We start from the raw sequence: 144179 nt of genomic DNA, 5'->3' as shown, positions 1-144179 counted from the left end.
TTTGAAGCAAACATCATGTTTTCAAATATGCATTTTCAGAAATTCATAGCACATGCCTGATTCTTTGTGCATTTAGGAAATAGAACATGATTTAGACAAGTTGAGCAAAGTTAAACATACAATTGATCCTTGGTTCAATTACCCCTGGTAAAGGCGCCAAGAACGGTTGAACCTCGTACCGACAGGCGAGTCTCATTCTTCAGAATTATCCCGCATTTTAAAACGGAGGCGAGTTATTTTCAAAAACTTTTTCAAAGGTCAGTTTGACTCGCAAAAAAGTAAAAAATTTTGCGATGATAACAGGTTTGGCGACCGAGATGGGACCTGTCTTCGCCTGATTAATTGTATGCTTAACTTAGTTCAAATTGTCAAAAACGTGTTCCATGGAATGTCAGCCTTTATTTCATGATATCATGTGAACCTTGGAGCCTAGACTTGAACCCAGCTGAGATGGATTGCATGTAGACTAAGTATGGTTTGGTAGGACCATATTGAGGAGGAAATTTGCATGCTCACATAGACTTAGGTCTAATACAACCCTCCTCAATCTAGGCTTGATTGAAAACAATGTTTGTTTCTTCAAATATTTCAAAATCTCTATCTCTTTAGGACTTAGAGCCCTCTGTTTTCTTGCATGTGCTCATGTTTCAAAAATCACCCTACCTATATTGTCCCGGTCTTCATGTTGCTGGGCTCTCTTCCAGAGCCATAGTTCGGGACAGAGCCTGACAATTGGGCCACTTATTTGGGTGAAAACCCCCCTGCCACGTACCAAGGGCCATAGTCCAACGTATATCGGCAGGTGCTCAAGGATGTTGGGAAAACTTGAACCTAGAACCGGAGAAATTGATTTTATGCCACGTACATCGAGCATCGACTTGAGTATATAGGCATAGCATGATTGGACACAGATGATCTGAACCTTAGAGTTAGGATTAAGGTCCTACAACTATTTCAAAACTTGTGCATCTAGAGTCAGCTTTTAGAGAATGTTGTATGTGCATACTTGTTTGTGCAGGATGTAATTAAATATGTTATAGTTATTTCCTTGAAATTTTCCATATTTTCACAATTTTCCAAAATACTGGACGATTTTTCAGAAATCCCCAATCCATTTCCATATACTGTCCATGCTTTAAACCTTGGACAATTTTTCAAATGCTTCATTTTCCATTTTATGAAGTATTCCTTCATATTTTATCAAACCCTGGACGATTTTCCAAATTCTTCTAAATTTCCTTCAAAACTCCAAGTGATTTTTCATCCTTTCTCTCTTCTGGATCTCGAATTTCCTGCTTCATTTTTATCCTGTCTGCATTCTTTTCAAAATTCCTGTATTTTCCCAAGTCTTATTCCAAATTTTCCATGTTTTCCAGTCTACTCTGATGGCATCCAGTCAACTTGATTCAGTCTTTCCTGAGGGTCACATCTCCTACGAGGTGCGACAAGGTCTTCCTGAACATCGAGTCCTCAGCACCGGATCCTCCATTCCCCGGTGGTATTATTCATGGCTCAAAAACTTCTCTCGTATGTTTCCAGACCATTTGGACGATTGTGGATTGGAACTGGCATCCGTAGTGGGAAAACAGACAGTCAACGGCAATTTGATAAACGCACTGGCAGAACGGTGGAATCCGAGCACTAGTACCTTCTGGTTCCCATGGGGAAAAATAACTTTATTGATGGACGAATTCTCGGAGATTATGAGATTACCAGAACCAGTTGGTCAGCCTGGAGATTCATTGGAGAAGCAATTTTTGATTAATGTCAAGGGTTTGGATCCCCGAGACGCTCTAGCCTGCATGACAGGACGCAAGTCTTGGCCATTGATAGGGGAGAATGGAAACGAATATGTGGACCTGCTCGAAATCTACAAACAGTATAGAGCATTTGTGGAAGTCAGTTCCTTATCTCGAACAGCCCGAGAGAGAATCCAGCATGCGATGGTCTTATGCACTGTAGGACTCGCTCTCTTTCCAAATGGACGAAATTATATGGATATCAGGATAGTTCAACTTCTGCGAAGGTGGGGGAGTCGACAGACCAGCCGCCTCTCTATAGCCATGGCCGCACTCGCTTTTCTGTACCGAGGGTTGACCCGTTTGACACTCAGAGACTCAATTCTAGTCGAAGGGTGCACCTATGCATTGCAATTCTGGTTCCTCCGGCATGTGTCAGCTCAAGCCAGTTCATTCAGATACAATGGCGAAAAGCTGCTGCCAGTTGCTCGATACCGGTTCTTGATCGATAACCTTCAGGAAGAAGAAGTTGTGTGGGACTACTTTGATCGTCAGGAGTCACCTCCCAGATATACTTACGCATACGGCAAACGGTTCAGATTACTTGGCTCATTCTTCTATGCATACTACCATCCAGAGCGATGTGTCAGGCAGTTCTCTCAGAGACAAAAGCGTGTAGAGATTCGCCCACTATCAGGGGTCTTGCCAGAGTTTGATCTCACATCAGATCAGTGGTCCGGAGCATACCATTTTGCCAGACATGGCTGGGATTCTTTTGTCACTCTTACTATTTTTCCTGGTCCTCGAGTGTCGTCTGATTATCAGGAGTGGTGGAAAATTATCTCTCCCCCTCCCCTTTATCAAGTGTATTATTAAAATCATAATTCCAATAAAATTCCTTTAATCTTCATTTCACATTGGTTTGACGACCTCGCCTAGGTAACAAGGCATATTTTTCAGTTGTTTATTTTTGCAAAGGAATGACAACGCAATTGTCGTAACTCCAGCGACGACTCAATCCCTAGTAATGGGATATTATTTCAATTGTCTACCAAGATTCGCAACAAATATTTTTCTCCAACCAAATTTCCTTCAAAAGCCTAATCATCAGTTCTACCTTGCAGAGAGCATCAGAGACAAACCACACAGCAGCGATGGTCCAATGGCAAGGACCACATTTCTTTAAGATCGGAGGTCATCTCGATTACAGTACTTTCAAGGACCATCCTCTTTTCCCGCAGTTTGTTAGAACCAAGAAAGGGTTTGACCTGTTACTAAAGCATGGTTATCAGCCTTTCAAAGGATTGGGCAAGAACGGAGATGGCCGACTAGAGCCAGTGGTCCCTGATCATCATCCGCACAGGGCAGGATTGGGATTCATGGGCAAAAGATCTCACAAAAATACTGTCTTCATTAAAGGGATCCATTAAAAAATTTCTACCACCTGTCTTTTCTATTTCATTCATTTGATTTCTGCAGTTTGTGGGAACAATGTCCCATTTCAGTTCATTTTAAATGTCTTCATTTCATTTCAAATCTTCAATAAAGTTATCAATTTTCTCGTCTATCTGGATGTCATCTTTCTCTTATTCCTCTGCAATTTGTCTTCAAAATTCATTGTTCTTATCTTTTTTTTTATTCTCATGCAATTTATGTCATAGTGAATGAACTTTTTCTAAAAGCTATTCCTTATCAAAATTTCAGAATGTCCTCTCAACCGATAAAAAGATTAGTCATCAATCCTTCAATCCTATCGAAACCGACAAAGATACATCTGGTCCGGGCAAGAGCAGAGGACAGTAAGGTCACAAAGTAGTCAGAAGAAATGGCAGAATTTGATTCGTCGCTTCCAGAGTTGCCAGAATTTACAGCGATTCAGAAACAAGATGAACCATCGACCCTAGTCCAGGATCCGACTGAGGACATCAATATTGGTTCAGAAGATAGTCCGAAAATTCTCAAGATCGGCACCAGCCTAAGTACAGATGAGAAGGAAAGGCTCATCGACTTTCTCAAGCAGTACCAAGAAGTATTCGCATGGACTTATGAAGATATGCCAGGTTTACATCCTAAATTGGTGGAACATCGACTCGTTCTGAAGCCTGATGCGAAACCTGTTAAGCAGAAGTTAAGAAAAATGGATCCTTGAATCGAGCAATAGGTTAAGGAAGGACTTGAGGACTTGCTTAAAGCAGGATTCATTCGAGCAATAGATTATCCAGACTGGTTGGCGAATATCGTTGCAGTTCCCAAGAAAAATGGCAAAGTGCGAATTTGTATTAACTTTTGCGATCTCAATAAAGCTACTTCGAAGGATGACTATCTACTCCCAAATATTGACCTCCTAGTTGATAGCACGGCTGGGCATGCCATGTTCTCCTTCTTGGATGGATACTCCGGATATAATCAGATCAAGTTGACCGCTCGTGACCAATCCAAAACATCCTTCACTACGCCATAGGGCACTTTCTGTTATACAGTCATGCCGTTTGGGCTCAAGAATGCTGGGGCAACCTATCAGCGTGCAATGGCTGCCATTTTCCATGATCAGATGCACAAGACTATGGATGCATATGTTGATGACATCCTTGTCAAATCCAAAGAAGAAGAAGATCATATTGATGCTTTAAGTCAAGTCTTCGAGCGACTCATTCTTTACAAAATGAGACTCAATCCTTAGAAATGTGTCTTCGGGGTTGAATCAGGCAAATTGTTAGGTTTCTTGGTCAGCAAAAAGGGGATAGAAATGGATCCTGCTAAAGCAAAGGTCATCATTGACATGCCACCTCCAACTACTCTTAAGGAATTGCGTAGTCTTCAGGGACGTATGCAATCAATTCGGAGATTCATATCCAACCTTGCCATGAGATGTGAGCCTTTCAATCACCTACTCAGAAAAGGAGTGAAATTTGAATGGGGACCAGAGTGTCAGCAATCGTTTGAACGTATCAAGAAATATCTTCTTAATCCGCCCATTCTGAAGCCACCAGAATTGGGAAAGCCTCTTTTGCTATATGTTTCAGTTAACCAAGCCGCTTATGGCAGATTCTTGGCACAGTATGAGGAAGGCAGTTTGATTGAACATGTCATCTATTATGTAAGCAAGACTTTCATTGATTACGAGAAGAAATATTCTCAGATAGAGAAGACATGCCTAGCACTGGTATGGATGTGTCAGAAGTTGAGTCATTACCTGTTAGCATCAGAAGTCAAGATTCTCTCAAAACTTAATCCTCTCAAGTATATTCTCGAACAACCATTTCTCAGTGGGCGGATTGCTAAGTGGCAAGTCCTGTTAATGCAGTATGCTCTGGGGTATGTTTCTCAGCAATCTATCAAAGGCCAAGCAATTGCGGACCAATTGACAGATTTTCCTTTGGCAGAAGATGTTAAAATCGAGGATAGTTTTCCCGATGAACGGATCTGTAATGTCCAACAATCCCTAGTTTGGAATCTATTTTTCGATGGATCCAAGAACATGGCCGGCATAGGGATCGAAATCTTGCTGATCACACCAAAGAAAGAGATGATCCCCTTTTCTCTGAAACTGGATTTTCAATATACCCATAATATGGCTGAGTATGAAGCTTTAATACAAGGTATGAGAATTTTGCAAGACTTCAATGTTAAGAGGGTACACGCTTTCGGCGATTCATTGCTCATAGTCAGCCAAGTCAATGCTGAATGGCAGGTAAAAGATCAGAAGCTACTCCCTTACCAAAAGATCGTTTTAGCCCTCATCAACAATTTCGATGAATTTCAGCTTTTTCATATCAAAAGAGAGTTTAATCAGATAGCCGACGGTTTGGCCAGCTTAGGCTCCATTATGTCTTTCAGAAATGGAGAATCCTGTCGCTCTTTTGAAATTGGTAGACTTGACCAACCTTCCTTCGTTATGGTAATGCAAGTCAACCAGGCGGAACAGAAAAAGAAGCCTTGGTACCAAGATATTAAAAACTTTATTGAAACTGGTGAGCTTCCACCAGAACTATCAAAGAATGAGCAAAAAGCAATTCAACATATGTCCGCCCACTATTTTATCCTTGCCAATGTTCTTTATCGTCATGGGTTCAGTTCTGAGTATTCCAGGTGCTTAGACGAAGAAGAAGCCAAAGAAATCGTGCGAGAAGCGCATGAAGGTATTTGCGGTGGTCATGTCGGCTACCAAACCCTTGTTAAACAAATCATTCGGGCAGGATACTATTGGAGAACCATGCAGTAGGACTATTATCGTTTTGTGAAGAAGTGCGTTCAGTGTCAGATGCACGCACCTTCCATTCATGCGCCAGCCATGTACTTGCAATCAGTCGTGTCTCCATGGCCATTTTCTATGTGGGCCTTCGACGTCGTAGGACCCATCACTCCTTCAGCTTCCAATGGTCATAAATATTTCTTTGCCGCAATAGAGTATTTCACCAAATGGGTTGAAGCCGTCACTCTGCGTACAGTGGAAGGTCAACATGTAGTCTCGTTCATTCATAAGAACATTCTTTGTCATTTCGGTATACCGCACGACATCGTGTCAGATAATGGTACTCATTTCAAGAATGAGAGAATGAAGATCTTTTGTTCAAAATTCAGAATTCATCATTATTTTTTAGCTCCTTATTATCCACAAGGAAATGGTCAGGCAGAAGCAACCAACAAGAGTTTGATTCGCATCTTGGAAAGAACCGTTGAGACGGGTCGTGATTGGCACGAGAAAATCCATGATGCACTTTGGGCATATCGAACTATCATTTGAATCCCAACCAATGCGACTCTTTCAGAACTTGTTTATGGGACTGAGGTGGTGTTACCTCTTCATGTTCAGAAGCCCACCCTTAAGTTCGCATCTCTCTTAGAGCTACCACTTGATCAGTATCAGCAACAGAGATTGGTACAGTTGGATTTACTCGATGAGAAAAGACTCAAAGCAGCATAGCATGCTCAGTCGTATCGTCAGAGGATAGCAAGGCAATATGTCAAGTCAGTCATCGAAAGGAGATTCCAAGTTAATGACTTGGTCCTTAGATCAACGGCTCATCTCAAGCATCGTCCACGTGGCAAATGGTCACCAAACTGGAAAGGTCCCTACGTGGTGAAAGAAGCGTTGCCCCGTAATTCATATCGTCTGATTAAAGCAGACGGGGTAGAACTATCCGACCCCATTAATGCTCAACATTTAAAGAAATTCTATACCTAGAAAATCTCTATTCTATCTTTTGTATTCTTCAAAATTCCCTTCAATAAATGATCAATTATTCTTTTATCAAAATATCACTCTTCCCCAGAATATACTGGGGCATTCTTGTTATAAAGTTGCCTTTTATTCATAACAACCTGTGTGCAGGCAGGATCTAATAAATCTCTCATTTTGCACGCATGTGCACTCAGTTGCATCCTTTGTATTTGCATTCATCTGCATCCATTTTACATTAAGCCTTATCACCCATTCAGAATAAGGGATAAATTCTGAGACCCCGGCAAGTCGTCCAAGTCATCGTCAATTGATGACCCTTCAAAATCCAGTGCTCGTACTGGTAATCTTTTTAAAACCTAGTGCCCGTACTGGTGACTTTTCTGAAAATCCAGTGCTCGTACTGGTAACCTTTTAAAACCCAGTGCTCGTACTGGTAACCTTTTAAAGTCCAGTGCTCGTACTGGCAATCTTTCAAAACCCAGTGCTCGTGCTGGTAACCTTTTAAAATCCAGTGCTCGTGCTGGTAATCTTTTAAAACCCAGTGTCCTTACTGGTGACTTTTTTTTTAAAATCCAGTGCTCGTACTGGTAACCTTTTAAAACTCAATGCTCCTACTGGTAACCTTTTAAAGCCCAGTGTTCGTATTGGCAATCTTTCAAAACCTAGTGCTCGTACTAGTAACCTTTGTAAAATTCAGTGCTCGTACTGATAACCTTTTTAAAAATCCAGTGCTCGTACTAGTAATCTTCCAAAAATCCAGTGCTCGTACTGGTAATCCTTTAAAATCCAGTGCTCGTACTGGTATTTTATTAAAATTTTGTCTTCATACTGGTCGCAACATAAATCGCATATTGGGGTTCAGACTCAATGTTAATCTTCAAACCTGCGAACCAAACAATCTGTATCAGACCCTTGGGTCGGTCCATTCTGTTAATCTGACATTCGGGTTGCCGATTTTGTCAGACCTCTAGTCATTCGTGTTATCAAGCAGTTCTTTGAGTTATCAAAATCAATCGTCAAGTACTTCTCTTGCGAGGAACCCTTTTTCGAGGGAGAGTTCGAGGGAGCTCGTTTCTTTTCGCATGTCTTTATTGTTCGTTCGTTGAACCCCTTTTTCTAGGGAGAGTTTGAAGGGACTCGTGCTTCACTAACAGTTTGCAAAATAATCTTTATTGTCACGTAAGGAACCCTTTTTCCAGGGAGAGTTTCGACGGAAGCTCGTCCTCCTTGTAATCTTAAATGTCTTTTGTTAGGCCACCCCCGTCATCGAGGATCCTTTTTCCAGGGAGAGTGTGATGGACTCGCTCCTTTATGATATCCTTCCAATCTTTGTTAGCGGCCCCCTTTCTATAAGAGAAGCCTAGAAATAGGGAGTTTTGACGAAAGCTTAATTTATCTTCGAAAGTTCATTTTGCAAACGTCTCCTCCTCAAGGAAGAGAGGAGTATCTTTTTATTACCCGTTCAGGTAAGGGTCAAGCCTGAGTCTCTCCTTTGGGGAAAGGAGAGGAGAATCTAGCCACGGATGTGTCCTTTAGATCTCAAGTGATTTCTTTCACCAAGGATTCCAAGAATATTTTGCCAATTTGTCATGAAAAATAGTTGTTGATCTCAAAATCCTTATTGCATAAAATTGTACCTCGAAATACCTTAAGTATTACTTCCGAAAGAACAAAGCTTTCGCGAAAAAGGATTCAAAGTTCAAAATTTTTCTATTGGCCAACCAAGAGGATGAAGAATAAATCCGCGATATGGCCAGCAAAGAAAATTCAATGTTGTTGCAAAGCCAGAAGTGATTGATATTGATCGTAGTCAATGGCATATTTTTAAAGATCATTCTTGGAAAATAAGCAGTCGAAATATCCTGGGTGATACAGAAAAATCCACGCAACCTTCATATCTCCTCAATCACCTAAGCTGCAATTAACTATCTGCAAAAGGGATCTCTCAATTATCGTCAAGATGAAGACGAATTATGCGAGTCGACCCCCGGGGCCAAAGAAGATTTGGATCATCTCCAAGATGACGGAGTTTGTGACGGATCCTTTCAGGGAAAGTCCAGATCACCGTCGAGATGAAGGCGAGTGTGATGGACCTACCGACAAACCCTAAAAGATATTTAATTTCTGCTATCATCAAGAGATTCCCAACCAATGAGCCAATAATCGTCAAGATAATCCCTGAGAGAAAAGAAGGATCGGAACATCTCTGAGATGAAGGAGTTTGTGACGTACCCTTCCCAAAAAGAGAGAAAAGTCAGGACATCTCCAAAATGAAGGATGATGTAATTCCCGAAAAATCCAAGAGAGCTCCAATTCTATCAAAAAGAGTGCAGAAAGATCATTATGAGAAAAGAATCCCAGGATATCAGACTGCCGAATCTATCAAGAATCTTCTTTAATTTTGTGAAATTCTTTTATCAATATCCTTTCACCAATAGCTCTCGCAATATCAAGAATATATTCTTTTCCTCCCGTATCAAGGAAATTGATAGCTTCCTTGAGAGAAAGTAAATGACAATGATATTTGAATTCGAATCTTGATTCTACGGAGTTAAGCCCAGTCGGAGGTAATACTTCAGGTAGACAAGAGGGAATATTTTTCATATATATGCTTATCATTCTTGAATTAACCACAATTTTTATCTTATTGGCAATCTTTTCAAGTTATCCCGACATGAAGTGAGAGCTTGATGTCTATTTTGATGTATCCAGGCGTTGTTGTTATCCCTTTTAGGATCGGATGATGGGAGTCATCCAAGATCCTTCCCTTCTTGTTTTAATTTGAGCGCCTGGGCTCTCAGATTAGCACACTTCCCCGTGTTCCCCACTGTCCCACCATAGACAGTCCCGTTCAGGGTAAGGGTTAAACCTGAATTTTTCTGCAAAAGGTCATCTGTCTTAAAAGCCATACAGTCTCAGCAATGAGACACTTAAGATCAATCCCTTTTCAAGCTTTAGGGAAACCCCCTTTCTTACTTTTGCAAACCACTCTCAGATTTGTTGTGCAAAATTCGAAGGTCTTATCATGGTTTCTTCATTCGAGGACTCCGTTTATCGTTCCCTTTCAGGTTAAGGGTTAAGCCTGAGCCTCGTTTTTTCACGAGGTATCGTCCCCTTTCAGGTTAAGGGTTAAGCCTGAGCCTCGTTTTTCCACGAGGTATCGTCCCCTTTCAAGTTAAGGGTTAAGCCTGAGCCTCATTTTTCCACGAGGTATCGTCCCCTTTCAGGTTAAGGGTTAAGCCTGAGCCTCATTTTTCTACGAGGTATCGTCCCCTTTCAGGTTAAGGGTTAAGCCTGAGCCTCGTTTTTCCACGAGGTATCGTCCCCTTTCAGGTTAAGGGTTAAGCCTGAGCCTCGTTTTTCCACGAGGTATCGTCCCCTTTCAGGTTAAGGGTTAAGCCTGAGCCTCGTTTTTCCACGAGGTATCGTCCCCTTTTAGGTTAAGGGTTAAGCCTGAGCCTCATTTTCCCACGAGGTATCGCCACCTTTCAGGTTAAGGGTTAAGCCTGAGCCTCGTTTTTCTACGAGGTATCGTCCCCTTTCAGGTTAAGGGGTTAAACCTGAGCCTCATTTTGATGAGGTATTTCATTTGTCGTCCCATCCAGGTTAAGGGCTAAGCCTGAGCCTCATTTCAATGAGGTGAATCTTCTTCTTTATTCTTTATGCTATATCTACCACCATCATTTGAACTAATTCTTTCATACCCAGTTAAATTTATCTAACTGGGGCATTTTTATAGTCTGAATTTGGTGTGTTTTTCTTTGCCACTAAGCTCGGCCTCTAACCGGCTTAGCAGCAAAGAGGGGCATCTGTAAACACCCCAAATTTTTCTCCTCATCCAGTGTTCATCCATTTCATGTGCCATTGCATATCATTGCATGCATTTAGCATACCATTTCATTGCATTGTATAGCATTACATCTCATTTTCGAGATCCAGCACTCCTGTTTTCAAAACATTTAATCCATATTTGAGTTTTTAAATTTTTTCTTTCAAAATTAATTTTCAAACCTGGGATTTTAATCAACATTATGTTATTTTGCCAACCCTCAGGACCTTATATTTTAAAGTATTTTCTCAGAAAACAATCTAGATTCGTTTTAAACTCAATTTTCAACTAACTTCAATTCTCAGACGAGACCCATTTAGGTGGTGTCGCTTCTGGATTCCTTCATTTATCAAAAATCTCAAAAAATTTAGAGTCCTAGTTGGATCAGGACTCTGTATTTTCATCTTTTTGAACTATTTCAAAACACCATTCTGATTTTAAACCAGTTATAGTCATATCCCTTGTCCATTTCCTCCATTTTGGCCAAAATCTTAGAGTCCTAGTTGGATCAGGACTCTTTTTCCAGAGTCCTAGTCGGATCAAAACTCTACTTTTCACTACCTTTTTACCTGTTTTTGAAGAAAACCTTTCAAAATCTTCTGTTTTGGCTAGAATTTCAGAGACCTAGTTGGATCAGGACTCTTCTTCAAGAGTCCAGTCGGATCAGGACTCTTCTTTAGAGTTTTAATCGGATCAGGACTCTAATCTTTTACAACTATTTTATCCATTTTCAATCAAATCTTTCAAAATGAGTCAGAAACTTAGAGTTTTAGTCAAAACAGGACTCTGTTCAGAGAGTCCTAGTTGGATCAGGACTCTGATCCTGATTTCAATTTTGAGAGAATCTTTCAGAAATCTTTCAATCTACCAAAACTATTATACACTTTTATCAAAGAATTTCAAAATTCTGAGATTTTATCTCAGAGTCCTAATCAAATCAGGACTCTACCCCAGAGTCCTGATTGAAGTAGGACTCTATCCAAAATTGATTTTCTCACTTCATTTTCACTGGTTTTCAAAAGCTTTGCTTAAAATTCATCATTTGCTTATCAGAAAACCAAATTTTTTTAGAGTTCTGATCGAATCAGGACTCTTTCTCAGAGTCCTAATCAGAACAGGACTCTGAACCAAAACTTTAATTTCATCCTGTTTTTAACTATTTTCCAAAATTCTCTCATTTGTTTTCTCAGAAAATCCAAAAATCTGAGAGTCCTAGTTCAATCAGGACTCTGTTCTCAGAGTCTCAGTTGGATCAGAACTCTGTCTTATTTCAATATTTGTTATTGTTTTCACTGTTTTGACAAGTTCTTTCATTTGTTTTTCAGAAAAATACCAAAAAATCTAGAGTTTCAGTCCGATCAGAACTCTGTTCCGGAGTCCTAGTCCAGTCAGAAGTCTGTTTTTATTCCATTTTCACTTATTTTCATTTATTTTTCAAAAATTAGGTCATTTTACAGAGTCCAGTTAATTCAGGACTCTATTTCAGAGTCCTGATTGAGTTAGGAGTCTAACCCTGACAGTATTTTCTAACTTGTTTCATCATTTTTTATAAAATCTTTTCAGGAACTCCTTCATTTGGCTTTTAAAAACCAAAATCATAGAGTCTTTAAAATCTAGGACTCTAACCCGGAGTTTCAGTTCGCTTGAGACTCTACTTTTAAAACATTGAATTTTCAACTATTGATTTTAACCCCTTTTCATAGCCATTTTCAGTATTTATTTCAAATTTTCAAAACTCTGATGTGGGGTCCACTCAGTTGGAGCCATATCCAAAGGAGTTTTGACCCAGTTGGAACTCTATGCCATTTCAAAACTTTTGATTTCAAGTCTACTTTTGAATCTCTTTTCAAAAACCTCTCATTTTCAAGTTTTAAAATCATTTTTGAAAATTCAAGTGGAGCCCACTCGGGGTGGCGCCACATTTGAATAAGTCAAGGTTAGACTAGGATTAGTCATTGTCCTAGTTAGGTTAGGGGTTTAGAGGAGTCAAAATCAATTTTAAAAATCCATTTTATTTAAGTTTTAAACCATTGGTTTTTAAAGGTTTTAAATTCAAGTTTTAAAAACCAAATGTGGGTCCATACTAAGTGGTGCCACATTTGGACTTTTTAGGGTTTAATTAGGTGTTAATTAAGGTTTAGTTAAAGTTTATTTAGGGTTAGGAAATCATAAAAAATCATCCTCCCTTGGTGGTTTTAGATAGAGTTTGAAAAGGTCAAAGTTAGGTATTAATTAGTCCTAATTACATGGGTTTTGAAAAACTATAAAAAAGGGGTCTTTAGAGGGGCAAAAGGGAACTCTTTTTCTCTCAAATTTTCGTGGCTTCTCTCTCCTCTCCAGCACCTCCACCTTCCTCCATTGCAGATGCAGCCCCAAGGTGAGTTATTTAATATTATGTTTTTAATTTTTTATTAGTTTTTTATGATTTTTCAATAGATTTCACCATGGAAACTCTTGTGTTCATGGATTTAACCATGGATTTCATCCAAGAACAACAAAATCAATTCAAGAAGATGATCTAACCCTATTCCATGCTGTTTTTCATGATTCTAATCCATTAGAATTGTTTATTGCAATATTTTTTATATTCTTAACCATTAAAACATGCGATTTACCCGTTAAATGGGTCAAATCCATGCTTTTTAAGGTAAAATCAAATTTCAGCCATGGATTCCCTGTATTTTATTTATTTCTTTGCTTATTTATGTTTATTACACGTTTTTCAGCATAGAAATCAGTTTTATTTTACTGTTTTGGTATTTCCTTTATTGTTTTCATTGATTAATGCATGCTTTATTAGGTTTTATCAAATTTCTGTGTGTTTTAAGCTTGAATCAGCAAAGAACATGTTATTTCGTATTGAATCACTCATTGTAAATTTCTTATTTTTTTATATGTGATACATGGATGTGTAATTGAACTACTGTAAAAAAGCAGAGGTTTTGGGATTCGGGAACTCTGTCAGAAAAATCAGACATCAAATCGGGTTTTTAAAACTTTAAAATCGTTGTTAAAATCAAAAGGGTAACTGATTTTAAATTTAAAACTCGTTAGGGTTTACCAAAACCCTAATCAGACTTGTGTTATTCATAGATCCCAAACCACAGATCCAATTCATGATCTGTAAAAAGTGAGTATTGTTATTCTTCTGTCTACTGTTCACTGCTAAAATTTCAGAAATTTTTGATTGGGTTTGCTATTTATTTCTATATTTTCAATCTGAAGTAGTTGTTTTAACCCCTGTTAGATTTGTTAGATTTTAGTTCAGATTGCATGAAAGGTTTCTCCCTAACCGAAGATGTTTTATCTGATCTGTAAATTGGGAAATCTCTGTTTGTCTTCCTAGTTTATCTCTGTAAAAATTTAGAAGTTTTTATGGAGGATTGTCCCCTGATTCAGGTCTAACTCTGAAACTGGTTTGTGACCTAGGTTAAAAATAGCTTATTTTAGGTTGTTAATGCAAATTTCGGATTAAAACAATGTCCAAAAAATATTTTTGCAATTCCAATCTGAGTTTAGGGTTATAATAAGTGTCTGTGCCAATTTTCATAAAATTTAAAATTCATTTGATGCTTGAATAGATCAAATTGCAAAACAGGGTACCTGAAAGATCCAAAAACACTGGCAAAATCACATTTTTTGTGATATTTCTTGATTTTCATGCATAAGTGTGTGTTTTTAGGGTTTGTTCATGTTTAGAATCATATTAGGGTATTTCATGTTTGATTTTGTGTTTATTTCCATTATAAATCTCAAGTTTTATCAAAATCTATTTCAGAAAACCCTGATTTCAAGGCCATAGTCTTGCTATCAGGGGTAATTTGGTCATTTGACCTCAATTTCGAAATTCTAAACCCTAATTTTTATATTTTTAATCATGTCATATCTTACTTAGTTCAATTTGTCATTATTTGCATTTCAAAAGTTACATTTTATAAAATATCTTTCTAAAAACCCTGATTTCAAGGTCATAGTCTTGCTATCAGCGGTATTTTGGTCATTTTAACCTCAATTTCGAAATTTCATATCTTATCTTCTTTATTTATTCAATATTATTTCATATCTTATCATTTTGATTTAAGGGAATCATGGAAAAAGGCTTATATCTAGCAAAATCCAGCAATTTCCAGATATTGCTGGATAAACCTAGAAAAGCCAACATATCTTCACTAACAAGTTTTCTAGTTTTGCAGGGACATTGAAGACTTTATTTTTATGCATTTAAATTTGATTAGTGATGTAAATTGTAATTAAATTTGGAATAAGAATTCCAATTTCTGCTTAGATTAGGATTTGCATTGCATATAGTTTTAAACTTTGATATATAACTGCAATGTATGCTAAATTCATGCACATTCTTTATAAATTCACCATGATCTACACGAATGGCACGTGCACTAGCTCTTATGGAGTTGACAAACTTGGTGGAATTTGTATTTATGGCCATAGTCAAAATACGAATGAGACCCAGATTTGTAATCTTCGTATTAGCCACATTCAGCCTACACTATTAGGCTAACTTCAAAATGCACTGCATTTCTCAAAAATACAAAAAGGATTTTTTCAATTTTTCAAAATCAAGCCTTTCAAATCCATATTCATTCAATTCATGCATTTACAAATTTCAATTTCAATTCAGAGAAATCAGTTTTCTCAAATTTTTCTAAGTCTTATTCAAAAATCGATTTTCTCAAAATATTGATTTGCCAATGATATTTCAAGTATTTCCGAAGTTACAAATTCGATTTTCTAAGTTATATTTTCAATTTCAAAGTTTGAATTCAAAGAAATCAAAAATTTCCAAAGTTATTTCACCTTTCTCAAAATCGATTTTCTCAAAACCTCTAAATTCTTCAGAAATCGATTTTCACTTTCTCAGATACAGTATCCCAACCATGATTCATGATTTTCCAAGTGTTATCTTTTCCAAGAATCTCCAAATATTTTCTAATCTTTAAAGCAAACATCATGTTTTCAAATATGCATTTTCAGAAATTCATAGCACATGCCTGATTCTTTGTGCATTTAGGAAATAAAACATGATTTAGACAAGTTGAGCAAAGTTAAACATACAATTGATCCTTGGTTCAATTACCCCTGGTAAAGGCGCCAAGAACGGTTGAACCTCGTACCGACAAGCGAGTCTCATTCTTCGGAATTATCCCGCATTTTAAAACGGAGGCGAGTTATTTTCAAAAACTTTTTCAAATGTCAGTTTGACTCGCAAAAAAGTAAAAAATTTTGCGATGATAACAGGTTTGGCGACCGAGATGGGACCTGTCTTCGCCTGATTAATTGTGTGCTTAACTTAGTTCAAATTGTCAAAATTGTGTTCCATGGAATGTCAGCCTTCATTTCATGATATCATGTGAACCTTGGAGCCTAATCTTGAACCCAGCTGACATGGATTGCATGTAGACTAAGTATGGTTTGGTAGGACCATATTGAGGAGGAAATTTTCATGCTCACATAGACTTAGGTCTAATACAACCCTCCTCAATCTAGGCTTGATTGAAAACAATGTTTGTTTCTTCAAATATTTCAAAATCTCTATTTCTTTAGGACTTAGAGCCCTCTGTTTTCTTGCATGTGCTCATATTTCAAAAATCACTCTACCTATATTGTCCCGGTCTTCACGTTGCTGGGCTCTCTTCCAGAGCCATAGTTCGGGACAGAGCCTCACAACTGGGCCACTTATTTGGGTGAAAACCCCCCTGCCACGTACCAAGGGCCATAGTCCAACGTATATCGGCAGGTGCTCAAGGATGTTGGGAAAACTTGAACCTAGAACCGGAGAAATTGATTTTATGCCACGTACATCGAGCCTCGACTTGAGTATATAGGCATAGCATGATTGGACACAGATGATCTGAACCTTAGAGTTAGGATTAAGGTCCTACAACTATTTCAAAACTTGTGTATCTAGAGTCAGCTTTTAGAGAATGTTGTATGTGCATACTTGTTTGTGCAGGATGTAATTAAATATGTTATAGTTATTTCCTTGTTATTTTCCATATTTTCCCAATTTTCCAAAATACTGGACGATTTTTCAGAAATCCCCAATCCATTTCCATATACTGTCCATGCTTTAAACCTTGGACAATTTTTCAAATGCTTCATTTTCCATTTTATGAAGTATTCCTTCATATTTCATCAAACCCTGGACGATTTTCCAAATTCTTCTAAATTTCCTTCAAAACTCCAGGTGATTTTTCATACTTTCTCTCTTCTGGATCTCGAATTTCCTGCTTCATTTTTATCCTGCCTGCATTCTTTTCAAAATTCCTGTATTTTCCCAAGTCTTATTCCAAATTTTCCATGTTTTCCAGTCTACTCTGATGGCATCCAGTCAACTTGATTCAGTCTTTCCTGAGAGTCACATCTCCTACGAGGTGCGACAAGGGCTTCCTGAACATCAAGTCCTCAGCACCGGATCCTCCATTCCCTGGTGGTATTATTCATGGCTCAAAAACTTCTCTCATATGTTTTCAGACCATTTGGACGATTATGGATTGGAACTGGCATCCGTAGTGGGAAAACAGACAGTCCACGACAATTTGATCCACGCACTGGCAGAACGGTGGAATCCGAGCACTAGTACCTTCTGGTTCCCATGGGGGGAAATAACTTTATTGATGGACGAATTCTCGGAGATTATGGGATTACCTGAACCAGTTGGTCAGCCTGGAGATTCATTGGAGAAGCAATTTTTGATTAATGTCAAGGGTCTGGATCCCCGAGACGCTCTAGCTTGCATGACAGGACGCAAGTCTTGGCCATTGATAGAGGAGAATGGAAACGAATATGTGGACCTGCTCGAAATCTACAAACAGTATGGAGCATTTGTGGAAGTCAGTTCCTTATCTCGAACAGCCCGAGAGAGAATCCAGCATGCGATGGTCTTATGCACTGTAGGACTCGCTCTCTTTCCAGATGGATGAAATTATATGGATATCTGGATAGTTTAACTTCTGCGAAGGTGGGGGAGTCGACAAACCAGCCGCCTCTCTATAGCCATGGCCGCACTCGCTTTTCTGTACCGAGGGTTGACCCGTTTCACACTCAGAGACTCAATTCTAGTCGAAGGGTGCACCTATGCATTGCAATTCTGGTTCCTCCGGCATGTGCCAGCTCAAGCCAGTTCATTTAGATACAATGGCGAAAAGCTGCTGCCAGTTGCTCGATACTGGTTCTTGATCGATAACCTTCAGGAGGAAGAAGTTGTGTGTGACTACTTTGATCATCAGGAGTCACCTCCCAGATATACTTACGCATACGGCAAACGGTTCAGATTACTTGGCTCATTCTTCTGCGCATACTACCATCCAGAGCGATGTGTCAGGCAGTTCTCTCAGAGACAAAAGCGTGTAGAGATTCGCCCACTATCAGGGGTCTTGCCAGAGTTTGATCTCACATCAGATTAGTGGTCCGGAGCATACCATTCTGCCAGACATGGCTGGGATTCTTTTGTCACTCTTACTATTTTTCCTGGTCCACGAGTGTCCTCTGATTATCAGGAGTGGTGGAAAATTATCTCTCCCCCTCCCCTTTGTCAAGTGTATTATTAAAATCATATTTCCAATAAAATTCCTTTAATCTTCATTTCACATTGGTTTGACGACCTCGCCTAGGTAACAAGGCATATTTTTCAGTTGTTTATTTTTGCAAAGGAATGACAACGCAATTGTCGTAACTCCAGCGACGACTCAATCCCTAGTAATGGGATATTATTTCAATTGTCTACCAAGATTCGCAACAAATATTTTTCTCCAACCAAATTTCCTTCAAAAGCCTAATCATCAGTTCTACCTTGCAGAGAGCATCAGAGACAAACCACACAGCAGCGATGGTCCAATGGCAAGGATCACATTTCTTTAAGATCAGAGGTTGTCTCGATTACAGTACTTTCAAGGACCATCCTCTTTTCCCGCAGTTTGTTAGAACCAAGAAAGGGTTTGACCTGTTACTGAAGCATGGTTATCAGCCTTTTAAAGGATTGGGCAAGAACGGAGATGGCCGACTAGAGCCAGTGGTCCCTGATCATCATCCGCGCAGGGCAGGATTGGGATTCATGGGCAAAAGATCTCACAAAAATATTGTCTTCATTAAAGGGATCCATTAAAAATTTTCTACCATCTATCTTTTCTATTTCATTCATTTGAATTCTGCAGTTTGTGGGAACAATGTCCCATTTCAGTTCATTTTAAATGTCTTCATTTCATTTCAAGTCTTCAATAAAGTTATCAATTTTCTCGTCTATCTGGATGTCATCTTTCTCTTATTCCTCTGCAATTTGTCTTCAAAATTCATTGTTCTTATCTTTTTTTTTATTCTCATGCAATTTATGTCATAGTGAATGAACTTTTTCTAAAATCTATTCCTTTTCAAAATTTCAGAATGTCTTCTCAACCGATAAAAAGATTAGTCATCAATCCTTTAATCCTATCGAAACCGGCAAAGATACATCGGGTCCGGGCAAGAGCAGAGGACAGTAAGGTCATAAAGCAGTCAGAAGAAATGGCAGAATTTTATTCGTCGCTTCCAGAGTTGCCAGAATTTACAGCGATTCAGAAACAAGATGAACCATCGACCCTAGTCCAGGATCCGACTGAGGACATCAATATTGGTTCAGAAGATAGTCCGAAAATTCTCAAGATCGGCACCAGCCTAAGTAGAGATGAGAAGGAAAGGCTCATCGACTTTCTCAAGCAGTACCAAGAAGTATTCGCATGGACTTATGAAGATATGCCAGGTTTAGATCTAAAATTGGTGGAACATCGACTCGTTCTGAAGCCTGATGCGAAACCTGTTAAGCAGAAGTTAAGAAAAATGGATCCTCGAATCGAGCAATAGGTCAAGGAAGGACTTGAGGACTTGCTTAAAGCAGGATTCATTCGAGCAATAGATTATCCAGACTGGTTGGCGAATATCGTTGCAGTTCCCAAGAAAAATGGCAAAGTGCGAATTTGTATTAACTTTCGCGATCTCAATAAAGCTACTCCGAAGGATGACTATCTACTCCCAAATATTGACCTCCTAGTTGATAGCACGGCTGGGCATGCCATGTTCTCCTTCATGGATGGATACTCCGAATATAATCAGATCAAGTTGGCCGCTCGTGACCAATCCAAAACTTCCTTCACTGCGCCATAGGGCACTTTCTGTTATACAGTCATGTCGTTTGGGCTCAAGAATGCTGGGGCAACCTATCAGCATGCAATGGCTGCCATTTTCCATGATCAGATGCACAAGACTATGGATGCATACGTTGATGACATCCTTGTCAAATCCAAAGAAGAAGAAGATCATATTGATGCTTTAAGTCAAGTCTTCGAGCGACTCATTCTTTACAAAATGAGACTCAATCCTTAGAAATGTGTCTTCGGGGTTGAATCAGGCAAATTGCTAGGTTTCTTGGTCAGCAAAAAGGGGATAGAAATGGATTCCGCTAAAGCAAAGGCCATCATTGACATGCCACCTCCAACTACTCTTAAGGAATTGTGTAGTCTTCAGGGACGTATGCAATCAATTCGGAGATTCATATCCAACCTTGCCATGAGATGTGAGCCTTTCAATCACCTACTCAGAAAAGGAGTGAAATTTGAATGGGGACCAGAGTGTCAGCAATCGTTTGAACGTATCAAGAAATATCTTCTTAATCCGCCCGTTCTGAAGCCACCAGAATTGGGAAAGCCTCTTTTGCTATATGTTTCAGTTAACCAAGCCGCTTGTGGCGGATTCTTGGCACAGTATGAGGAAGGCAGTTTGATTGGACATGCCATCTATTATGTAAGCAAGACTTTCATTGATTACGAGAAGAAATATTCTCAGATAGAGAAGACATGCCTAGCACTGGTATGGATGTGTCAGAAGTTGAGTCATTACCTGTTAGCATCAGAAGTCAAGATTCTCTCAAAACTTAATCATCTCAAGTGTATTCTCGAACAACCATTTTTCAGTGGACGGATTGCTAAGTGACAAGTCCTGTTAATGCAGTATGATCTGGGGTATGTTTCTCAGCAATCTATCAAAGGCCAAGCAATTGCGGACCAATTGGCAGATTTTCCTTTGGCAGAAGATGTTAAAATCGAGGATAGTTTTCCCTATGAACGGATCTGTAATGTCCAACAATCCTCAGTTTGGAATCTATTTTTCGATGGATCCAAGAACATGGCCGGCATAGGGATCGGAATCTTGCTGATCACACCAGAGAAAGAGATGATCCCCTTTTCTCTGAAACTGGATTTTCAATATACCCATAATATGGCTGAGTATGAAGCTTTAATACAAGGTATGAGAATTTTGCAAGACTTCAATGTTAAGAGGGTACACGCTTTCGGCGATTCATTGCTCATAGTCAGCCAAGTCAAAGCTGAATGGCAGGTAAAAGATCAGAAGCTACTCCCTTACCAAAAGATCGTTTTAGCCCTCATCAACAATTTCGATGAATTTCAGCTTTTTCATATCAAAAGAGAGTTTAATCAGATAGCCGACGGTTTGGCCAGCTTAGGCTCCATTATGTCTTTCAGAAATGGAGAATCCTGTCGCTCTTTTGAAATTGTTATGTTGCTACCATGCACAAGACATCATTAGCTTGTTGTTGGCAGCATGTTTCTCATGTCGAAACATGTAGCCAAAAATAGTGGACAGCAGACAATGTTGCACAGGAATGTGTAGCATTGTTCTGCCCTATAACAGCCCACCAAAAAAACAAACATAAACAGAACATATTTAACAGCATGATTACAGATCATATGGGAGCATTGAGAAAGTAAAAATCCAGCCTACACATGATAACATAAAAAATTATTTTAACAGTGTGCTTACATAAATCGACAAGCACGATTTCAACGCTTGTTCGATGCTAACCCAGGTGGTAGCATCTAACCAACATAATGACAACTATATCATAGCTAAAATTGAACATAAACAAACTAATCAAAATCCACACCAGAATTAGTTTATGTAAAATAGAAAACAAACAACTTATTGAAGATCAACATTATTGGTATAACCATTTTCTTTTTATTATTCTACTTCTTTTCCCTATAAAAGAGCCGGTTGAATACTTGAATGAAATTCTGGACAGGCCTTACACATGTAAGTGTAATAGCCAAGCCAAGCTTGGATCTCACAAACTTGGTTTTATTTTATTTTTTTTTAAACTGATTCATATAATCAATCGGCCCTACAAATCTGAGCCAGATCTGTCCTCAAAGTGTGTTTCAACATATCGATTTAGATCTGCATGTGCATTTAACAGGTTTGAACTGATACTGCATATGTATATAATTCTTAACAGATCTGAACATATTAAAAAAAATTATATGATAAAAATCAAAAACTGCATATGCATTAAATTTACACATGCTTCCTTAATTAGAAACGATACATGATAAACAAAAATTGCATATGCATTTAAATCTGAACATGTTTCTTTAAAGGGAAACAGTACATGATAAAAAAAAACATATTACATGTCGTGAAGTCAAGTCGATACCATAACCAGAAAAAAAAATAAAGTTGTCCAGCCAACAAATATATTTTTTTTATACAGAAATACCTGACAGTCAATATTTTCCTAATCTTAACATCATATACTACACTCATGACTTTTGGTTGGGAATTAGATTGTACATAATCTGATCAGACCTGTTCCTAGCTAATAGTCTGACCAAAAACACATCAAATCGATCATCAGTTGCAGTCAGCATGTCGGTTTACCAAAGAAATAAAATTTTTAATGACAGTTATAATATAGTTTTACAATGAAACATAAATAGTGTTGGACATGTAAGCACTTAGATCAACTGGTCTGCAGAACACAGCATTTACAAGGACAACATGCTAGAACATACATATGCTATTCACTTTAATAGAAAGTTGGAACCCCATTCTGTTAACAGCCAACAATTTTTCAGCATGTAAACAAGTCTAACACAGTCAAATCTGCAGTGACAGCATGTTGAAACCTACGACAAGTTTGGTTTGGATCAGATCTGATCCAAACCAGACCTTGCATACATAGTCCCATGCACACCCAAATATATATATATATATATATATATATATATATATATATATATATATATATATATATATATATATATATATTAGGGCATGTGGCAGGCCTGGTTTGGGGTCACATCCAGAACTACGTTGGCTAGTCCAAACAAGGTTGATTCCAAGGTTCATATATGCTTTATATATATATATATATATATATATATATATATATATATATATATATATATATATATATATATATATACATAGACAACAAGTTGTTGCAAAGAAAAATCAATATTTAAAACATGAAAAACAGAAGAAATAAGCTATGTGTTTGTAAAAAATCGAGTTTCATGCCCATGTACATTAAAGCATGTGATCAAACAAGTGAAAAAAATCAGATTTATTATTTTTCCATCTAGAATCCCCACATAAATCTAATTTAAACTATTTTTCTCTGTTTGAATCAAAAGAGGAGCCCGTGCCTTCGACTAGAGATGGAAAATGACCAAAAATATATGCCGAACGATCGGAATGGAAGGAGATCCCTCTCCTTCTTCTTCCTACTTTTTATTATTTTCTTTCCTTTTCCTCTCTTCTCTTTTTTTTTCTTTTTCTTTCTTTTCCCTTCTTCCTTTTCTCTTTCTCCCCCCCCCTCTCTATCTCTAGAAAATAAAATTTAGCGAGAGAGGCAAGTTAGACCCTTTTATATTTTTTTTGTTTTTTTGGTCTTCTAGAGAGAGGATGACGTCCCTTCTCGAGTTTTTCACCCATTTGGCTATGAGATAGAGTTCTTCTAATGTATAACTCTATCTCTAACCTCCTCTTCCCTTTTTTAACTAGTCTTTTTTATCCATTTGGTATTTTATTTTGTGTTACTATTTTACTCTAACCTCATTTGGGCTCTTCTAGAATCCCTACATATTAGGTAGAGTTCCACAAATATAGAACTCTACCATACCAGAAATACATTTTCAGAATTAATTAAATTTTAATATTTAATTAATTATTTTTTTATTATTTATTAAATAATACATTTTTAAAAAGTTTTAGAGGATATCTCCACCCTCTAGGAGTCTTTTTAACTTGCGAATTCACTCAATGAAACCTTTATATTGAATTTAAAACTTTAAATTAGTTGGACTTAGATTTTGGATCTGGATCCAAGATCTAAATCCATATCCAATATCCATATGGTTATCAAATTGGACCAAATCCTAATTAATATGGGTCTTGGACTGGGTCCAGATCCATATTAACTTGAGTCAAACAGATCGAATCTGATCTGATTTGATCCAATCCAGAACTGGTCACATCGAGGTGGATCATTTTTTTAAAAATATGATTTTTGGGTCAACCATAACCTGAATTCAAGAAAACAAATAACCAATGTTTTCAGAATTTCGAGGTGCATCTAATGATATATTACATGAATTTTACTCAATTTTAAAGGTAAAAAATAAATTTTTTTACCAAATCTTAATTGGCTCATTTAGGTCTTGGCAATGGGTCTTGGGCTAAGCCTAAACTCAATTGACTCCACCTAAAACTTAAGATTTCTACCGAATTTATGAAACACTTAGCCAAATTTTATGAAGTTTTATAATTTAATATTATAGAAAAATACACGATATTACACTCTTTGAGGCGATACGTACCAAAAGTTACCTTATTATCCTCAGGAACCTCCAGTATTTTGAAATTTTCTCCTAACAAACGAATCCACTCCTCAGCGACATCAGGGTCTTCCTTTCCCATGAAGGATGGGGGATCCATGTCCATAAAATGTTTATAGCTCGATCCCCGATTTCCTCCATTTGGACTATTATCGTTGATCATGCATACATTTTAGGGTTTAATTCATATTAAACTATGCATGATTTCATAGAAAAATGTATTAAAAACCCAAGTTTGTTAGTTTCGAGAAAACATGCAAAAAGGATAAAAAGTGGAAAATGCTTGAAAATTTAGTTTTACTTTGCAATTTAGTGCATAGATTATTATTTGTAATTAATGTAGTAGGTTGAGTTTGAAAAATAATATAGTTAGAATAGGTTTAGTTGAAGTTTTACAAAAATAGGGAAATCGAGTTGTTTAGCAAATAGTATTTTTTTCTAATAGGGGAGCAAAGTGAAATATTCAAGAATAGTGGGAGTTGTGGTAATTTTACCACAACTACCACTCAAACCCTTTTAAATAACCCACGTAAGGGAGGAAAAAGGGTATTTCCCCCTTGTAGCCAATGCCTCCTCTTTTCATTTCTTACTTCTCTTCTTTCCCTCTTCTCCTTCTCTTTCTCTCTTCTTTGCCTTCTCTTTCCTTCCTTTTTGGTGTAGAAGTTCAGTCTGGCGGCGGCGCAAGGAGAAGGCCACTTCTCCTCTCAATCCTTCTTCTTGTCTCCTCCTCTACGCATGCCTCCTTCTCCTCTTCCCTCTCCTCTCTTGCTGGAATTTCTCCCTCTTCTTCTTCTTCCCTCTCTTTTTTCTTCCTCTCTTCTTCTCTTTTCTTTCTTCCTTCTTTTCGACAAAGAAGCTACACATCGGCGGCGGCGCAAATGATGGAGTCCACCTCTCCTCTCAACCCAAACTAAATCTATAAGTAGCTTTTATTTTTTCTTATTTCTTCTTATTTCTTCTCATTCTCTCCTTCATTCTTTCTTCTGCTGATTGCATTTCAGATTAGCTCAAGTTGTTTTTAAAAATAAAAATAAAAATAAAAAATATACATAGATCGAATTTTGTATTTGATTGTCAATTTCAGTATCATCTATTCATTTCCTGTTTTCACGATAGCATTTCACGCATCATCATATCTGTTTAGTTTCCTCTAAAAAAATAGATATTCATCTTTTATTTTTCACAATAGCATTTGTGCCTACGGTTCATTTCTGCAAGATAGTTTAGTTCTGCAAGTTAGAATCTAATAGCGTCTGGGAATCATCGTGAAATTCATGGCATATGATCTGAAATCACCGTGAAATTCACAGTTTGTGTTCTATTCACAGCATCTGTTGTGAATCACCATGAAATTCACGGTCTCTGGTGAGATTCACAACATCTGTTATAAATCACCATGAATTCACGATTTCTGTTCTGAAATCCATGGTTTGTTGTTTATCCATTTGTAGTTTGATTCCAGCATCTGTGTATAATGTGCATCTACTATGCATTTTAGCATAATTAACATCTACAACAATGAACAACATTCCCTTTTATATATGTGATTTTAGTTCAACAGATTCATTGTTGATATGCATCATCATGTTCCTCTGATTAGTGCAGCAGTATGAATGTTAACAGCATTTGTGTAGTCCTTTGTTGATCAGCTTCACAATATTGAGCACCAGCATCTTAGATCTGCACCATCAGTTTGCATACATGCCGTCAGTTTCCCTGCATTTGCATGTTCTCTGTTTTACATCAGCTGCATTGTTGTGTTAGTTTGCATATATAGTTGCATTGTTATGTGTTAGTTGAATTATCACTCAACATTTATATAAGTTGCATAGCAAGTTAGTCATCTGCATAGTAGTTAAGTCATTTAGCATATTAGTTAGTCACCTGCACATGCATATCATATTAGTCTTACCTGTGTATCATTTAGTGTATGTTTATCTATTTTAGCACTTTAGTGTGTTTAACATTTTGCTTGATTTCACCGACATCGGTTTGTTTACTTGTTGTTTAGTGTGTAGACGTTTAGCATTTAGTTATATGTTTAGCATTTTGTTGTTAGTATGTGTTTACTTGTATTCATTTTGTTTAACACGTGATGTTAAGTGATACTTGTGTTTACTTGTCATTTAGCATTTAGTTTTCATTTAGTGAATATTGCATTCATATTTGTAATTGCCTTCATTTAGCGGTATCATTTCTTGTTTCAAATTAATTTTTAGCATTCATTTAGTGTATTTCATATAGTATTGTTTTAGTCTTTCTTTTATGTTGCTCGTGTGTTTTGGATTGTGCAAGAAAGCGTGGAGCAGGAGCAAGCAAGCGAGTGATACTTGTTGTGCACGCATTCGACATGCGACATGGAAGCACAAGCATAGAAGACTTTCATTCTTTTTAGATTAGGAGTTTTAATTTCCATTTAATTCTTGGGTTGTAATAAAACCATTTTAAACCCTCTGCATAGGGTATTCATTTGTTGTAATAGTTAATTAGCTTTACTTTCCTCGTACTTTTTCATTTTGGCATTAAAGAGTAGTCAATTGCTTGTTTGAATATAAAGTATTCTCCATTCTTTGAGTTCGACCCGGCCTCTACCACTAGTGAGAACTGGTTTTTATATTTGGTGTTTGGTTTTCACATTGCTTTCATATAAAAATATATTTTCAAAAATCATTTTCTCAAAAATAGACATCAACTGTTACCATTGCCGCTATTTTCTGCAAGGTTTTTGCATGTCTTAGTTAAGGTGTTGAGAGCTCCTATTAGGAAATTCCTCTGTGCAGCCCAACCTTGAGGCTATCGATTGGCCATCTAATAAAGAAAATTTTTGTAAGTTCTAGGCTTTAGTGATGTACCTATCATATCACCTAGGTTCTTAATCGCACACAACAACTATTAACCATATCAAATATTATAAGTAACATAAAAACTTACTTATCGGGAGTTATCGAGTTGTTGAACGTGTCGAAAGCCAAACTTTCCCTTCCTGCTTTGATACCAAGTTATAACACCCCAAGATTTTGAATCCAAAAAATTCAGTAATTTTTTTTTGTCAGCAAAAACATTTTTCAACATATTGGATCCAAAAACATTGGGCGAGTTACGTTAAACAAATACACAAGCATTGGATTTTAATAAATGCGGAACATCTCTTTATAAAATTCTCATTGTCGCATATAAAAGTTCATCAAACAAGATAACAAAGTGATTCAAAATCAAAATTCAGTTTTCAGAAAAGAAAAATGGAGTGGCTCCCAAGCTTCGTCACAGCTCCTCATCATCACCTCGGTGGTTTATTTAGTACCTATAATTGTGTAGGGAGTCAGAACAACACCCCAGTAGAAATACAATGACCAAGCATATGTATACAACAGTAAACATATATGAAGCATAGTCATTTTCAAACAGACATAGTGGAAATCGTAAAAATCATTGGAAACATTTTAGAGGTATGCATGATCAAGAATTTTATGTATAACTAACATTGCAATATAGTATGCATATATGACATGAGTGTCTTATAATTCTTTTATTTAGGTGCACTTTCTTAAATGATGCATGCAATGCTTTTATCAGAATGCACATTAAACTTGTGTTCCTCTTGTTAACAGTCTCTGTGGGTATGACACAAACAGAATCTGAATCAAAGACACAACCAAAGGGTGCATTCAAGCAATTGTTTCTTATTACCTTGGTTATTTACATTCTTTTCGGCCCTGAGTGAGGGACAAAACTTATCGAGAGAGAAATCCCAACACTCTGAACCTGGTATACCAGTTTTTTCTTCAGCTAAAGCCTTATTCACTACTACCCCGCAGCACCGGTGGTAGCTATTCCCTATCTCCATGGCCGGGGAAGCAACCCTTTGTGCTTTACAATACACCAAGGAGCCAGACATACCACTTACTCTCTCATTATAAGCAACATGATAATTAACATTCACATTCTTAATTAATTAATTCTCATGACATACGTACTTAAACAAAATTTTCAGACTTACAATGGCCTCTATATGGCACAAGTATGCATGATTTTCTTTTAACTTTTCAGACAGTCAGTGGCCACCACTTCAGAGCATATAGATTATAACTTTCTTTTCAGAGATTCAGAATAGATATAGTGTTTCTTATTGCCTTTGTGAGTCAGTTTAGACATCACAATAAAGTGTCTCAAAATCATATCTCAACTTTCTTGCATTTGACAAATAATATCATCTAGTTGGATGTCAAACCTTTTGTATTACTTGCATATCTATATTTTCTTCTTTATTAAAAAAAATATATTCTTTCATAAAGCAAAATACGATTTTCATAAATATAAAAATTTTATCAAAAACACAAATTAAGGCTAATAGGCCATTTCAAGATCATTTAGGCCCACTAATGGGATCGTATAACACCAAAACATAATTCAAGACTTTAAAAATCCAATTATAAACTATTACCATTTTCTAAACTTATCAAACTCAAAATATCCCTTTCTAAACCGTCTTCATTTTTTTTATAAAAAATCACAGTTTTTAAATCTTGGCTTATATATACATTTTTTCTAAAACACACAGCGTGTGGTTTCTAAATTGCCAATCTTGTTAAAACACATTTTTTTTTCTTTTTCTTTTTCTTTTTTTGAAAAACACAAACTCAACTTGCTGATTTCGAGTTGGTGTTTGAGATTTAAATTAGTCCTTATCAAACTCAAAATTTTCACAGCTTAACATGAGTTGTATAATGATATGCAGAGGAACTACTGGTGGATTCGCATGAAAAGAGATATCAGAAAGTATGTGTCGAGATACTTAGTATGCCAGAAGGTCAAGATAGAACATCAAAGACCTGGCGGAACACTCCAGATGATCAAGATACCTCAGTGAAAGTGGGAAAACATTACCATGGACTTTATGGTGGAAGTGAGAAAACATTACCATGGACTTTGTGGTACGTCTGTCCAAGACACGACACCAGTATGAAACATAGTGCATCGCCTTACAAAGCCAGCGTACTTTTTGCTGACCAGGGTGAATCAAACTCTTGAGAGTCTAGCGGACTTGTATGTATATGAGATCATCAGGTTACATGGAGTACCTATCTCAATTATTTTTGATAGAGATCTGAGATTTAAGTCCAAGTTCTGGGGACAACTTTAGAAAGTTTTGGCGACAAAGCTTAAGTTTAGCATAGCTTTTCACCTGCAAACAGACGGACAATCGGAGAGGATGATCCAGACACTAGAGGATATGTTGTGTGTTTCTGTGTTGGAATGGAAGGGCGATTAGAGTAAACATTTGAAGTTAGCCAAGTTTGCCTATAATAATAGTTATCATTCAAGCTTCGATATGGCTCCATATGAGGGTTTATATGGGTGATAATGTAGGTCTTCTGTATGTTGGAGTTGTATTGGTGATTGAGTTGATGAGTCTCTAATAGTCCTACAACACTACACTGACCAAGTGCAATTGTTACGAAAGAAACTTTTGACCGCTCAGAGTCATCAAAACAGTTGTGCAGATCCAAAGCATCGTGAAGTCACCTTTGAAGTCAGGGATCATGTATTTGTTAAGGTTTCACCAACCAAGAGTGTATTTTGGTTTGGCAAGAAGGGTAAGCTAAGTTTGAGGTATGTAGGACCTTGCCTCATCCTCGAGAAGATTGGAGGCACAACTTACAGATTGGCACAACCGCTCCAATTCTTGAACATCCACGATGTTTTCCATGTATTGATGTTAAAAAAATATGTGCCAAACCTGACACGTATTATCCAATATGATGAAGAAGAAGTACAGAAGGATCTCACGATCGAGGAGCGTCTGATAGAGATTTTGGACTAATGAGAGCAAGTGTTACAACACAAGACAATTCTTTTAGTGAAGGTATGATGGCAATACCATTGACTCAAAGAATATACATGGGAGCAGGAAGCGGAGATGAAAGTGAAATATCAAATCCTCATCGGTATGTAACCTTAGCCAAATTTTGAGGATAAATTTTTTTTAAGGGGGTTTGGATGTAATGCCTACGTTTTTTCGTAGAATTTTCATAAATTTTCATGAGTATTCCTATAAATGATAATTGGGTATGGATAATAAATGTTATAAAATATAAGTAGATTAGATCCTAGAAAAAAAACTCTCTAAATGACTGTGTCCTGCCGACCTTAGTGAAAATCGCTTTTGAATTTCATTTCTTTTGTGAAGATGGCATTTTTAGAAAAGAATTTAGATAATTGAGATAAATTAGTGTTTAAAAAAATTTCATATGCATTTGAAATAATTTGGGTTATATGTGGAGTCATTTTATTTAATTTGAAATATAGTTTTGAAAATTTTGAAATCTAAAATAGTAAATAAAATCAATTAATCAAATAAGAAATAATAGAATGAAAAAATAGATTTAACTAAAATCTATAAAATAGTAGAGGTCCATAGGTGAGCCATCCCCTATGGGGCCCATCCTATGTGGCACCTTATGGTTCAGTTAAAAACTAAATTTAAAACTTTAAATTCAAGACTTTTTAAAAGTTACCAAAAAACTAATTTTTAAAGAGCAAGTCAAAACTTGCTAAATAACAAGATGGGAGACCTCCCAAGGGGGGAGCCATACCATCTTAGAAGGATCTAAGATAGGCTGGTTGGCTAAGAGAAAAAAAGGAATAAGAAAACAAATGAGGAAGGAAAGAAAACATAAATATTGACAAAGTTTCAATATGGAAAGGGGAAACCCCATAAGGGGGTGACGCCCAATTTATGAGGACTATCCGTCATACTATATACATTATAGTATGTTGTATAATATAATAGCCTAAGCTAAGATGAAAGAATATATATATATATATATATATATATATATATATATATATATATATATAAGGCAATAGGGAAAAATGATTAGGAAATTTAGAAAAAAAAATAAAAGAAAGGAAAGATTAGAGAGTCTTAGATCAAGGGCTAAGAATTTCCCCAACCCATTGATCGACCCCTAGGCTTTAAACAAAGGGAAGAGGGGCTCACGCCCCCCCCCCCCCCCCCCCCCCCGATTTTTTCCTTTTGTTATTTTGGTTCTCTCTCTCCTTATTTTCTTGCCTATTCTTCTTTCTTCTTCTTCTTCTACTTTTTTTTTCTGGTTTTCCTCTTCTACATAACTAAGAGGAGTACCCACACACATTGAAGGGGGGATGAGCAATGAGTTGCAGCCACCACACAAAGCGAAATAGCCTATTCGATTACAAAATTTGATTTTTTCGATTAGAAGAGGTGTTTCTCGAAAAAGGTAGGGGGTTCTATTCTATAAACGTAGATTCGAACTCATATGCAAGAGTTTATTCTGATTTTTAATTAAATGAATCATGTACCAAACCTCCCATGCGAGGATTCGGTGTCAAATTCGTTAAAATTAGAATAGATATGGTTTTTTGAAGAAAAAACCTCTCAAAAATTAGTTTTTGCTAAACCGGGTTTCTTAGATTTTAATTATAATTAGGTTATAACACTAATATGTTTGCATACACTCTGAATCAAAAGTGTGTGCATGCATATATGTGTGAAAAAGGCTTTGGTTTAAGCCTTAACAAAAAAAATATATAAAACATGCATTGGGTTCGAATATGGGCAAATCGGGCCTAGCCGATAAGCCTGGATTTGAAGTATTAAGGGTTTTCGATTGAAAGCCCTTCGAGAACCTTGAAATATATTAATGATGAGGGACTGATCTGATTTCCTAGAGAAAAGTAGATTCAATCCCTAGAAAACATTTTGATTGTATTGAAAGAAAAAACTTAAGATTTGAGGTCAACCGTGTGTTATGGGTTTTTTAGAAATAAAAATCGTTTTTGAAATACCATAGGGTAACATATAATTAGTTTTTTGAAAAAAAATTATTTAGATTTACTTGATTTAATATCTTCATTCATGTTGTATGTTGTTAATTGATATTTTGCTATTTTTCCGTGAAAAAAATCTAACTCTATGCATGAATCCGAGAAAAAGCACCAAAAATGTTTCTAAGGAAATAATTTTCTCTCATTAATAGCTGCGAAAATGGGATTTGTCTATAATGAAATACGTAATATTATGAATTGAGATTTTTTAAATAATATTTGATGCATTGTTGTTGGAAATTTTTGAAACTTTCAATTTGGGTGGCTTATTTTTGCTCACCCGAATGCATATTTTTTGCTATTTCGTATTTCTGGCCTCACACTCGACCGATAAATCGTTTGTATCTCCCTCATCCATAGGGGTTTTTATGAACAATTTATTGTGTTGAAAATATAACAAAATTTCACATAATCTATAAAATTTTGAGCTCTGTTCACAGAATAAGCACTGAACTGTGATAGTCGAAACAGAAAAGTATAGGCGGTACTAAACCAGTCATATCTCTCTCATGCGAAGTAAGTTTTTCAAACGATTTCTGGCATCGAAAAACTAACAAAATTTTCTATAACTTGTCAAAATATCAGATCTGTCTGCAGAATATACACATCTCTAAGATAGTTATATCAGTTAGACAGATTAGGCTTCTGACAGATCCCAAACTGGCTAAAGGCTTGATTAGCAATACGTGCAATATTTTATAAGGCATTCAAATGTGCTTTTATGCCAATTGTATAACGTTGCATGTGTGCTGTTAAAGTAAAAATTTATGCAGTGATTGAGTGTCTAATATGGGGCACAAACTGATTGAAGTGCTTATGCATTAATTTGCTTTTGTCACCATTTGCTATTGAACTGAATAAAATTGGCACGAATTGTGATTTGAATATGGATGCTTTAATTGCTTGTGATCGATGTGTATTCATGAATGAATGTTAAAGTTAAAAATATATTAATGCATAATTATTGTCTCGCATTTGAAACATGTGCATCCATGAGCCCTGAAGATGCCTAAATCTTGTAAATAGATTCAAATTGTAAGTTGTATGGAATCAACGAATTAAAAAGAGTTGAATATATAATACTAAATATTGATGCTTACACAGAGAGGGTAAGTGGTACTTTTGGCTTATGAATTTAAATTCTCAACTTAAAATTTATTCTGAATTTTTGTTAATACTTGAATTATAATCAAATTTATAGCTTAATTTTAAATAATATTTTAGCTTTGAATTACTATTATTTCTCATAAAGTATAAAAAAATTGTGGGTTTTACAACAACCTTCCATGCTCAAATACAATAAATTGTTCATAAAAACCTTAAAGTATAAATATCGATGCTTACAATATAATACTGAATTTAATCTGAATCAGGGTTTTTATTTTTACTTGGATTTAATCTGGATTTAAGTTGAAATTAAATGAAAACTTAATTTTAGTTTCAATATTAGTTAGGATTTGAAGTCTTATTGAATTTTGATTTCAATTTATGGAGTTTTATCAATTTGGATTTTGAATTGGAAATTTGAATTCCGGTCAGACTTGGATTTGAATTCGGATTTAATCACTGTCTCAAACATTACAGTTGGATTTGGGTTTGGTTCAAGTCTAAAATAAGATTTAGTCGAATGTTAATTCAAGTTTGAATGATAAATTAATTTGAAATTGAAACCGAATTTAGAATTTCTAATAATTAATAAATAAATAAATAATTTTTTATATTTGGGTGAAATATAGAATTTTAATTAAGACTGAATCAAGATTTCATTTGCATATTACAAAGAGTAAACAATTTAATCTCAAGTGAATTTGAGTTTAATTGAAGTTAATTTATGAAGTTTGGATTTAATTTATTTTCTATTTCACACAAATTTGAATTCAAATTTTTATTAAACATAAATATGGATTTGGACGTAATACCCAATTTTTTTTGAGGTTTTTCTTTAATCTTGACATTTGAATTATTATGTGATAAATTATAAATTTTGAATTCTAGCTAGAAGTGCTCCAAGAGTTTGTAGGATTTAAAAGGAAAATATTTAGGTATGAAAATAACCCCTACATGCCTAGGGTTTTCTAGAATCTCAAAACTTGATTTTCTAAATAGTTTTGAAATTTTTGAATTTACCCTTAGTAGAATTAATGAAAATAAAAAATTTGAATATTTAAAACTTTGAAAATATATTAATAAAATTTAATTAGGCTTGAATTTAATTAAAATACATGTATTAGCATTTTATGTGAATTTTGAATTAATTTATGAAACATTCCAATTTAATTTGAAATGAATTTGAATTATATTTCATGGAATGGATTTCAAAAATTAACTAGAGTTTATAAAATCGTAAGAGTCCATAGGTGGGCCATCCCATCCTATGTGGCATCCCAATTTAAGGTTTAAATTGATGAAAATAAAAACAAGTTTGAAAATAAGGTGAAAATCAAACTTACTAAAAACAAGGAAAAAGAGTTGAAAAAGTCAAAACTTTCTAATTTTCAAAAGAAACCCCATAAGAAGTGGGGTCAATTTTAGAAGAACCTAGAAGGGGTCCAGCCATGAAGGGAATAGGAAAGAAAGAAGGAAAAGGAATATATATATATATATATATATATATATATATAACATTGAAAATCCACTAGAGGGGGGTGAATAGTGAAATTCGTTGCGGATCGATAATATAAAAAATAAGACAATTAGGCACAACACAATAAACACATGATTTATACTGGTTCGGCCGAGTTACTCACCTATATCCAGTTCACAAGTAAAACACTTAAATTTTTTACTATAAAATCCGTGTTACTGGATAAATAGTACAACACCCTCTTCCTCATAGGTCTACTTCTCTCAACAGAGAAGGGAAACACCCTCTTCCTCATAGGTCTACTTCTCTCAACAGAGAAGGGATACAGCAGAAAACAGAAAGTTACAACACTTTCCTATAGAACCTTCAGAATGATATGCAGAGTATGAATGCACGTATGAAGATTCTCTCAGAATGTTCTCTCTTTTAAAAATAGGCAGAATAATCTTTCAGGAGAACAGAATGTTCTTTTTCTTCAGACACACACTTGATTATTTTGTCAGAGAGCTTTTTTTGTCTTTTTCTCTTTCTTTTTCTTTTTTTTTCTTTTACTTTTTCTAAGCTCTTTTTCATTGTGTCGAGTAGGAATGTTTCTCTTTGAAAGCTCACATGTATTTCTTACTTTGAAATATTATTTTGTCTGTATATATAGATCTTCAAAAATAGTCGTTGCTTTTTGAAATGCTTTGAAATAATTTTCCTTTTGTGATGTGAGATGCCAAGTCATCTCAAAAACAACTTTTTATGAGAAAAGATGTGTAATAGTGCGTGTACTATATTACTTTTTCAAAAATCATTATTCCATAAATTAAATAATTGTTAAGTAATAAATGTTTGGTGTATTTAAATAATGATAGTTTCTTCAAGTAGTCATTTCTATTTTAAATATTTGAGGTACAATATACGTTGGTGTAATTAAAAATGAGATTTAATTTGTAATGGGTCTTTTCTTAAATAAATGTTTTGTAGTACATTGAACATTGAAGTATTTAGAAATGCAATTTATATTGTAATTTGTCATTTCTCAAATAAATGATTTATAGTACATTAAACGTTGAAGTATTTAGAAATGTAATTTATATTGTAATTTGCCATTTCTCAAATAAATGATTTATAGTACATTAATTGTTTTAGTTTATTTCTATTACAAATTGTCACTTCTTTGTTTAAATGCATGTAAGTACAATAAATGCTTGTTTAGTACCTTATTTTATAAATGGTCATTTCTTGAGTAAATGCTTTTGAAGTACCATTTAATGCTTACTAAAAGAATGACGACTTCAAATATAAGTCGTCACTTTTTGAGTGAGTGTTTTTGAACTTGTATTTAATGCTTAAAGAAATAAATGGTCATTTCTTAAATTAATTATTTTGTTCAATAATAAATATTTGTGTATAAAATAATATTTATTTTCTCAAATCGTCATTTCTCAAATGAATGATTTGAAGTACAATAAATGCTTGAGTAATACTTATATTATAAATAGTCATTTCTCAAATAAATGCTTGTGTATTATGAACCAATACATCTTTTCACAATTTGTCTTTTCTTATATAAATGTTTGTGTATTATGAACCAATGCATTTTGTTTTTTCTTACATAAATGCTTTTAAAATCATGATCTTTTATATCTTGTCAAAATGTCTTTTTCATAAATGCTTTTGAAATCATGAGCTTTTATATCTTGTCAAATTGTCTTTTTCATAAATGCTTTTAGAAAGTACAATTAATGCTTTTGAAATCATGAGCTATTATATCTTGTCAATTTATCTTTTTCATAAATGCTTGTAGGAAGTACAATGATTTGTTTCAAAAAGGTGTTTTTGAAATATTATAATATATATAATGTATCTTTTTATGAAAGCTTATCTTTTTTAATAAGAATGACTTGTATGATTTTAAAGCATATAGTCTAATATGAAATATGCATGCTTCTGAAGGTTCTGTTACATATGACTCTAAAGAAGAAAACATCTTCATCTTGAAGTAGTCGATCTTCTTGGATAATCTTTAATGCATCTCTTTGGCTCATCAAGCTTTTTCTTCAGAGTAGTATGATTGCATCAAATTGTTGCACTTGATCAAGTTGTCTTCACTCTTCTTAAGTGAAATAACCTTGCATCAAATACACGATAAATATATAGCACAGCATATCCAGTCATAATATAACATATCCAGTTTAAAATATGAAAGCATGTCATATTTATCATATCTCATGAAAGCAGAGCATTTTTATCATGTATCATATATATGCATCATGAAAGCATATCATATTTATCATGTATCATCAAAACATAGTTTCTCAACATTCTCCCCCTTTTTTATGATGACAATATATGCTCTCCCTGTCAATAAGTCATATATATTATGATGATTTAAATATGATATCAAATATGAAAGATGTATTTGTAAAAAAATAGCAGACATAAATAAAAAAAATACAATAATAAACAAGTGTGTTTTTCTCCTACATAGGAGAGGTGATAGGTTTGTTTTCTCTCCCCCTTTGTCATTGACAAAAAGGAGGGATCAGAGTAGGTGAGTTAAATATTACAGACCAATGAATAATAAAAACTCAGTCTGAAAAGGACGGAGACCATAGTTGCTTGAGGATAACATTATGAGATAGGATTTGTGAGAGAAGTCTCGCATGCGGTTTTAGATTATAGGTGTGCCATGGGAAGTGGGTAGATGTTATTGAGTGAAGGATTTTTTTTAAATACAACACGATCAATGGGTACTATGTTGGGTAGGTCAATGCCATAGGAAAGGAGATTTATAATGCGTCCTAAAGAGTGAGTATCAAAAGAGATGATTTTTCCATGAACCATGGTGGTGATAGTTGTTTGGTCATAATCCACAGACAGATTAGTATAGAATAGTTTAATGAGAGCGAAATAGTATGAAGCATTATTTGAAGATCCTGAAGTATGAACAAAATCTTGGAGAGAGGTTTGAAGATCAAAAGATAAAAAAATCGTCAAAGGAGATTAACCTTCTGGGTTGAATTGGGAGAGAACTTACGAAGTTGTAATGTTGTATGAGATCCGGATATCGTAGTTTGGAAGAATCAAAAATATCGAAATCATTGAGGTAGGGTTTTGATAAAGAGGAGGCCATTTGAAAATTTAAAGAAGTGGATAACGAAGAACAAGCATGATACCAAGAGATAGGGAATGCAAGAGATAAAAATTTGCTAAGGTACTGATCATGCATATATTTCAGGGTTAATTAACATTAATATATGCATGATTTCATGAGAAAACGATTTAAAAACCCAATTTTATGCTGGTTTTGAGTACATGAGCCAAAATGATTTGCAAATAGAAAATGCTTGAAAAAATAACTTGATTTTGCAATTTAGTACATATTTTAATGTTTGTTATTTACGTAGTAGTTTTAGTTTTTAATAAAAATAAAAAATAAAAAAATAGAGAAAATAGTTTTATTTTGCAATTAAGTATATATTTTTATATTGTTAATAAAATTATTTTAGTTGTTTTTTTTAGAAATGAAGAAAAAAATTAAATATACATATAAATAGTTAGAGTAGTTTTATTTTTTTCAAATGAGTTTCTTTGTAAATAAGTTTTGTTTTTAAAGTTTTTTTTATTTTTTGAAAATTTTCTAACAAACCGGTTCGTCTTTTTAAAAACCGACGAAAGGGGAATTTTTTCCCTGTCTCCCCATTTGCGCCAAAACCCTTCTCCTATTTCCCCTCTTTTCCCTCTCTTCTCTCTCTTCTCACCCTTCTCCACCACCGATGGCCATTCTTCCCTCATTTTTCCCCTTCTCCCTCTTTCTCTGTTGATCCTCCAGTCGGTGGTGGCTCTTCAGTTCTGCGATGGCGTGAGCGGTGGAGACCGCCCTCTCTTCTAATCCCTCCTCTTCACGGTAAGTATTTTTTTTTCATCTTCTTCTTTCTCTTCTCATCTCTGCAGATCATTTGATTTTTGTTTACAGAAAAGAAAAAAATGAAAAAAAAAATATATGCATCAGATTCGATTTCCTCTTTCTTTGTGTTTTTCTCATTTTTCGGTTTCATGTTTTGTCTTAATTCAACAAGTTTTTGATTCTGCAACAAATATTTCTATACTTTACATTCTCATTTCTGCAATTATCATTATGCAATCTGTGTGAGTTTTAATTTTTTTTTTACATTCCTATTCTTGTTCTGTTATTCTCCTGTTTCGCATTCGTTGAGTTTCTGTTTTGTTTATTTGATGTATTTGTTGTTTTTCTTAGTATCGTTCATGTTTAATTTCTTTCATTTCATTGATTTTGTTGTTCTATGTTCATTTGATTGTTTTACACTTAATTTTCTGTAGGCATTTGCTTTGGATTCGTCTGCATCTGAATTTTCATCTTCGCATGTCATTTTTGTTGCTTTGTATTTTCGTTTTTTTTATTATTCCATGTCTGTGTTGCTGCTCATTTTGCATCTTGCATTACTTTCTTTCCAGTTCAGTCATTTGATTTTGCACTTTCATGTCATTTTGTATACCTTCCTTTTTGCTCTGCATTTATGCATTTTAGTTTACAAATGTTTTACCAATTTTTGCGTTTTTATATTTCCTGCAATTCCCTGTTTTTTTTTTTACTCTTGCTATTTCATGTTTTCTTCATTTTCCATTTCTGTTTTGATTCACTTCTGTGATTTCTTGTTTTCAAGTGTTTTTTTTTTCTATTTGTTTCATTCCTTGTAATTTTTGTTTTGTAATTTTTTATTTTCTGTTTGTTTTCTGTCGAATTCTTGTTTGATTCATTTCTGTAATAATTTTTTTCTGTAATTTCTTGTTTTGAATTTCTTGTTTTCAGCATGTTCTAGTCCTTGTTTCTTCCTTCAATCTTTCCTGTTTTTCATTTATCACATGTTCTTATTTTCTGAAATCTGTAATTTCTTGTTCTTTTGTTCATTTTCTGCTCTGTTCATTCATGCTTTATTTTATGTTTACTACTTTAATGCAATCCTGTTTTCAATTAAGCATTTCCATTCATTGCATTCTTTCATCTCTCTACATATTATGTTCTGTTAAATTTTTTACTGAATTTTCTCATTTTGTTCATTAATCTTCTGCATTTGTTTTTACAGTTTTTCCATCTAATGTTTTGTATTAATTTCTGTTGTTCATTAGTCATTCCTTGATTTTTACATTCCTTGATTTTTACTGCTTTTAATTCCTAAATCGTGTGTTTTCACTAGCTCATTTTCTGTTTTGTTAATTAGGTTAGTTGTTAATTGAATTTTCTGTTTTGTGAAATTTGCTTAGTTATCTTTTATATTACTCTTAGTTTTAAAATTACTTAGTTAATTAACATTAGTTAATATAGTTTTAATGGTCATTAGATTCTTTTGATGATATCTTTCAGTGTTTTTAGCATTTAGCTAGTTTAATATAGGTTCCTATTTCTATCTCTGGTACTGCTCGTGTTCATTTGATTTGTGCAGGATAGCACAGGATTGGAGCGGAAGCGATTGAGTGACACGAAAGCGCAAGAGTAGAAGATTTTTTTGACTTTTCAGTTTAGAATTAGGATTTTAATTCTGGGTTTGTAAATATTGCATTTTACGCCCTCTGCGAAGGGTATTCATTTGTTGTAATAGTTAGTTGTTTTTACTTTTCTCGTACATTTTACATTTAATAATATGGCAATAAAGAATAGTTTAGATTTGTATGCTTGAATACGAAATATTCCCATTCCCTGAGTTCGACCCGGTCTCATCCACTAGTGAGAACCGGTTTTTATTATTTGATGTTTGGTTTTCACATGTTTTACATATAAAAATCTTTTCAAAATTACAACGATTTCAAAATAGACATCAGGTATGAAGGATTTTTCAAGTGATAGAGGTACGAATGCAAGAGTTATTAAATAGAGAAGGTTGGGTTATTTCTTTAATGAAAAGAAATAAAGGTAGTGAATGTATGGTCATATCAAATTTTGGAAGGTAGTTTAATGTGATATTGAGTATATGTCGGGTGATCCACAAGTTAGAGGCAAACAAGAAGATACAAAAGTGGTTTGAATTCTCATGTGAGAATATAATGTAAAAAAAATAATTTCAAACATAACGAAAATTCGATATGGGAGAGTCCATTGTTTTAGAGATAAAGTGACAACAATACATTTTACGTGTGAGAATAAGGACATAAGGTCCAATTTAGGACAAGCTCTTTATGAATGATTGATAAGCAGAGACAAGACATAAAGGTAGGATGAATAGTGACAAAAAAATGGTATAGCAAGATGTTAAAAAAAATAACCACAGATTTTTAAAGAATCCGGTCATAGGAGTGATGAGACATTGAGTATGTGTCATAATAATTTTTGAGAAGAGGAAGGGCAAAAAAAATGGCGTGAAAAGGTGTTATAAAATAAAATATTATTTGAATGTACGAATGATATAGAGTGAGTGACATGGGTGATATGATAGTGTGAATAAAAAACATGTTCAATAATGGCCTAATAAAACAAATAACAAGTTGGTATTTTAAAATACAAGACATGGGTCAATGTAGTTGATATAAAGGAGATAGGCTTAATTCACGTAAGGGAGGTTTTGAGAAAAAGACAAAAGTATTTAAAGAAAGTTATGAGATGAATGACATGAAGGAATGTCATGATAGCTTATTTAATGTAAATAGTTTTTATGGATAAGCATGATAGGAAATAGGTCATAAGGTAATCATGTGATGTGTACTTGAAAGATATGACATATTTGAAAGAAATGAATGACATAAAGAACTTGTCATGATTAATGTGTTTTAATATTTATATCTTTTATACTCATACGTGAATATGAAGACATATTTTGACTTTGAATAGTGTTAAGAGAGAGATATCAAAAATGGCGTGTAAAGATGATGAGACATGAAGAGAAAGAGTAGAAAAAAATGTATTTGAGAGATTATAATAAAAAAGTAAAAAAAAAAAGCTAAAGTAAACTTTGATAAGTAGCTTTGAAAAACTATAATATGCATGAATGATAAACTATACAATAGTACAAACTAGTGATGAAAAAAAAAGTCATATGATATTACAAAGTTTTATCTGAGTAAAAATACAATTAAGTGTGATAAGTTAATTATATGTCACTTAGTTTACAGATTCCTAATTCTCTTCTAATTCTTATAAAGTCTTCATGTTTTAAAGGTTTAGTGAAAATGTCTGATAATTGTTTATTAGTGGGTATAAATTCAAGTTTAATAATGTTGTTTAAAACTTGTTCTCTTAAAAAGTGGTGTCAAATTTGTATGTGCTTTGTACGTGAGTGAAGAATATGATTTTTAGATAAATTAATTGTATTTGTATTATCACATAAAATAGTTGTATTTTTGAATTTTAAACCAAAATCATTTAAGGTTTGTTTCATCCAGATGATTTGTGTACATGTCAGGCTTGCAGCAATATATTCAGCTTCAGTAGTTGATAATGATATACAATTTTGTTTCTTACTGAACCATGAAACTAGTGAGTGCCCTAGCATATGACATGTTCCACTTGTGCTTTTTCTATCGGATTTACTACCAGCAAAATCAACATCACTGTATAAGATTAAATCAAATATAGATGATTTTGAATAAAATAACCCAAAATCAACAATTCATTTTAGATATCTCATTATTCTTTTTACAGCTTTAAGATATGATTCTTTTGGATTTGATTGAAATCTAGCACACAAGCAAACACTGAACATAATATCCGGACGGCTAGCAATTAAATATAGTAGTGATCCTATCATACCTCTGAATAATTTTGTATCAACAGTCTTACCATCTTCATCTTTGTCCAATGCAGTGGTTGTGCTCATAGGTGTGTTCTTTGAAGCAGTTGAGTTCATGTTGAACCTCTTTAGAAGTTCATGAGCATATTTTGACTGATTGATGAAGGCTCCATCCTTGGTTTGCTTAATATGCAGTCCAAGAAAGTAGGTGAGTTCTCCCATCATACTCATTTCAAATTCTTTCTGCATAGACTTAGAAAAATCTTGACAAAGACCATTGTTAGTAGATCCAAAGATGATATCATCTACATATATTTGAATGATTAAGGTATAAGCATCCACTATTTTTATAAATAAAGTTGAGTCTACTTTGCCTATAGAAAATCTGGTTTTTAATAAAAAAAGTTTTAAGTCTATCATACCAAGCACGAGGTGCTTGTTTTAATCCATATAAAGCACGTTTTAGTTTAAAGACATGAACAGTAAATTGTTCATTTTCAAAACCTCCAGGAGGTTGTTTTACATATACTTCTTCATTTATAAAATCATTTACAAAAGCACTTTTAACATCTATTTGATATAGTTTAAAATTCATATAGCTTGCATATGCCAAAAACATTCTTATAGATTCAAGTCTAGCAACAAAAGCAAATGTTTCATCAAAGTCAATACCTTCCTCCTGATTGTATCATTGAGCCACTATCCTTGCCTTGTTTCTTATAACATTACCTGATTCATCCAGCTTGTTTTTGAAGATCCATCTTGTCCCAATGATTTGATGGTCTTTTGGTTTTGGAACAAGATCTCACACATCATTTTTTTGGAACTGGTTAAGTTCTTCAATCATTGCCAGCATCCAGAACTCATCTATGATGGCTTCATCAATCTTTTTAGGTTCAAGTTGAGAAATTAAAGTCATATTTGCAATATGTTCCAACTGAGCTCTTGTTTGAACCCCCTTGGTCAAGTCTCCTAAAATCTGCTTTTAAGGATGATCTCTGATTTCAGCAAATGTTCTTTAATGATCATCTTCATTAGATTCAGTTGTGTTATCTAAAAGAAAATTTGTACTTTCAAGATCATCATCATTAGTCTTATTATGAACAGATTGCCCAATAGATTCATTAAAACTGACATGCATAGATTCTTCAATAGTATTAGTACTCTTATTGAAAACTTGGTATACTTTACTATGACTTGAATATCCTAGGAATATGCCTTCAACAGATTTAACATCAAATTTATCAAGGCTATCTTTTGTGTTCAGGATAAAGCATTTACACCCAAAGACTTTAAGGTAGTCTATTCTTGGAGTTCTGTCATAGAATAATTCATAGGGAGTTTTATTCAATAAAGATCTAATAAGTACTCTATTTGAAATATAACATGCAGTATTAACAGCTTCAGCCCAAAAATATTTAGCAAGAGTGTTATGTTGAAGCATAGTTCTGGCAGATTCTTGAAGGGTTCTATTCTTTCTTTCTACTACACAATTTTGAGGTGCAACTCTAGGAAATGCAAAGTTATGTGAAATACCATGCAAGTTACAAAAATTTACAAAAAGATCATTATCAAATTATCCTCCATGGTCACTACGAATTTTAACAATCGTAGAGGATTTTTCATTTTGTAATTTTTTTACATAAAATCTCAAATTCACAAAACGTATCACTTTTATTTTTCAAAAATATTACCCAAGTGAATCTTAAGTAATCATCAATAATGACAAAAGCATAATTATTATGATTAAGACTAGCTACCCTAGAAGGACCAAAAAGATTCAGGTGGAGAAGCTCTTCAGGTTTTTTATTTGACACAACATTTTTTTGATTTGAAAGATGATTTTGACAATTTTTCTAATTGACAAGCATCACAAAGATAGTAATTTTTAAATGGTATTTTAGGTAACCCACGAACCAAGTTATTTTTAGCCAGTTTAGAGATATATTTAAAGTTAACATGTCCCATTCTCATATACCATAAATTTTGAGAGTCATTATTTGCTATGAGACAATGTTCAAAGATATTATCTAAGTATAATTCATATACATTATTTTTTCTTATACCTTTTAAAACAATATTTTCGCTTGTGTCCACTATGAAGCATGCATCATGTTTAAAAGTGACATTATATCATATGTCACACATTTGACTCATGCTTAAGAGATTGTGTTTTAAACCTTTAACAAAGAAAATGTCTTTATTAAGAGGTTTATCGATATTACCAATACCAATTATTAAACCTTTGTTGTTATTTCCAAAGGTAACAGTTCCTCCTTCTTTATAATGAAGAACATCAAAAAGATTTGGATGTCCTGTCATATGTTTTGAACATCCACTGTCTAATATCCATCTGTTCTTCTTTTTCAATGCCTGCAACAGATCAAGTAAAAACTCTTTTTGGTACCCGATCGGGTCCCTTTTTGTTAGATTTTGGAACCCATATCCATTTTGATTTGGGTTTATCTATAATCTTAGAGGAGTACATGAAATTAAAATTATAATTATATTACTCCTGTTTAGGTTCAGCAGAACCTTTGACAAAAGTGGTCTTTTGATTCGTACAAGAATGTTTACTATAATGAGAGTAACCAATACCATTCTTATAAAAAATGAATTTTTGAGAGGATAGGAGTTTGTCCAGGTTTTCTTTTCCTTTGGTAAACTTGAAAATTGTTTTCATAAGGTTTTTAGTTTTACCTTTTAATTCTGAAATTTCAACTTAAAGATTTTTAGACTTGAAGCTAGTAGATGAGATTTCAGAAGTAAGCATGAAATTTTTCTCTTTCAACTCATAATTTTCAATAATGAGTTTTTCATTTTTCTGTGAAAGCTCTAAATTCTCAGATTTTAAAACTTTATTTTTGAGACTCATTTTTCTAGATTCTTCAAATAGTTCTTGAAAAGCATCTAGAAGTTCTTCAAAAAAAAAGTCAGAGGTTTCACTTACAGAGTTTTCTTTTGCCATGAAGCACATGTTTACAGTTTTAGCTTCATTATCACTTGACTCTTCACTGGTGGATGATTCTCAATAATCCCATTGAGCATAGAGAGCCATTTTTTTGAAGAACCTTTTCTTTCGTTCCTCGACTTTGGGTCTTCTTTTTAGAAGAGGACATTCACGTCTTACGTGACCTAGCTTATTGCATTGATAGCACATGATATCTTATTTATAATCTTTCTTTTCTTTGTGCTTTTTGGACAACCTGTTCTTTCTCATGAAGCGCTAAAATTTTCGAGTAAGTAGCGCAATTTCAAATTCTTTTTCTGAGTCCTCATTCTCAGAGATGGCTGGGAAGGCTAGATTTTTCTTTGAAGGTTGTTCTTCTTCCCTTCTTTCCTTCATATGAACTTTATAGGCCATAAGATTGCCTATTAAGTCATCCAGAGTAAGCTTGGATGGATCTTGGCTTTTTCAATAGTTGTGGTCTTTTTCTCTCAGTCAGTTGTAAGAGATTTCAAGATCTTTTTCACCTTATCGGTCTGGGAATAGGTTTCTCTCAGAGATTTAAGATCATTGGTGATATTGGTGAATCTGGTAAACATCTCTGTGATGAATTCATCTTTATTCATTTTGAATAACTCGTATTTCCAATCTAGAGATGAGATCTTTGCTTCTTTTACTCTGTTAGTTCCTTCGTGGATAACCTCCAGAGAATGCCATATATCATAGTCAGATTCACAGACTCATATTCTGTTAAACTCATTTTGATCAATGGCGCAATATAATGCATTCATAGCTTTTGCATTTAGGTTTGCCATCTTCTTTTCTTCATCAAACCATGAAGCATAGTCTGAAGTTGGAGATGTGTATATATATTCTACAATCTTCCATACAACAAAGTCTATAGACTTTAGGAATATGGTCATGCTGCACTTCTAATATCCATAGTTTGTGCCATTGAAAAAAGGAGGGTGAGATCAATATTGACCTTCGATGTCATGAGCATAAGAGGTTGATGCCATTTTTGTGCTGGAAGACTTGTTATGTCGAAACCAGTAGAACCTGCTCTGATACCACATGAAATTCCACTAGAGGGGGGTGGGGTGAATAATGAAATTCGTTGCAGATCGATAATATAAAAAATAAGACAATTAGGCACAACACAGTAAACACAGGATTTATACTGGTTCGGCCGAGTTATTGACCTATATTCAGTCCCCAAGTAAAACACTTGAGCCTTTCACTATAAAATCCGTGTTACGGGATAAATATTACAACACCCTCTTCCTCAGAGGTCTACTTCTCTCAACAGAGAAGGGAAACACCCTCTTCCTCAGAGGTCTACTTCTCTCAACAGAGAAAGGGATACAACAGAAAATAGAAAGTTACAACACTTTCCTATAGAACCTTCAAAATGATATGCAGAGTATGAATGCACGTATGAAGATTCTCTCAGAATGTTCTCTCCTTTGAAAATAGGCAGAATAATCTTTCAAGATAACATAATGTTCTTTTTCTCTTTTTCTTCAGACACACACATGATTCTTTTGTCAGAGAGCTTTTCTTTTCTTTTTCTCTTTCTTTTTTCTTTCTTTTTCTCTTACTTTTTCTAAGCTCTTTTTCAGTGTGTTCAGTAGGAATGTTTCTCTTTGAAAGCTCACATGTATTTCTTACTTTGAAATATTATTTTGTCTGTATATATAGATCTTCAAAAATAGTTGTTGCTTTTTGAAATACTTTAAAATAATTATCTGTTTGTGATGTGAGATGACAAGTCATCTCAAAAACAAATTTTTATGAGAAAAGGTGTGTAATAGTGTGTGTACTATATTACTTTTTCAAAAATCATTATTCCATAAATTAAATAATTGTTAAGTAATAAATGTTTGGTGTATTTAAATAATGATAGTTTCTTCAAGTCGTCATTTCTATTTTTAAATATTTGAGGTACAATATACGTTGGTGTAATTAAAAATGAGATTTAATTTGTAATGGGTCTTTTCTCAAATAAATGCATTGTAGTACATTGAACGTTGAAGTATTTAGAAATGTAATTTATATTGTAATTTGTCATTTCTCAAATAAATGATTTATAGTACATTAAACGTTGAAGTATTTAAAAATATAATTTATATTGTAATTTGTCATTTCTCAAATAAATGATTTATAGTACATTAATTGTTTTAGTTTATTTCTATTACAAATCGTCACTTCTTTGTTTAAATGCATATAAGTACAATAAATGCTTGTTTAGTACCTTATTTTATAAATGATCATTTCTTGAGTAAATGCTTTTAAAGTACCATGTAATGCTTACTAAAAGAATGACGACTTCAAATATAAGTCGTCACTTTTTTAGTGAGTGTTTTTGAACTTGTATTTAATGCTTAAAGAAATAAATGGTCATTTCTTAAATTAATTTTTTTGTTCAACAATAAATATTTGTGTATAAAATAATATTTATTTTCTTAAATCATCATTTCTTAAATGAATGATTTGAAGTACAATAAATGCTTGAGTAATACTTATATTACAAATATTCATTTCTTAAATAAATGTTTGTGTATTATGAACCAATACATCTTTTCACAATTTGTCTTTTCTTATATAAATGTTTATGTATTGTGAACCAAAATTTCTTACGTAAATATTTGTGTATTATGAACCAATGCATTTTGTTTTTTCTTACATAAATGCTTTTGAAATCATGAGCTTTTATATCTTGTCAAATTGTCTTTTTCATAAATGCTTTTAGGAAGTACAATTAATGCTTTTGAAATCATGAACTATTATATCTTGTCAATTTGTCTTTTTCATAAATGCTTGTAGAAAGTATAATGATTTGTTTCAAAAATATGTTTTTTAAATACTACAATATACATAACATATCTTTTTATGAAAACTTGTCTTTTTTAATATGAATGGCTTGTATGATTTTAAAGCATATAGTCTAATATGAAATATGCATGCTTCTGAAGGTTCTGTTACATATGACTCTAAAGAAGAAAAAATCTTCATCATGAAGTAGCCGATCTTCTTGGATAATCTTTAATGCATCTCTTTGGTTCATCAAGCTTTTTCTTCAAAGTAGTATGATTGTATCAAATTGTTGCACTTAATCAAGTTGTCTTCACCCTTCTTAAGTGAAATAACCTTGCATCAAATACACGTTAAATACATAACACATCATATCCAGTCATAATATAACATATTCAGTTTTAAATATGAAAGCATATCATATTTATCATATCTCATGAAAGCATAACATTTTTATCATGTATCAAATATATGCATCATGAAAGCATATCATATTTATCATGTATCATCAAAACATAGTTTCTCAACAAACATTTGAAAAGTCAACTTGTTTGCCAAGCAAACAAGTTGGCTTTTTTAAAAATTAGAAAGAAGGTTAACCATGGTGACCATGGTGGTCTACTACCCTAAACAAGCCCTCACATACATGGGTTTGGCTTAGGGCTATCAAAATGTGGAAAAAGAATGGTTTTCTAAGTGAAAACTCCTTTGAAAATACGTTTTTCCCAAAAATCTGTTTCTCAGGAAATAAAAACTTAAAATTTTAAAATACATAAATTATGCTATGATTTTTATGCAAATTTTGATTTGGGTTAGTAGTGTATGGTATTGTAGACATCCTATAAAAAATTGACGAATTTCCATGGTTGAAATCCTTAGATTTTATAATTTTAGTCTTATCGAGTTTTGAGAATTTTTTTTGGTAAATTTAAGAAAATCATGATTTTTGTAATTAGGATCATGCAATATTTTGATTGTAGTTGGTAGAGTAGGTTCATGTGTATATTCTGTGATTTTTATAGATTTTTTTTGAATTTTAATTGCATGTAAATTCCATAATTTATTTGATTAATTGGGTATTTTACCGATTCCCACTGGATCCCTAGTCCCAAACCAGTGGTTTTAAACTTGAATCCACTTTTTACTTACTTAAAATTAGTAAAGATTGGTTTGAGTTCTTTCTTGGACCAAATCCAAATCCATATTTTTGTCTCTACCTTTAAGTACCCCAAACCCATCAAATCTGAACCCAGTTCTAACCCAAATATCCCTCATTTCAACACATTTTAACCCTAACCCCTATCTCAATCAACCTAAACTGTCCCAAATTCCAGAACTTAGACCAAATCCACTAAACTTCAATCCAAATCCAACCCCATTACACTCTCACTCAATCCAAGAACCTGTAAACCTAAACTTAACCTACAATCCAAATATGAACCTAACCTAAACCTTAAACCCACCCAGTCTATATCTAAACCAAGATCGGACCTAGACTTTTCATGTCCCATCATGCATCTAGAGTTTGACCCAGAGGTGAAAATGATCGGTTAAAGCAACAATTTCTAGAGAGCTCTCACCTTGTGGGCAAGGTGAATTTGAGAGGGGTGGATTGTTCATGAACCATCCTAGATCCGACTCCAAGAAACCATTTTAGATCGAGATCCGCCCAAGAGACCCAGTTTGATAGGGATTGAAGGACCTCCTTTTCTATTTAGATTCTTATTTTTTGTTTTTCACTTTTTTTAGGACTCTTAGGTGGTCCTTTACTTCTTTGAAGACTCTTAGGTAGACTCTATAAATAAGTATTATTAATCTTGATTAATTAAGAATGAAATTAATGATTTTTTGTTCATTCTCTTATTTATTTACCTATTTGTGTTTGAGACACACCCTCTTGCTAGGAGTATATTAGAGAAAAATAATTTAAGAATGATTAGAGCAAAAATTGAATACATGGAATGCAAGTTTAGTAGCCAAGTTAGTAAGATCAATGTCTTAAATGCCATAAGTTTTCCTATTTAGGGTCTATATTTAAAGAGAATGATATATTTGAAAAAAATTCACTAATAAGATTAATGATGGTTGGGCTAAGTATAAACAAGTTAGTGATGTGTTATATGATAAAAATTATTTTTATGATTGAAAAGACAATTTTACGGGATTGCTATTAAGCCAACACTATTGTAATAAATCCAATGTTTGGGCCATTAAGAAATGACAAGAAAGTAGCCTGTTTCTTAGCATAGATGCATATGCTAAGATGAATGTTTGAGATTATAAAGAAATAAAATTAAAAATAAATATATCATAATATACTTAAAGTGTCAAATCAATAAAAATAAAATAATTGGATTTCATTTAAGATGATGTGAAGATGTTGCAATGAGTGGTGATACGAAAGATTATAAATTGACCCAAGTGGTAGCTACATGAGTAAAATTTTTGACTGGCAAATCTTACCCCGGTGTAGTTAGGATAAGGCTTGATGATGATTTTTGAAAATTTAAATATACCAAGATTTTTTATTTATTTATCGTGAGATTCTCCTTTGCTGAAAAATTCCTGATTCTCCGGTGCCACTGAATAACTCGGTTTTGCCATTGGTGTGAAGTGAAAACCGAATCTATAGCGAAACGTTTTGGAAATGAAAACCGCCCAGTCCGGTTTGCTGACACAACGGACGTGACGACGTACTTGTATCCGTAAACTGGTGACTATGCGCAGAAGATGAAATTACCAAAATACCCCTTCTCTTTTGGCGCGCATTTCCTCGTCCGTCGTCTCTCTCTGGGTGCTGTGCAAATTCTTCGTCTTCTTCGTCCGTCTTTCGATGGATTTCAATCGATTCAGGCCGTTCGAACCTTCCAGAAGTCTCAGCAATGGCTTCTTCACCAACGAAGCCATTCGAGGTATGGAATTAAAGGAAAACCTTAGATCAATCCCTTCTTCTCCTTACATTTTTTCGGACATTCTCCTCTCTGAATCCCTTTTCTGGTCTGATTTTCAGCGGGATATATCGCCCGAGACCTTTTCGGGAGCCACCTGCTGGAGAAAACCCTGAGTTCGAGGGAGGCCCTGAGGTGGGAGATCGAGAAGCAGAAGATCCGCTCGGAGCTGATCGTTGCGGACATCGTGAGGAGGCGCCATCTCGTGGAGGAGGTCCACCGGCAGCTCGCGCTCGAGCGGGAACTCGCACTCCGGCGGGAGAGCCGATTGCTCGACTCCTTGGCCTCTCGGGCGACGGATGTTAAGGCGGAGAATCGTTTCTCGCTTGCGCCACAGCCGTTGCCTGAGTCAGGGTCCGTGATCGACTGGTTTCGGCTCGAGGAGTCTGCTTCGGGTGACCCAGGGTTTTCGGAGCCGGGGGCTCAGAAGAAAGCGTCTGTGGCGCCTCCTGTGAGTTTGTTCAAGAAAGAATCACTTTTTTTTCTTCCCATTTTTCGCCGAAAATTACCTGCGTTTCCTTTGCAAACCGCTTTTAACATCATACTTTGTCCTTTTCGCTTTCTATTCGTGTGAATACACATTCCTAGAAGCACAAATTTTTGCTTGGGGAAAGAAAGTTTTATTTTTTTTAATGGTAAATTCGCATGTTTTTATTCTTGATGACAACACTCGTCTTTGCGCCTAATTTTAGAGCGCATGCGTTATTTGTTTCTGGATATATGTTTTCAGAAAATCTTCTTTTCAGTTTTTCCCTTTATGATGGATGGTCTCAACTGCTGGCTCCATCGACAAACAAGATGTTATCGTCTAATACGCATATTGTACCTATTCGTTTATTCCTCCTGTGTGTATTTTGATTGTTGGGGTCATAGCGAGCGTTTTGTACGGAAAACATGGTTTTGCATTATGGGTTTTCCTTGCTCGAAGGTTCATGGATGTTGCTGCCCTATTTGCTAAAGTTTGCTTCTTTTCAGCCATACCTTTGTTCCTGTTGTCAATCCTTTCTAAAACAAAAGTTTTGCCTTCCTCTTCAGTTGATAAGTATGGTCCTATATGTATTTTGAAGGAAGAAAAAACTATCTTTCTTTTTCTTTTTGGATAGACCAGGTGGGGTTAAGCAGGCCCCTATCAGTTCATTAAACATATTATCAATTTACATTGTTCTTCCTAAAGGAAGCTAATCCATAAAAAACAAATAAAAATTCATGAGAGTTCCTCCCAAACAAAAAATCCAAGACCCAAACTCTGTTAGAAGCATAGTCACATATATCAGCGATATTTTGAAAATATCAGGATATTATCGTGATATATTCAGCAAATGATAATATAGGTTAAATATCATGATGTTTTCAAAAAATCACCAGTTTGATAATATCGTGATATTATCACTCTATTCTCGTGATATTTTCATGATATTATCAATTAGTTTTACTGTTTTTATTTATTTTTTACATTTTAATATGTTTTTCTTCTTTTTTTTATATTTTTTACTTATTTCATTTATTATTTATGTATTTTTTGTCTAAACATGATATTTTCTTATTTATTTTTGTTATTTTATATATTTTTTAAGCCCCGAGATTTTCTCAAGATTTATCACCAAACCTATATTATCGCGAGAAATTGCCTCTTGAGATATAGTCAAATACTGATATTTGTGACTATGGTTAGAAGGACACGTGAGTCTTGTTCAGGCTCACGGTGGACTTGGTCTCTCTCCGGACTCTCACACTATGGAGGACTCTCTCAAGAAGGACTCCCTAAAGAAGGAAGCTCACATGAAGGACTCCCTTGCATTGGAGTCTCATGTGTTAGGGACTTGCATGATTCAGGGCTCTCAAGAGTCCAAACACCAAAATCGTGTGGACCTCTTGGTCCCCTTGATTTCTCAAAATCGTGTAACCTAGAGGTCCTCCTAAGTCTATAAATATAATAATAATCAGAGCTCTCAGGTGACCTGAAGTGAGAGTCTTTCCCATGGATCTAGGCATGCTTTCTGCTGAACCACATAAATCGTTTTGCCAACTTTGTGTGTGTGTCATTTTAAACTCAATGACATTATAGTGGACTTGGATAAGATCAAGACGAAAACCATCTTCTTTACACACAAACTCAATGTCATTACACTCAACTATCTGGGCTTGAAAATTTTCTTTACAATTCTGGATCTAAGATTAAATGATCCAAGACCCAACTCTGGGCTTTCCATAACCAGATTAGACTTCTTTAAGCGTCCCACTTTAGAAGGTGATTTAGTAAGAAAGCCTTTCCTAATTAAAGGTTTCTTACTATTATGCTTAGGCATATTCTTTCCCTCTAATGTAGGGCTAAATTGAGAAGGATCTCCATCTTTAATTGCCTCCTCTACTATGGAATTCATATTACCCGTTAAAGCCCCATTCCTTATCTTATTAGGAGACTTTAAAAAAGACTCTAGATTAGATGAAATCTCAGCGTCCATATTGGCCTCATCATATTTTCTCTTTGGATTATCCAACATGGTAATTCCATCATTTACCAAATCAGAAATTTCTACATCATAAAATGGCATCTCTTCAAGCCCTTCATAAGCTTCATCTAAAATAGGCAATAACTCATCCAACAACTTATCTTGAGGATTGCTAACCAACTCAAGATTTGTTTCCTCAAGTACACTAGATTTTGCAACATCATCCAAATCCTTCATGATTTGACCTTTCCCTTCCGTCAAAGATACCAAAGCTGTAGCAGTTACCTTAGAAACATCCTGAATAACTGAACTGTCCACATTTCCAATATTGACCTCTTCAATCAAAGAATTCACAATATCCACTTCGGCCATAGAGGCACCCACCTCATCAGGATTCTTTCTTAGAACACCGGAATCTCTATCAGCTTCACCTTCAGCTGCCAAAATCTGCTCACCAGATTCGTATTATTTATCTCCTCCACCAGATAAGAAACATCAGGTTCAGTTATCAGGTTAACATTAGAAACATTCATAGACAATCCTAATACTGAATCAACTGAATTAATATTGGAACTAATTCTGAACTCATCAAACCCATTAACAAACTCCGACATGATTCTTCTAGGACTATTATAGTTAAACAATAACACATCATTAATCCCATGATTATGGTCTGCTTCACCTTCTATTTCCTGAGCTTCTGAATTAAGAACATAAAAATGGTTGCTAATTTGCATACGATCCAATGAATCTCCTTGTTCCTTTGACGACATTTTTGGAGTCCAATGATACAAATTTTTTCTTTTCCATATGCTGTTCTTGCAACAGGCTTCTTGCCATTATCAATTCTCCTAAGTTTCTTTGGACGATACCCAACAAAATGGTTCCTAGATTGACAAAAGGAACGCAATGAAGTTGACCCTTCATATTCAATTTGAAGATCACCAGAAAACTGATCTCCAATCGCAACTGAAACCTTTTTATTGACTTACCAGGGCAAAGTGCCAGCTACCTCTCAAATCAGATCTATTGTCAATAGTAATTATCTTTGCAGCGATAGCTTCTACAATACACCAAAACACCTCCTTACGCCAAACAACAGGAGGAAGATTATATATTCTGGCCCAAACTGGAACTGAATGAAGACCATGAAGTTTTGGAATTCTTGAGCCATCCCAGGTTTCCATTAACAAGTTTCGACCAACCAACATTCAAGAACCCTTTGTTAAAACGTATTGTAAGTCTCATGATTAGCAAAAGTAATAACAAACTCACTTCTCGACTATGTCACATGGACTCGGCTAGGGAGGCGCCGCACCCGAGTCGACACGCCCCGACACGGGTGCGGACACGGACACGGCCCGGACTCGGTCAACACCGAGTCAGACTTGGTCAACGAGTCGAGGCCGAGTCCATCCTTGTTTTGGACTCGGTCAACATTGACTGAGTCCAAAAATATCAAATTTTAGGGCAAAAAAAAAGATTTTTTTATATATTTAAAAAAAAAATAGCATGAGTCTCAAACATAAGCCCTCCCCGCCCGCTGACCACGCAGTGGGACCCGCGCCGGGGGAGACCCCAGACCCCTTTTTCTGCAAGGGCAAAAGTACAATTTGCAAAGTTTGTAAAAACACTCATGCTGGTGCCAAACTTTAGAGGACAATATCCACATATATGCACACACTGGATATATATATATATATATATATTTAAAAAAATATCTATCTATATATATATATATATAGTCGAGTCCCTGTGTCCAAAATTTTTAAAATTGCGCCGCACCCGCACCCGCACCCATGTGACATAGCTTCTCGACAATGATGAAAAACAGGCCAGTTCTTAATATTCCACCTCTTAATCAGTTCTTGCACAAAGAACTGACACTCCATAGCTTTTTTGCCCCACTTACTAACAAGTGAATACTTCAACCTTATATTCTTGGACTCGTAAAAACATGATGGTATATTAATGATCATGTGGTCCATATCTTCTAATGGAGGTGGTAGAGAATCCGGATTAGGAATTAGAGAACACCCTACCACCTATGCCCATGATCGATTAACTGAGAGTTTTTTGCAGCTATCCTTAGAATCAACATCAAGAGCACCTTTTCCACGACCCTGCTGAGTAGATGCACCAACTACCTTCTCTGATCCTTCTTGCTAGAGAAGAATCCACTCAAACAAAGGTTGAGTTGTAGTCAGTACGCCATGGCCTCTCTTCTGAGAGGAGGAAGAAACCCTAAGGGGCGAGGACCCGAGTTCTCACCCATCTAGCCAGATTCCAAAACAATATATATTTCAAGTCAGTTTTTTGGTCTCTTTTATTTGGAACTTGGAAGATTAGAAAATCATATATAAGTAGTCCAAATATGAAATATAATGATAAAGAGAGTCAAAAGAAAAGCAGCATAGAGCAGAGAAAAAGAGAGAAGGTTAAGTTAAAATGTCTGGCATACATTCATTGGCGAAAAGGAGCAATGAGTCTTGAGGTTGGTTGTGAATTGGCATGTACCAATCCAGCATGAGCCACCATTTGCTTATGGTGTGGTATTTTCTCCCTTTAACCAAGATTCAGCTTGCTATTAAAATCAATCTCTCCAATAAGGATTTCCAGTCAGCTGATTGATCTGTCCAAGCCATTTCCCTCAAACTAGATTAGAAAGGACAAAAACAAACTAAGAGTGGGCATCTCTTCATGGAAATAAGAAAGGAGTAGGTGCTGGCTAAGTAAATACTCTTGGCTGTATGTTAGACTGGATTAAGGATCTATCCAATACCACATGCCAAGTGAAAAGTATTGCTCTAGGAATGGGACTCGAACCCCAAATGACCCTTCTTTGAGAATGGGGCTGGAGTTGCCTCATTGAGTTATCTATAGCAGAAATGAGCAGGGTATCCCAGATTTAGTGCAACCCCAGATGAAATCTTCTTCTTCTTGATTTAGTTTTTGATTGTGCATCATTAGCGGATTCCACTCAGAAAATTTAGTCTGTTGGAAGATGTCAAAGAACCAAATTCTGAGGCCCTTACCAATCCAGGACAAGAAGCCTGCTGCCGTGCAACCCTTGGATCTTGGATCTGGCCATATGAAAAAATGAAGATTGCAGGAAATTTGGCAGAAAAGGGGGCTAGTCCAGTCCTGTTGCCCTTAAAAGGGATCTGTCACCTGCTTCCCACCTGTAATCTAATTCTCTCATTGAATAATTCTAAACTTTTAATCCCTTTCCATAAACTAGAGGCAGAATGACATTGTTGGTTTGGAACTCATTGCAGGCATGTTGGTATTCTAATTTTCCTTTTAAGACATGAAGCCAAAAAAGCGTCTTGTGCTTTTTAACTTACCATCTTTTAAGTTTCATTACCAAGGATATGTTGCATGCTATGTAAGACAGACTCTTCTAACAGGGCACCGCACCCGCACCCGCACCCATGCGGCTGCGATACTTGGATACAACTTCTTTTGTGTCAGGTGAAGTCAACCACACTGAGGTCCATTTCTGTCCAAAAGTAGATTCAGTTAATCCTAACCAAGTCCAGTTTTATCTATATCATATATGTAATTACATAAATGCACACACCCGCACCCAAGTTTTTTTAAAGTGACACATCGCCGCACCCGCACCTATGTGACATAGGTTGCATGTAGCCACATTTTTTTCCATCTATGACTGTACATTATTGAAAGTCTATGTATCTATGTAGTATAATGTTTTACATTTCTGCGTAATATCTCTTTATTAGGTCTTATTGTACATACCCTATAAAAAAGGGGTATTTTAGACTTTTTACATTTTTCCTTTGTTGTACACTTAAGGGTCGACCCTTTTTATGTAAGTGAGGACCCCCTCACACAATATTGCATTGTGAAGTAAACAATGTTTCTACTCTCCATTTGAGCTCTTTGTAAACCCTAGCTCCTTTCTCTCTCTATTCTCATAAACTTCAACGTGGTATCTGAGCTAGAGGGTGCAAGAAAGAAGAGCTGGAAGGAGGAGAAGGTTGAGGTTATGGTATACGTCATCAAGGAAGGAATGACTGGCCTGCTCAGACCAGTTTTAGTTAGTTTGAATCCACAACTTGTTAGGGCTTGATTTTAGAAGATCTACAAATCAAACCCCATTGAATTTGGAGTTGTTTTGGATTTTTGGTGTTTTTTTCAAGATTTTCTGAGTTTCTTGAAAAGTTCAGCCCAAATTTGGGAAAAACAGTGAATCTGCTTCAATTTTTGGTTTTTGAAGGCTCAAATCAGTTTTATTCATGTTGTTTTTGCTATAGAAGGTCGGAGAAACTGATTGGGTCAGCTATTTTGGGATTTTGGAGGAGATTTGAGCAAGTTTTGAGGTGTCTATAACTTGCAATAAGCTATTTTTTTTTAAGGTGCCGACTACCCCTATTTGCTGAGTGTGAGCTGGGTATGTGTTGGTTCAGCATATGTTGTATGTAGAGAGTGCTTTGTGACTTCCATTTGCTTTTTGGTATCTTTTGTTGGGATTTTGGTGAGCTTATTTCCTTCTATTTTTGTTAACATTGGTTGTTTGTGTAATTATGGAGAAGGGATTTAAATTATCCCAGTTAAGTTGAATGAGACTAATTATTTATATTGGGCTGATTTTTTGGAAGCCGTTGTAAAGCCCGTTTAAAAAAAAAAAACCGTGTCGGACATGTGTCAGACACGTGCCCTGCACGCGTCGGACACGTGTCAAGGTTGGTCCCTTGTGTCGGACCTGGATCCGAGCTGGACCCGAGCCCGAACTCGAACCCGGACCCGGCTTCTCGAACGATCGAGAAGCCTGTGACTTTAGGCGTCTCGGGAGAGGGGCGGAAACCCTCGCCCCTTCTCTCTCCTCTCCCATTCTTCTCTCGTTCCTCCCTGTGGCCACCGACGCCAGCGACTCATCGCCGTCCACCGCCTTCGTCTCGTGTGCTGCAGGAAGCCGACCACCTGTCCGCCTCCCGCCTCTGGCCGCCTCCTAGCAGACGTCGGCCATTCCCCCCTTCGAGTCGACGTCGGCGACTCGCCGCCGGCCACCGCCTTTGTCCCGACTACTGCAGACATCGACGACAGTCGTCGACGACCTTCGACAGCCGGCAACCGACGCTGACGGCAACCTCCAAGCTCTGGTGACCCCCCACCTTTGCCGACCCCCTTTCGTTCCCTGTGTCGCGGGACGCCGACGATCGTAGCCTACGACAACCTCCGAGCTCCGACAACGCATCGCTTCCTCCCCATTTTCTGTGGCCACAACGACCAGAGCAGCCGACGATCTTGCCGCCGACCTCTTGTCCGACCGTTGGTTGCGCCAGAGCCCCCGACGTCGGAGTTTCCTGTCCTTGATGCCTTTCCTGACCCGTCGCCACTTGCAAGCATCCCGTGCTGCCGCCGGCGATCGGAGCTGCCGACGACCAACCCCGTTCGGCACCCTCCTCCCCTCTGGTAAACCCTCGGCAACCCTTGTTCCCGGCGCCTCTTCTCTCTCTGTGCTCGCATTCCGGCATCGCTCACCGGTGACTCCCCCGTTGTCGTGGTCTTCCCAGGTAAAACCCCCTTCTCCCTTCTTTTTCTCCTTTGTGCGGGGTTGATTGACAGGAGGACTGAGCCCCCTGTCGTCGCCTCTTGTCGGTAGGGGGTTTCGTTCCCCCTGTCCTTGCTAGGTCGGTAGGGGGGCTCCGCTTTCTCCCTGCCCTCCTTGTTGTGCTGACAGGGGGCTCCGTCCCCCTGCCATTTGTCTTGTCGACAGGGGGTTCCTCTCCCCCAGTCCCTTTTGTGTTTTCTGGCAGGAGGCAAGGCTCCCCCTGCTTTTGTGTTTCCCGGTAGGGGGCGGAGCCCCCCCTTGCTCTCCTGTTGCCTCTCGGCAGGGGGTTTGGCCCGCCCCCTTGCCTCCTGCGTTTTGCCTGCAGGGGGTGAGGCTCCCCCCCCTGCCTTCTTTTGTGTTTCTCAGCAGGGGGCGAAGCCCCCTGCCTTACTGTTTTCTAGCAGGGGGCAAAGCCCCCTGCACCTTGCTTGTTCTCCGGTAAGGGGCTTTGCCCCCTTTCCTTGTTCTTGCTTCCTGTCTCGTTCCCAGCAGGGGGCTGTGCCTCCTATCCTGATTCATGTTCTGACAGGGGGTGTTCCCCCCTGTCTTGTTATGGCAGGTGTGGCAGGGAGCCTCTGCTCCCTCCCCAGCCTTTCTCTGTTCTGGCAGACAGGGAGCTCCTGCTCCCTGCCTTTGCTGCTGTTGCCAAGCAGGGCTGAGGCCCCTGCCTTTGGCACCCTTGTCTGCAGGATGCAGAGTTCCTGCATCTGCCTCCTGCAGGTAGGACTCCTTGCTGCCTTTGTCCCTCTTCTGCAGCTCCCTGCCTACTCTCATGTTTGGGGTTCGGTACCACTGCAGGTCTTACCGGACCCGCTTTTCGTTTATATTACGACATATACTAACGTTCTAAGCATTGCAGGTTGAACGGTGGATCCAGCTCGCCCTTGTAGCTCGAGCTCGTGCTTACCTACGCCGCTGGCGTACGAGGACCCGCAACCCCTCAAGGTAGGGGATTCTTGCGTAAAAGGACAATGAACGGATAAATGCTAAAATAAGGAAAGATAACTAAAAGAGGATGATATATGTATACGTATAATATATATATGCATGTCTTTATATTCAAGGACGCGGTTTCGCGATCCTTGTCCTCTTTACTTTTCTTGCACTTTTCTTTCTGTTGCCGCCGCGCTATATGTGCCTAGGCTTTTAATTCATGTCCTTACATTTCATGTCTTTTAACTGAAGGATGCAGTTTCGCGATCCTTGTCCTCTCTACTTTTTCGTACTTTACTTTCCTGCTGCCCCGCGCTTTGCGCCATGTCATTTACTTGTATGTCTTTTTATTGCAGGATGCAATCTTGGTCCTTCTTTACGTTCTCGTACTTTACTACCTGCGTTTACCTTTGTTGCCCCGCGCTTTATGCGCCATGGCCTTACTACTTGCTTTACTCTTCATACTTTACTTTCCTATTGCTGTGATGCTGGCCGTCGCACTTACTTTTGTATGTGTTCGTCTTTACCTTGCTGCCGCACTTCGTGCATATGCTTTGCTCATGCATGTATTTTTATCTCTGTCATATGCTTCTTTACTTGCTTATGCTTATCGTTTTATCGAGGTACAACCTCATGCCTCGTGAGTCGTCCTTTACACTTGCTTAGTTAGTATAGGATCTCATATCTCGTGAGTTACTTACGTAGTTGTCTGCTTGTGTGTTTCGATGATCGAGGTATGATTTCATACCTTATGTGTAGCTCTAGCGTTTTACCCTCGCGGTGCAGCTTCGCCCATCGAGTCTTGCTTCTCGATTTACCATTGTATTAGTATGTGCACGAGTTTGCCCCTTGTCAGCTTGCACTCCTTGAGTGCAGTTTCGAGTGTATAGTGTATATCGTTTCACTTGTCTTAAAAGTCACGACGCACTCCTATGCACTTCGGTTCTCCAAAGATGATGGTCTTAGGTGCAACCTATTTACAAAGATGTATAGCTTTGTAAAGCAGAGATAGCGTCTGGATCTCTCAAATCGGTGTATTTGGGAAATGTGTGTTACAACCTCAGTTCGCCTATCCGATACGACTCAGATAACCCTGTTTAGGAGCCTGTGCACGAGTAGGGCGAGAATCCTATTAAGGTACTTGCGCCATCACTAGATCGACGTTACATCACCTTTGATGCGAGACCTAGTTTCTAGGCTTTCTGGTTAAACCAAGATAGTAGCGTCTTCCTTCCTTCGTGAAGGTATTGTTGTTGGATTTCTTACGAGGAATCTATGTTCCTCCTCTTGTAGTTGTATCCTTGGTCACGTACGATATGTTTGGACTACGAAGAGCAGGACGAGAGGTCTGTAGTAACCCCTAAACGTGTATTGACACATTAAGCTAAATCCTGTATTGTTGATTTTCGCTTAATAGGCAGAATGCTTGCGATTGTCTAAAGGACCCGAGCACGATAAGTTGGAACTTGAATGAGTTCACTGTGGACTTCTGTAAAGCAGAAGTGTTGAGGGATTTCCTGCGAGAGATCCTTACCCCTCTCATCATGGTTCTACTTTTAAACATGTATGTTGCATACCGCGGTGAGTAGGATAAGAGGTCTGTGGTTGTCTCGAACGCGCAATGGCGCGTGTAATTCACATAAATGATAATCATGCGCCTTCACAGGCAAGATGCTCGAGTGGGTCGAAAGACCAGAGCATGTAAAATAGGACGACGGTTAAGAAACCTCCCGTCGTGCTCATTCGGGACGATTCATCAAGAGAGAGGATGGATGGTACAAAACTCTGATGGACAATCATTAATGGCAATCATGGGCAAAGATCTGACTTCTCTAGTCATCGGAGGTTAAGGGAAATACTTCAGGCCACTTCTGCAGAAGTTCGGATGCGCATCCATGGGCCTTTGTTTGCCTTTGGGGATTTACTATCTTGGTCACTGGCCATCTCCTTAGGAAGCGAATTCAGTCAGTCATTCGGGGTATAATAAAATACATAACATAATGGACCCCCGAATCGATCTCGGCTGTTTCTACGTTTTTGCCTTATGTGTACCCACAACGGCTTGCTCATAATGAGACAAGATATAACTTACACACATGACTATGAGATATGTGTGTTATGATGTGAATTGATTGCTTATAATACTAGCATTATGCTAGTTGTTACGTATTGTGATATAACTGCTATCGTATGATTTCTTATCATGAGTAGCTTATGATGCAACGACTTATACTTTACGATTAGTATAATCACTTGTCGATGTAGTGTACCCATTGCTATGAATGCTTGTCTTATTCAGTTGCTTGTTTGACTGGTGGACAAAGTTAGTTACTCTTCACCTATAGTATCTGTTGGATTGCTATAGTCGCTTGTTTAGTACTATGGTCTTCACTGCTCTTGTATGTAGCTGTTTGCTTTACTAGAGCTTTGCTTACTCCACAACACGTTTGGTTATTTCTGCTAGTCTTGCTTTTTCCTACTTGATCTAATGATTATCTTACTTATTGCAGCATTTGTACCTTCTTGTCTTTTGCACCCCTACTAGTCTGTTGTGAGACTGACCAATTTCATGGGCAGGTGGTGAACAAGTTATATAACTTGCGATGGCACGATGACGTGATGCGTTCAAGGCGAGACCCCTTTCCTGACGTTGCGCTTCCGGGGACCCTTTTGGTAAGTGTGATATAAAGTTTCTTTGAAAGTATTTATTCTGATTAGAACTCTGGATTACTAAAACTGTATTACCAAAACGTGGTTCTTCTTTTCATTTCAATAAAATATATACTTGAATTGTAAATCGGTTTGTAAAAGGGGAAGATTGCATTTGTGTCGTAATGCGCCAAAAGTCTAGGGATTTGCTATTTTAAACCTAATCTTCCGCTGAACGTTTGTTTCAAACTCTGATAAATGATTGATTTCAAAGCTTTCAACCTTTCTTGTAAAATGTTTCAAGTTCACGATTTTGGGGCGTTACAACCGTAGTTGTTGGAAAATGTTTGGGAGGTTCCTTGAATGGTTCAAAGGCAAAACCCAAGGTTTGTGATGAGGGTTTTGATAAGTCTATAGAGGAATGGGTCATGAACAATGCGAGAGTCAAGGCATGGATTCTTGGGTCCGTGGAACCGAGAGTTGCCTTGAATATTTCAACATTTCATGAGGCAAAAGAAGCTTGAGTGTACCTCAGGCAAGTCTATAAATAGGAGAATTGGGCAAGACATTATCAACTCATTCAAGAGTTGAGAAGTATGCCCCAAGAAAACAACTCCATTGAAGAATTTCATTCAGATGTGCAAACAATTTGGGATGCCCTTACACTTATGGAGTGCGAGAAAAAAATGTGAGAAATGTACAAAATGTGTGTCTTATACATGTCAAACCTGTTTGGGGTTTCTTGATGAACACAGGGAGTTTGATAGAGTTATTGAGTTTCCCATGACTCTTGAACCAGAATTTGATAGAACGAGTGCCATTTTGTATCTTTCTCACTTATCTATAACTCAAGTCATTGCACAATTAATTGCAGAAGAGACTAAGATAAAGTCTCTTGTATCATATTCATCCGAGGATAATGTCATGGCTGTTTCTAGGCAGATGGGTGGTAAAGTTGGTAGAAGTGGTGATAGGACTGGAAGACGAGAAGAGTTGGGATTTGGTTGGAGAGGTGACCTTAGTTCCGTTTAGTGTCACTATTGCAAGAGCTTTGGCCATATAAAAAATTTTTGTCCCATTCTCAAGAAAAAGAAAAGTGGTGCATATGCATATTCTTTTGAGAGTGAGAGTGTAATGCCCAAAGATGAGCAACTAGGTGGTCTATCGTCCGCTAGTAGCGAAGTGATAGGTAGTGGGTAGCTTCAGAGGTTAGAGCGGGTTCAGTATGAGTTTCAACATCAGATTTAACAGCTGCAACTTCTTGCTTAGTCAACCATTGGTCCTTTCTCTGCCACTCCTACCTCCTCTCTGATACTGCTTTCTTAGGTATCTCAGATCATTCTTTTGGTTGGCTAATAGACTTTGGAGCTTCATATCATATGACAACTTATGAGTATGTCCTAGCCGACTGTCGACTCTGCAGTGGTATTTTTCGCACTACAGATGGTTCTTCTATGTTTGTCTCCAAAGTAGGTTTAATTACTTATGATTCTATCTTGATACTAAATTCAATCTCTTGCAAGTTTACCATGTTTCAATCTTTGCTATGAATCTTATTTTTTTGGGTCAAATTATCAAACTTAACTATAATGTTATATTCTTTCTTGTTGGTTGTGATGTACAAGATCAATTGTCAGGGATTGATCGTAGAAAAAAAGGTTTATACTACCTGGACTGGATTGATATGAGGAAGCAGAAGGAAGTTGGAACTGGAGCTTCAGTTATAGATGAGTCTATTGTTAAAAATTATAAATATATATATATATTTATTTATATAAATATATTTTTCTCTTTCTTTATTTATATATGTGTGTAACTAGATTAGTAACTAGGTTAGAGTAGTTAGGTTAGTTTTTATTTTTTTTTGGTCTTGTTTGAACTAGTCAACACTTGTTGACTAGTCAACAAGAGAGTCGTTGGGAGGCCCAACGGCTCTATTGAGAGCCGTTGTCGTTGAACCCTCCCAACCCAACGACTCTCTTGGAGCCTCTTATGTTTGTGTATATATAAGGGTTGAAACCCCTCTCAAATGTAATGCTTCCTGCATGAAGGTTATCAATAACATATTATTTATTTTTAGCTTCTTGTCTTGCCCCTTGTTTGGGTTTTGTGAGAAAGCCCATTTGTGGCTTTTTGTGTTCTTTAGCATTGTGGTGGATCTTGTTGGTGTCTTCCGTTTTCTTTACATGGTATCTGAGCAAGGTTCACTCTTTACTCTTGAGGATTGCGTATTGTCTCGTTTTCCGTGCTTGTGGGAGAGAAAAAAATTTCTTGGTGATTCAAGTGCTCGTGTGTTTGTGGTGGTGTGCTTATACTACTACTCTCACCTTTCTCATTTACTTCTCTTGTTCTTTTTTCTTTTCTTCTCTTTCTCTCTACTTTGTAAGGATGGATGACAATGAGAAAGTCACCATCGTACCCATGAAACTCAATTATATTAATTTCATAATGTGGTCTTCAATAATGAAACACCATATTTGGGAAAATGATTGTGGGGATTAATCCACATGATGGACAAAAAAGTTCAGGTGACCTCCTATCACTCGGAGGTTAGGAGGTCGGGTTATCCTTAAGATCTAGGGATTGAACCTCGCTAGTGCACTGGAAGGATGCATTCGAAGCGGCCTGGTAGGGTCTCCAGGCATGAAAACTGTCGCCCCGCTATGGACAGGGTCATCAACCCTCTCGAGTATACAAAATACATAGTATAATAAACCTCAGAACATCGCGTTGATGCCAAAGTCATGCTTTTCCCATGTACCAAGGGGTGAATGGTTAATATCGAAACAATGCTTTAGCTATAGGTTCGGCGATGAATGAATAAATAAACGTGCGTTAGTGTTACTCATGCATAACCTTGTGAGAGTTATTGATATCGGTACAATGCAGGACCGATCAGGCAAAGGCCCAAAGTTGTATCCGCAAGACTAAGTTAAGCTCGAGGAGCTCTTGCTTTGATTCATGGGATATTGATACGCTAAGTCGTGGAAACTTGAACTACGTTGTTTTCAACTACAACCTAAAGAGGCTCCTCATGTTTACAAGCTTTATACTTGTTAGAATTTGAATGCTTTTCTATCAAGAACATCAATGGTTCTAACCTCATTTTATAGGGGATATAAGTATTGAACCTGCGATGTGATATGCAGAGCAGGACGACATCAGGTTCTAGGGTTTCTCCAGACTGTGTTGAATATTTCATTTATAAAACCAACTTTATCTAATACTGCTTTACCAATTAGTGTTGTTTGTAATAAATAACTCGTTTTGATTTGCTTAAATAAAATACTTTGATGGTCAATGAGTGTTTGGCCACATACATGTGACTTACCCAACATCTTCTAACATCGATGACCAACTATCATCTATTTCTGCTGCTAAAAATCCTTTTTAAATTTTGCTGCAAAGCAAAAAAAGAAGAAGAAGAAATCTATGAATTTTTGACCAAGTTTTGTATAATTAAAAATATGTATGAAGGAGTAATAACCAATGTCCGCACTTGTGGAGGGGTGACAACCAATTTTCCTATAACGGTTGGGTTACATCAAGGATCTGCTTTAAGCCCTTTCCTATTTGCTATAGTGATGGATGAGCTTACGAGATCAATTCAAGAAAATGTGCCGTGGTGTATGTTGTTTGCTGATGATATTGTTTTGATTGATGAGTCTAGAGCTGGGGTTAATGCTATGTTAGAATTATGGAGACAGACATTGGAAGCAAGAGGTTTTAAGTTGAGTAAGAGTAAGACAGAATACATGGAATGTCGATTTAGTAAGCAACGAAGTAGTGATGGGAGTGTAGTGAAGCTTGGTGAGCACGAAATACCGGTGGATGATTCTTTCAAATATTTGGGATCTATCATTCAAAAGTATGGAGAAATTGATGGAGATGTAAATCATAGGATAAAGGTTGGGTGGATGAAATGGAAGAGTGCAACTGGAGTGTTGTGCGATCGTAGAATGCCATTGCGGTTGAAGGGAAAGTTTTATAGGACGACTATTAGGCCCGCTTTACTATATAGTACGGAATGTTGGGCTGCCAAGAGACATCATATTCAAAAAATGAGTGTAGCTGAGATGGATGTGTGGAAATACAATAAAAGATAAGATTCAGAACGAGAAGATACGTAAGAAGGTAGGCGTTGCACCCATTGAAAATAAGATGAGAGAGAATCGTTTACGGTGGTTTGGACATATTCGACGAAGGCCTAATGATGCTCCAGTTAGAAGGATGGAGAAATGGGAAAATATATTAGTTAAAAGAGGTCGGGGTAGGCCTAGGAAGACATGGATGGAGGTGATAAGAAAGGATATGAATGCTTTGAACCTCACCGAGGACATGGCATTGGATAGAAATGAATGGAGGAGAAGGAAGGATTCATGTGGAAGACCCATAATGATTTTCTTTGTTGGTTCATATCGCCGACTCCAATTGTTTTGGGATGAAGGCGTAGTTGTTGTTTGTTGTTGTTGTTATGAATTTTTGACCAAGTTTTGTTTTGAAAATCCGGGGCGTTGCAGAATTGGTATTAAAGCCTAAGTCTGAGAAACCTGGTTCGAGATCCGTCATGTTTGCAATATCGCAATGTAAGTATTACTTCCAAGTTTCTGATCTTGTAAAAACTTTTGTTAAATATAGATGGCAACCTACGACCCGAGAGGGTATTGTTATCGGTGTTGTATCGTGCACTCCGAATAGTTATGTCCATTCGAAGTCCAGGATTGTTAGTTCTATGGCGAAGAGGGCATTTTGCTAACGAATGCCAAATGCCAAAGGAAGTATACCGTCGACATGGGTAAACGGTATACACGTGGTCTTAAAGGCGAGACCTCACGCTTGAGTGGACCCCATCACTCCAACGTAGGGAGTAGTAGTACCCCATTGACCTCTGTAGGATCACCAAGCCTGGGAGGCAATGACTGGCTTTTCCCTGCTACGTTTTATCGCTCGCCGAGCTATTATCTCAAAACACCTACTCCTGGCTTGGACTGCCCAAACGCGACACACAACTCCTTCTACTCGTTAATTGTAATCTTGGACTCTCCGAGTTGTCATTCTGCCATGTCTCGGAATGGACATGCATCACCGGTCTACCCTTCGACTTCACCCGAGAGTGCGAAAATATTGCCTAAGCAACCTCCAACTGCAACCAAGCCAAGGCAATATGGCAATAAACAAGCCTATCTAAGGCAATTTATGTCAAAAGAAGAAACCCAGTTCTTAAAAACTTATCGTGTTTTGAGTCAGTGGACTCACGTGTGAGGTTTTCGCTGCCTATGTTCGCCAGTAAGGTGCAACCCTTGTAATTATGGCGATGCGTGCGTATTTGTGCTACAATATATATATATATATATATATATATATATATATATATATATAAAAGTAAATTTTTACTTTTCTATATGCAATCGAAAAACCGAATCACATTAATTGTATGTATAGATAAATGACTCCCACGACGAGGAGAACCACGCCAAGCGAGGAGTCCCATACTTAGGGGTTCCTGCTAAAAACTCTCAACAACTTGGTTACTGCCATCTATGAGACGAGGTAGGAACCGACCCCACCTCGAAATGAGAACACTTGAGGAATTACTTACGAGAAGTTCCTAAAGCTAGACTCATCGATCTTTGCCGGTAGAACTGATCCAGAACTTGCAAAAAGCTGGATCGAAGAGGCGGAACATGCGTTTCTAGTGCTGTGAGTGCCAGAAGAAAGAAAAACGAATTTTGGCACATACCGGTTAAAGGACAACACACGAAAGTGGTGGGATACCACTAAGATTATCCAGTTCTCAGAGTACAAAGTCATCCCTTGGGGTGACTTTCAAATAACTTTCCTGGATAACTATTTTCCGCTACATTTCCGGAATAGGAAGAAGATGAAGTTCTTGAAACTAGAACAGGGTGGTATGGGTCTCATCAACTATAATACCAAGTTTTAGAACCTTGAGCGATATTGCTCTAAGTTATTTGAGGCTGACCAGGAGAGGGCCGACAAATACATTAACGGGTTGCGGGAAGGGTTGCGGTCTTGTGCCATAACTAGTATGCCCCAGACTTTCCAAGCTGTTGTGACAACAACTTCGAGGATTAAAACGGGCTGGGAGCGATCTAAAGGGGTCGCAGGAAAGAGACTTGTAGCAAGCAAGGGGAACAACATGAGAACATTCCCAAGTGGGCAGGAATCACTACCACCTTACCGCAAGAGGGAGTTTTAAAGAAAGAACTCTGCTCCGCCGGTCGTGAAACCACCATCGAGGCAAGAAGCGGTCCAGCCTGACTAGTAGTCCAACTCTGGCTGTCAGAAGTATCGCTCGACCTAACCTGGAAAACCTTGTCCTCGCGACATGGGTGGTTGCCTCTATTTCGGCAGGATAGGCCACTACGTGAGGAACTACGCCAAAAATGTAAGATTCGTGCCTTAAAAACAAAAAAATTTGGATCAAGGTTGGATCCAACCCCCCCCCCCCCCCCCCCCCCCCCCTATTTAAAACCCTACAAGGGGGGGGGGGGATCTCTGCTCACCGGAGCCTCTCTCCGACTCTTGCCCTTCCTCTCTCCCCTCGTCTCCCTCTCTCTCACGCCGATTCCCTTTCCCCCTGTTTCCTTCTTCCCGTCGCCGGCACACCCGTACCATCGCTGCCCCCCTCCGGTATGCTCCCTCCTCCCCGTTTCTTCTTCTGCCTTCTCTATTTCCCTGAGAGCAGCAACCACGTTCGGCTGCTGCTCTCTCTCCCTCGCTCATTCTCTTTGTTGCCGGCAGGAGGGTGCCGCCCTCCTGCCCCTCTTTCTTTGGCATGCCTGAAGGGAGGGTGCCGAGCACCCTCCCCTTTCTTTTTCCCTTACTTTTTCAGCAGGTTGTTGCTGCTGCTGTGCTAGGGATGACTGACAGGGGGTGGCTGAGGCTGCTCCCCTGTCACCCCTTTTTGTCAGGCATGCCCCCTCTGTCGACTTCCCTTGCCGACACTCTTTTGTTTTTTGTTCTTCTTAAGCCCGAGCTGGGCTCGGGTTTCGTCGCTCTGCCGCACCACCAGTGGCAGGCAGGGGCCTTCGACCCTCGGCATCCACTGCCTCCGGTAGTGGCATGGCTGTCAGCCTTCTTCTTTTTGGTGACAGCTACAACATTCTGCTACAGCTGTCCCTTGGGTCAGCCTACCAAGCTGAGCTCGGTTTAAATCGAGCCCAACCCGATTCTCTTAGTAGAAAGACCGAGCCTAGGCTCCTTCCTGTCTTGTTTGGGGGCCAGACCTAGCTCGGCTATCACCGAGCGCAACCTGAGTTGACCCTGTAACCCGAGCCAACTCGTGTGCACCGAGTCTGACTCGGTTCTTCCAAGCCCGGCTCGATCCGCTCTATTCGAACTGGATTCAAGCTCGACTGTTTCAACATAATCGTCATTGCCTTTCATCAAAATCTAAGAACTTGACATAGTGCAATCAATTGCAGCGTACCACTTCGGCATAACGGACGTGACATGCTTGCCAAGGCACGAGCCTTTAAAAACCTACGTTCGGAATCGTCAGCGAGTCCGACCATCTCTGAGGTAGGAAAAAGTTGCATACGAAGACAAATGACAGAATACTTCTAACTTATATATATATATATATATATATATATATATATATATGCTTTTAACTCAACGACGCAGTTTTGCATATTCTTGTCGATTTAAAATTATGTCATTTACTTTGTTGCCGCGCTGTTATGTGCACAGACTACTGCTTACGCAATTTATTTAGCCGATGTATGGTTTTATACATCGTGCACTGCTTATGCAATTTATTTAGCCGATGTACGGTTTCGTATATTGTGCATTGCTTATGCAATTTATTTAGCCGATGTATGGTTTCGTACATCGTGCATGGCTTATGCAATTTATTTAGCTCGATATGTGGCTTCGAACATTGGGCCTTGCTTTATGTCATTTATTTTGCTACGGCGACGCAACGTGCCCAGGCTTACGCTTTACTATATATGTATTCTATATACATATACATATGACTTTATAAGGTACGTGTACTCCTGCCTACTTCAGATTATGCGTACTTTTAGAGACGCAGATTTGCGTATCCTCACCAAGCCTTTATTTTTAAAAGGTTTTCACATGCAAGATTTCAAAGCTTGTATTATTTGTTGTTTCGAAAAGCAAAACAAGTATTTGGCGTTTGCGTATTCACAATTGAGTCTTTCTCTCAAACTTGCGTAACAGAAGGGCTTCGACTACGTAGCCCTAAGTGGTACGTATGTTCGGTCTTTCGTTTTTGGTATCCGAAATGACTCAGATATTTCGGGCCTAAAGCAAGAGACTTTGGAAATTTCTAAATGATGCTGGGGTTTCTTTCTAACAGACTGATATCCCTTTCATCGTAGTGGTACTATCAGACATGCACAACATGTTAGTACTACGATGATTATATGAAAGGTTTATGGAAACCTCGTAGCATGAAATTGCACGATGATTAAAAGAAAGTCACATAAATAGTGATGATTCGCCTTCACATGTAAGATGCTCGATTTGGTTTTAAAGACCAGAGTGCGTAGAATGGTTCATAAGTTAAAAATAGAACTTGACATACCCATTCGTCTTTTTGGTTCCGTCAAGAGAGAAGATGGGATGGTACAAAAACTCTGATGGATAGGTTGTTAACAACTACGCTCCTCGAGTAGCAATTGACTCGATGTTTCTGATCATCGGAGTTAGGGGACTGGGCTACCAAAAATTTATTCTAGGTGGTAGGTCCCAATGACTTCTGCAGAAGTATGGATGCATTCTCTTGAACAAGTGCCCTCTGGGGAATTCTCAAGAAAATAGGCGAAAATACAAATAACAAGTGATAACACTCGAAAGTCCAATAATGGATAAGAAATCACAAGCACGTAAAGTGCAAATATGCAAACCCACTAAGGGTAAATCACAAGCACATAAAGTGCAAATACATGAACCCACTAAGGGAAAATGCCAAAAGGCAAAAAATGAATCAATATTATCAAGAAGAGGCGAGAGAACAACAACTTAATGTAAGGAGAAGCACCCCTTTATATACAAAGCAAAAGAGAGAGAGAGAGAGGGAGCATTGGGGCTCCCCACAAAGGAGTCGTTGGGGACCCCAACGATTCCCTTTGTGGGGTCTCCAATTATCCAAAAAAGGGAAAAATAAAAAGAATAAAATAAAAATAAAGAAAAGAAAAAACCTAAAATAAGTTGTTTTAAAACAACTTTTATTATATGTGAAAAGACCAAAATACCCCTATCAGGTATTTTGAATAAAACAATATATATATATATATATATATATATATATATATATATAACACGCCCCCTCAAACTTTACGGGGGAGAAGACGAAAAGTTTGAAAAAACTAAGGGAAGGTCTCTACGTCTTCAAGGAAAATCTCTATCTTTATGACATCTCAGAATTTTTTTACAAATATAAGTCTTCAAAACGCCTGTAATGGTGATCATCCCCAAGCACCTTCATTAGCTATCTTCATGATGTATCGAATGTATCACATCTTAAAGATCTTGTAGAGAACGAACAAACCAAAAAAAGACTCACACAAGAAAAGTATTCTAGCCCAAGAGTTGCAAAATTTTAAGAACAATATATTTTAAAGCAAGAATAGAAGGGTTTAATCAAAATTGTAATAATTTTTTGAATCATTAGATATTAAGAAAGACAAGAGTATCCTTCAAAGATTATATTAAATCATAATCAACTTATTTTTCATAACATTGATCATAAGAAGATTTGATTATTTAAAGGACATATGATTCATTAAGAAGAGATAATTTTATGCATAAAAAATATCTTAAGCATTTCAATCAAGCACCATGTGAAAATGTCTTCAATCTTTGAAAACGAATCAAGTCAGAAAAAAAATAGCTTCAATAAGATCAAGTTCAAAGATGACTTGATTAACCCACAAGAATCACAAAGAGGCCAAGTGCATAAAGACACAATGAAATACTCACTAAGGAGCACAAATGCAAAAAGGCATGAAAAAAAGTTAATCTTTATTGAGAGAGAAGGTGCTCAAAAGCTTTATAAAGAGCTAATTAACTTCATGCATATAATTATGTGAACTATGCTAATACACGTATATCCATTATGCAGTTAAAGCATCTTTAATGCACATAAAACAATAATGAAAATATAACTATTTTTATCAATAAAAGATGAGTTAATTAAATTTATGCCTATCACAATGTGGACAAGATAATTAATTAGAGACATAATTCACTCACACATCCTTGAGTGAATTTAAGTATAGAGGACCAAATATCAATATATATATATATATATATATATATATATATATATATATATATATATATTACCAATGAAATGCATGATCTTTTATCGATAAATATTTTTATATATGTTACCAATGAAATGCATGATCTTTTATCGATAAATATTTTTCCATACAAAGAAAAAAACTAGTAAAGGTTTAGTTTTTTTTTTTTAAATTCATCAAAGAATTAAAAAAGCCCACATGACAAAGGGAATGATATATGCAAATCAAAACCAATTTGCGAAAGATGACAAATTTAAAAAAACCTCATAAATATCAAGAGATGGTATTTTGCAAATCTCAACAATAGTTCATCCACTGTAAGCAATCACCTCATTAGATCTCCAAAACCCACAAATCAAATGTATAACGACTAAAACAAGAGCATAGATACAATGCTACTAAAGGAATAAAACACACACAAAGGTGTGTAAAAACCAAGGTTGCCAAACTAGGAAGCGGAAGCGGGAAACGATACGGGAAGCAGAAGCGGAAGCGAAAGCGAGAAGTGAGGCATTTTAAAATTTATACGAAGCAGGAAGCGAAGTTTCAATTTAAAAACGAAATATGAACAAAAAATAAAGCCATATGGAATCAAACAATAAACAAATAAAAACTAAAATAAAATTGATCATTCTTATATTTCATGATTTTTCTATAAAAGAATTAAATTTTTGTTAAAATCTAACAATGATGGTTACCAATTTAAAGAAAGTACATGGAAAGTGAGTGAAAGAGTGAGAAAATACATGAAAAAGATGAAAATAAATATGAGAAAAGTAAATAGTATACATAGACCATGTGTATGAGAAACATAGAAGAAGCATGGGGGAATCGAGCTTCCCATGAAGTTTCGGAAGCGAGGAGTATCGTGCTTTCGAAGCGAGTTTTCGGGAAGCAAGCTTCCCACCTACCTAAGAAGCTTCCGGTAACTCTGGTAAAAACCAGAGTTGCCAATTGAGGAAGCGGGAGCGGGAAACGATACGAGAAGCGAGACACTTCTAAAATTTTAGGAAGCGGAAAGCGCGGGGCGACTTAGGAGCGAACCAGGAAGCGTCTCGGAAGCGACCTAGAAAGCGACGTAAGAAGCGAAGAAGGAAGCGACGTAGGATTCGAGTGAGAAGCGAAAGGGAGCGAATACGAATCGAAAGGGAAGCAAAAATGTAATTATATATTTTTATTTTATCAAAAAATAAGATTTATGTCATCATTGACAAAATAAAACATGTATCTAAGATAATAAATAATATAAGTTGCATTTATCTAACAAATGCATCATATTGTAAATATCAAGCATTTAAAAAATAATACATCAAAAGAAAATCATAATTCGCATTGTTGTTGCAATCATTTAACAAATGCATGCAAACACTAAATAATGCATTAAGAAAATAAATAAATTTGATTAAAAAGCGTACCTTTTTCAACGAAATAATCAAATGACTTGTTATTTGATGTTGTGATTGTTGTAAATCTCTCTGCAACATAGAAAATGACAAGTCAATAAACTCAAAGATTACATAGAATTATAGTTAAAATTTTAAGCTATAAAGTCTAAACTGTAAATTATAAGCTATAAAGTTCTAAACTTCATCGTGCAAGGTTCAGAATAAAAGTACATATCAATCAAAGTTATCAAACCAACAAAATATTATAAGACCATGACAAAAAAGTAACATAAAGGTTTCTAAGTTGGACTACTCCAACTACATCATCAAAAGAACAATTAATAATTCAAGAGTTCATTAATCTATCATCTTTCTCTTCCCCTTCAAGTCAACAATAGATTGAGAACTTTCTGCATCATTATGTGCTTCTTATCCTCCACGACCATGTCTTCTGCTCTTTCCTTCATTTCCTATAATGAATAAGTCAAAAAATTAAAATGTTCAAAAACCAAAATTTAAAATATAAAAAATACATGTAAGGAAAAAGTAAAAATAAAAAACACAAGATCAACATACCTTGTCTAGGTCTCCTGTTAAAGAAACGATCAATCCGACCTTGAGGAACTGATGGTCGCTCTTGTATATCTACAGTTCTACTAGCTCTGTTGGATTGATTTGTATCCTCTTCAACTTCATTTGTACGTATGATTATTGGAGGTAATGGAGCTCTTAGTTGTGCATCTTTATGTTTGGATTTGGAAATAGTGCTTGATTGTTGTGCACTATCATCCAAATCTCTCCAACGCATGTCTTCTAATTCTTCTACAATAGGTAGTTCTGAATTGATATCCCATTTTCGATTAGGTCCTTCTTTATAGCGATTGTTGCACCTATTTATAACAAGAATATAAAATATGAATGGTAATAAATAATCAATGATGTAAAAAGAGAAAAAAAATATCAAAACAAAAGTACAACACGATTTAATCATACCTGTCAATCAACCGAAGATTGGAATGAATATACACCAAGGTATCAGCACGATCTTCATTGAGCCTATTTCTTTTAACATTGTGAATGTAACTATAGGTGCTCCATACTCTTTCTGTAGAAGATGTGCTAATAGGTTGAGCTAAAACCTTAATGGCTAATACTCTCAACTCAGGTGTATCACCACCATAAAAACGCCACCAATTAAGCACCGACATTGTAGGATTCAATGCATCTATTTTTGCTGTGTTTCGGCTAAATCTTCCACTTCTTGATGCAAAAGCCACAAGTTGTGACCTATAAAGTGTAGAGAGCTCTTCATTTCTAGACGATATCACTTCAAGCGCGAGCATTGCACCATCTAAGATATCATTATCCTTTTTTGCAAAAAAATATTTAATAATTATAACAAGAAAATACAAATGAAACAAAAAAATAATTAAATCATTAAACATTAAACTTTATTAAATAGATAGAATAAAATTTTTACTAGGAGAAACTTGTTTGACCCCTCCTGCTGCTGGAATCTTGAGATACTCTAACTCGTAATATTTTGAGCATGTGGGCTAGACTGTGGAGAGGCATGTTCATTCTATCACATCTATTTGAGACAAACTTATGAATCTTTTCATACAAATTTGGGTGTCCTTTTCGATTGTCTTTTATTTTTCCCAACATGTTGTTCATGCCTTCATACACTTCACCAATTATAGGACCTTCCCGATCACAAAATTTAATCATCTTATATATAGGTTTTGTAATCAATAATGCTAAACGTACAGCATCCCAATATTCTTTATCAAGAACAGTTGTTTTTGTTGTAACAACCTTTCTTTTCATAGTTTCATCCGTGCATGATTGCTTCCACTCGCTCCATCTATCTGAAATTAGTGTTAGTTTCAAGCTCTTCCTCACATCAAGCAAGCGCTTCAAAGTAGTATAGTGTGAAGCAAACCTTGTTTTTGCAATATTTATTAGCTCTAATTTTTCATTGCTTCTAAAGATTGCTAGTGCTTTTGAATGATTTGTGATATACTTCACAATTTCTTTACTCTGCAAATATGTTTCTCCCAACCAATGAAACTCTTGCGCCAAATCCTTAAAGATCAAATTAAGTGTGTGCACAACACAAGGTGACAAACAAATATACTTATATGTTTGTTTTAATTCTTCACCTGCTAACTTGCAATTTGCTGCATTGTCTGTGATTACTTGCACTACGTTAGAAGGCTCCACAAGTTTGAATCCCGTCTTAAAAAATTCGGCAATGTTTGCAGCTAACTGTTGCATATTAGAAAAATCGCTTGCATATAAGAACATTGAGCTAAAACAATTTGAGGCAAATATATTTATCAAGTGTTTGTTCTTGATATTTGTCCAACCATCCGAGACAATGGAAACTCCAAACTCTTTAAACTTTTCTCGAAATTCATTTAACTCACTGTAAACACACTCTTTCTCATTGTCAAGCAACGTTGTTCTCGCTTTTTCATATGATGGGGTTTATATCAGACACTTTACTAACTACAGATATCATCTCTTCCTAATACGGTGATCGAAGCATATTGAAAGGTATGCCATTTACATACAAAAATCTGCTAATTTTATGATCTACATCATCTCTTTCTACCTTTTTAAAGGTATCACGAATATCAACTATGCTTCGGCTTCCACTAGATGATGTAGTCATACTAATAGGTTTCTTTGGTTTATCAATTCTTGATCTCCTCAACTCAAATGCACTTGATGAAACCTCCACTCGTCGAACTTGCCTCTTAATTTTTCTTGCCAATTCTGCATTTTTTGCAACTAAAGGACAAAAGGCAATCCCAACACTTTGTCCCTTTGCAGCTCCCATGAGATGTGCAAAAACACGAGTATATGACCCATGATAAATATTTTTGCAGTGCCTGCACATAAAAACTTGGGTTCCACCTTGCTTTCCTTGCCCACTCTTCTTTTGTTTCATTAGATGGCGCCATAGGACTGTTGTTTTATGCATGCTAGGTGGTTCATCATTTTGGTCATCTTCAGAATAATAGTCATCCAAGTCATATTCTTCTTCATCTTCCTCGTCAAAACAATTTTCATTTTTATCCTCAAACTGACATGGGCAATCAGAATCCTTGCCCTTCCTTGCAATGTCTTTCCGAACAACACTAGATGATTCATGCTCCAAATTGTAGAAAGAATCATCATCGTCATCATAATTGTCGTGATCATCTCTTGGGATGGTCATTAATGAAGCAAAGAACAAGCAAATATACCTGTATCATAAAAGTATAAGAATCAGTCTAAAACACATTAAAAAAAACTATTATTAACAACAAAGAATGAAGAGTGAAGAACACAAATAATTACGCTCATAATTTACCAATTGCTAAAACAAAAAAATAAACAACATTTAAGGAGGTGAAGATCTATGATTCTATAATATACTATCATAAAGCGGACAATCTGGATCCTGATTGGGACTTCTAGAGACTTCAACTCAACATCTTGTTGATGTCTAGATAGTTCTAATGAGATAAAACCTCTCATTGTCTCTATATTTCCTTTTCTTAGAGGCCATGTGAGAAAACTCACATTTACAGAGACCTCTAACTACGGACTCTTTTCAGTTGTGTGGACCATTCACCATCTGGGTCGACATTGTTCGGATTTGGATCTTTAACATCCCCTTCAAACTCAACATGCCTGGAATAACGTTGAGTTTGGACCTTAATTCAGCAAATCACTGGGCAGGCCAACATCTTCATCTCAACAGGTACTGAATAGCATAGCTCTAGATCTTTAACATCCCCTTCAAACTCATTAGGTACTGAATTCTGGGAAGGCCAGAATTTCTCCTTCAAACAGTATTTTCAGCCTTCAAACAGGCATCTTTCCCCTTCAAACATCAAACAGTTTCATGGTGTTGATACCTGAGGAGGATTGGTATATGGAGGAGACAAGCTCCAGCTAGTGGAGGGACTCAGAAGCTGATGCTGAAGATAGTAGCTCTAGTTGTGGATTTGAGAATGTATACAATCAATGACAGGATAACTACTGAACAGATGCCTGGAGCAGGTACTAAATTCCACCAATTTTCAAGGGCAATATTGTTTATTGACACGCTATGTGATGCGGGAAAATACTGTTTATTGACACTCCATTCTGATTTTCTCAGAATTTGGTGTTTCTATAGAATTGGAAGCAGAGTTTTTATTTAGCTCAGAATTTGGCATGGAGCAGCTCAGAATTTGGTGTTTCTATAGAATTGGAAGCAGGGAAAATCACTGGGCAGGCCAGCAACGCCATTAGCAAGGTGGGAACGAGCTTCCCAAAAAGCCAGCGGTCAGCATGAATGAAGGGGACGGCATCGGCAAGTCTGATAGAAAAACCCATGCCAACCGCCCCTACTTTGCCCGATGCTCATGACGTGCTACAGAACCTCCACAGTGCCAGGAGACCAAGCAGGGCATAGCTAGCGGCATAGGAGCCGACTCGGCGTCAGCGGCTTCGTGCCACACCTTTTCACCGAGGACCCAGCAGAGAGAGTGAGAGAGCGTGAGAGAGAGGAGAGAAGAAATAGAGTGACAGAAGAAGTGAGCGTACCTGAATGGATTCATCGCTGGAAGTAGGGAGGAGGAGGTCGCCGGAGGAGGTCGCTGGAACTCGAAACTCGCCGAAAACTCGAGAGACAAAGAGAGAGAGTCGGATGCGTGAAAAAACAAAACCCTAAGCCCCTTTCGGTTTTGTTTTTCATGGGTTTTGTAAAATGATGATTTTACCCTTAGTTAAAAGGCATATTCACGTGTTTTTTTTGTAAAGCACACATGTAAAAAAAAAGGGCAAATTAGTAAAAGCTTGAAATGCGTCCCCTTTTAAAGGGGTACGCGCCCCCCTTTAAAGGGGGTACGCTTACCCTATTAAAGGGACACTCGTACCCTTTTAAAGGGACACACGTCTCCCTTTAAAGGGACACACGTCTCCCTTTAAAAGGGGACGCGTACCCCTTTAAAGGGGGACGCGCTTCCCTTTAAAGAGGGATGCACTTCCTAAATGAAACGTGTGCTTCCCCACGCGTTTCGGAAGCGTCGCGTTTTGCGCTTCCGAAGCGCGTCTCGGGGAAGCACGCTTCCCCTATCCTATAGGCATTTTCGGTAACTCTGGTAAAAACACACACGAAGGTGTGTAAAAACACCTCTTGTTTACATATAATGACATTAAAAAACAAGTATATCAGTGACTAGAACAAGAGTACAAAGCTAACAATGGACTAAAAACCACATGCGAAGGTATGAATAAACATATCTTGTCTACATATAATGACACTTAAAAACAAGTGTATCAACGACTAGAACAAGAGTGCAAAGCCAACAATGGGCTAAAAATCACACACGAAGGTGTGAATAAACATCTCTTGTCTAAATAAAATGACACTTAAATAAGAGGCATAAAAGGAGAAGACACCCGAGGCAATAAGGCTTGTAATGGAAATACACTAATGCAATCAATATTAATTTTAACTACATTTCGAAAACTATGGTTTTTCTAAAATTAGAATTTTAATAAAGAAGAGGAAATCTTAGAATGAATGTAGTGCATTCATATGTCCAACAATATGTCTCATGACAATTTTTACAATCTTTAATAAGCAAGTAAAAATCCTATTTATTATAAGTAATTCTTCAAAAAATGGATTCATGGATACATCAATCAAGAAATAATTGCACAACCGCATATTACATACAAATGATCCAATGACTCTCAAAGAGAAGATAAAAACAATATATGTGATCTAGAAAGAAGCTATTTAGATTTAAATTACAACTCTACTATGAGACAATCAATGCCATCAAAGAGAACCAAAGCATATATAGGGATTTTCAAAGAACCATACGAAAAATCAAGTGTATACATTCTCACAAAAACGAACTCATGTATATGCAATAATTTAAATAACTTAAAGCTACATATCTCATACAAAAGAGATCATAAGGACAATTTTAAGCACATATACCAGTGATAGATTTAAAGCACTAAAGGCATCATATATAAAAATTCATATGAAGGCGTAGTTGTTGTTGTTGTTGTTGTTGTAATGAGTCAAAACATGAACACGCATGTCCACCGAGTATGCAACACAATATTTAAATCATATGCAAGGCATGTAAGATAATTCCATGATATACCTAATATCATCACTATTGTTATACACACAAGTTATTTTGAAACATTATTTTGAAATATCAAATTATTTTAAGATATGTACCTATACGAACATGATTAACTTTTATAATCATGATTTGTTTAAACTAACCAACTAAGGCCAACGATACATGCTCAAACATATATATATATATATATATATATATATATATATTAAAGCAAATTTTTTGAGAAATTTAAGACTCAAACATGATTTCAAGACATGCATATATCTAGTTTACTCAAAAAATAAAAAAAAAAATGATAAGAAAACAAGTTCAACAATGATTAAAAATACCATTTAAAGGTTTCAAAACATACACGATTTATAACAATTAAGAAAATAAGTGTTTTTTCATACGTAATGCATGAACTAAATAACACAAGAAATACTTAAAAAATGTAAGACACATACCGAGTAAATATTTTTCTTGAATCCAATCCAAGGAGAAGAGAAGAAGGGAGAGATAACGAATACTCCACCACCGATCTTTACGCAATCACAATTTTACATAAGCTTGAATAGGACTTACAAAAGAGCTTCAAATCTTTTTCAAATTTTGAATGGCACCTTTTTCGATGTACCGAAAAAACAAATTTAGCTTGATCTCAACCTCGCTCCGATACCATGTAAGGAAATAGGCGAAAATACAAATAACAAGTGATAATACTTGAAAGTCCAATAATGGATAAAAAATCACAAGCACATAAAGTGCAAATATGCAAACCCACTAAGGGGAAATCACAAGCACATAAAGTGCAAATACACAAACCCACTAAGGGAAAATGCCAAAAGGCAAAAAATGAATCAATATTATCGAGAAGAGGTGAGAGAACAACAACTTAATGTGAGGGGGAGCACCCCTTTATATACAAAGCAAAAGAGAGAGAGAGAGAGGGAGCATTAGGGTGTAAAAGTATCTCCAATCAAGATACTAAGATCAAGACCTTAATATTCTTGATAATAAATCCGACACACATGCACAATAAGAACACTTTAGAACACTTGTGCACAAAAGCACAACTCACAAAAACTCACAAATGCACAAAGGCATAAAAAATATTGGAATCACTTTATTGAGCACTTGGGCTTTGACTCAAAAGCCATGAGAAAATACAAAGGGGAGAGCCCCTATTTATAACAACCAAAAGGAGCCTTGGAGGGGCTCCACTCATAGACGTTGGAGCCCCTCCAACGGTCACAAATGTGACAGTTGGAGGGGCCCAACGTCTATTTGAGTGGGCCCCCCAAGGTACCTTTTGGTACTTTTAGAAAAGAAATAAAAAATAAAAAGAAAGCAAAAATAAAATTAATTTACAATCACATTCATAAAAGTGAATGTGCGTAAAACAGTGGAAAAGACTAAACTACCCCTACGGCTAAACAAATAAAAATATATATTTTATATATATAATAAGTAGATACATATACATATATATTAATATATGTATATGTATTACCTTATATATATATAAAATATATATATTACATTACATGATTAATTACATAATTTAACATAGGGCTCCCTACAAAGGAGTCGTTGGGGACCCCAACAATTCCCTTTGTGGGGTCACCAATTATCCAAAAAGGGGAAAATAAAAAGAATAAAATAAAAATAAAGAAAAGAAAAAACCTAACATAGGTTGTTTTAAAACAACTTTTATTACATGTAAAAAGACCAAAATACCCTTATCGGGTATTTTGAATAAAACAAAAAAATACATATAGATATAGTTATATATTTAACATGGCCGTCCCCTTAGGAGTGGACTCAGCTAGTTGTCTAGGGTATTGAAATACATGCAATAACAAACCCCCGGGCAGTCTCAGTTGTTTTTACATTTTTCCTGTGCGTACCCTTAGGACATGTAATTATCAAAACAAGATTATCATGCTCATTTTGCTTATTCTGAACTGCACATCACGAAAGGAACAACATATATGTTAGTTTTGTTCTGAATTTTGATATCTATGCACCTACCAGATTTTTATAAGTTTGACCCGTTTTATGTGGTACAGGTGATGATTAGGTCAGTACGATAGGCAATGGCGCGATGATGTGATGATATCAAGATCCCACTCTTTTTCTGATGTTTCGTTCCTGAGCACGTTTTATAATTTTTCATAAGGGTTTCCTTTGAAAATTCCTTTTTTGTATAAACTTTAAATTATCAAAAACCTTGTTTTAAATTTATGTGGTTTCAATGCTTATATGGAGATACAAATCTATTCTGTAAAGGAAGGTTCACCTATAATGCACCCAAGGTCCGTTAACTTGTTATTTCAAACACCATTTTTTGCTGAACTGCCATTTTAAACTCTGAAAAAGGATTGATTATAAAGTTTTTAAACTTTTCTTAAAAAGTTACAAGTTTGGGATTTCAGGGCATTACAAAAAAGGCCTTGGATGAACAACGGAGGAATACCGGACAGGTCGGACCCTCTCAACAAGTGCAACAACGTCCTTCGTTCCAACGACCGCCACCACCGATAATAAAGCAGAGACCTGCGTGTGGTCGTGTATATGTTGTAACCACCGAGCAATTTACTAATGGTGAACTGATTGAAGGCACCATACCTGTTAATGGACATGCCACTTACGTCTTGTTTGATTTTAAAGCTACACATACTTTTATCTCTGACGATTTCACGGAACAACTCCACACCTCGGTGAAACCGATAGATAAAATAATTAAAGTGTATGACCCACTGGGTTCTCGTACAAAGTATATAAAATGTGTAAAGAACTTAAATATAGAAATAGCAAGTCAACATTTGCCTACTAGCGCCTACCTAATCAATATGATGCAGTACAACGTCATTTTGAGCATGAATTGGTTAGCCCAGAATCATGCTAAGATTTTGTGCAATGAGGGCAAAGTCATACGGTCTCGACTGGGGTTAATACTGGTTATCCAAACCTGTTCCATAGAAATGAGCCATATCGGCATTAAAAGCACAAAGTATCTTAGAAAGGGTTGTGTGGCCTTCCTAGTGAGTCTCTAGGCAGAAGAGCTGACCATTGCACCTCTTGAGAGTTTGGAGGTAGTGCGGGAATTTCCTGATGAATTGCCAGGACTCCCTCCGCTACGAGAGGTTGAGTTTGAAATCCAATCCTTACTGAGAATTGTTCCAATTTCAAAGGGATCTTACCGAATGGCGTCATAGAAGAGTTGATAGAAGAATGATTCATTTGAACGAGTATCTCATGCTGGAGAGCACTCGTTTTATTCGTAAAGAAGAAGGATGGATCGTTACAGTTGTGCATCGACTATAGGATGCTCAACCAGGCAATCATAAAAAATAAGTATCCGTTGCCTCGGATTGAGGATCTATTCGATCAATTCCGAAAAGTGAGAGTATTCTTCAAGATCGACCTCAAGTCTGGATATCAACTCACAGTCAAGGAGGAAGATATACCTAAGACGACCTTCAGAATGAGATATGACCATTATGAGTTCGTAGTGATGTTTTTCGAACTCACTAATGTGCTTGCTGCCTTTTTGAACCTAATGAACCGAGTATTTGGGCCCTATCTAGACAACTTTGTCATCGTCTTTATCGATGATATCTTTATCTACTCCGAAAGCAAAGAACAACACCAGGAGCACTTGAGGGTTGTCTTGAAGATTCTTCAAGAAAATTAGTTTTACGCCAAATTCTTGAAATGTGAATTCTAACTTGACGAAGTAATGTTCCTTGGGCACGTAATCTCAAAAGGTGGAATATCAGTAGATTCCGCAAAAGTAGTTGTGTTGGATTGAAAACAGCCAGAGAATATCATTGACGTTCACAGTTTCTTGGGCCTTGCCGGATACTACAAAAAATTTATACAGGACTTTTCCCGAATTGCCTTACCTATGACAAAGCTTCTTAAGAAGGAAGTTAAGTTCGGATAAAACGACCAGTGCAAAGAATGCTTCGAGATTCTAAAGCAGAAGCTTACTACAACCCCTGTTCTTGTCATACCTTCTAGTCAAGGAGGCTTCATGGCTTATACCGATGCCTCGAGAACGAGTCTGGGTTGTTTGTTGATGCAACACGAAAAGGTTATCACATACGTGTTACGACAATTGAGAATCCATGAGAAAAATTATCCAACCCACGACCTAAAGCTTGCCGTAGTAGTTTTCGCAATCAAGATATGGCGACACTATTTATATATAGAGAAGTTCGAGGTCATGTCGGATCATAAAAGCTTAAAGTACCTCTTCTCTAAAAAGAGTTGAATATGCGACAAGGACGATGACTGAAATTCCTTAAGGACTATGAATTCACTCTTTTCTATCACCCTAGAAAGGCGAATGTCATAGCCGATGCCCTTACTCGCAAGACAATCAGCACTTTTACCAGCCTTGCAGGACAATGGAAGTTGATAGAAGACTTCGTTAACTGGAAGTCATTTTTGGCAGATCCAGGCAAAATTCAATTGTCAAGCCTGACAATGCAGCGTGAGATTCTCACTCGTATCGTAGTCAAACAATTTAAAGATCACCGGTATATAGAGCTAAAAGCGAGGGCTATAAAGGATGACACTTTCTTTCGCTTGAAAGATGGGGGTATATGGATGGAGGAAAGGCTATGGGTCTCAAATAACCTTAAGCTAAGAGAAGACATACTCTAGGAAGCACACAGTAGCAAATACACTGTCCACCCTAAAGGCACAAAAATGTTTGGAGATTTGAATAGAAAATACTGGTGGAGGGGTATGAAGAAGGATGTGGCTACGTTTGTCTTGAATTGCTTGATCTGTCAGTAAGTCAAAATGGAACATCAACAACATGACAGTATGATGTAACAGATCGAAATTCCACAATGGAAATGGGAAGACATTACGATGGATTTTATGATAGGACTACCTCGATCCAGGAGACAACATGACTTGATCTGGGTGATCATAGACAGATTCACCAAGTTTGCTCACTTTCTACCAATCAACACTAAGTACTCTACAGAAAAATTGGCAGAACTCTATGTTTGAAAGATTATTAGACTATAGAGTGTCGGTGTTGATTATCTCTGATCGCAACCCAAAGTTTACCTCACTTTTGGGAGCAGATGTAGAGAGCCTTGGGGGACAAAACTAAAGTTCATCACGACATTCCATCTCCAAACTGATGGGCAATCTGAGCGCACTATATAAACTCAACCTGTATGTTGGAATGAAAAGGGGATTGAGATTCACTCCTAGCGTTGGCAGAATTCACCTACAATAGCCATCACGTTAGTATTGGGATGCCACCATATGAAGCTCTATACAGAAGACCATGTCGATCACCAATCCACTGGGGTGAAGTTGGTGAGCGAACCTTGAACTCGCCCATTGTACTTTAGCACTACACAGTAGATGTACATGATTCGAGAAAAACTACTCATCGCTCAGAGTCAACAAAAAAACTACGCAAATCAATGGCGTAGGAAACTCACTTTTTTGGTTCGAGATAAAGTTTTTGTCAAGGTCTCTCCAACCAAAAGTGTTTTCTGTTTTGGAAAGAATGAGAAGCTAAGCCCCAAATTCATTGGTCTCTTTAAGATTCCGAACAAAATTAGAGAGACAACGTATTGGATAGCATTGCCACGCCAATATGTTCAATTACACAGCGTATTTCACGTGTCAATGCTTAGAAAATACACCCATGACCCTTCCAACGTCATTCAAAGAAGAAAGACTGATAAAAATCGTGGATCGTCGGGAACAAATGCTTAGATCAAAGGTCATCTCACTTGTTAAAGTGAAATGACAACACCGTGGCATAGACGATTGCACCTGGGAACCCACCCAAATCCAATATGCAAGAAAAATATCCTAAGCTATTCACGTAGTACTCATAATGGAATTTCAAGGACAAAATTCTTTTAATGGGGTAATGTAACACTTGTAAAATTTTATCACTTAATTAGACTTAAAGTTTCATGGTCAAAATTGGGTACGAGGATATTCTCATTGCTTTTATTTTTATTCTTATTTGGATCCCGGATATCCTATTCGAATCTTCAATATTGGATCCCAGATATCCTATTTGGATCTTCGATATTGGATCCTAAAGTCCTTACTGGATATCTAATATTGGATCCTGAAAATCTTGTTTGGATCAGTAATGTTGGATCCCCGATATCTTAATTGGACTTTTTATTGGAAACAAATAAGGGTCTAGTTAGATTTGGATATTGGACCCATAGCATTTTATGTGGATCCACGAATCCAAATCGGATCTTGGATTTGAAATTTTAATATGGAATCCATAACTTTTTATTTGGATCCATGACGTGTTAATCGGATACCGGATATTTGGATCTCGAAATGGAGTTCTAGAAAATCTGGATCCTTGATTAGACCCGGCTAGTTCAAATATGAGCCCAAAAGCAAAATGGAGCGTAGGATCCAATGTAGAAAATCCAAAATCTCGGTAGTTTTTTTTAAGCCCATAATGTCACACGTTATGGCATGGTACAATATATATATAATGGTTTAGAATGGTTGACAAATCTTTTTAACTTGATTTGGCGAACAAATAAGATGCCTAATGAGTGGAGGAAGAGTACTTTGGTGCCTTTATATAAGAATAAGGGTGATATACAAGATTGCACAAACTATCGTGGTATAAAACTCATGAGTCATACTATGAAACTTTGGGAGAGGGTGATTGAGTCTAGGTTGAGGAAGGTTGTCATGATATCGGAGAATCAATTTGGTTTTATGCCTGGAAGATCAACTATGGAAGCTATACATCTTCTTAGACAACTTATTGAAAGATATAGAGAGAGGAACAAAGATTTGCATATGGTTTTTATTGATTTAGAGAAGGCATACGATAGAGTACCTAGGGACGTTCTCTGGTGGACAATGATGAAGAAAGGTGTTTCTCTCAAGTACATTAGTATAATTAAAGATATGTATGAAGGAGTAATAACCAATGTCCGTACTTGTGGAGGGGTGACAACCAATTTTCCGATAACGGTTGGGTTACATCAAGGATCTGCTTTAAGCCCTTTCCTATTTGCGATAGTGATGGATGAGCTTACGAGATCAATTCAAGAAAATGTACCGTGGTGTATGTTGTTTGCTGATGATATTGTTTTGATTGATGAGTCTAGAGCTGGGGTTAATGCTAAGTTAGAATTATGGAGACAGACATTGGAAGCTAGAGGTTTTAAGTTGAGTAAGAGTAAGACTGAATATATGGAATGTCGGTTTAGTAAGCAACGAAGTAGTGATGGGAGTGTAGTGAAGCTTGGTGAGCAAGAAATACCGGTGAATGATTATTTCAAATATTTGGGATCCATCATTCAAAAGTATGGAGAAATTGATGGAGATGTAAATCATAGGATAAAGGTTGGGTGGATGAAATGGAAAAGTGCAACTGGAGTGTTGTGCGATCGTAGAATGCCATTGCGGTTGAAGGGAAAGTTTTATAGGACGACTATTAGACCCGCTTTACTATATGGTACGGAATGTTGGGCTGCCAAGAGACATCATATTAAAAAAATGAGTGTAGCTGAGATGCGGATGCTTAGATGGATGTGTGGAAATACAATGAAAGATAAGATTCGGAACGAGGAGATACGTAAGAAGGTAGGTGTTGCACCCATTGAAAATAAGATGCGAGAGAATCGTTTACGGTGGTTTGGACATATTCGGCGAAGGCCTAATGATGCTCCAGTTAGAAGGTTGGAGAAATGGGAAAATATATTAGTTAAAAGAGGTCGGGGTAGGCCTAGGAAGACTTGGATGGAGATGATAGGAAAGGATATGAATGCTTTGAACCTCACCGAGGACATGGCATTGGATAGAAATGATTGGAGGAAAAGGATTCATGTGGAAGACCCAAAATAAATTTCTTTTTTGGTTCATTTGTATATATATATATATATATATATATATATATATATAGAGAGAGAGAGAGAGAGAGAGAGAGAGAGATTAAAGTGCGTCACTTGTAAGAGGGATTAGGGTTGAACCCTAATCACATGGGTATTTTAGTAAAAAGAGTAAAACACATTAAACCCAAAACGTGAAATGAAAAGGCGGGGTGTGTGAAACTCCATTCATGCCCGTCTTCCCACTTTCCTCTCCCACGACCCCTCTTACCTCCTCGTCCGGCCCCAACCACCACCCACGTGTGAAGAGTCTCACAAATAATCAAGTTTATAAAAACTTGACAAGAACATTCACTCATCAAATGCACTAAGGCGTAAATATTACAAAGTGCACTAAGGCACAAATATCACAAAGTGCACTAGGGCGTAAATATTACAAAGTGCATTAAGACACAAATATCACAAACTGTACTAAGGCACAAAGCACATGAGAAACACTAAATATTATTGAGAGAAAAACCTCACTTGAAAGATACATTACAAAGGGAAAGCCGTCCCTTATTTAAAGACATGAGAGAAGGCAATAGCCGTTGGGCTACTTTCCAACGGCTGGTCAAATAGTCAAATGTTGACTATTGACTTTGACTAAACAACAAAAAAGACAAAATAAAACAAGAAATATAAAAATACATATTACAAAAAATGTAATTCATACGTATATACTTTAAAATATATATATATATATATATATATATATTCATACATATACATACTCTTGTATTACGAAGAGTATATATATACATATATATTCAAGTATACGTATATATGTGACTTTCTAACAATTCCCCTCAAACTTATGGTGCAATCACCGAAAGTTTGTCAGTGCCTTGGTGAAGAAATCAATAAGTTGATATTCCGATGTCACGTAGGGAAGATCAATAGTCTTCTTTAAGTATTCTTCACGAACGAAGTGGCAGTTCATTTCTATATGCTTAGTTCTTTCATAAAATGTATGATTTCTAGCAATGTATATAGAGCTGTTGTTGTCACAACATAATCTTGTAGGATTCTGAAGATGAACTCCCATATCTGAAATTAGTTGTTTGAGCCAGACAATTTCTATGGTAGTAGTTGTCATTGCTCTATACTAAGCTTCTGGAAATGATAGTGACACTTTTTGTTGTTTCTTGTACTTCCATGAAATTAATGATTCACCTAAAAACATACAAAAACAAGTTGTTGAGCGCCTGTTATTCGGATCCCCTCCCCAATCAGCATCTGAGTATGAAATAAGATCTAATGAGGAAGAAGAGGATAAGAAGACTCCCTTATTTATTGTGCCTCTCATGTATTTGATAATTCTCATGACTGCACCCATATGAGTTGATGTTGGAGGATGCTGAAATTGACTAGCTATATGTATAACATGAGCTATGTCAGGTATTGTAATACTTAGATAATAAGAGATCCCACGAGCTGTCTGAAGGGAGTTGGGTTGTCCAATAGAACTCCATCATCAGCCTGCATCTTTATTCCGATAATCTCTGGAGTGTCAACAACTTTGTCATCTGATAAACCTAACCTGTCAATGATATCTAAAGCAAATTTTGTTTATGACAAAATATATCCTCTGTTAGAATATGATACTTCTATCCCAATAAAGTATGTTAGGAACCCAAGATCAGTCATTTCAAAAGAGTTTTTCAAAAACTGTTTTACTTTTTAATTTCTTTGTCACTTCTTGTAATCAACATGTCATCAACATATAAAAGTAAAATTATAATACCTGCAGAAGAGTTCTTAATAAATAAAGCTGTGTCAGTATAACATGGTTTGAAACCATATTTTGTAATAACATTGTTGAATGTGTCAAACCAAGCTTTAGGTGCTTGTTTGAGTCCATACAATGCTTTTTTTAATTTAAGCACTTTACCTGTAGGAAATATCAATCCAAGTGGAACATCCATGTATACTTTAATCGTCGAGATTGCCATTTAAAAAAACATTTTTAACATCCATTTGGAATATATTCCAATTTTTAATAGCTGCAATAGCTACAAGAATTCAAGCAATTGTCATTCTGGCAACAAGAGCAAAGGTTTCTTCATAATCTATTCCATATTCTTGATAATAACCTTTGGCAACTAACCTGGCTTTATTTATGTCTTTTCAAGGATCCATCGCTTTTTGTCTTGACTTTGAAAACCCATCTATAACCTATGGTTTTCTTTCCGATGGGTAGACTTAGAATTTCCCAAGTGTTGGGTCCTTCAGGAGCATCTAATTCTATATGCATGACTTTTACCCCATTCAGGTAGGTTTTTTGCTTCATCGTAACATGAGGGTTCAAAATATGAATGAATAGCTATAAGACATGCTCTTTTTTTAGGAGAGAATAAGTCATAAGAAACAAATTTATTTGTAATCCTTGAGGTTCATTCAGATCTACGAATGATGATTTGTTTAGAGGAAATTTCCAATGCTTTATGTTTATCTTGATTTACACTTTCATCGGATATATTTCTATTTCTTCTACTTTATATTATTGGTTCAACTGTTGTTCTATTCTCAATACAGGGTTCTACATAAGTAACTTCATCATTAGACAATAGTTTAAATAGGAATGAATAGGCAAAATTTATGTCTTGAGACATATTTCCTTCAAATCCACTTTCATTTTCAACAAAGTTAACATTTCTTGAGACAAGGAGTTTATCATTTTTTATATCATAACATTTAAACCCTTTTTGTGTTTCAGAGTAACCAATGAAAACATAGGGGATAACCTTAGAAGATAATTTATCTCCTTTATCATTTAAGACGTAACATTTGCAACCAAAGATTCTCAATCTTTGATAGTCAGGTTGGTATTTGAAAATTTTCAAAAGGAATTTCATTGGATAAAGTTTTTCAAGGCATCCTATTTATGAGATATACTGAGGTTAAGGCAGCTTCAGCCCAAAGATTTTTAGGAACATTCTTATCATTAAGTAGTGTCCTTGTAGTTTCCATAATATGTCTGTTTTCTTTCTGAAATCTGTTATGCGAAATTCCTTCATTTTCTACGAATTGTTTAAAATCTTTTGACAAATATTCTTCTCAAGAGTCAGTTTTTAGGATTTTGATCTTGCTTTCAAATTGATTTTTAATCATGTTATGAAAAGTTTTGAAGGTTGCAAATACATCAGATTTAAACCTAAGAAAATAAATACAATAATATCTAGTGAAATCATCAACAAACACAACATAGTAGGAAAATCTTCATTTAGAAATCACAGGAGCAGGACCCCAGACATCCGAATGAACTAACTCATAAGGCATGGAGGAGTAAAAAGTTCTTTGTTCATAAGGCAAAGATGCCATTTTTCCAAGTAAACATTCTTTACATTCAAAATTATCTTTGCAAAGATCCCTAGTAATAGGTATAAAATTCAATTTCCTTATATTTGGATGCCCGAGTATATGGGGGCAATATTACAAAATGATTCCTTTGGAATACAAAGGAAGTTCATATAATAAAGATTTCCTTGCCTAGAACCTTCCCCAATCAATTTCCCGGACTGACGATTCTGCATTTGAGATTTGAGAAACCGAAAGTAAATTAAGATGTAGTTTTGGTATAAGTCTTACTTTTGGAATATAAAACTTGTGTTTTGTCAAATCATTTTTAAAAATCCGAACACCCTTTATTTCCAAGGAAGTTTCATCGGTAGTGGAAACAAAGGATGCATTTGAGTTAGGTTGACATTCATATAAAATAGACTTGTGTGGGGTCATATGAAATGAAGCTCCTGAATCAAGAAGCCAAGAGCACATACCAAGGGTTGAAGAGGATGCAATGACCGCTCCTGATGTAGATCCTTTAAGCAATGGTTGTAATACCTCTGCCAATTGAGATAATGATTTGGTGAGATCTTTGAGGTTTAGAGTATCCTCTTCTTGTTTTGATGGAGCCGCAACAACCATTTTTTCTTGAGGTCTATAGTCCTTGAATTTAGGACATTGAGGTCTAATGTGGCTGGGCTCATGACAATTATGACAAATGATTCTTTATTCTCCTCTATTCTTATTAAAATGAGGAGGTTTATATGGATTGATAGAATGTCCCGGTTTGGAGGCAGCAAGCGCACAATCCTCTTCTTGACTATTGCTAGAAGTAGCAAGAACACTATCACTCTTAATCATGTTTAGCATAGTCTCTTCTCCATTAAGTTTAGTGAGAATCTCATGAATAAGAGGAGGCGATGAGGATAATAGCAAGGAAGCCTTAATTTGTTCAAACTCGGGTCTCAATCCATAAAGAAAAGCAAAGAGTCTATCTTCTTCAACTTAAGCTCTCCACATCTCAATACACTTACCTTCCCATTTGGGTTCAAATTGAGCAAGTTGAGTCCAAATAGATGATAACTCCATAAAATAATCTCTATCATTCTTATCTCCTTGTTTAATATTTCTAGCCTTTTCTTGGAAATAATACTTATGGGCCATATCTTTTTCGGTAAACATACCTTTGATATACTCCCATGCTTCGCTTGCATTTTTGTAACACAAGAGATTTGCGGCAATTTTTGTTTTGACTCCACTTAGCATCCATGAAATAATCTTGCATTTTTCATGTCTCATTCATCTAATTTTTTGTAATATTCTTCTATTGCTTTGTCTTTTTCTTCGATACTTGTCTCGACACCATTTTCACATATTGTAATTTTAAGAGTGGGTTCAAGAATAATACCTCTCACGTATCTCCATGAACCTTGACCTTTTATGAATGTCTCTAAGTGTTCGGCCCAAATGATGTAATTGCTTCCATCAAGCTTGAATGGTGGAATAAAATTGGAGTTGCTTGAATTGTGCATGAAGAATTCACCCATAATGAAAAGGAGAAGAAGAGAACCACTACCAAGGAAGAATTACACAAGTTTCATGAGGCAACCCACCAATGCACGCTTTATGAGGCAGCCTTTACGAGTTAGTATAAACCAAGCTCTGATACCATGTGAAGAGTCTCACAAATAAGCTTTATGAGGCAGCCTTTACGAGTTAGTATAAACCAAGCTCTGATACCATGTGAAGAGTCTCACAAATAATCAAGTTTATAAAAACTTGACAAAAACATTCACTCATCAAATGCACTAAGGTTAAATATTACAAAGTGCATTAAGGCACAAATATCACAAAGTGCACTAAGGCACAAAGCACATGAGAAATACTGAATATTATTGAGAGAAAAACCTCACTTGAAAGATACATTACAAAGGGAAAATAGTCCCTTATTTATAGACATGGGAGAAGGCAATAGCCGTTGGGCTACTTCCCAACGGCTCTAATTAGAGATGTTGGGAACAGCCCAATGGCTTGTCAAATAGTCAAATTATCGACTATTGACTTTGACTAAAAAACAAAAAAACAAAAAATAAAATAAGAAATATAAAAATACATATTACAAAAAATGTAATTCATACGTGTATACTTTAAATATATATATATATATATATTCATATACATACTCTTGTATTACGAAGAGTATATATATATACATATATATTCAAGTATATACGCATATATGTGACTTTCTCACACCACGAACTCCCTTCTCCCCCTTTCACGATTTTTTTTTAAACCCACCCCCAACAGAGGTAAACCGTCCCTCGTCTCTTCCTCTCTTATACGGTCCAAAGAGGGAACTTTACAAAAGCACGGCAGCAAAGGGGAAATCGACGAAAAAATAGGGTTCTCGACTCAGAGGTAGGATTTGCTGTGATTTTTGCAGTGTGCCCTGTTTCAAGAATGCAATGTGTTGCTGCACAACCCATCTGCATGGGCTTAGACTGTGCAAACGCAGAATCCATGTTCTGCATGCGTGCTATATGCAAACTATTGGTTATGCGCGTCTTGACTTTAGGAAATCTATATTTAATCACTTGATTAGCATATTTTGAGTTTCTAAGGTTCTGTGAGATGGAATATCGAAAAATTTCTGAATGTTACATGCATGAAAACAGACTGTGGAAACAATGCTCTGCGTGTTTTACTTTTGACTCATGCTATAGTACTCTGATTATAAAAATTTCTGGCCTATGTATGGGTGATTTCTGGTACTGCGTAATTTTGGCAGACCATATTTTGTTCTACTTATCTTCTCCATGTTAGATAAATGATCTGTGATACATATATATTTTGATTTGCGGATTTGGCATTGTAATACATATTAAAGTTTCTGTTCTGTGTTAGCACAAGCACAATATTGATTGTCTGTTATATGGGTATTGACAGAAATTGATATAGATTAAGTTCAATGACAAATTTGGATTTTTTGTGTTAAATGCATTGACTGTAATCAATTTTTGTTTTATAGAAGGATGCAGTGATTATCTGTGTTGAGTACGACATAATTCATTTTTTTTCTGAGTTATGTTCAATTTCGAAACTCAAGACTCATATGTATGCGTTGGATGTTTTCTTTTTACATAATGTTAAATAGCACAAGTATAGTAATCAGCCTCTGTGTGAATCCAAGAATGAGATTTAATGCCTATGAGTTCACCATAGAAAATTTCAGGTTTAAGCATATTAAAAATAGAAATTTCGGACTGAGTGGATGCAGCAGCGTATTTCTGTGTCAGGCCATGCACAAAAGTCTGTATTTCCATGCTTCTTGAGTTATTTCAAATTCGTGTGGAACCTTATGTCTTGCTATTGAACAGATCTGTTTTAAGTTCAATGACTGAATTGCAATGTATAATAAATGCAGTGACAGGAAATAAATTTTGTTTTAAGTCTAATAACAAACCTTATCATTCTGTATTGAGTTCATCGATAGCAAACAATTTCTGCAATAAAGTCAATGATAGAAATTGTCAACTGCATAGTTGTAAAACTTAGTGCTTGTAATATTAAATTCCATGATTAAAAATTTGTCTGCATAATTAATTTTTTTTAGTTTGGGAGTGGAAATCGGTGAACAGTCTGCTCATTCCTGGCCCACACAATGTGATGAGGCATTCAAGGTGGGAATTGGTTGTATTAACCATAATCTACGTCATAATATATGGGATCTGTATGTGTTTTCTCTGAAATTATCACTCAGTGACAACAACAAGCTGGGTATATACTGTTGGAAAATCTTTGAATGATAGTAGCCTCACATGTAAGGTTTGCTTTTAAAAGTTTCTGCCAACTGCCCTTACGTAAATTTTAAATATACATAGAATGTATAGTGGAGTACTTCAAGTTCTTGTTTATAAAACTTGTAAACTCTACACTATACCAATGGTAACATCTTGTTATAAATACTTTAATGCAAAGGATTGTCTGTATATGCCCTGCTTCTATAAAGTGTTACGTCCAAGGTTGAGTGATAATAGAATTGTGTTTTATGAAATGAATGTAGGTATGAAGTTTTACAATTACTTTTAGGTGATTAACTTGAAAGGTAATTTACCTACAATTCTCAAAGAATGAATACATAACCGAGCCTGCCGGTTGGTTTGATGTTGGCATATGAGCTGCCAAGTCAGGGAATTGAGGGTTTCGTATTGGCACCTCGAGTTTTTATAAAGCTAATATACAAGTAAATATAAATTTAACATTTTTTTGCCTGACTGGTTTAAAGGTATTGGGGCACTTGTGCTCGCCCGGTTTAAAGGTACCAGAGCACACTGAGTGGGATTGCACAAATAAATGGATAAAATGGTAACCTACCTATCTAAGGTGGGAATATTTGGGAACATACTACTACTGTAGTATGATTCGTTATTTATGTGAGCACCTGTGGCATTGAGGCACTGAGTTCAAATCATGTAAAAGCCCCGAGAAGTCAGGTAACAAAAATTTATAAGACAAATAACCCACTGAGACTCGGACTTACCTTGGAGAGGGTAGGTGGTACACAACTCCGGGGACGTGTTATATTAGCTTCGAGCGGCAATGGGTCGTTGGTTCCCAGTCTTCGGAGTTAAGGGACCAAGACTACCATTTTGTCCTAGGTGGTAGGTCCAAGTTCTTCTTCAGAAGTTAATGATGCATCTTGTTTGTTTGGGCTTCGGGAGGTTCTTTCGGTTATTAAACCGCTCTCTTAGGATTTCAGTTTCAGTTAGGTATTCGGATTGATAAAACACACTGCATAATAAAACCCTGAATGTTCTTTTCTGTTATGGTTGCCTTGGCTTGCGAGTGCTCGTGGGATAATTAAAGAGAAACTTAAATTAAGTATTTTATGTTCTTATCCATATGTACATCGTGATATTCTGTGCCTGAAATTGTTTATCATTTATTTGTGGTTATTCATATATCAGACATGAGTTATTTCTTGCGATATTCATTTAATCATTTCATGTCATGCCATAGCTTTACAATTCATTGAATATTCAATAGCATTGCACTTTCTTGTCACATCGTACACATGCATAATCATAGTAATCATATTAATCAGAATGGTTGTAGCATGATCCTATTACTTGATCGTTTTCAGGTGAAGAATAGAGGAACCAGAACGGTTGCGGGATGATGTATGGACCATGATTTTTTGATTTTTCGGGACAATTAGAAATAGTTTAGTTATTTTCATTTCTGCTTTTGTAATGTTCTGAACATTTTGTTTACTATCAAATTTCATTGGTAATGGATTGAATAGTGTTGTTTTGATTTTCCTATGATGTACTCGAGATTCTTAACCTGAAATGGATTAAAAAAAAAAATCTCGAAATTCAGGTCGTTATAGGTAATGATGTAAGACCCACAATTTTTTAGTAAAAATTCTGAATAAAACTAAGATGTATTTTATGTAAAATTATTATATTGACCGGTAATGCCAAACAAATAAATTTCAACGAGCCAATTATACTTGACATATATATTCTTGAGGATATATGCTCAAACAATTAAGGAGTTATAACTCTCTCCCTGGACAAAATTAGGAGATTTCACACAGCCTATCCGCTTTGTCTCCTCGAGACAAAGAAATTGGTGTACTCACATTTTTTCTCGAAAAATATTGGCGAAACCCAGAAAATACGCGAGCCCCACAAAAATATCTGCCAGACCCCACACAAGTAACTCACTAAATTTATCTTGTGGGCCCCATATAAATATCCCATGGAATTATTAAGTGGTTTTCACACGGACATATATGTCATTTAGTTACTTTGCCATTAAGTTTGGACCTTTGATCAGTTGGGCCATCTAGATCAGAACCAGACCCTATGTGGATCCAAGATCCACTTTTTTCTCTATAAATAGGATGAGACCCTCCTTAGAAAAATCGTTCCCTTCTCTCTCTCCTCTTTATCTAGCCTCTCTCTCCCTTCTCTCCTCTCTCTTGGTTCTAGCCTAGACCATGCCCACTTGCAGTAAGCTTGGACTTGCCTAGCTTAGGTTGAGTTCAGTTGGGTCAAGTCAACTTGACTTACTAGGTTAGCCTTTCTCTTCCTTTATTTTGGTCTTAGCCTAGGTCGAGACTACTTGACCTAGACTGAGCCTACTTGAAGAATTGCTTTTGTAGAGGAAGAGTAGTTTTTCAAAGTGTGGTTATGTGTTGTTATGCTCCTTAGAATAAGATCAGAACAAATAAAACCGTGAAATGATAAATAATGTTATGGAAGCATGGAGGAGCTGCGAGTATCAAGAATTGCTTCAAATGAGTATGATTAAACCATTTAGGCCAAAGCTTGTCAGTTTCTTGACTGAATCTGTAAGGCATTGTTGCTTAATCAACATCATTGCTCTCTCTCTCTCTCTCATGCATGCTTGCATGCATGCACCAAGATCTTGTTTTCTGGACTTCAATAGCTGCTCCTTCCTGTACATGTTAAAAATATTTGTGTTTCCCTCTTTTATCTTACATTTTGCCTCAAACGGATCTTTTATTCTTCATATACAGTTCTAATTCTGTTTATGTGTATGCAACTCTTGTTTTATTTAAACATATACAGTTCTAATTCTGTTTATGTGTATGCAACTCTTCATATAGGTGTTTCTCTCAAGTACATTAGTATAATTAAAGATATGTATGGAGTAGTAACCAATGTCCGCACTTGTGGAGGGGTGACAACCAATTTTCCGATAACGGTTGGGTTACATCAAGGATCTGCTTTAAGCCCTTTCCTATTTGCGATAGTGATGGATGAGCTTACGAGATCAATTCAAGAAAATGTACCGTGGTGTATGTTGTTTGCTGATGATATTGTTTTGATTGATGAGTCTAGAGCTGGGGTTAATGCTAAGTTAGAATTATGGAGACAGACATTGGAAGCTAGAGGTTTTAAGTTGAGTAAGAGTAAGACTAAATATATGGAATGTCGGTTTAGTAAGCAACGAAGTAGTGATGGGAGTGTAGTGAAGCTTGGTGAGCAAGATATACCGGTGAATGATTATTTCAAATATTTGGGATCCATCATTCAAAAGTATGGAGAAATTGATGGAGATGTAAATCATAGGATAAAGGTTGGGTGGATGAAATGGAAAAGTGCTACTGGAGTGCTGTGCGATCGTAGAATGCCATTGCGGTTGAAGGGAAAGTTTTATAGGACGACTATTAGACCCGCTTTACTATATGGTACGGAATGTTGGGCTGCCAAGAGACATCATATTCAAAAAATGAGTGTAGCTGAGATGCGGATGCTTAGATGGATGTGTGGAAATACAATAAAAGATAAGATTCGGAACGAAGAGATACGTAAGAAGGTAGGTGTTGCACCCATTGAAAATAAGATGCGAGAGAATCGTTTACGGTGGTTTGGACATATTCGGCGAAGGCCTAATGATGCTCCAGTTAGAAGGTTGGAGAAATGGGAAAATATATTAGTTAAAAGAGGTCGGGGTAGGCCTAGGAAGACTTGGATGGAGATGATAGGAAAGGATATGAATGCTTTGAACCTCTCCGAGGACATGGCGTTGGATAGAAATGATTGGAGGAAAAGGATTCATGTGGAAGACCCAAAATGAATTTCTTTTTTGGTTCATATCGCTGACCCCAATTGTTTTGGAATGAAGGCGTAGTTGTTGTTGTTGTTGTTGTTGTTGTTGCCTCTTTAATATATTTACAGTTCTGTATGTGTAAAACCCAAGATTTTTTTTATAATTAAAATGAATAAATGATGAATTATTGGTGTATTCGTGACTATAATCGTGAATTCTTGATTTTCTTGAAATTCTTGATATTCTTGATATTCTTGATTTTGATTAATTATGAACCTTTGTCTCAAGTTATGAACATTATTTCAAGAATAATTGAAAAAAACTAAAATATGTGGACTAAACAAGAAAGTAAATGATTTCAGATTATGGATTTTAGATTTGGATCTAATCTCATTGGATTGGACCAATAGTATTAGATGTCATTATTGTTTCGACAGAAATTTCGGCCAATTAGTGGCTCATCTATTAAATCGAAGTTGACCTTGACGTTCCTCATTTTGAGGGCATCGAAATCGACTATTTACATGCCCAAATTGTATTGATTTGAACGTTTTATCAGTGACCAAAGTTCATGCCTAATTATAGGTCAAAAATTAACGTTTTTCGATATCAACTAATTTTTTTTACCAATCCGTATGCGTACGATTAAATCTAAGACCACCATGACAATCTATATTTCAAGGGCTATCAAATCGACTATTTAAACATTCAATTCTGATGAGTCTTTGGGTCTGTAGGCCTTCCGAAAGATTACTATGTCACTAGAGCCCAAGCCACGGTAAAAAGTCTATGCTTTTCTTTTATAGCTTAAGTAATTTCGAAATTTAATTAATTAGGTCGCATAATTTATTTTTTTATTTTATTAATAAAAGAAATTAATAAATATTAACTTCTTATATTAGAGATGAGACTCTTGTCTAAGCCCATCTATAAATAGAGACCCTCATAAGGAGGATTAACAAGGTTAGTTCTATTTTTCTCTCCTCTCTTCCCCGCGCCCCTTAGAGCCTTTCCTTCTTTTTCTTGGATTCAAGAAAGACCTACACGTGATTCCAGGGGGTATATTAGATTCTTCTCAAGCTAGTAGAAGGTGCAGATCATGCAATAAGACCCGCCGAAATCTTCGAAAAACGTTTTTCCAACACGAGGTAGGTGATTTATGCTTTTCTTACAAGAACAAAATTCTTGGCATGAATTCCAATGATTTTTCATGATTTTAGACCATGATCAAACCCTCCTAACTGTGGGTTTGAACGAGATCTAAAGATCCATGAAAGCAGAACGATTTTCCCAAAAGAAAACCCTCTTGGAAATCGGGTTTTTCATAAAAACCCAGTTTCTCAGAAAAGAAATCTGTAAATTTTATAAATACTTGTGTTATGCTATGATTTTCTTGTAAGTAATGATTTGTATTGGTAAAATAGGTTATTGTAGACATTCTGTAAAATTTTTGTGAATTTTCATGTTCGAAAATTGAAGATATTGCGATTTTAGCAATATCAGTTTTTTCAGAAAATAAATTGGTTAATATTGAAAAGATGTTGATATTGTAGCTAGATTCATGCAATATTCAATGGTAGTTGATAGATTATATTAAAGTAGATATTCTGTAATTTTTATAGATTTTTTTGAGTTTTTATTTCATGCATATTCTATAATTTAGTTAATTTATTATGTATTTTACCGAATTAATTTATGAGAAAATAAAGCATGCGCGAGATGGGCATATTTTTTATGCCAAACGGCTAAGGAAAATCATGTTTTGTCTTAGTTAAAATATATCAGACTTAGCTGTATATTTTATTTTGGGTTTTATTTAATTTATGCAAGAAAAATCACGGGTGTACGGATTCAAATGACCCGGTTTGGTCCAACCCGAATGCATAGACCCAGAATTACAGCTTTCCGGCCAGACATCCGACCAGTAAAACATTTGTATCTCCCTCGTTCGGAGGAGTTTTGACGAACAGTTTGTTGCGTTGGAAAGCTAACAAAATTTCACATATGAAATTTTGGGCTCTGTTCATGGATTGAGCACGACCCTGTGACAGTCGGAACAAAATATATTATGTCAGTAGTAAAACGTTAATAACTCCCTCATATAGAGGGATTTTTACGAACGGTTTGCGGCTACGGAAAGCTGACGAAATTTTCTACATACTGTAGAAATGTCAGTTATGTTCACTGACTATAAATTTTTCTGTTAATTCTGTAACAGTCGGACAAAGTTGAGGATTTCGCTAATCGAGACTGGTTTTTGGACCAAGAGTCGACTTTTGCATAGTTTGCATATATGTCATATAAATTTTTTCATATGGAATAACATGCAACATGTGAATGAGTATGCAAGCCTGATTTTATAAAGAAGTTTATATGTCTAGCTTAAAACATTAATTGCCCTAAGAAAACCTACACATAAAGATAAAGGATCCAAGGGTCCAATGAATGCAAGTTCATGATTTAATTTCAAATATTGTGTTGGTTGCATGTATGCCCATGTTGTAATGATGATGATGATGATGATGATATTGATGTTGCAACGATATGGATGCTCTAATTCATGTTCTTTATTGCATTGACAATGTACATGCATATGTGCTAACTAAAGCATGAATGTAAATGAAATTTTCATTTTTGCATATGCTTAAGTTTATGTTAAAAGCATGATTGAATAAATATTTCAATGCTTTTATAAGAATGCATCTACAACCTGTAAAGTAGCCAAATGTTTTGATGTTGCATGAAAAATATGAATATAATCAAGTAAACATGTGACATTAAAATAAGGATACTTGCTGAGAGAACGACAGGTAGTATGAAACTTCATGGGGTAAGTATGTTTCGAGCATAGAAGGTTGCTCCTCCCCTCCTACGATTTTATGGGGAAACCTTTGCACTAGACAACAACGTAGAAGGCAAGGTACTCATGAGAAAATCTGATGCATCGGGTTAAAAGGTGTTGGAAATCTTTCTCGTATTATCGTCCCTTACCCCGTCCTGGTGTAAGGGCCCGACAAGGCCAAAGCTACCCCTGTATGTAAAACACTGCTTGAGCCATGGTTATGATATGGAAGTCAAGCCTGTGTCGTATCAGCAGGGCTAAGAAGTGATAACTTATGATGTATGTACATTAGTTAGGCATTGCATGCATCATTTAAGCAAGAGAATGTAATTAAAGACAAGAATATATGCACGCATCGAAGGGTTTCTGCATATGGTAAGTCATGCATATTAACTGCACATGCATTTTACTTCTTGAATGTATGAATTAATGCTTTCTTGTTTAGTTTGGTAGATTGAATATGCATGGCTAGTTATGTAATTATTTTAGTAAATTTTTAAATGCTAAACTATGAAACTGCAGTTGAAATTCTTGCTTTGTACTTCTGTCTTACGAGTTTAGTATATCCCACTCTACTGAGATATGTGTTGTCTGACCCTATACGGTTTAATATTTTCTGGTAATGAGGAGTAGCTTACATGCGAAGGCAGGAGATTACGATGGGGACTGAGCCTACCTTTCCTTTGCATTTACAAGATTTTCGGACTCTGATTATTATGTCAATGGACTAAAGAAATTAATTTTTTTGAATGATTGTGGACATTGCTTTATTTTATGAAGTTAAAATCTATTTCTTTTGAATCCCCACAATCGTATGATTATGCATGAATAAGAGAAGTAGCATGCCAAATTTTAGACTCGATGAATTTTCCATTGTATTTGTTAAAGTATTTAGAAAAGGGTTAAAAAAAAAATCCCACCATTTTTCGGGTTATAAAAATTGGGGTGTTAGAGTATGTCACTCAAAACTACTTGGATACTGACGATGGTGGCATAATTTCTTCTAACACTTAAATGAGCCTTCTAATAACATAAACAACAAAGTGCTGTTCTTAAGGAGTTTATTTGGATTTGTTGAAGATTGTGTGAGAAACTCATGTTCGATACATGATAGATGTTTACTTTTTTTTTTATGAGACATGGACATGGATATCCTCAAAGATTTAATTGGACTTAGGTTTTAGGATCTTCATGTCCCTCTTAAAAGACATGAGCATTTTGGTCTTAGGTTTTAGGATCTTCATGTCCCTCTTAAAATAGTCTTTCTTTATTTATTGTTTTCATGCCATTATGGGCCATACCTTTTCTTTTTCTGTTGCCTTTTATTATTGCTTTTATGCCAGCCAAACATTAACATGCGTATCTATGTTTAGGATATGGTTTTCTTTGGCATTGATATCCTTGTACAAGAATCAAAACACTACCTAAGTTTCTTCTATATGTTTTGCTTGTTCCAAGCTTTGAAAACTCAAGTAGTGATGAGATTATGTTGGTTTCCACGTCTAGTCTCTGGCTTCTATAATCCCATCTCATTGATGTGTGGAACGAGGGCGTAAATTGTTTAATGCATCTAATATCATGAAGCACTTTATTGTGACATCTTTGTCACCACTTTAAAAAAGGAACAACTAAGATCAGTAGAAAAAACAAGGAAAACTTAAAATAAAAAACAAAATAAACTAACCAAACAGATATTTGATCAGTGAACAATGATATATAACTAGTGAAATAGTATTTTATTGTCTTATCCTTACATTCTGTAGAATTTACAAAATCAACATGATAATAATGCACTAAAGCATTGGACAGAGTAAGAAACAAGTAAATGGCACGAATTAGCTAAAGAAACAGTAAGAAGACAAGTCAATAGCAGGGTTAATGTTTGCTATGATCGATTGTACCTACAATCTACTTAGCAAAACTTTTTTTAAAATTTTCTTTATGGTAAATTCTGACCTCCTAGATGTGGTCTACATGCTCCATTTAGTAGGAACTTTTGAAGGCATACTTCTTTCTGGAACACAAACTCAAGTTTATTGGTAGATGTACTTCTGTTGCACTAAGGCTGCAACCTTCTTACAAAGACATTTTTTCTTAAAATACTTCAACTGAGCATTCTGTTGGCATTTTCCACAAAAGCATTGTATGTTTTCTTTATGTGCTTTTATTGTCTTAGACTTTAAAATCTCTTGCTAATGGAATTCATTTTTTTTCAAATTCCTCATCCGGACCATCTTCTGCAGGACACTTATGTGACTGGTTGCAATTAGATCACAGAGATCTAGAGAAGTTTGATTCTGATCTTAGGCATATCTCAAGACTATTGGCAGATATCAGGATTCAACACCTTCTAATGCATCTTCCTTTTTTTGAAAAGTTTCACTTTTGTCTTTGTAGTCCAGGTGGTTGTCCAAGTCCTGTTAGCATGAACCTGTATGTTCATATTCTCCATTCATTCTTGTCTACCCCTGCTGTTGTTTTTAGTGTTGCCTGTTTAGGGATGGAACGTCACCAGTAAATTTTGAAACCTGTCATGTTTTATTAGCAATAGCAATAGCATACTGGTAATGGACATGTGCTGCTTGGTTATGAGTTTATTGCTGTTCCTGCCTCCTGCAGGCTAGGCCATTAAATACTAAGGTTGGAGGGGTAAAGCGTAAAGTGCCTCTATCATCCACCACAGCAGAAGACACAGCTGCAGCAGCGGAGAAGGAGCTCCCATGGTTAGCTATTCCAAGAAAGAAAATGCAAACATCCCAAAGTGTGTGGACCTGTACCCTCTGTAATGTAAGTTGCACAAGCAGGGATGGCTTGGCTGATCACTGTCTTGGCAAAAAGCACAAGGCAAAAGTTAAGGAATTAAAACTAAAGAAAGGGGAAGGTGCTTCGGACAAGATTGATGCAAAAGCACCACAAAAGAATGCAACCAAAGCTGTTGGTGTTGAAAATAGTGGTCCTGGTATTGCTGCAAAAAATTTGAACCTGAAGAAAACACCAGGTAGCAGGAGGAAGCATGCAGTTGGGCAAACACTGAAAAAACGGAAGGAAAACCAAGCAAAAGACCAATTCATGTTCTGGTGCGAGCATTGTGGAGTTGGGTGCAATAGCGACATTGTCCTTGATTCACACCTAGGAGGAAGGAAACATGCTGCAAAAATGGAGCTCAAGAAGTCTGGCAGTGCCAGTGGCACAACTATGTCTCTTGAGATGAAAGCAGTAAAGGAGACTGGTGAATCGGAATCTGTGACAATAGTTCTGAAAGGGGTTGATGCTATGAATGGAGGTGAAGATGTTTTAGAACAGAAGGAAAATGAAGAGGAAGGGGTTGAGGGTGATGAAGTTCAAGAACAAGAGGATCAGGAGTCATAGGTCTTTCTTTCATCCTTCACCAACTTAGGGAAAGAGTGGTTTATCTGCTAGACTGGACATTCTTGTGTTTTCTATTTGTGTTCTGTTTCATATTTCCACTATGTGAAAGCCGCATCTTAAGGCTTACGATTTAACTTCTTGGCTTGTATTTCCTGCTTCCATGCGAGCTTCTCTCTCTCTCTCTGTGTGTGTGTGTGTGTGATAACCAATTACAGTAAATATTAATGAACTACATGACCACAATATATTGGGGTGAAAGAGGGTGAGTTATTTCATCTTAATATCTTCTAGTTTCCACATGTTATTCGGTTTATGAATTTTTTTGAGTGACCTTTAATATATCCATACTATTCAAAATTTCCCTATCAAAGAGAATTCTGAAAATGCCAGCGGGTAGTTTTGCTCCAATGTTACAAATCTCGGTGTTGGGAAATTTTGGCTATGAAAATTTTGCAATAAACTAAAATTCTTTTCTGTTGGAAAAATCTTGGCAAAACATTGAAATATTATAAAACATATAAAATTTGAAAAAATTATGAATACAATACAAAGTAAAAAAAGTTGGTTTTCTTATTGTGATAAGATTAAGGTTACTTGTCAACAATTATGAATAAATTAGCATGGGTCTCTCATGCAATGGATAATAATCAATCCAATTGCTTCGTGGACGTGCATGAGCCGTGGCAGACATTTGCACGTCTTGATTGTCAGTTTCACAGCATGTAAAGAGGCCGTCATTTATGCAGGTAATTGTTGTGCCTTAAATTTTAAAGGGCATCATGATTGAAGAACGCCATTAGGATACGCAGCCCTTAATCAAGTTCCATCCCACGCATTTTCTATGTTTGGATGCTCATGGAAATGAAGAGTGAAGTAATAATAGACAGGTTCTTGTTGGTACACCAGATCTGCTTCTCATCTCCATTCGTCCATTAAAAAAACAAATTTGGGATATACGGAGTATTCTTTGCTGTGCATCAGTTTTCAGCACCTTATGGTAGAGGATGTTTGGCTTTCAACACACTAAATTATGCTTCATTTAGACATCTAGATAAGAAATTATGTCCAAAGTAAGCTAACATGTCAGTACAACCGGACTTGTTTCTTAACAACAAATCGCCACTTATGGTTAGAACTCATTGGTTGTTAGAAAATGTTTTCTCCTTGGAAAACTTTGACTTTTGTGTAGAAATGATAAAAATGGTGAATTATCATTAGAACATATGGTTTATCATTAGAGTTTTCTGATGACAAGTTACTTGTTAGAAGAGACTTAATTTGGCTCAAAATTGCATGGGAAATAAGAATAAACCTTACCTAAGCTGCCACTCTTATCATATATATATATCACTAAAATAAGAGAACTAGAAATATACGAACTACCATGTGAATTGGGCATTTCTGACACTTTTGCAAATCTGACCATGTTGATGTGTTTGGCATGGTGAATTTGTTCAGAATCAACTGTTAAATCATGTATTTTCGATAAAAAGATAATTTTTGGATGCTTGAATATTTATGAAGATTATGAGCTGCTATTTCTGGAGCTCCATGAAAGGCGTGCAAGTTGGTTAATGAAGCAACTAAAGATGAAAGAAGGCAGAACAAAGAGCTGGCCTATTTTTGGGATGCAAGACTCCAGAAATAAACTAGTCCAAGAAGAGCTTAACTAGAAATAGCCAAACCCTTAAAAGGTTTTATTTAAAAATAGGTTTGCATTTATAATATTTTGGTAACTTGTGTAAGGCTTAATGAGCCCCCTCCTTGGCCTATATATAGGTCTTGTTTCTTGGCTTGAAGGGATTATGAAATGAAAATTGAATCTCTCCCTAAAACTCATCTCCATCTCTTCTCTCTTATCTATCTCACGTCCCTCTCTCTTACCTTGGTGTGCCAACCTCTAGTAGATTTAGCTCACTAAGTGGATTTAGGCTGCTATCAAGGTTCACTCAATCAACGTAGTCAAACCGAGTTCTCGAAGATCATCATCTCACCTTGATAAACCCGACCTCCACTAGCTGACCCAACTGCTATAGAAGACCCTCTCTGAATCTCCCTAAACCAAGTCAGTCAACCAAGTCATTCCCTTGATCCAAACCTAAGTTAGAACCTACCCAATCCAATTTAGCTTATCCTGAATTATGATAAACATAGAATTTTGTCACAGTTCGCAGATTTACCCAGCCCAAGAAATCTGACTCTCCAATTTGAACACAGTGTTTCTTAGGGTGTCTAGTTTTAACTCCTTGAATTTCAGGATTTATAGAGTTCTCAGCTCCGAGAACTCTATTTTTCAATTTGGGTCTATCAGTCCAAAACCAAGTCTGCCTTGCTTAACCCAGAATTTACCCACCACTTTTTAAAATAGTATCTCCCTTGTCTTGAGTCTTCTGACCTTTAAATTTGGTTAGAACTTAATTTAAGGTGTCTGATGATGCATAAAATGCATATCATTTTTATATATTATTCATGCATTTAGGTTTATTTTGAAGGATAAAAACCCATGTAATTGTGGATTTAAGGGCAAGGAATCCATAGTTCGAATCTCACTTGAATCTAAGCTAAAACGAAGGAAATGAAGCATTTTTAGGGTAATTGGAGCGAACGCCAAGGTAAAGTGGATTCATATCCAATCCAAAGGTGAAATATTGGATCAAGGACTAGATCTAAATCCAAAATATTCATAAACCCATGTGATCCAAGGTGCATTCCATGAAGTTTTGCAAGAAACTCTCTCCATATCAAGCATTTAGGTAGTTGTAATATTGAATAGTTTTAACATATAGTTAGAATTAAATTTTGTTTAAGGTAGGTTTTAGAATTAGGAATAGTTTTTAGTAAGATAAATAGAATAGAAAGGTTAGGGTTTGACATTTTTTGGTGTTTTTGGAAAAGCTGCCAATTCCGCTCTCTTCTTTTCTCTCTCTCCCTCTTCCACGATTTTTAGTTTTTCTTTTCATCTTAATTCTCTTCTTCCTCTCCTCCTTTCTTCTCCTACTTTTTGTTGTGCTTTCTTGGTGTGTGCTGCCATTTATTTTGTAGGTGCTATAGATTTTTCAGAGAGCTTTCTACTCGAATTCGGCGTGCCGTCTACCATCACTGAGGAATCGGCCGTGTTCTCTCTTCAACCGACCATCGTTCTATGCTTCCAATATCACTCTCCCCCACTAAATTCGGCTTCCAAAAGATTGCAGCCCTTGAAGATAAGTTACAGACCTCCAAGACATGAAGGGTGTACTTCCCAATCCCATTAACCATTCTTCCTTTTTCCTAAATCGTCGGACAACTGTGAGGTACGTCTTCTCCTCCCTTTCTTCTAGTTAGAGTTATGTCAAGTTGTATCGTGTGTCTAGTCGTGGATATGCATTTAGAGTGTCTACGTGAGTCTAAAATCCATTTTTATTTTCTGTTTTAAATCATTATCGAATCGTATTCTTGCTTGAGCAAGAATCAATTTCATTATTTTTAGATCAGCCGATTGAATCAAGTATATCGATTTCAACATTTCAAAATGCAATCGGCTGAATCATGTATATAGTTTTTTTTGTTTTGTTTTCAAGTTAATCAAATTAGGCTTTTGTAATTTTTTTAAAGGTCTAGTCGTGATCTAGCTGCAGCTAGATCCGACTATTAACCGTCGGTTTCATAGAGTAGTCGATTAGGTTAATCGGGTAGACTTAGTAATTCAGTTAGGTTAGTGGTTAGTCAATAATTTAATAGTTAATTTTAATACTAATTTTACAGTTCTAATTCTAATTTGTAATAGTAGGTTAACAATAGTTTAATTAGATTCTATATTATTTTGGTTACATATTTAAATTAATTATAGTTCAATTAGATAGTGTCGTGTTACATGGTCGGGTTTAGAGCTAGTAGAGTAGATTAATTTTCCTTGCATTAATTAATTTTTTTTTATCAAATAGTCTTTAATCTAACTAAATTCGATTAGGTTATGTTAATTAGATTTAGGAGAGTTTATTTTAATCAAGTAATTAGCAAAAAGGTTGTGTGTTTTGTTTTAGTAAGATTTCTCTTTTAATTAGGGTTCTAGAAATCGTCTAATGTGTTAATTTAGGAAAATATTTTAGTTGCTTTTTTTTTGGGTCGTAGGGAAATTCTTGTTTTGAATTCATAGGATAGTTTCCATATTTTATTTGATTGTTTTAATTAGGAAAAGTATTATTTTTTTGGTAAGTAATTTAAGTAGTTATTAAGGATTAGACATTTTTTTTTTATTTCTTGTATTTTCAAACTTGCCTTTCTCATTTGTTGATTTGAATTTAGTAATTTATTTAATTTCTTTCTTTACTTATTAGTTCAATTTAATCTGTTATTTTTAGTAATTTGAATTAGCCATAGTGGGGTCCACTAAGGGGCGTGAAGCATTCAAATCTCAAGCCAATTTTATAACCGACCCTTATGGCCTTAATTAGCTTTAATTAGTTTTAAATTATTTTAAGTAAGTTAGATTACCTTTAAATTAATTTTGAACTTCAAGATAAGTGAGTATAATTTATGTTACGTATGTAAGGATTAGTTAATTATTTCATATTTTAATTTAATTCATCGCTCAATGTTAGTTAGTAGTTACATGTTTTTGTAATTAATTAGTTGGTTAATTAGAGTTAGTCGTGTACCATTGCTTTGGTTTGTTTAAGTCTTATTTCATTTTTATGTACTGTAGTTAGGTCTTAAATTTATGTCATTTACATTTGCTTTAGATTAATTAGTTTAATTTAGTTAAATTGATTGATGCTTAGCATTTTTATTGTAGTAGATTAGCATAGTTATCAAAGTAGTTATTATTGTTCTTATTCATTGTATAATTAATTCATTTACTTCTTTGTTGTAGATTATATTTTAATTAAGTATTTCTCTGTTTTTAGCAGTAGTGAAGTTGTCGTAATTAATTTTTATGTTTTTAGTTAATCATATAGTCAAGCCAAGTCAAAATAGTAATTTCTGCAGAAGTCGATTTTTTAGTCAACTTTAGGTCATCACTTTATGTACTTTTCCAATAAATTTTGACCTGAGGTTTTTTCCACTATTTTCATCAGCATGTCTACTGTATTCCTGCCAATTTTCATGATTTTTCATGTTGGTTTGGTTAAGTATTTAAGCTGATTTCAAAAATTAGTTTTGCAGAATTTTCTGTTTGACTGCAATGCTGACTAGGGGCAGTTTCGTAGCTTCAAAATTCAATTTTTGAGGATTTTGGTAGAATTTTTAAACTCTGTAAATTGGATCTGGTTTCTGAGTGTTTCAAAAATATCTCTGAAAAATTTTACGACCATCTGATTCCGTTTACTTTTTCAAAATTCTGATTTCCCAAAACCTGTCCTGAATTGTCTTGCTAGACTAGCAGTTAGGGTAGTTTAGTAATTTCCTTTAGAACTAGGTTTTAATTTTTAATTCTATTATTTTTTTATTCTTTTAATTAGAATGGGTTCTATTATTTTTGTCAGAAGTTAGCAAATTAGTTTAGATTAATTTAGTTAATTATTTATTTAATTACTTAATTGTTCGATTTACTTACTTTGCAGTGTAGTCAGTTAATTAGTTTAGCAATAGTTGCTTATTTTCTTTGTTCTTGTGTTCTTTTTATTGCTATCTTAGTTAGATATCTATGTGTTAACTATTTCATTAAGTTACATATTGTTTCGTTAATCTTGTTGTTAGTGTTTAAGTAATTTAGGTGCTAACATTATTATTTAGGTCTGCATGGAATATGCTATTTTGTAGGTTTTTTCACATGCATATAGAGGAGGACGGGTATTAAAAATTGATTCTTTGACTTCTTCAACTAACATTGGAGTCCCAGAGTTTAGATTAAGATTTTATTATTCGTTATTTGTGTACTTGTGAACATTGTAATTTTCTTCACTTTTGAGATATTAATAAAGTGAGCAACTCAAGTGAATTATGCATTTGCTTTTTCCTGTTTCGTGAGTTTGACTCGGTCTTACCACTAGTATAAGCTGGTTTCTTATCATTTGGTGTACGGTTTACACGAGTTTTTATTAAAAATATTATTTAAATTTTTTTTTTTTATGAAAGTTACACCAGTGTCTAGAAACATCTTTCAAAATTTGAGATTTTTTTGTGGCATTGTTTAAGAGTTTTAATTTTCTCTCTAAACCTGTCAAAAATCCATACTCAGTCTATCCAAATTAGCCCATTTGATGTTGTCTTGACCTTTCAGTATCATTTCACGATATGGTACCATATTACCACATCCTCTTCTTATTTTAGAGAATGAGGAAATTCCTCAACCCTTTCCTTTAGAGGTCATGCTCCCTATAAGAATTCTCTATTTAAATAATCAGCAAGAGAGTTATTGTCGTTGCAATTATTCTGGCATTTTGTATTATTTAAAATAAAGCACCATTTTCTGGTGAATTATATTGGCATATTTAATTGGTATTTATTTAATTTAATTGTCATTTAATTATTAAATTTATTAAAGGTTGGATCTAAATTATTATCCAATTATGGGATTTGGAATTTCAAAGTTTTAAAGTAATATTTGGATTTGGATATGGGAGAGGATAAGAACTTTAACCCACATAGTTTTGGGTTTGAATTATCCAATTAAAACACACTGGGATCAGATCTTAAACTAATTAGGTTTGGATCTTAGAGGATATCCAAGAGAGTCGACCTACATGGTTTGAGACTGGATTCATTTGAGGGACCCGATCCAACTATAAAATAAACTGAGTTTGGACCTAGGTCGGGGGTCCAAATTAATCAACCCACATATATTGGTTTTATACCCAGTAGATCTTAAAATCATTTGGGTTTGGATCTTAACAAATCCATATAAGTCAACCCACCCGAAATGGGTTTGGACCTAGTGGGAATGTGACCATACCATTTGAATCCTTACTTGAATCTAGGAGACAAATGAGGAATGGATTGGAATTTGGGTCCAAGGACCCAAATGAGCTTAAATGCACTCACTTACCTCCTTTCACATCTTTTAATCTATGCACATCCCATCCCCTAATTCCCTCACCATTTCACTCATCGCATCTCTCTCTCAACACTTATAAATTGAAGCAGGTTATATGTCCCCCCCTGAAGATGGCCGTTAGCTACAATGCATGTTCGGGGGCCCGAATGAGAGCCACATATATAAGCACATGGGGCTTGTATCCCCGTGTGTGTCAGCATCACCCAACGTCGGAGTTGCAAAGACTTAAGTACCCTTTTCCGCCATTTTCGCCAAGAAACGATGGTTCAAGAAAAGGACAAAAATGTCCTCCATCCAAAAAAGGGAAACAACGCTTCGAGATCCTCCATCTAGAAAAGTGAAACGCCGGTACAAGAATGATGTTAATTCTTTAAAGTCCAAACATTCCATTTTTGTCCTAAGCAGTAAACTTTTGCAACTTCTGCTATAACAGGAACTCTCTTTGCCGTCGTCTGCTCCCACCAGACCCTCCTTTGCCATCGTCTGCTTCCACCGAATCACCCTTTGTCGTCGTTTGCTGCCGCTGGAACACCCTTTGTTGTCGTCTGCTATCGCTGGAGCATCCTTTGTCGGCGTCTGCGCAGTGGCAACATTGTTGCCACCATTGGCTGCGTCTATCTTCTGTGTATTTCTCCTCCACTGTCGGATTACCAAAACTCCTATCATTTCTGTAACGCCCCAGATTTCCAAAACAAAGCTAAGTTAAAATTTTCATGAATTTCTTTTTTTTTCTTTACAGCGGCACCTAGAAAAAGCTTTTAGCAGCGGAATCAGACGATAATGAGTCGTCAGTTTTAGAAAACCTCAGGCACATTACAGGTATGTGGTCAAGCAACTCATTGACCACCAATGTGTTCTATTTTATCGAAAACCACATGTTTATTACAACATCACTGTTTGAAAAAGCAGTATAGGTTCAATAAAAGGAAGTAGTGCAACTTTATCTAGAGAAACCCTGGAACTTGATGCCGCCTTGCTTCACATATCGCAACACAGGTTCAATACCTGAAATCCCCATAAAACGGGGTCAGAACCACAGATGGTCTGATAAGCAAGCAATCATACATCCATTCAACTCAAGTAAATGCGCTGACCACTCAGGGTCGCACTTCGTAATAACGACGCTAAAGTCTCCACGACTTAGCGTATATTGCAAGAGTCTCCTCAGGGCTATAAGTTGAACATCCGCTTAAGTCTTCATGACCTAGCATAAGCCTCTTCAGGGTTGTGATTTGAATCTCTTGCTCAAGTCCTTATACTTGGCGCATCTGTATCCCACACATCTAAGGACAGCTCATCGAGGTTCGCTTAGTCGTGCAGATACAACATGAGTCTTCACCCAATCAGTCCAGTCGTATACCGATTTTGTCACATTCACAAAGGTTATGCAGGACTGACTCAACAACGTCCATCCACTCATACATTCAAGCATCGCTGAACCTAAGCTAATGCTTTGTTTCGATAATTAACCCCTCTCCCTGGGCTTAAAGGAGGTATATCCGAGCACCAACGCGATGATCTGGGGGTTGATTATTCTATATATTTTTAGATACCCCAGAGGCTTGTTGACCCCATCCCCCGAGTAGGACGATACAATCATACCAGAAGAAATCCTTACTAGTTATTCAAATGCATTCTGCTACTGCAGTAGTTGGGTTCAATCCTCAGAATTTAAGGATAACCACGACCTCCATACCTCTGAGTGATGGAGGCCATCATGAACTCTATCAGGTTCGAGGGTAATATAAGTCACTCAAGGCTGCATCATCACCATCTTCTTGGGTGAGAAATTTTGAAGGGGTCTGCCGGTCTGACAAGCTACTTAATACATGCCTATAGGGCAACCGTTGAGGAGTATGTACCCGACCCCGTTCAGTGTGCCCCTAACACGGTCATCAACCGCGGGGTCTTTTCATTTTATTCATATGCATGCTTGACTCTGCTCTCGGCACTACGTCCATCACGAGCATCTCACCTCTTTCGGATGGACAACGTACTCTGGCTCTACGACCCTTACGAGTATAGTTGTATATCGGTCTCTCAATGCGCATGCATATGACATGATCTCAATGGATCAGATAGTCGTCGTATTTTTACGCAACGAGCCCACAACCTAGTCAAGGCGCAACCACTACTCTGGCGTAGTGGCCCTTACAAGCAAGGTGCCCTTACAAGTATCAGGAAGATGAGCCAATCTGACATCGTTCTAACAACGAGCATCGTTGTGCTATTTAACCGGTTCTGGTAGCTCTTCTGCCAACCATTTCGTCAGCACCTCCCCTGCTTCAATGACAGGGATGCGACAATCCTTTCTATGTGGTAGAAAGTGTCCAACGGACTGGGTAACAACTCCTCTGTATGATGAAGTAACCTGCTACATTCTTTCTGAGCTATTTCTAGCTTCTTCAGAAATTCCAGCAGCACTTTCTCTCTTTGATGGAGAAAGCATGCATTTCTTTTGACCATTTCAGCGTCATCTCCCCTCTTTGACGGGAAAAACGCCACGCTTAACCCGGGAAATGGATGCGTACCGCTGTGCATACTTTGCATCCATCAAGGTTGTTTGGAACCCTAGGACATAGCCAGACCATACATAAATGAATTAATCTTTACGTAAAGAGCATTTTTGCCAAAAAGCGAAGCCTTTCCAAAAGGGGCTTCATTTGTCAAGCAAAATCTTGAACGAGGAGCGGTAAGGGAATCACATCAGCAATTTGGAGTTGATCTCCATTTGAACACTCATTTATGCGCCATATATGTAATATAAGCAAAAGCCTGTGCTTTATATGGTGGCGACGTAAATGAAATACATATACTTATTGTTTGGGGTGTGTAATCGAACAAAATATTTTACATATATATTTGCAGAAAGCAAGAGCCTTGGCATCATTCAACACGACGGCGTAAGTAAATGCATAATCAAAATTGCATAATTAGAAATTGCAGAAATAGGAAGCCTTGGCATCATACGACGCGATGGCGTAATATAAATGCTTAATCAGAAATGCATAATTAAAAATTACAGAAAACAGAGAGCCTTGGCATCATACGACATTACGACAAAGGTAAATTACAAGGCCTTGGCGATATAAGATGCGACGACAGTCACCAGACGATATACACAAAGTTCGGCATTCAACGAGAGTTACGAGGTGAGCGAGTGAACACCGAAGTGTCCCGAAGGATTCAACCAAGAACTAGGGTAAGATACCATTTTTAAGAACGCATATACTGCGTATTTAACATATATATCCAATGATAGTTACGAGGCGAGCGGTTGAACACCGAAGTGTCCCAAAGGGCTCAACCAAGAACTAGGGTCGGATACTACTTTAGAAAGTATATGCTATATACAAACACACAAATACTTGAAAGAGATGGATCAACGAAGCAAACTTACTTCAAATCGTGGAAGAAACGACTCCTAAACGCTCCAACACTTCAAACGATGTTCGATCCTTTCATCGAGAGGTTAGATGAGGTCGACCTAGTTGAGAAAGAGGTAAAGCAGGTCAAGCTGCTCAGTCTAAGTGGTTTGAACCAAACTGGGTTCGATCTAAGTCAACTGGGCTCAACAGGTTCAAACTTAGCTCAAGTAGGCTGGGTCTGGTTCAGAAAATCAAACCATAATCTAGGACCAAAAAGGACTTTGACTTTTGACTTCAAACCCAACTAGGTTCAAGTCAAGTCAACTAGGTTTGGACCAGGTCAGGTGAGCTAGGACCAGGTCAGGTAGGCTAAGACCAGATCAAGCAGGCTCAGACCAGGTCAGGCAGACTCAGGTGGGTTAGGCTAGGAAGGGGAGGTTTGAAAAAGTAGGAGAGAGAGAGGGCTAGACGATTTTTCAAAGGAGGGGGGGCTCCTCTATTTATAGATTCTGAAACTTGAGCCCCAAGTTTCAGAATTTCCTTTTGGCCCCCTGGCTTTTCCAAAGATTGCATGTTGATCTTATCTAGATGAGTCACTGATCTTATCCAGATGAGTCATTGATCTTATCCAGATGACTCACTGATCTTATCCTGTGGGCCCCACCAGATATTTTCATGGGATATTTTGTGGGCCCCACCAAATATTTTTTGAAAAATATTTTTGTGGGTCCCACAAACATTTCTGTGGGTCTCGCAAAAATTTTGGGTTTTCGGTATTTTTTTTTTCAAAAAATTCTAAGTATGCTATTTTCTTCGTATTGACGTAACTAAGAAAGTTGGCTCATGAAAATCTCTTGATTTCGTTCAGGTAGGAAGTTATGACTTTCAGAGTATTTGAGCATATATTTGCGAAGATATGAATATCCTAAGTATATCTCGCTCGTAGGAATTGATTCGATTCACATTTTGAGTATAAATGCTATTTTCACCTAGAAATACCCCGTGAATTTTATTCAGAAGTTATCTGAAAAATTGCGGGTCTTACATCATTACCCCCTTAAAAGAATTTCGTTCGCAAAATTCAGTTAAGAGTACTAAGTGCGTAACTCAAGATATTTCTCCCACATGTTAGATTCATAATGTTACTCACTTAGTTCAACATCGTATTTATTCCAACCATAACCTCATATTATGATAAATGATCGATGAAGTATGCTTCTCATATCTGAGTTCAAATTATGCTACAACCGTGACAGTTTTGTTGAATCAATGTTCTTTCAACTGGCTATCAACATAGCTATCTTGTGTAACTATTTCATACACACAGATCATTCTTATTAGGATTTAACCATTTTGGAACAAGTCCCCCGTCAGACTACCTGGTATTGGAAACATACCTCCTCACAGGTTTGCCCTCGTTAGACTTACCTAATATTGGATCAGTACACCCTCACAGAATCATACTAGCCAAGCTACTGATTTTAGAACATATACACTCGCACGGAGCCGTATACCCTCACAGGCTCGCCCTGGCTAGACTATCTGATCTTGAATATGTAAAACCTTACAGGACTCTTTTCTTGGGAACAATTCTTCGATGGTTTATTTTATTAAGTGACTTTTAGCATTCTAATTACACAAACTTACTTTCTCAATCATAGGGTCTATAGCCATCAATTTTGGGCATAAGCACTTAAGATTTAATTTAACAAATCTAAATTTTTTTTAGAGAGCAAGGATACATATCGATCCAGATGACCGTACACAAGGTCATAAGCTTCTTGTTTCAAGCATTCATTGGATCTTGTCTTTCGATCGCTTTTTACCCATTATAACTCTATCTATCAAGGTATTCAGATTCCTTGATACGATCATTATCCGTGAGTTGTTCGACTGTCACTGCATAGACATGACCTGACATAGGTTTCTGCTCTGCCCTGGATAGTGGCAGTCATTGTTGTTGTGTTTGTTGAGAGGGTCCTCCAGATCCCATATTTCTCCGTTGAAGATCTGAGGTCTTTTTGTGACATTCACTTATACGATGCCCTGGTTTGCCGCAATATAGGCAACTATGATCATTGCAAAATTTTCCTCTGGTGTTCCTCTTTTCCTTCCTAGCCTCTATTCCCTTTTTGAAGGGGAATAACGGATATAAAAGAAGAGAGAGAAGAAAAAGAAGAGGGAGGAACTCTTTTGCAAAGGTCTCACTTGAACTTAATTTTGAAAATGTTTTGAAATTACTCACCTCCGTATTTTAAAAATTTATGGGAAAATAGAGAGACGGGATTCGCTCGTCGGTACGAGGTTCGACCGTTCCTGGCGCCTTTACCAAGGGTAATCAAACCAAGGATCGAACTTATGCCTTTTGCTTTGCCTAAATATTATCTAAGAATTTATTCTAAATCTAAATGCACAACGAATCATGCTTGTGCGATGCAAATGCAAAAGTGTATGCTTTTGAGAAGAATAGTTTAGAAATTTTGAGATTTTCCAAGTGATTTTGAAAATAAATTTGATAATGAAGTGAAGAAATGATTTAAAGGTTTGAAATTGGTTTGAAAAAGTTAGATTTTGAATCTAACTTAGAATTTTGAAATATATATGGAAAGAGAGACTTGAAATTCCAAGTCTTGGAATAATCTGAGTTTGAAAACTAGACTTTGAATTTGAAAAAATACAAGAAAAAGAAATTTTGAAACTTGAGATAGAATCTTGAGAAAAATGGAGTTTTGAAGTCAAAATGGACTTTGAATTTAAATGGATCGATTTTAAAAAAGAAATTCTTAATTTCAGAACCTGAAAGACGTATTGAATTTGAATTTATACTTGAGAAGAAAATGGTTTTTGAAAATAGGAATCAGAAAAGGAACTGGATTTAAAATCTGGAATCCTAGATGGGATTTTGATCCAAAATTTGAAATTTTAGATGGAATTGGATCCGATAATCTGGAATCCTAAATGGAATTGGATCCGAAGTCTGGAATCCAAGACGGAGTTGAATATGAAATCTGGAATCCTAAATGGAATTGGATTTTGAAAATCCAAATGGGACTTTGAAGATGGATCTAGAATTTGGAAATCCAGATTTGAATTCAAAAGTGGGCTTTAAACTTTAGGGAAAATCAGATTTTGAGATTCAGAATCAATCTCAAAATCTTGATTTTGAATTGAGAATCAAGACTCAATCTTTGGATAGAACTTTGGAGATTTTGAAAAATAAATTTGATTTTAAACTTGAGTTTTGAAGTCAGGAGATGAATCTGGGACTTTCAAAGTTAAATTGAACTTTGAACTTTGATCTGAGATGTCAAATTGAATTTGAAATTGAATCTTGAAAAATGAATTTGGAATTCTAAAGTTGAATTGAACTTTGAAATTTGATTTAAATTGGAAATTGAATTTTGAATATAACAATGAATTTGAAATTCCAAAGTCACATTGGATTTTGAAATTGAATTTGAATTTGAATTTTGAAATGAGATAGAATTGAGTTTGAATTTATAAATAAGGATTGATTTGAGAAATGAAGAAGAATTATCTCAAAAATCACTTGGATTTTGAAAAAGAATTTTGAAAATATGATGTAATTCTATCTTAAATGATGAATGAATTAAAAGAATTTAAATTTGGATTTGAAAAGCATATTTCATTCTTTAAATGAATTGAAATAAGATTGAAGATATAATACATTTCTGACTATGGTCATAAAATGTATTATATAATAATCATATTTAAATTCAAGTGAAGAATAAAATACATTTTTGGTGCCTTTATAGAGTTTAAAATGAAATTAACTCTCAATATATCCTGACTATGGCCATTGATATACATCTTGAGTTAATTTTAAGTTAAACTCTGATAATGGAAGAAAATATTTTAGAAAACATGATGATTCTTGAAAAAGATCCAGTGTGGATCCAATGTTATTCCATAAAAGATGAAAATCCTAAGTTTTGTTCACACCTTGACTATGGCCATTGGTGCAAATCGTCAACTTAGGATTTAATCACCTTTTATTAGAGTGGTGCACATGCCATTCGTGTTCCCATTCGTGATTTTTTTTAAAATAAAAGAGAAAATGATATGAAAACAAGTAATTCTAGAAGATATGCATGCTCATACATTCTAATCTAGTGTTTGAAATGTAAACATTCTCATTAATGCCCTAGCTATTACAACTCTGAAATCGAAATTACAATTTCTAAGTTAAGAGAGGAAATATCATTTTCCCTACATTTCCTGCAAAACCAAGTGGATTAGTACAAACGAAAAAGAGAGATGGCAATATCTCATGATATCAAGAAAGCAAATGAAGAAATGCAATTTAAGGTGCCTATGAGGTGCACCTGGCTAACTGCATATGGTTAGGCACATGAGAATATGTATGCCTAAATGTGTATAAGAATGAAGAGATGCATATGAAGCCATATGTGCACATATATTTCTATGATCGAAAACCCATATTAGAACTAAATGCGTATATGCCTTACATATATAACATGTAATGCATGTACCTAAGAGCAAAATTCCAATAACAGATATAGCACATGAGCATCATACAACGAATAAGGTGTACAAGTGACTAGTCCATCAACTGACTAAATCGGTAGAGTCAAGGTATATATGTACATAGCAACACGAGAATGCAATGGATGTTCATGAATATCAAAATTTGATATATGACTAACTTAGCAACTAATATCATGAGATGGTTATTATGAAATGAAGCATGTGAACACACAGATGAACTAGAAATGTGAGAACTGGTATGAGGCGGGAAATGAGGGAGGAAAGAAAGAGGTGGTGAATAGTATGGTTTGCAGAAAAATAAATAGGTGGAGATGGTAGGAAGATGAAATGAGCATGGTGCTGGGAAGATTGGAAGTGGGGATGTAGTGATTATGCTATGCAGTGTTGGCAATTGGCACAATGAAGATGCAACCTGAGAGCACAGGTGGTTATGGTGTAGGTGAAGAGGTGATTGCTGTGAATAGTGTGATTTGCAGCAGGATGCGGGTGCCTGTGAAGTGAAGTGAGTGGCTACATACTGTAGTAGAAGGACTGTGTGAAGGGACTACAGCTGGGATGCAGTGTAATGTTATGCTGAATTTACTTGCAGTAAGTGGCACAATGGGTTTTAGTAAGTAGTGTGACTACAGATGCAGCCGTGGCCTCCAGAGGTAAGTGCAAGCAAGTAATGACAGCAGGGTATATGTCGAAGGTGGAGATGCATTATGTGCATAAAATAACATGTAGCATTCGTATGCTATGCAGTGGTGTTAAAAAAAAAATATAGGTAATGGAAATGATAAAATATGATGAAGCAGGTTATCGATGTGAAAAAAAGGAGTATTAATGTGAATCCTGGCAGCATATACACTGCCACAACCAATCAATCTTGAACCGTCAACCTTGCACAGTCCTTTGATTCCTCCAATTAATCTATCACAGCCCAACGACTTGATGGACTAACTTCAACTGTACTGAAAAGCAATCTTAGGAGATGATCATGACATGTTGCAGGAGAAAACATACGCTGCATTTGAAAATCCTGATCCAAGCGAGATTGAGATATCAGAGGTGGGGTGACAAACCAGCACCTCATATGAATTGATTCATGATGACCATGATTTCAGTGACGAAAATGGAATACCATCTTCTGGGCCATAGCGACATCCTACTTGCTCTTTGCTTCTGTCAGACAATAAAACCTTGGGTAACTAGTCCCTGAACAAACATTACTGTGAATATCCAGTAATTTTACAGGAAATTTTAGGGACATCCTGTTTACTAGTCAGAGAGGATTCTTGACTTAGTTTAGGCCTAGTATGATCTCCTTTATCTTCTTCTTTGGTGGCAGCAAACAACAAGCCACAAACAATTTGTTTGAACCTTTCAAGTACCTTCTCAGCACAAAAAAAGGAATACTCTGTTGCAGAAACAATAACTACAACTTTTTTTTTTGAAAAGGGATATATAAAATCAAAGTGAATAAGAAGAGTATGCTGGATGTGGCCATCTTCATGATACTGCAAGCCAACTTAAAGGGAGAGGAAACATCGCAGAGAACACACACCTACAGTATGGATATGATTCACGGATGCGAAATCTGAAATACAAAATAAGCCAATTGAAATGATGAACTTGACCCATGACAAAACAATTATGCACAAAAATTGCTTTCTGCCAAGGAAAACCAACACCGACCAGCTGGTACGCTGCCTTGCATTTCCTTTGGCTCCAACAGTTTACATTCATCAAGCGCACATGCTTCCAAAGGAGACATTTCATTTAGCATCATGAACATTCAGCCTTGAATCATATTAAGAAGAGAAGGATGTAAACTAGTCATTTCTACACTCATCGAAAGTGAAGAATGCTAATGAGCTTGATGGAGGTGTGCAGTCAATAAGGAGTATTTGTTCATGAATCAACTAGATTATTCCTACGGATTCATTGATATGAACATAAGGCTTTTCCTTGGATTAATAACCCATGAGTTTTTAAAAAGAAGCCCGACATTACTTCTTGCAAAAAGAAAATTTCATCATTGGTTAAGTGTCATGCCTAATTACAAGGTATATATTACAGGATAACAGAGAGAAAACCCTCAGCATTTTGGATGGCACGCTATGAATGCTTAAATGACACACTAGGGATCCAAAGATGCTGGACAGGAGGCAAATGGCATGCAGGGAAATATGCTTATACAAGCAACTACTGAATGATACAGGTTGTGCAAGTTATTTGTAGGTATACATGTTATCATTACTTATGGAAGAAGAGGCTCACCCGTGCTCTTTTTTTTTAGAAAAAGAAAATTTATACAACCAAATGTAAGATAAAATAAATACACGACTACATAAGCTGTATTGATATAGATCTAGTGTTTCTTAATAAATGGACACGCTGCAGAGGCATGACTTGGCTCAGATAATGTAGAAGATATCGGTGCATAGCTATGAGTTCAACATGGCATATGACCCCTATTACTCATATGGATATTGAACACCCGACTATATTACGATTGCTTATCCATATAAGAAAAGAAAAGAGAATAGGGCCAAGATGGCATGGATGGATGCCATTCGAGCTCATTGCTAGTTTCAACTGAAAACATACGTTATTCAGATAAGTACATCTTAATCCTGTCTAACATAAATGGCAAAGCCAAAGCTTCCGTAGGCCTGGATGCTTAAGGCAAGCCAATGAGATATCAAACAAGTTACAGGATATACTGCATTGGGAAAATTCAAAAAAACACAAAGGCAACTAATAAAGTGAATAACAGATCAAATGTAAGATGAATTATGGCAGAATAAAACCCGATTGAAAGGAAACAAATTAAAATCAGTAGGTAATTGAATCGTAATGCAAAAATGGAGAATCGCAAATGCCAATCAATTACACACAAAAGGAAAAGAGAGATCAAATATGAACAAGAGACTACAGTAAGTGAAAGAGAAGAGAAATAACATAAGTCATGGATTGAAATGCGAAACTGAATAAAGCATCAAAACATAAAAGAAGATGGAAAGGGGAAATCAAAATATACTCCTACACAAATGGAAATTCAAAACCTAGGTAAATCGATGATATCATCACGAGATATCGTCGACTACCAGTATGCAAAGCAATATATCGAAGTAAAACCGAGAATAAAAACTTGGGAATCCAAGTAAACATGAGAAATTATAATATAGATAAGAAACAAAAGGAGATAGAAAACTGAATGGAGATACGGGAATCGTGGATGGCATAGATGCAACCTTAGAAAGTATAGGTTAAAAAAATAAATTGCAAAGAATATCAAGAACTACAGAAATAATGAAGAGATGCACGACAAGAAAACTGGAAACTAGAGAACATTTGTAATCAAAATGAAAATAAGGTGTCGAAACCGGAGGATTCCTGTTGATGTTGCTTTGTGTGAGCTGAGGCTGCTATATGCAGATCAACATCATACATAAGGCTTCACCATTTAAAATATGCAGAGAAACTAAAAAAAAAATAAAAAAAATGAAGAAAATTAGGAAAGAAAAAAGGGAGGTTTGTGATAAAAAAAAACTTGCGAGAAATCTGAAGTAAAAAGAGGAAAATGGCGGTTTCTTACCGAAGAGATGCAGGGATCTGGAAGGAGGAGGTCAATCTTTAATAGCTTCCAGGGGGAGCACCAAAGGAAGAGGAAAATAGAAATTGGAGAAAAATGCGATGCAAGAGGGTAGGGCCGGCGTGGATGGATGTAATCAATGATCCCCTGTGATCCCCCTGTGCTCGTTCTTATAAGAAACAAAAGAAAGATCGAGAAGGGTGCGACGGTTGGGGATCGACGGGCTGAGGCAAGAGCGGCCGGTCGATGGGCCCTCAACCCTTCAATTTCTCGTGATGGCTTCTTAGGAAGAAGCTGTTGGGCACCTTCACCAAAGGTCCTTATATTTGAAAACATTTTCAAAACAGTGGTCCTCTCCAACAACTTTTCTCAAAAAACAAAACAAAAGGGTTTTAGTAAAAATACTTTCAAAAGGATTTTCTAAACTACTTTCTTTTGGGGTTTTCCATTTCCATTTTTATTATTTTTTTGTTTCTTTTTCTAATGGTTTCTACATTTTTTTTGTATTTTTGAACTATGGGGAAAATAAGAGAAAAACTATTTTTTGTATTTTTGAAAAATATTTACAAACGAGGGTTTTATGAGAATTCAGGTTTAATTTCTTCAGAAAATGGGTTTAGATCTGAATTTTGAGGATATATTTGAGTTTTGAAGCTCAAATCAAGAAATACAGAGTAAATGGATCCAAATGGATACTGGATGTACTGTTTGAGCCTTTCAAAAAAATTTTTAGGTGTTTTTGTAAATTTGGTTTTAAAAATTGGATAACGAGGCTCAGATTTGGATTTTGGCACTGGATCTGGATCCAAAAATTAAGTTAGATATAGAAAATGAATTTGATTCCTGTAAATTTGAGAAATAAACTGGAATTCTGAGTAAAAAAAATGACTCAATTTACTTAGAAAATGGGGGCTAGGGTCAAAAAGGGAATATTTATAAAATTTTGAAAAATTTGGGGTATTCACAGATGCCCCTCTTTGCTACTAAGCCGGTTGAAGACCGAGCTTAGTGGCAAAGAGAACACTCCAAATTTTAAAAAATGCCCCAGTTAGCAGATCTGAACTGGGTGTGGAAGAATTTATCTTGGAAGACATGGTTTCTCAGGCTTAAATCCTTATCCTGAATGGCTTTGAGAAGACGGAATCCTCGGAAATGATACGACTAGATAACAGAAATGAGGAAATCGTGATGGGACTTTGGGTGAAGATCCCGAAATGGTGGAAAAATAAGAATTTTGATCAAGTCTTAAGGGCGAGACGAGATCAGCTTATTAGAATGACTCAGGTTTAGCCCTTAACCTGGATGGGACGAAGATATATCAAGATGAATTTCAGGTTCTACCCTTACCTGAATGGGAAAGGAATACACGAAGACCTTGATGGGACATTTTTTGGGAAAAATGCCTCGTGAGATGATGCTCAAGTATGATATTTTCCTGGATGGATGTGAAGAGCATGAATTCCACAACAAGAAAAACTATAATGGGCTTGAGAGAACTACCTCATCGAAACAAGGAACCTCGTCGGAACGAGGCTTAGGTTTAACCCAAACCTGAACGGAAGATACCTCGTGGAGCGAGGTTTAGGCTTAACACTTAACCAGAAAGGGACGATACCTTGATGAGTGAGGTTCAAGCTTAACCCTTATCTTGAAAGGGACGATACTCGAGGAGCGAGGTTTAGGCTTAACCCTTATCCTGAAAGGGACGACCATGCAGAATCTTAAAATGAAGAAACCATGATGGGACCTTCGGAGTTTGGATGAACAAATCTGAAAGGGGTTTGCGAAAGGAGGAAAAATGGGGTTCCCTAAAGCTTGGAAAAGGGATGTTCTTGTGTGCCTCATTGCTGAGACTAAATCAACTTTTAAAAACAGATGACCTCTCGCAGAAAATTCAGGTTTGATTCTTAACCTGAGCGGGTGATACCTCGAGGAGCGAGGCAACAAGTTTAATCCTTAGCCTGAATGGATACAAAATCTTTGAGGGGCAAGGAAATTGTGATGGGACCTCTAGACTTAGCACAACAAGTCCAAGAGGGGTCTGCAAAAGGAAGAAAATGGGTTTCCCTAAAGCTTGGAAAAGGGATGTTCTTGAGTGCCTTATTGCTGAGACTAAATCAACTTTTAAAAACAAAAGACCTCTTGCAGAAAGTTCAGGTTTAACCCTTATCCTGAGTGAGAACTGTCTATGGCGGGACAGTGGGGAACACAGAGAAATGTGAAGATCTGAAAGACTCAGATCAAACAGAAGGGAATGACTTTCTAGTCCTAATGAGGGATGCCGTCAGGATATGTCAAGATAAACATCAAGTTTTTGCTTCATGTTGGGATAACTAGAAAATATTGCCAATAAGATGCCAAAAAATTATAGTTGATTCAAAATAATTGAACTGTGCCCATATGTGTGAAAACATTACCTCTTTCTACCTAGAGTATTAACTCCAATTCGGATAACTCTGTAGAATCAAGAATCAAATTCAAATTCGTTGTTGTTGAGTTTCTTCAAGGAAGATATCAATTTCCTTGATATGAAAAGAGAGAAAATATTCTTAGCTTCATAAAAACAATTGAATGTAAAGATATTGATAGAAGAATTTCACATAGATAAAGATGATTCCTGACAGTTTTGACAGTTTGATATCCTGGGGCTTTTCCCATGATGATCTTTTTGCACTCTCTATGAGTCATGGAGCTTTCTTGGGTTTTTGGGAGAAGCTTATTACATCATCCTTCATTTTGGAGATGTCTTGACTTTTTTTTTTCGAGAAGGGTACGTCACAAACTCCTTCATCTTAGAGATGCTCCGATCCTTCTTTTTTCGCAAGAATTATACTGATGATATTGTTTCTTGGTAAAAAATCTCTAGATGATAGCAGAAATCAAATATCTTTTAGGGTTTGTCGGGAGGTTCATCGCAATCGCCTTCATCTTGACGGTGATCTGAACTTTCCTTGGAAGGATCCGTCACAAACTCCTTCATCTCGGAGATGATCCAAATCTTCTTTGGCCCTAGGGGTCTAGCTCGCATATTTGTCTTCATCTTGACGACAATTGAGAGATCCCTTTTGCAGATATTTGATTGCAGCTTAAATAACTGAGGAGATATGGATTGGGTAGGTTCTTTTACTGCCCAGGATATTTCCACTGTCTTACTGCCAGAAGAATGATCTTTAAGAATGTGCCATAGCTATGATCAATATCAATTCACTTATGACTTTTCAACGTCATTGAATTTTTCTTTGTCAATCATATCGAAGATTTTTCGTCACCCTCTTTGTTGATCAACAAAAAAAGCTTGAATTTTGTTCTTTCTTCGCAATAGTCTTGTCCTTTTGAAAATAATACTGAAGGTAGTTTGAGGTAGTTCTTTGTGCAATAAAAGCTTTGAGATCAACAATGGTTTTTTATAGCAAATTGACAAAACATTCTAGAAATCCTTGATGAAAGTAATTGCTTGACATCAAATCGACACATTCATGACAAAAATTCTCCTATCTTTTTTCCTAAAAAGAGAGACTCAGGCTTAGCCCTTACCTGAATAGGAAGTAGGAAATACTCCTCTCTTCCCTGAAGAGGAGGTGTTTGCAAAACGAAACTTTTGAAGAGAAATTAAGTTTTCATCAAAACTCCCTATCCCTAGGCTTCTCTTATGGAAATGCGACAAAAAATAAAGTTGAAAAAGTATCATAGAGGAACAAGTCCACCACACTCTCCCAAGAAGAGAGTCCTCTACGAATGGGGTGGCCAAAAATGAGAAAATCGGGGGCCACAAAAGGAAACGGGCTTCCATCGAAGCTCTTCCTAGAAAAGGGTTCCTTTGTGTAAAAATTAAGTTGTTGTTTTGCAAACGGTTCGCGAAGAAATGAGTCCTTTCAAACTCTCCCTGGAAAAGGGTTCTTGCGAACGAAAAAGATGGTTGCATGCGAAAGGAACGAGCTCCCTCGAACTCTCCCTGGAAGAGGGTCCTTCATAAGAGAAAAAGATTGAGTTTTGACAAAATGGTAACCCGAAGGTTGGAATTGAGATTTAGACCTTGAATTGTGATGAATGGTTAGTACAAAGACTGAACTTGGAAAGATAACTGATCAATCAGCCAGACATTAGCACGAGCACTAGATGTATCAGTACGAGCACTGAATTTTGAAGATATACCAGCACAAATGCTGAATTTTTGAAAATGCACCAGTACGAGCACTGAATTTCGAAGATACACTCGTATGAGCACTGGGTTTCAAAAATGCACCAGTACGAGCACTGAATTTTGAAAATGCATCAGTACGAGCACTGAGTTTCAAAAATGCGCCAGTATGAGCACTGTATTTTGAAACACACCAGTACGAGCACTGTGTTTTGAGAATGTACCAGCATAAGCACTGGGTTTTGAAAAATGTACCAGTATGAGTACTGGATTTTAAAAATGCACTAGTACGAGCACTGGGTTTCAAAAATGCACCAGTATGAGCACTGGATTTTGAAAATGCACAAGTACGAGCATTGGATTTTGAAAATGCACCAGTATGAGCACTGAATTTTGAAAAACACACCAGTACGAGCACTGAGTTTTGAGAATGTACCAGCATGAGCACTAGGTTTTGAAAAACATACCAGTACAAGTATTGGATTTTGAAAATGCACCAGTACAAGGACTGGGTTTCAAAAATGCACCAGTACGAACACTGGATTTTGAAAATGCACCAGTACGAGCATTGGGTTTCGAAAATGCACCAGTACGAGCACTGGATTTTAAAAATGCACCAGTACGAGCGTTGGATTTCAAAAATACTCCAGTATGAGCACTGGATTTTAAAAAACACACCAATACAAGTACTGGGTTTTGAAAATACACCAGTATGAGCACTGAATTTTGAAAAACACACCAGTTCGAGCATTGGGTTTTGAGAATGTACGAGCACGAGCACGAGCACTGGGTTTTGAAAAAATACCAGTACGAGTACTGGATTTTGAAAATGCACCAGTACGAGCACTGGGTTTAAAAAATGCACCAGTACGAGCACTGAATTTTGAAAATGTACCAGTACGAGGACTGAATTCTTGAAAATGCACCAGTACGAGCACTGGGTTTCAAAAAAGAGACCGACACTCCTAAGATATTTGGAAATCGAAGCGGGAATGATTGCTGGTGTTTCAGGATTATCCCTTATCCTGAAGGGGAAATTCAAGTTTGTCCCTTAACCTGAAAGGGAAATGAAAACCCAAGTTTAGAATTTTGCTTTTTCAAAGGAAAACTTGGGTCTGATATGAGCATTGGATTCAAAAGGAAATTCGAGCCGGAGCTTGAAACTCCAAACAAAATATAAAAGGAGAAAAACCTGAGTCAAAACCCGAATCTTTAAAAATAAAGATAGAATGGAAAACCCGAGTTTGAAAACTCGAATCTTTAAAGGAACGATTGGTTCCAACATGAGCGTTGGATCCAATAGGGAGTCCGAGTCAGAACTCAGAACTTCAAAAGAAATATAAAAAAAGAAAAAAACCCGAGTAGGAACCCAGATCTTTAAAAATAATGATGAAATGGAAAACCCGAGTTTGAAAACTCGAATCTTCAAAGGAACGATTGGTTCTGACACGAGCGTTGGATCCAATAGGAAGTTCGAGTCGAAACTCGAAACTTCAAACGAAGTATAAAAAGGGAAAAACCCAAGTCGGAACTCGGATCTTTAAAAATAAAGATAAAATGAAAAACCCGAGTTTGAAAACTCGAATATTCAAAGGAACGATTGGTTCCGACACGAGCATTGGATCCAATAGGAAGTCCGAGTCGGAACTCAGAACTTCAAACGAAATATAAAAAAGGAAAAACCTGAGTCGGAACCCGGATCTTTAAAAATAAAGATAAAATGGAAAACCCAAGTTTGAAAACTCAAATCTTTAAAGGAACGATTGGTTCCAACACGAGCGTTGGATCCAATAGGGAGTCAGAGTCGGAACTCAAAACTTTAAACGATTTATAAAAAGGAAAAACTCGAGTCGGAACCCGAATCTTTTAAAATAAAGATAAAATGGAAAACCTGAGTTTGAAAACTCGAATCTTCAAACAACGATTGGTTCCAACATGAGCGATGGATCCAATAGGAAGTCTGAGTCGGAACTTGGAACTTCAAACAAAATATAAAAAGGAAAACCCGACCCGGAACCCGGATCTTTTAAAATAAAGATAAAATGGAAAACACGAGTTTGAAAACTCGAATCTTCAAAGCAATGATTGGTTCCAACACGAGCGTTGAATCCAATAGGAAGTCCAAGTCAGAACTCGGAACTTCAAATGAAATATAAAAGGGAAACCCGAGTCGGAACCCAGATCTTTTAAAATAAAGATGAAATGAAAAACCCGAGTTTGAAAACTCGAATCTTCAAAGTAACGATTGGTTCCAACATGAGGGATTGATCCAATAGAAAGTCCGAGTCGAAACTCGGAACTTCAAACGAAATATAAAAAGGAAAAACCCGAGTCAGAACCCGGATCTTTTAAAATAAAGATAAAATGGAAAACCTGAGTTTGAAAACTCGAATCTTCAAAGTAACAATTGGTTCCAACACGAGCGTTGAATCCAATAGGAAGTCCGAGTTGGAACTCAGAACTTCAAACAAAATATAAAAAGGAAAACCCAAGTCGAAACCCGGATCTTTTAAAAGATAAAGCAAAAACAAAGCAAAAACTTGAGTCAGAACTCAGATAGGATAGAAGTAATTCCAACCCGGGAGTCGGATTCTAGAGGGATTGACAAAAGGTATGAATAGATTCCGACGATCATAAAGAAGATGAAAGATTTATTCAAGATCCTTGACCCAAGATGGTGTAAGATTTGAATTTATTTATGATGGTTTCAGGATTATCCCTTGTCCTGAAGAAGAATAGAATAAAAATTTGACAAAATCGATAAAATCGACAAAATCGACAAAATTGATAGAGATTGATAAAGGATAAAAGGAATTGACAAAAAGAAAAGAATCAATAAAATTGATAAAATTGACAAATTAAGAAGGATTGGTGAGAAATTGGTAGAAACTTGAGAAAAAATTGATGATGAAAGACTTCAGGACTATCTCTTATCCTGAAAGAAAAAGGACCTCGTGGGATTAGGTTCAGGGTTATCCCTTAACCTGAAAGGGAAAAAGAAAAAATGAGTACCTCATTAAAAAGCGGCATCAGGTTTATCCCTTAATCTGAAAGGGTAAAAGAATAAATGAGTACCTCATTGAAAAGAGGCATTAAGTTTATCCCTTAACCTGAAAGGGTAAAAGAATAAATGAGTACCTCATTGAAAATAGGCATCAGGTTTATCCCTTGACCTGAAAGGGTAAGAGAGGAAAAAAAGGACAAAGTTTGATAAAATTGATAAAGAATTTGATAAAACTTAATAAAAAATGATAAAATTGATAGTAAATTGATGGAAATTCAATCAAATTGAAAAATGAATAAAAATGGGTAAAACTAATAAAGATAACAAGATTAACTGAAAATTAATAAGATTTAAGGAAAAGAGTTTGCCTGATCCTGCCTGCATATGATGAAGGGAAGACAGATGTATATAAAATAAAATGCCCCAGTATTATGGAGAAGAATGTGAGAAATGATAGAAGATCATTGTTTTATTGAATGAAAGAGGCTCTTTGAAGAATACAAAAGGCTAGAATGAACATTTTAAGTATAAAATCTCTTCAAGTGCAGAGCATTGATTGGATCTGACAGTTCTACCCTATCTGCGTTGATCAGACGATACGAATTGCGGGGCAATGCTTCTTTAACCATATAAGGGCCTTCCCAATTGGTTGACCACTTGCCCCGTGGCCGATGCTTGAGATAAGGTGTCGATCTAAGCACCAGATCATTAAGTCAGAATCTTCTCTCAATGACTCACTTGGCATAGTGTCGAGCTATCCTTTGACGATAAACTTGAGCATGCTCTGCTGCCTTGAGTCTCTTTTCATCCAATAAATCGAGTTGTACCAACCTCTGTTGCTGATACTGATAAAGTGGGAGCTCTATGAGCGATGCGAATTTGAATGCGGGCTTCTGAACATGGAGAGGTAATACTACCTCAGTCCCGTAAACAAGTTCTGAAAGAGTAGCATTGGTTGGAGTCCGAATGCTGGTTCGGTACGTCCAAAGTACATCGTGTATCTTTTTGTGCCAATCACGGCCTGTTTCCACAGTTCTTTCTAGAATGCAGATCAAAATCTTGTTGGTGGCCTCCGCCTGACCATTCCCTTGAAAATAGTAGGGTGCCAAAAATGATGATGAATCCTAAACTTCGAACAGAAGGTCTTCATCCGCTCATTCTTAAAATGGCTACCATTATCTGACACAATATCATGCGGTACGCTGAAACGACAAAGAAGATTCTTATAAATAAAAGAAACCACATGCCGACCTTCTACTGTTCGCAGAGTTACAACCTTGACACATTTGGTGAAATATTCTGCAGCTGCGAGAAAGTATCTGTGGCCATTAGAAGTCGAAGGAGTGATCGGGCCCACCACGTCAAAGGCCCACATTGAGAAAGGCCAAGGAGAAACCACAAACTGCAAATATGCGGCTGATGCATAAATGAAAGGTGCATGCATTTGGCATTTGACACACTTCCTTACAAATTGATGGCAATCCTGCTGCATGGTCTTCCAGTAATATCCTTCCCGGATGATACGAGTGTTTGGTAGCCGACATGACCACCACAAATTCCCTCGTGTGCCTCTTGGACAACTTCCATTGCTTCGTCTCTATCTAAGTATCTGGTGTAATCAGAACTGAAACCACGACGGTAGAGAGTATTGGCAAGGATGAAATAGCGGGCTGACATGCACTGGATCACGCATTGCTCCTTTCTTGGCATCTCCGGTGGAAATTCACCGGTTTCAATAAAATCTTTGATGTCTTGGTACCAAGACTTCTCTTTCTGAGTGGCTTGATTTACTTGTTCAGCTGAAATGAAGGCAGATTGATCAAGTCTGCCAATCTCGAAGGAACGACAGGATTCACTGTCTTTGAGAGACAAAATGGAACCCAGGCAGGCTAGACCATCTGCTATGTGATTGTATTCCCTCTTGACATGGTTGAGCTGAAACTCTTCGAAGCTGCCTATCAGAGCTAAGGCAATCTTCTGATAGGGGATCAATTTTGAATCTTTCACTTGTCATTCAACATTAACTTGGCTGACTACCAGCAATGAATCACCCAAGGCATGCACTCTCTTGACATCAAAGTCTTGCAAAATTTTGAGGCCTTGTATTAGAGTTTCATACTCGGCCATGTTGTGAGTACACTGAAAGCTGGGCTTGAGAGAATAAGGGATCATCTCCTTTTCAGGGGTGATCAACAAGATCCCAATCCCTATGCCGGACATATTCCTAGCTCCATTGAAGAATAGGGTTCAGACAGGAGATTCTTGAATGTTGCAGATGCGATCATCGGGAAAATCGTCTTTTGCCTTGATCTTCTCTGTCAAAGGGAAGTCTGCCAACTGATCTACGATAGCTGGCTTTTGATTGACTTCTGAGATACATACTCTAAGTCGTATTGCATCAGGAGAACTTGCCATTTTGCAATTCGTTCAGTCAGGAAAGGCTACTCAAGGATGTACTTGAGAGGATTGAGCCTTGACAAAATTTTGATTTCTGACTACAGCAGATAATGTCTCAGCTTCTGACACATCCACACCAAGGCTAGACATGTCTTTTCCATCTGAGAATATCTTTTCTCATAGTCGATGAAAGTCTTGCTCACATAGTAGATGGCATGCTCTATCCGGCTGCCTTCCTCATACTGTGCAAGAAATCCACCACAAGCATTTTGGTTGACAAAAATGTATAAGAGAAGTGGTTTTCCCAACTCTAGTGGCTTCAGAATGAATGGATTGAGAAGATATTGCTTGATGCGCTCAAAAGAAAGCTGACATTCTGATCCCCACTCAAATTTTACTTCCTTTCTCAACAAGTGATTGAAGGGCTCACACCTCATGGCTAAATTAGAGATGAAGCGCCGAATCGATTGAATGCGCCCTTGAAGGCTCCTCAGCTCTCTGAGATTGGTAGGAGGAGGCATATCAATGATTGCTCTTGCTTTAGCTGGATCCACCTCTATTCCTTTCTTGCTGATTATGAAGCCAAACAGTTTGCCTGACTCCACTCCGAAGACACACTTTTGCAGGTTGAGTCTTAGCTTGTAGAGAATAAGTCTTTTAAAAACTTGGCCGAGAGCATCAAGATGATCCTCTCCTTTTTTAGACTTGACCAGGATGTCATCCACATAGGCATCCATGTTTTTATGCATATGGTCATGAAAAATAACTGCCATTACCCTTTGATAGGTTGCCCCAGCATTCTTGAGCCCAAACGGCATGACTGTGTAGCAAAATGTACCCCAAGGCCCAAAAGAAGTTTTGGATTTGTCACGAGTGGCCAGTTTGATTTGATTGTAGTCTGAATATCCATCCATAAAGGAAAACATGGCGTGGCCCGCCGTGCTGTCGATCAAAAGATCGATATTGAGGAGTGGATAATCATCTTTTGGGGTAGCCTTGTTTAGATCTTTGAAATCAATACAAATTCGGACTTTGACATTCTTTTTAAGAACTGCCATGATGTTCGCCAACCAGTTTGGATAATCAATGGTCCGGATGAATCCTGCCTTTAACAATTCCTCAAGTCCTTCTTTAACTTGAGGTGCTACTCGGGGATCCATTTTCCTAAGTTTCTACTTTATTGGCTTGCAGTCTGTCTTCAACACAAGACGATGCTCAACCAGTTTGGGATCTAAGTCTAGCATATCCTCATAAGTCCAAGAAAAGACTTCTTGATGTTGCTTGAGGAAATAGATGAGCCTTTCTTTTTCATCTGAACTTAAGCTGGAGCCAATCTTGAGGATTTTCGGATCATCTTTTGAACCAATATTGACATCCTCTGTCGGATCCTGGACCAAAGATGATGGCTCATCCTGCTTCTGAATACTGGCAAATTTTGGCAACTCTTGAATCGCTGAATCAAACTCTGCTAGCTCTTCAATCTGCTCTGCCATCTTGCTGACCCTTGCCTCTGCCTTTGCCTTGCAGATTCTGGCCGGTTTGGAATTATTTTGAGAAAAATTGGGATTGATAACGAGCCTTTTGAGCAGTTTAGGAGCCATGATTTGACAATCTTGTAAAGTGCAAAGAAGATTTTTGAGAAAAAGTAAGAGATTCAAAAATGGCCTTTTGTACAAAGAGAAAGAATGATGACATAGACAAAAATGTAAGAAAAGAATCATATACGCCAAGATGTGAAGAGAAAATATCAAAATTTTATTGATAGAGCAACTTTGATATTTACAGATGATTTGATGAAAGAAAGAAAAAACTGGACTGAATTGTCCCTACAAGATGACAGGAGAATGGGAAAAAGAAAACAAAAAACAAAGGCATTGTCTTCATTCTGCTCCTTTGATGAAGGTGGTTCTTCTGTCTGACGTCTGGCCAATAAAACCCAAACCTGCACCAGTAATGTGTCGAGCGGGGATGATCGGCTCTAGGATGCCGTCCTCATTCTTCCAAGACCCTTGAAGGGCTGATAGCCATACTTCATTAGAAGATCGAATCCCTTCTTGGCTTTTTCGAACTGAGGGAAGAGAGGATGAGCTTTGAGAGAAGCGCAATTAAGGCATCCTCCCAGCTTGTAGAAATGAAGCCCCTGCCACTGAACCACTGCTGTGACATTCTCCGTTGGCTGGACTTCCTTCAGCTTTAGCATGTCCAGACTTTCACTAATATTAATTTCATCAACTTTCCAGATGCTCAAGATGTCGACAGTGAAAGTAAGATGAGAAATCATGGGCTGCAGGAGTCTTTCCTCCGGATCCTCTCCCAAAACCGTGGTGATCATGCCTCTCTTTGACCACTTTATGTATTGGTGAAGAGTAGAGGGGACGACATTAGCATTGTGAATCCATGTGCGCCCTAACAGAAGATTGTATGTGGGTGGCACATTCACCACGTGGAACAACATAGTATGCATTGAGTAGTTGATGAAGATCTCGAGGAAGATCTTCCCCTTGGCAGTCTGCCCATGGTTGTCGAAGCCGTAGATGGCTATGGGATCTGGCACATACTCTTCTTCTTTCAGGCCCAAGGCCTTAGCTGTCATCTCTGGACAAATGTTGAGGCTGCTGCCTCCGTCAACAAGCACATGAGGGACTGTCATGCCCTTGGTTCGCACCACTATGTATAAAGCATTGTTATGAAATGTATGAGGCTTTGGCAAGTCCTCATCTAAGAAAGTTATGGGTGCGTTCATCATGGCTTGGTTGACTATCTGTGCCATGCCTTGCGGAGTTGTGCTAGGCTTGACCTTGATCTTCCTTAGCAGATCATTCAAAGCCTGTTGATGCTCAGGAGAGGTATGGGTCAAGTCCAGGATGGAGATGTTTGACAAAGCTGCGATTGGCTTCTGAACTGATTTAGCATCTTCATCCTTCTTTGAAGCTGACTTGATGAAGCACTTCATAAACCTGGGAATCTGCTTGGTGGCTTCTGCTGTCACCTTTGCTGGCTCATTAACTGGCTTCTTCTTGCTGAGAATTGAAGTGATATCCACCCTCTTGGTGGAAGACTGTGCCTGACGCAACACTAGGACATGATGCTGATCCTGAATGTCCTGACTGGAATACGGTTGAATACTGTTTTGAAGAAAGATTGCTTGTTCTAAAATAACTGAAGCTGAATGTTTTGGGAAAGGCTTCGACAAAATCTCAGGCTACTCTTCGTCCTCATCCTCAATTAGCAAATTTTTGTTGATACAATCCTGGATGATATTCTTGAGGACAAAACAATGCTCCGTGTCATGTCCTACAATTTGGTAAAATTTGCAGAATTTCTCCGTCCATTTACCCATAACAACTGGAGGATCGGCCACCTTAGGGAGTTTGACCATCCCCTTTGGCAACATATATTCCAGAACATCTTCCCGGGTTTGCTCTAGAGCTGTGAACTCTCTGTCATAACTCCAACCATCGTGCTTTGGTTTCATTTGATGTTTTTCTTTGGGCTGTGGTACTGGCTGAACAAGCTGGGGCTTGACGAATTTCCCTTTCTGGGCTGCAGAGTTTGCTCTCTCAGGTTTAGAGCTTCCTGAGTTCTTGTTGCGATTTTTCTTATTTTTCTTGCCGCTAGAACCGCTGCTACTGCCTGAAATGTCTGTGGAATAAGAAACATATGCCTTCTTTTTCTGCTCAGAGTTACCTCGAACAAAAGGGTAACTTTCATAAAGGCCATTGTCCAATCTAGTTTTGAGCCATTCGGCTCTCTCAATCAACTTGATGAAGGATTTTGCAGGAGACGTGGAGATGAGATTTCTCAGAGGTTGGGAAAAATTATTGAGGATGATTTGCAAGGCATGTTCCTCTAGAATGGGAACCTTCATTTTGTTATAGGTGCTTCTCCACCTATGAATGAATTCTCCTGCTCTCTCACTATCATTCTGCTTCATATTATACAAATGGTTGAGAGTGGGCAAGGCCTCAACATTGAACATGAAGCGCTCGATGAACAAGTTCACTACTTTATCAAACTCTCGTAGTTCAATAGGGTTGATGTGGTCCGCATACCACCTGGCCGCTACTCCTTCCAAGCTATGCAGGAAGCAAATGAACAAAGCCCTGTTGTCCTTTCTGAAGCGGCCACATTCCGCATAGAACGTATCCAAATGAGCTTTTGGATTACCCGTTCTGTCAAATTTGAGGAATTTGCGAGGAAGATTCTCTAGATCATCGTTCCTGTCAAGACAATTGTAGAAATCTTCACCAGTATAGGTCTGCTTGCCTTTGCTCTTGGCCTGAAAATCTTTGATTGCTCGAGTCATTTCCCTCAATTGCTCGTGCATCAAATCCTCAGTTAGAGTCCCAAACTTAGGCTTATTCATAGATTTGGGCTCTTCAGTGATCTTTACAAATTGCCGCAGAGGATTTTGACTGAAGACAAACTGTTCTTCCTCTTCTGACTCTTCTTCCATTGATTCTGTATCTTCAGAAGTACTGTCTGGCTAAACTTTCTTTTTGACGATCCTGACCTGCTTTTTCACTGACTTCTTCTTCAGTTTGCTCTTAGGAACAATCTTTTTCAGACTAGCCTCAGCTTGTTCGGACATCATCCCGGCCATCATCTTTTGGAACAAACCATACATGGTGGGATCAATATCATCTCCCTTGCTCTGACCCTGTCCTCTGACTGATTTAGGAGAGTTCATTCCTTCCACCTCGCTGTCGCTGTGCTGTGGAACCATTTCCTTTTCAATCCTTGTTTGAACCATTCTGACAATGCCAATGCTTTCTGCAGAATAAGGGAATGGTTAGAGCACGAAAGAAGCTTTTTCAAAACAAGATTTTGAGGAAGGAATGAAGGATGTGGTAGACAATTAAAATAATTATCCCATTACCAGGGATTGGGTTGTCACAAGATTTGTGACAATTGCGTAATCATTCTCATGACAACTGGAAAAATGTGCCTTGTTACCTAGGCGAGGTCGTCAACCATGATAAAAGATATTGAAGATGAACGAGGAAGATATTTTTAAAAGAATGTCTCCATTGTCAGGGATATGGTCGCCACAAGTATCACGGCTATTTATGCTTAAAAATAATATTTGGCCAAAAAAATGCTTTTCAGTAGAACACAAGTAAATTTTATTGATAATAGATTCAGAGACAAAGAGAGGGTGGATGGACAGTTTGCCACCACTCTTAATATTCAGTAGATACTTTGGGTCCAGAAAATACAGAAAGAGAAATAAAGGAATCCCAAGTGTATTTGGCTGTATGGTATGCCCCAAACCACTGATCCAACTGCAGATCGAATTCTGACATGTTGCTTGCCGGGAAACGAGTGTTGACGCAAACTTGCCACTGCGAGAACTGTCTGAGACACCTCTCGGGCTGATAATCGACACAGAAGAAGGGCCCCAACAATCTGTAATGTTTGTCATGGGCATAAGTGTAGTGAGGAACTGATTCCTGCCTATCAAAGTAATCTCAAACGATCTCCTCCTGATGCAGACTCTCGATCAAAGCTCGACACTGAATGCCAGACTTCGGCTTCTTACTGTTGAACCTAAAGGAACTGGCTTTTGATGGCACGTGTCGCAGAAACCATGACTGCAGGGCGTAAGTGCATCCTTCCACCAAAATAGTCTCTCAAAGAGTGAAGCGATCTAAGCCTCGGTAGAGAAAAGCTAAGGCGGCCATAGAAACTGAAAGGTGACGGGTCTGCTTATTTCCCCATCTTCGAAAGAGCTAAACAGTTCTGACATCGACAAAGTTTTGACCGTCCTGAAATAATGCTAATCCCCTTGTGCACAGGACCATGGCATGCTGAATTTTGTCTTTCGTTGCTCGATACAAGGTGTTAGCTTCTTCGTAGGCTCCATACTTGCGATAGAGTCCAAACAGGTCAATGAACTAATTTCCATTGATCTTGGTGAGAGGCCAAGTTCTGCTCCCTATTGCTCTGGCTAAAGCTTCTCGAACATCTACCCCTTGATGTTGATCAGGAACTGCTTCTCGACAGGATCATCAGGCTGACCAGCTGGTTCTGACAATCCCATGATGTTATTGAACTCGTCCATTAGTAGAGTCATTTCTCCTCATGGAAACCAAAATGTGCAGGTACGTGGATTCCACTGCTCTGCCATAGCCTGAATCAGATTTTCGTTGATGGTTTGCTTGCCCACTACCGATGCCATCTCTAATCCACAATCATTCAAGTGGTCTGGGAACATACGTGAGAAAGTGGAGAACCAAGAATAATACCCCCGAGGGAAGAAGAAATGAGTCTGGATAACCTGATGATCTGGGGATCCATCCCTTATCTGATAGAAGACATGATCTCTGAGAAAGACAACATCGAGGGAATTGGACACCATTGAAATAATACTGGGGCAAAGAGGAATAAAGAAGATCAGATAGAATGCAGGACTTATGGATAGACTCTTTTGAAGAAATGAGAATAGATATAAACCTGGAAACTTTGAAAAGATTGAGGGGATTTAGAAAAAGGATTTCCAAGGTTTTGAAGAAAACTTGATATAAAAGAGAAAAGAATGTAGATAGAGGAAAAATATACATCTGGGTTTCTGAAAATAAGAAGAAATTTTGAATAATATACCAAGGGTTTGGAAAAGTTTGATATATATAGGAGAATACAAGAAAACATCGCATAATCACAGTTGCACAAACAAGGATGCGCATACAACACTCCCTAAAGACTGACTCTAAATGCAATATTTGAAATGGCTTGTAGGACCTTAATCCTAATTCAATGGTTCAGATCATCTGATTCCAATAAAGGTACGTTGATATACTTAAGCCGAAGCTCGTTCTATGTGGCATATAAAATATTTCTCCGGTTCTAAGGTAATGGCTTCCCAACATCCTTGAGCACCTATCGATATACCGCAGACTATGGTCCTTAGGTACGTGGTAGGGGGGCGCTAACCCAAATATGTGGTCCAATTGTGAGGCTCTCTCCCAAACTATGGTTCAGTGAGACAACCCAGCAACATGAAGACTGAGACAATATAGGTAGGGATGTTTTCGAAAACATGTTCAACATGCAATAAATCCAGATGACTCTAATGCAAATCCTAAAGAGATAGAATTTAAATGAAAAGAAGCATACATTTGCATACATTGTTTGCATCTAATCCTATAATTGAGGAGAGTTGTATTTCAAATCTAAGTCTAAGTGAGCATGTAATAATCTCCTCAATATGGTCCTACCAAACCATACTTAGATCCTATATGCATTATGTCAGCCTTAGGATAGAGTCTAGGCTCCTAAGGTTTGCATGGAAATGAAGCTGACATTTATAGAATAAAGACTTAGATAATATTAAAGCAAAGCAAAAAGGCATAATTCGATCGGATGGAGACGGGTCCCATCACGATCGCCAACTTCTGTGATCATTGCAAATTTTTTTCTCTGGTGTTCCTTTTTTCCTTCCTAGCCTCTATTCCCTTTTTGAAGGGGAATAACGAATAGAAAAGAAGAGAGAGAAGAAAAAGAAGAGGGAGGAACTCTTTTGCAAAGGTCTCATTTGACCTTAATTTTGAAAATGTTTTGAAATTACTCGCCTCCGTATTTTGAAAATTTACGAGAAAATGGAGAGACGGGATTCACTCGTCGGTACGAGGTTCGACCGTTCCTGGCGTCTTTACCAGGGGTAATCAAACCAAGGATCAAACTTATGCCTTTTGCTTTGCCTAAATATTATCTAAGAATTTATTCTAAATCTAAATGCACAAAGAATCATGCTTGTGCGATGCAAATGCGAAGATGTATGCTTTTAAGAAGAATAGTTTAGAAATTTTGAGATTTTCCAAGGGATTTTGAAAATAAATTTGATAATGGAGTGAAGAAATGATTCAAAGGTTTGAAATTGGTTTGAAAAAGTTAGATTTTGAATCTAACTTAGAATTTTGAAATATATCTGGAAAGAGAGACTTGAAATTCCAAGTCTTGGAATAACCTAAGTTTGGAAACTAGACTTTGAATTTGAAGAAATACAAGAAAAAGAAATTTTGAAACTTGAGATAGAATCTTAAGAAAAATGGAGTTTCGAAGTCAAAATGGACTTTGAATTTAAATGAATCAATTCTGAAAAAGAAATTCTTAATTTCAGAACATGAAAGATGTATTGAATTTGGGTTTAGACTTGAGAAGAAAATGGTTTTTGGAAATAGGAATCAGAAAGGGAACTGAATTTGAAATCTGGAATCCTAAATGGGATTTTGATCCGAAATCTGAAATTTTAGATGGAATTGGATTCGAAGTCTGAAATCCTAGATAGAATTAGATCTGGTAATCTGGAATCCTAAATGGAATTGGATTTTGAAAATCCAAATGGGACTTTGAAGATGGATCTGGATTTTGGAAATCCAGATTTGAATTCAAAAGTGGGCTTGAAACTTTAGGGAAAATCAGATTTTGAGATTCAGAGTCAATCTCAAAATCTTGATTTTGAATTTAGAATCAAGACTCAATCTTTGGAGATTTTGAAAAATAAATTTGATTTTAAACTTGGGTTTTGAAGTCAGGAGATGAATCTGGGAGTTTCAAAGTTAAATTGAATTTGAAATTGAATCTTGAAAAATGAATTTGGAATTCTAAAGTTGAATTGAACTTTGAAATTTGATTTAAATTGGAAATTGAATTTTGAATATAACAATGAATTTGAAATTCCAAAGTCACATTGGATTTTGAAATTGAATTTGAATTTTGAAATGAGATAGAATTGAGTTTGAATTTATAAATAAGGATTGATTTGAGAAATGAAGAAGAATTATCTCAAAAATCACTTGGGTTTTGAAAAAGAATTTTGAAAATATGATGTAATTCTATCCTAAATGATGAATGAATTAAAAGAATTTAAAATTGGATTTGAAAAGCATATTTCATTCTTTAAATGAATTGAAATAAGATTGAAGATATAATACATTTCTGACTATGGTCATAAAATGTATTATATAATAATCATATTTAAATTCAAGTGAAGAATAAAATACATTTTTGGTGCCTTTATAGAGTTTAAAATGAAATTAACTCTCAATATATGCTGACTATGGCCATTGATATACATCTTGAGTCAATTTTAAGTTAAACTCTGATAATGAAAGAAAATATTTTAGAAAACATGATGATTCTTGAAAAAGATCCAGTGTGGATCCAATGTTATTCCATAAAAGATGAAAATCCTAAGTTTTGTTCACACCTTGACTATGGCCATTGGTGCAAATCGCCAACTTAGGATTTAATCACCTTTTATTAGAATGGTGCACATGCCATTCGTGTTCCCATTCGTGATTTTTTTTTTAAATAAAAGAGAAAATGATATGAAAGCAAGTAATTATAGAAGATATGCATGCTCATACATTCTAATCTAGTGTTTAAAATGTAAACATTCTCATTAATGCCCTAGCTATTACAACTCTGAAATCGAAATTACAATTTCTAAGTTAAGAGAGGAAATATCATTTTCCCTACATTTCCTGCAAAACCAAGTGGATTAGTACAAACAAAAAAGAGAGATGGCAATATCTCATGATATCAAGAAAGCAAATGATGAAATGGAATTTAAGGTGCCTATGAGGTGCACCTGGCTAAATGCATATGGTTAGGCACATGAGAATATGTATGCCTAAATGTGTATAAGAATGAATAGATGCATATGAAGGCATATGTGCACATATATTCCTATGATCGAAAACCCATATAAGAACTAAATGCGTATATGCCTTACATATATAACATGTAATGCATGTACCTAAGAGCAAAATGCCAATAACAGATATAGCACATGAGCATCATACAACGAATGAGGTGTACAAGTGACTAGTCCATTGTGATCATTGCAAAATTTTTCCTCTTGTTTCTCTCTTTTTCCTTCTCTTTTCCTTTCTAGCCTCTATTCCCTTTTTGAAGGGGAATAAAAGACAGAAAAGAAGAGAGATGAGTAAAGAAAGAAAGAGAGATGAACTCTTTTGCAAAGGTCTCACTTGACCTTAATTTTGAAAATATATTAAAATTACTCGCTTCCATTTTGATTGCGGGAAAATGGAGAGACGGGATTCGCTCGTCGGTACGAGGTTCGACCGTTCCTGGCACCTTTACCAGGGGTAATCGAACCAAGGATAGAATTTATGCCTTTTGATTTGCCTAAATATTGTCTAAGAATTTATTCTAAGTCTAAATGCACAAAGAATCATGCTTGTGCAATACAAAGATATATGCTTTTGAGAAAATAGTTTAAAATTTTTGGGATTTTCCTAGTGATTTTGAGATAGATTTGATAATGGAATGAAGAAATGGTTCAAAGGTTTGAAATTGGTTTGAAAAAGTTAGATTTTGAATCCAACTCAGAATTTTGAGATAGATCTGGAAGAAGGCTTTGAAGTTCTAATTCTTGGAATAATCAGAGACTTGAAAATAAATCTTGAATTTGAAGA

At 36.6% G+C, this 144179-nt stretch overlaps 1 protein-coding gene across 2 annotated transcripts; it reads left to right on the top strand.

Annotated features, from left to right (window-relative positions):
* Positions 1-51158: 51158 nt before the first annotated feature.
* Positions 51159-105901, top strand: LOC149848977 (uncharacterized). Of its 2 annotated transcripts, XM_090013033.1 has the most exons (4): positions 51159-51285; positions 51384-51772; positions 62860-62955; positions 104995-105901. In XM_090013033.1, exons 1-4 carry the CDS (start codon positions 51207-51209, stop codon positions 105742-105744), a joined length of 1314 nt encoding a protein of 437 aa, XP_089869159.1. In that variant the 5' UTR covers positions 51159-51206; the 3' UTR covers positions 105745-105901. The 2 variants fall into 2 exon arrangements, with proteins under 2 accessions (XP_089869159.1, XP_089869163.1); XM_090013037.1 differs by lacking the exon at positions 62860-62955.
* The last annotated feature ends 38278 nt before the right edge of the window (positions 105902-144179 follow it).

The sequence above is a fragment of the Nuphar pumila genome, chromosome 1 (assembly GCF_984573655.1).
Source record: "Nuphar pumila chromosome 1, dmNupPumi1.hap1.1, whole genome shotgun sequence".
In the NCBI taxonomy this organism is placed as follows: Eukaryota; Viridiplantae; Streptophyta; class Magnoliopsida; order Nymphaeales; family Nymphaeaceae; genus Nuphar; species Nuphar pumila.
Note: the sequence above shows the minus strand (reverse complement) of the source record. Positions and strands in the feature narration are given on the sequence as shown.

Coding starts and splice junctions, on each gene's coding strand:
- LOC149848977 (XM_090013033.1), top strand. CDS start 51,207: ATGGATTTCAATCGATTCAGGCCGTTCGAACCTTCCAGAAGTCTCAGC. Junction 51,773..62,859: donor AAGCGTCTGTGGCGCCTCCT/GTGAGTTTGTTC, acceptor TTTCATGGGCAG/GTGGTGAACAAGTTATATAA. Junction 62,956..104,994: donor CGCTTCCGGGGACCCTTTTG/GTAAGTGTGATA, acceptor TGCCTCCTGCAG/GCTAGGCCATTAAATACTAA.